Consider the following 139421-nt stretch of genomic DNA (forward strand, 5'->3'; position numbering starts at 1 on the left):
TGTTACACAAGATTATGATTTGGTCCACCATCAAATCTAAGTAGGACGAAAAGAGTATAATTCAATTACAACTTGGATATCTTGTTAGATCTCCTTCCAGGCTTTACTAATATAACTTATTATATTTGGAGATTCCGAATCCCCATGGTTCATAGGTACTTGATCTTTATTTTATAAAAAAAACTGTTTTTTTCCCCTTCTAAATGCATCACTATAAAGATAGGAGTGACATGTTTATGTTTATTGCGCTTATCAAAAGACACTTTTAACTATTTTCCTTGGTAAAATTGAAAGATCATTTACTTACTCTTTAAAAATCATTTTTAAGTGGAAAAGTATAAACCAAATAGGACTATATACAGACTTATATTTCGTCAAGTTTAAAACATTCTTCAACACTCCACGTGCGGCATGTCCCCCGCATTGACTATGAAGGTAATTTTGCGTCAATGGATCATTAATTAAATAATGTGCCAACCTATATGCTTCGTTCCAAGTGCAAAATACAAATCCAAGTTCCATTCAAGTGAATTATTTTGGGCAAAATACAAACGCAAGCAACACTAACTCACTAAGTATCTTAGATAATTGCCGCCAACTTTTTCCTTCGGATTAATTGGAGAAACTTTTTTCTCTATAACTCTTGGTTATACAAGGAAGCTATCTGATGAGCTACAGTATGGCAAAATAATGCTCCTAGAAGTTTTGCATTACTATGCATGGTAGTATTGGGCTGGGTTTGCCAAGGAACTTGGCCAAACTGGCCCAGCAAAAGTAGGCTCTGACCCAGAATGACTTACCAGGCCAGATCAGGTCCATGCCAACCAGGGCCTCGCCAGAGTGTTGTAAAACAAGGGGAAAAAACGCCAATAGCCTGCCGGCTATCATGGGAAAATTACAGCCAAACACCATACGACCATCTAGTTTATAAAATATGTACACAGTGTATAGGTAGTGTATGCTTTATACTAAATATACATACACCATTCATACATAATATACATATACTATACATATAATATACATACCTATACACAACACATACAGCCAAAGTGTGCAGGTAGTGTATACTTAGACCATGTTGATAAACTAGTTGGCGGAATGATACATTTAGTAAGTTTCCCTATATTATTCACAGCAGCAATAGCCAGAGGACGTATTACTATTCACACCCATAGTCATATCATTTTGTAGCAAAAAAATATGAATGAATTGCTTTATGAGGTCAAATGCTCTTATTTATTTTGTACTACTGAAGAAATAGAACGCAAAAATAGAAAAGAAAAAAAAATCCCTCTCTTACTCGATCTCTACTTTCAAGTTCTCATAATACACAAGACATTTGGCTTGTGAAACAAAACCACTTTTTTCCCTGTAGAAATTATGTAGGACTTGCGACAATTTCATTAGTGATGTTCTTCTTCGAATTTTCCGTTGCAACAAAGGTATACAAAATTCGTGCGTATTTTTTGTGTCCATGCTTCCGATTATTATGCTTTTAATGTTTAATATCCATGTCAGTTGGAAGAGAACTGTCCCAGGATTTTTTTTTTTTCCAATGAAATGATGAATGATCGAAGAAAATTTTCCCTATTAATCAAGATGTAAAAACTTGTTTCAGATTCGTGCTGTAAGCTAAATACTGAAAGTTCTTCATATACTAATGGTACCAAACGCTCCTTGAAGTGTATATATAAAATTTATAAAGTATTTCTCCTTAGAGTAGTAGTTAATTCAGAGAAAAGTATTTCTTTAAAAGGTAGTATCTCACTCTCATACAGAATCTATTTTGAGAAAAAGAAAAGAAAGCTCTTAAAAAGTATGATAATTCTTGACATCCAATATCACTACTTGAGATAACAAATGTAAACTCACAATGTCAATCTCATGTAACAACGTTTTTTTTCTTATCTCTTTGCGTTAATTAACATGCTCTACTAAACTTTATACTATAATAGTCTAAGAAATATCGGATGATTTTCTCGTACTTCTTCCTTTCTTCCAATTCCTTAGTATCTGTATTCTTTGAACAGTCTCCATGAATGTTCTGCAAAACCATTAAATATACTCACAGAGTAAATACTGGAAATAATTCCAAATTGTATTACTACTTGTAGATTAATAAAATAATTATGATGATTTCTCGTATGTAAGTATAGTAGCGGAACGGATATATATAATTCATATAATCATCCCTTATCTTGTTTGAGACTGAGAAATAGACGACTCTGATATGAAATAAATAATACTATAACAGAAAATAGGAATACATACTCCCATGGTACATCTCCCGCAAGCATCCAATCTCCTTCTTTGTCTTGGTACAATAGTGTAAAGCCCGCACCATTTTTGCCACAACTGTGATCTGCTGCATATAATAGAATCAAACCTATCAATTCAATCCTTCCTACCTAATTGTTTGATAAAATAAAATAGAATACATGAAAAGACAATTTTAATTGTGTATATATATATATAAATATATAGAGAGAGAGGAGTGAATAACTTACATTTAGCAAACATTTGGAGCAAGGTGTTTGTAAGGAGTTGATAGGAATTGTATAGCCTTAGGTCAATCTTTCTTCCAATGGCTACTCCTTCCATTTTAACCTTCACATACATTGAGTTTCTATATCGACCAACATCATTATTAATGTGTCTATGATTAATATTTGTGTTCCAGCCACCTTCATCATTAATCCCGTGAATAAGCTTTTTTCTCCATGATTTAATTGGTGGCCACCCCATCACTCCATTTTCTTCCTTGAATTCCCTGCATCACAGTTAATATTGAATAAGAATTAATACTGTTACTCCCTCCGTTCACTTTTATTTGTTCATTTTTAACTATGGACATCCCTCTTTTATTTGTTCATTTTTAACTATGGACACCCCTTAAAAAATAATAAATTAAGTGCATAATTTACCAATATACCCATATTAATTGGTGCATATTTTTATTGGATTTGAAAAATGATTTGAAGTGAGTATTTAATACTATAACTAAAATATGAAAAAAGAAATTGTCTTGTCTTGATATGCTCAAAGTGACAAGTAAAAGTGAAAATCTATTTTTAAAATATCGGACAAGTAAAAGGAGGGAATATATAATACGAGCAACAAAAAATAGTGAACAAGAAAAACATCGAGAGTTGCGGATTAAACTCTATTCTAGTCATTTCGAAGGATTTGTATATCAATATATAAAAGAATTTAATTTATATACGTAGACCAACAACATAACATGAAGAATTTTAATACGACATATATTGTGGCAGATAGTTTATATTGTATTATTTTTTAAGTTATTGATCTCACTTTTTATAATCCGTTACATGTACTATACATTTTGTAACTTAAACTTACCGGTAACAAGCCTCAAAAGTTCCCTTTTGGTGACCATTATCATCATCACCATCATCATCTTCTTCTTCATTTGGTTGGTCATTCCATATTAGCAAAGGCAATGTTTTACGTTCAACTTTGTTGCTATTATCAGAAGCCATTGAAAAATTAGGTTTGTGGTTGATGTCATTCTTCAGTTCTGAAAAGTTGTCATCAAAACTGTCGATAATGTTACAATTTAGGTTGGAAGATTTGATGGGAAAATGGGAAGGAAGTGCAAGACCAAGATCAAGTTCCATCTCATAAAACTATACTGGAAACAAACCAAAAAAAAAAAAATTGCACAATATCAACTACTACTTAACTTGAACAAAGTGCCTATAGAGAATATAATATGAGATGAAAAAAAATGGTAGGTTCTTTTTCTTGAAGATGTGTGTATATATATATATATATATATATATATATATAGGGAGAGATTGTGGTAGAAAGGAAAGAGATCAGACAAGTGTCGGTTGAGAAAGAGAAAGGGAAAAAAGAAAAAGAGACAGCATTGAAGTTGGGTCGGCTGAAAGAGTAGCAGTAATATGGACAACTGAGAAAAAGTATGTTCTTGGCCCCTACCCCACCTTGTCCCTCTCTTGTTCCCATACATACTTCTCGTCTCAAATTATCTGTTCGTGTATTTTTTTTTTTACACGCTTCTTAAAAAAAAAAAAATTATTTAGGAGAAATTTTTGACTATTTTACTTGTTTGTATCTTAAAATATAGTTTCCTTTATTAAATATTTACACTATTTATATGTCATCTCCGTAATTGAGGTATTTGTAGTCTTCAAGATTAATTGCTAGTAAGGGTAAAAATGAAAAACCATAATTAATTTTCAAACTTCTAAAATGACAATAATTTAAAATAACTATATTCAAAAATCACGACAAATAATTTGAGAAGGCGGGAGTACATTACTTCCTCCATTACAATTTATGTGACTAGTCAATCCAAAAAGAAAGATACCTTATTATATATTTAGTAACAATTTAATTTTGAACTTTTTATTTTATCCTTAATGAGATAACTTATAATTTACAAAAATATTCATGACTTATTTTAAACCACAAATTTCATAAGTTTTTCTTTCAATCTTAGATTTTATGCCAATCAAACATCATCACATAAATTGAAATGAGGAGTACGTTTCTCCCTCTCACACACACAAAACTACACTAGTTATATCTACTGACATACACTGATAGTAAGTAATTTTTATATGAGTTTAAGTTGACGGTGCACAAAAATATTTATAGAATCATGTAATTTATTATGTAACTATAGGTAAATTTCTTAATAAAATATTACTATTTGATAGTTTGATAAAAATGATAACTAACCTGCTATGACAAACTAAAATTTAGTGAAAATGTAAAAAAAATGGTATACACATTAGTGTATATAACTTAAATATCAATGCATATTCACGTGTTGTACTGGTAGGTTGTCAATTTCATGCTTGTGTGTGACAGACACAAGGAATAAGGATGTTGTTGGGGGTGGGAGAAATTGAATGAATTGCATGTGTACATGAATACGGTCATTATTTGATGATTCATTATAATGTACTTGCTTGTTAATTACTTCAACATCTTTAATATATTGTTTCACTCGATAAGCATAATGTTGGTTAGGAAAATTTTAATTAATGGGGCAAAAGCAAATGACCACTCCTTCGTTTTGTAACTAGTATTTCCTGGCAAACCCTAGTTTATTGTTTACCTTAAGATTGATAACTCTTGTACTCAAAGCGTTTATCGACTTTGAATAGAGTTTATACTGATGGTATAAAAAAAGTGAGTTAATTCCTTGAATGATCACTTAACTTATGAAAATAACTTAATTAGCAAATTCACTTTTTTTTTGTTGGAAAGCAAAATCACCAAAGTATTACTATTTGACTCAGAAAATAAAAAACCTCTCATTTGGCATGCTTATTGTCACGCCCCGAACCATGGCCTAGACGTAACACGACACTTGGTGCCTTACTGCATGTGACCGAGAGAACCGCATGGCTTGCTAAATCATCATGAGGCATAACATGAGCGGAACACGACATAAACATGATGAGCCTTAATAAACATGAGATTTCAAAATATCAAATAAAATACTTGTTTAAAAATAGGAATATGGATTGTCACAGATAATGAGCCAAAGATGGCTATACGACTTTGAACATCTGACGTAACATAATACATCTGTCTATGAAACCTCTAACATAAGTCCGAAGCTATTAAACATAACTGCGGACAAGCGTCCCCAAAGATACCTTAAATGCATAACTATCATAAAAGTAAATAATGACTAAACCCCGAAGGAGATGGGGCTCACTAAAAGCTGATACGTGGATGATCCTATAGAGTAGATCCGTCGTCCTTTAAGTCCATACCTGCATCGTGAAATGCAGCCCCCGGAAAATAGAAAGAGAATGTCAGCACATTGAATGTACTGGTATGTAAAGCAACTGAATGGAATAAATATATATATAACATAGGTAAAAACATAATAAGTTGGGAGAGCATAAATATATAATCGACAACATGGTCTGATACATGCGTCCTACCAGCAGAACACTCACGCCTTCTAGGAAATGAGATTTAATTATAACATGAAAGGATCAATCATTATGGAAATCGTCCTAAACATGGGCGTAGCGATCCTCGTCTACGGTGGCTAACGTAGTTTCGGTGTCGCTTTGAAGCCTTCTCGGTAATCTATGCAATTCCCAAAAACAGGAACATGATATAGTTGGCTAAGAAGCCCATTGATCTTATGAAAGCATGACTTGTATTTAACATGAATGTATCTTGTATCATGGCATGAAAATAATCATAATTAACGTAATTATATGAAAACTGGTAAACATGTAGGATATTCATGAATAAGCATTTTATTTAAAAAATTGCATGTAAGAACCCGTGGATTGCAAAGTATAGGTTTTCATGGATTACGGACAGATTCTCAATAATCAGAATGAAATATCAAGAACACAATAATGGATTAATAACAATTCAAGACATAGTATAACATATTACATGGACCTAGGGTTATCATGAACATGGTTAAAACCCTAGTTTTTGGAGAACTTTCATATAATCATGGAAGAACGTGGCGTGGGGAAGAACAAAGATGTTCCCACACGTAGATAATAACCCTATATACCTGGTAACGCTCCAAACTTGAAATAAAGGTCTGGACTTGAAGAGGAACCCCTAAAGCCTTAGTCTTGAATCCCTTTAATTGGGTTTTCTTGAAAACCCTAGGTTAAGAATGATGAATTCTTGCTTAATGATCATGAACGCATGTTGGAATTCACTTGGAATGCATGGAATAGGCTTGCCTTAAAGTATCTTGAAGGTTTGGAGAGAAGAGCTTCGTCCTTAGGGCTTGAGAGACTTCTTTAGGGTTTTTTTTCTCAGAAAAATTGGTTTAAAATGAAGTGGGAATGATATAACGAAGTTAGGCTTTTAAAAAGTCGTGTACGGTGCGCAGCCGCGCAGCTGGAGGCCCACTTCGCGCAGGTGATCTCGCAGCGAAGGCTGCTGCTGCCCTCGGTGCATGATCGTGCGGTCGAAGGGCAACCGCGCGTGACCGCCTGGCGTCTAGTAAAATTGGCATAACTTTACAGCACAGAGCTTGGTTTAAGCTCCATAATATATGGTTGAAAAGATATTTCAAAGACATGTTTTGAGTTTTCTCAAATTCCTATCGAAAACACCCGAAAATAGGCCATAAGTACAGACTGTCTCAGACTTAGACGGATTTAGAAGGCCTTAAGATCTTCACTTTTTTGTTTGACTTCAAAACAACTATTTATCACCCGAATTCATCCCGAAATAGCTAAAATCTCATCTTTATACTAGTTTCATGCATTCACACGTAACTCGGATTTACGGGATGTTACACTTATTAAAACCCCATTTTTAAAATAAATTTCGCTTAACTCTTAATCCCTCATATACACCATTTAACCCGTCTGACAAGAAAATGGGTATAACTACACAATATTAAATAGTACATGACATATTTGTAGCACAAAATATAATAAATATATCAGTTTATAGCCTAGCTACAATATTTTGCCTTTAATATCAAAGTCCATAAAAAAGTAACCCCTCACGGTTTGGCTGGATTTAACGCAGCTCCGTAAATTTAGGATTAGTTCCATAATTGCCACTCTAAACTCATGAAATTTGAAAGGAATGTAATGTCTACACATTTCTTAATTATTTTCGATGATTTTTTTCTGCCTTGTATTACGCCAGTAACGCTTAACACTCGCTGAAGGTATCAATGAAGAATAAATAAATTGTGGGTTAAATGGGTACGGAGGATATTGGTTAAATGGATTTTATCTTAAAAAATTAGTACTAGTTTTTAAGATGACATGGGATATCAAATGAGTATTTTTTATCTTCTTAGTCAAATAGTAATAATTGAATGATTTTGTTATTCCAAAAAAATTAAATAACTTTGCTAGATTATTTTCATAAGTTTGAATGACACAGGACAATCCTTGGAATTAACTCAAAATAAGTTTCCTTGTGATCTGCCCCACAATACAACTGATGGTGAAATATAATGTCTCGTTCCACCTATCTGTATTGCTATAATTATTCTTCTACTATCTTTTTATCTTATTTTTTTATTACCTATTGTTTTTTTGTTTTTTTTTTTTGTTTCTGTTATCGTATTATTTGTTATTGTGACTGCATTTTCTTTCCATACTTGATTTTGATATGCTTTACTAAGGTTGGTTGGCTATCTCAACTTTCACCTTGTTGGTGAGGGTTCGAATCAACACATTGTAATCCCTTTCCCATTTCCCTTTCCCTACCCCCTATGTAATAAAAAAAAAAAATTAAAAAAAGAAGATATGTTTTACTAAAACCATGAATCTTATCGGCAATAACCTCTCTACCTTCATAAGGCTAGTACACGCCATGCTTCCCAGACTCCACTTATGAGATAAGGTATGTTGCGGTATTTTAGCACAGCCTTCAGACTACAAATGACATTTATGATAAATACAGTTTGTTCCGTTTTCTGTTTGTAGCTTAACAATGAAAAAAAATAAGCGTAGGAGTTAGAGGACAAAGAAGTTTCTTAAATGATCTCTATTTCATCCAACTGTCCCACATTTCCTCCTTTTATGAATACTTGATGGACCTATTGCACCAGCACGCAGTCCTTTGTTTACCACAGAAAAAGTAAAAGATTTTCCATTTTCAATCAATGCTAAATTGAACAAGACTATATCTTCTCCCTTTGAACAGATGGCAAAACATAGTTGGAAAATGGCATCATTACTAATTAAAAGATTGATTGCCAATTCAAGATTAACGCGTGTGAACGTAGCTTAAACGTGCTTTATCAAATAAAGTATTAAAGCCAATTAAACATAATTTGTCTGGCATGGCAAATGTTTGAACAAATTTAGGTGATGACTTGTTTATGTTCCCGTAAAAATCTTTGATAAATTTGCTTTCACAAATTTACAAACAACTGTGTCTAGCTCCTTAGCTTTTGAACAAGAAAAGCCGGGGATTATTCTTCATTGGACTTAATTATATGGAATTTAAGTTTTATGTACTCACGCTGCAAAAAAAATATTTATACTATCAAATCAACGAAATAATATTTACATGTAACCTTTATATTTTGCATTGAATAATCATTTAGAAAAACAATAATTTATAGTATGTTATAATATGTTAAATTATATACCGATGTACTACAGTGAAAAAAATTACATCATCATTGTTAAATCCTTCATTAAGGGCAAAAGATCAGTCAACCATCATGATAATGTTGTCATTTGAATTGCACGTTTGAACACGATCTTTCTAGTTACACTCATTGGAAGTAACAATTATTACCAGGGGTATTGTTCAATTGACTTGGTAAATGTTTTACAAAACTAATCAATTACTATATTAAATATTGAAATATCGGATGCTGCATAAAAGAAATTTCAGTATATATCAATTATCAATGCCCCTAATTATTACCACCATTTCTCTAATTAATTAAGCTTGGTTTCCGACCTGTGCTAAGTGTCGGAGATGAAAGTTCAAGAATGTCATGATGCAACCAGTCCCATTAATTGAAAATTCTCCAAATCATGAGAAAATTGGCAATATAAAAAAAAAAACATTCTAATGGTTGTGTTTATTAGTTTCGAAGCATGCATGCAACTTTATATTTCTGAATTAGATTAAAGGTTGATTCCTTATGTCGGATATTTGTTGAACATATTCACATGAATAAGGGGGTGGGAGTGGGCGTGGGGGTGGGGGTGACCTCTACTTTACCTAGACAAAGCAACCAACAAGGAGATATACAAAGGTTTGGTGAGTGTTTTCGGGTCAGTTGGTTTTCAACAATATTACACTTATTTTGTTGTCAAATATTCACAGATTTTAAAATAAAAATCATCCTTGTGAAGTTCACGTGCTGGCAATCTGCATAGTGCAGAGAGCCTAGTTCTTGGAGTTCATGGTGGTATATATCATTAAATGTACAGTCTGTTCATTATTAATTGGTGCTTGCTTGATCCATGTACATCACATTAATATTGGTAGATCAATATGATCGTGAGGTGGAACCTACTCCAATATTCTCCTCAACGGCAAGGAATTATAATGTTGGTTAAAGTGCTAAAACTTTTAAGTCCAAAATGTTGATTAGGGTTTTAAACCTATCTTTAATAGTAATAAGATAAGCTTTTAAGCTGTCACACTTTAAAGGAGCTGACGTGCATAGCGAACACAAAACAAATGAATGTATATATGGAGCCTCCTTGAAGAACAAAGTCTATGATAAAGAAAAAAGATAGAATAAGTGCACATTTACTATGCTGGGATTGTCATGGTTATCCTACTAATTTACTGATTAAGGCTCAACCTTAGCTTTGATTCCGCTTGCCTAACACTGTAACATCTAATTAAGTTATTCCTATTGAAGAAGCCAACTCATATAGAAGCGAAGGCTTGAATTCATGGGGATCCCCTGTTAACTTGATATAGAATAGTTTAATTCGTATTACTATGTAAATGATTTTACTTGCAGGTAATTACAAATGATTATATTAGTTAAATAGATTGGTGGATTTTTCCATTGGAGGTCAAATTGCACCGAGCATTTACTTTTTTTCCATAGTTGTAATTCAAGTTCAATAAAGAAATTGACTGGACATTTGACCTTAGTGGGGATGAACATATCATATGATGAAGTCATGGATCCCATTGTTGCCCAAGGAGTTGTTATGTATTTTCAAAAGAAGTCAAATATGTCCCGATACTTAACCTTTGGGGGTCAGTTTTAATTACTGATGTCCGGATATTTCTATTAAAACTATGCTAAGAGAACAATTAACACTCACCTTTCTTTTATTTTTTATAAAATTTAAAGATGATAGAAAAAAATATATTCCCTTCATCTCATTTTAACTATCTTTTTAGCTCTTTTCACGCCATTAAGAAAATAATAAATATAAAGTATAGTTAATAAGTTATTCCTATTTAATAAAAAACAGATTGATTTCTTCCTCTTAAATTCTTTAATTGAAGGATATATTTGAAAACAATTGTCAATTTTAGCCTTGAATTCCTAAAATGACAATGATTTTGAGATAATCTTTTTTAATTAAAGTGACTGTTAATTTGTAACCGAGAGAGTGAAAGTCCCAAAAATATTCATAGCAACTATCTCCATTTCTTTAATTTCCTGTACACACAACATGGTACGTACAGATGTTAAGTCTCTTTTGCTAACCTTCTAGGGGTAGTCCTTAATTAGCTTGTCGTTGTAGGGATAGTCCTTAATTAGCTAGCCAGCATAAAGAAATCCTTGCCGACCCTTTTATGGCAAAACAAGCAACCACATCTAGTTAATTCTGATTGAATTAATCCTCTCACTAAGGTTCATAGCATCTATGTGTTGGGCTAAACGGTCCAAAGATACTCTCAACATGATGTGATATTGTCCGCTTTAGGCCAAGCCCGCACGGTTTTCTTCAAAAGGCCTCACATCATTAACAGTATCCAACTTCTTATAAGTAGCTCCTTTTTCTTTTCAGCTACCAATGTGGTACTTTGTTCGCACACCCAACAATCTCCCCCTCGAACTAAGTTCCACGTAGCTCATTATCATACCACGGGTTAGAGATTCAACATATCTACGTGCCATCCACATTGTCGTAAGTATTTACGGTCATCCAAGCCCAAAGGCTGTGAATGCGTCTTCAAAGCTACGGGTAAAGGTCTTAAACCGGCCCATAAACTGGCAAAGGCACTAACCACGCCACACTCCGCCATCTTCATACTCGTCCCGCCAAACCATTGGCTCTGATACCAGTTGTTGGGCTAAACGGTCCAAAGATACTCTCAACATGATGTGATATTTGGAAGCCCGACACACGGTTTTCTCAAAAGCCTCGCACGTTAAGAGATCCAACTTCATAAGTAGGTATTTACGGTCACCGAATCCCGTGTGGTCGAATGCGTGTTCGTAAAGCTACGGCAAAGGTCGATAATCGCCCACAAACGGACAAAGGCACTAGCGGGCCCCACGCCACACTGACGCCATCTTCGTACTCGTCCCGCCAAACCATTGGCTACGATACCGATTGTTGGGCTAAAACGACCCAAAGATACTTTTAACATGATGTGATATTGTTCGCTTTGGGCCGGTTTACGACCTTTGCCCGTAGCTTTGAAGACGCATTCACAGCCTTTGGGATTCGGTGACCGTAAATACCTACTTATAAGAAGTTGGATACTCTTAACAATGTCAAGCATGCTCCAGATGTTCGTCTGAATTTAATTTCTGTAGGAAAGCTTGATGATGATGGTTATGATCAAACCATTGGTGGTGGACGAGTGGAATAGCTTCTTAAAGGCTCAATGGTTGTGGCTCGAGGTTACAAGATGTCGACTTGTACTTATTTCGGGCTCCGTTTGTGGTGACTCGATAAATTTGGTGGAGAATGATACTTCATGAAATTACGGCATAGAAGGTGAAGTCATATGAGCGAGAAGGGGATTGATAACTTGGCTAAGAAGAATTTGCTTTTGCGAGTGAAACAAGCAAAGTTAAAGAGATGTGTTCATTGCTTAAAGAAACGAGAAAAGAGTTTCTTTTCACATCTATTCGCCTTCAAGAAAGTCGATTTCTTGGAGTTGGTACATTCGGTTGTGTGGTCCTTTTAAGTAAGCTCTCGTGGTGGTGCACTTACTTTGTGACTTTTATTGATGATCATTCTCGCAAAACGGGTATTTTCCTTTGAAGTCCAAGGATCAAGTACTTGATGTGTTCAAGACTTTTCGAGCCTTGGTTAAAGAGACGGACATGGAAGAAACTAAAATGCATCCGCTCGGGCAATGGTGGTGAATACATTGGTCCCTTTGATAATTATTGCGCGGGGTATTCGACATTAGAAAACTCCTCCAAAGACTCCTCGGTTAAATGGTTTAGCGAGAGGATGAACGAACTCTAGTTGAGAGGGTTAGATGTTTGCTTTCGGATGCTAAGTTTCGATTCATTTTGGGCGAGGAAGCTTAATCTTATTTTTATGTTATCAATTTATCTCCTCTTGTTGCTTTGGATGGTGATGTCCACTGACGAGTTTGGTTTGGTAAAGATGTCTCTTATCTCATCTAAGAGCCTTCGGGTGTAAGGCCTTTGTGCATGTTCTAAGGATGAGAGTCGAATCTGGAAGTTAAAACTAGGCAAAGTGTATCTTCATTGGTTATGGTCAAGACGAATTTGGCTATCGTTTCATGATCCGATTGAGAAGAAACTTGTTAGAAGCCGTGATGTTGTTCTTTGAAGACGGACAATTGAAGATTTTGACAAAGCGAGAAGGTTGATTCTCGAACAATGAGAGCTTAGTTGATGTTGATCCAGTTCTCGTGACTATTAAACACTGAAGAAAATCTTCAAAATAATGAAGATCAAGTTGATAATGAAGATAGTGATCATGTTCGAGAATGACCAGCATGATGTTGTTGATGCTCGGTGGAAGATGATGTGGTTGGCCGGCAACCGTTGCTTATTGATGCTCAAAGAGTTCTCTTAGAAGATCTATTAGAGAGAAAGTACCTTCATCTCGTTATTCTCCCAATGAGTTTGTACTCTTGACTGATGGGGGAGAACCTAAAAGTTTTGATGAGGCCATGGATAGTGAAGAAAAAGAAAGGTAGTTTGATGATATGCAAGATGAGATTAAATCCTTGCATGATAATCATACATTTGATACGGTTAAGCTCCCAGAGATAGAAAAGCTTTGAAAAACGGTGGGTTTTTAGGGTGAAACATAAAGATGGTAACCCAGTTCCACGGTACAAGGCTAGATTGGTTGTCAAGGGCTTTAATCGAAGAAGGAGTTGATTTTGATGAAATCTTTTCTCATATGTGAAGATGTCATCCATTCGGGTTGTTCGAGGCTTGGTACGCAAGTCTAGATTTAGAGGTTGAGCAAATGGATGTTAAAGCGCTTTTCTCATGGTGACTTAGATGAAGAAATTTATATGGAGCGACGGAAGGTTTTGAAGTCAAGGGTAAAGAGAATTATGTTTGCAAATTGAAGAAGAGCTTGTATGGTTTAAAACAAGCTCCCGAAGCGATGGTACGGGAAGTTTGGTTCTTTTATGAGTCAACGGGGCTTCAAGAAGACTTCTTCGCATCATTGTGTTTTTGTGCAAAAATTCTAACGATGGTGACTTTATCATTCTATTGCTTTATGTTGATGACATGCTTGTTGTTAGTCGAGTCTTGTAGAATTCGAGAAGTTGAAGCAAGAGTTGAATAAGCCTTTGCTATGAAAGACTTGGGATTGACAAAAAGGCATTCTTGGCATGCGATTATTCATGATTTTAAAGACGAGAAGTTGTGGTTATCACAAGAGAAGTACATTCGAAAGTACTTCGCAAGTTCAACATGGATAAAGCTAAGGTTGTCAAAACACCTTTAGCTATGCACTTCAAATTGAGCATCAAGCGGTGTCCTTCCGGTGATAGTGAGAAGGAAGATATGAAGAAAGTTCCTTATGCTTAAAGTTAGCGATCGATGTATGCGATGATTTGTACAAGACCCGATATTGCTCGTCGGTTGGGGTTGTCGACCGTTTTCTTTCTAATCGGGAAGAGAGCATTGGAATCGTGAAGTGGATTATGAGATATCTTTGTGCACTTCTAGTACGAGTTTGTGTTTTAGGACGGAAAGCCTATTCTTTGTGGTTACACCGATTCGGATATTGCGGTGATATTGATACTCGTAAGTCACTTTGGGCTATTTGATTACTTATGCGGGGGGAGTCGTGTCTTGCAATCCCCAGGTTGCAAAAATGTGTTGCTCTATCTACTACTCGAGCTTAACGTATAGTTGAAGCTTGTAAAGAGTTGCTCGATGAAGAGATTTATGGTGGAACTTGGCTTTCTTTCAAGAGAGGTAGGTGCTTTATTGTGACGGTCAAAGTGCTATTCATCTTGGCAAATGACTACATTTCATGGTAGGTCGAAACATATTGATGTGAGATACCATTGGATTAGAGATGTGTTGGATTCTAAGTTGCTTGAACTTGAAAAGATTCACACCGATGATAATGGTTCGGATATGTTGACTAAAGCTTTGCCAAGAGGGAAGTTTGAAGAGTGTTGCTTGATCGCCGGGATGACGGTTTTCTCCACATAGTCGGGAGGGGGAGAATTGTTAGGTTTTTGGGATTTTCCTTCCTATGTGGAATTGGATTAATAAAACTCAATCCAATCAGGTTTTTGGGTTTTCCCTTCCTATGTGGAATTGGATTAATAAAACCCAATCCAATTTGGACCAGGCCAATTGTGCCCAAAATTTCCTCTATATATAGGATCAATTTAGGTCTTATTTTGAGAACACAAGAGTGAATTCATAGCAGCCATATAGAGAGAAAAACGTGAGAGAGAAAGCAGATTTTTGTCCAGAAATTTTTCTGCTACAGCAGTCCGCTTTAAATTGCGTTCCCGATTCGTTAACCGTTGGATCGTGCTGAAATTTGAACTGAGGGTTCTCAACATCTGGTTCTTAGATTTCAACGGTGAAGATCGGATTTTGTGGTCTGTAGCTCCAGTTTTCGAGTACGAATAGTAGCTCATTTTTGGGGGTGATTTCTCTCCTTTATTCACTAGTTTTGGTCTTTATCTTTTATGTATTCGCTCCCGTCTTTTTTGTTGTTGTAGCCATTTGGAGAACATTGTTGTAACTCTTGTTGTTTATAGTGGAGCTTTTGTGAACAAAGGAGGTCCCGTGGATGTTTCCTCTTCACCTTGAAGGTTTTACCACGTAAATTTGGTGTCTATCTTCCATTCGATTTATTTTTGCTTTGCTATTTTATTGTTGGTATAAGGAAAACTAGAAATTTCCATTTGTCTTAGTGTTTATTTTCTTTTCTTGGTTCAAATAGTGTGGGAAGTTTCGAATCCCACTTGGATATTCTTTTCCACATACCTCGTTAATTTGGTTATTGCTTGTTTCTTCCCAACAAAGTGGTATGATGATGGATGGAATAAATTCTTGGTGCAATGAACATGCATGCGTGCCTTAATTAGCTTACAATTGAATTCCATAGGTACAACATTTAAAAAAAAAAAAAAAAAAGTATTACTCAATAGGAAGCATCAAATGCTCTCATCGATCTCCTCCAAGAGGTCCCCATACTAGCAATTATTAACATCCAAGTGATTTCAACGTATAAGAGTATATCAATTGAAAGAAACCCTACACCACTTGGTTTCCAAAATAAGAACTTCCCATTGGCATGGAATTAGACCATACTGTTTAGTTCAAAGTGTTTGTCATCTAGAGTCTTATTCAGTCACAGATGTATCTCACTTACTCTCAGTACTCCAGCTCACTCAGTCACGTATAATATTGATCCAATTATAATGAGGGCTGATTTACGCAAATAACCCCTTTTAGCTTATCATTTAGATTTTCTCCCTATTTTTAAAAGTTGTGCAAATAAATATACATACTTCTTGGGACTGATAGAACATTAGACTCTCGCCTAACGTCTATAAAAATTTTACATCGTTTTCTTAAAAAAAAAAAAAAAAATCAATTTATTGCTCAAAAGAGATTTTTAGACCGTGATATAAAAGGTTCATAAATTGCAAGAAATAGATTGTTTGTCTTGGAGTTCAAGTGATTTACCATATATAGCCTTCAAACACGGGACGGCTTCCAACATTAATGAGCTAAAGGTCAATCCTGGTAAGGAGGTTTTGTCTCTTTTAGTAAACTTACTCAACGTAAATTCGAATTAATTAGTTGGATCAGATATCAGTTTCCACTACTGAATGCCTATAGTAAAAAAAATGGTTGCATAATTCCATGAGGGAAAAATCATCTTGTACTATATAAGCAGATACAAGAGAACAAATCTCCTGCAAGAATTCATCTTTTTTAGCTTTTTAACTTCAAGAATTTTGTTATCAGGAATCACTCAAGTTTCTCATCATAAATGCAATAAAGTTAGAAACATGACATACATGAACGATGATTTAACAAGTTTAGAATTAGAAGCATTTCATTTGTCATTGCATTTTGAGTTTTCAGATTGATAGTATGCAAGTTTTCTTGGACGTATTTTCATGAATGATTACAAGTAGAACTAAATTTGTTTTTGCCTCGATGAAATGTATAATTTCTAATTGGACCTAATTGATTGGATACGATTTTAAAAAAAAAATTGTAGTCTTAAATATGCCACAATATTTGTGTGGGTATAGAAATTTCTCTTTACAAATAAAGAATTTTTTAAAATCAAATTTGTTGTCAGATTTATAAAAAATCGTTCTTTTTTAAATGCACTAAAAAGGAAATATGATTTATGTTAGAACTCTAGCACTCTTGTGTGGGCAAAATGTACCTGTTCAATAAAGCAAAGAGAAGATAAAGAGAATATCAACTTTATCCCCAAATTGATTTATGGGAGTCCCTTCCAACTTTGAAAAGTAAAGATATGGTGCGTTGTACAATTGTAAAGAAGAAAAGGGAAATACCAAGCACAAAAGAAGTGGTTATGACCCTATATACATATTCTTCTTCTTTTGTAATGTTTGGAAAACAAATGCTCAGTTCAATCTTAAACAACATTCTCATATTACCATTAATGATACTCCCTTATAGAAATATCATAACATATTAAAATTAGAAGATTAAATTTTTGATCTTAATGTTAAACACATGACCTTTAATTTAATATCACAAGATTCAATTTTTTCTTTTTATGTTCTTAATTTATGTGGCTAATTTAAGACACATAAAATGAAGCAGAGGAAGTAGTAATAATTATGTGAAAAAAGGATCACCAAAGGATGTAGTGCAGCGGATAGAGCTGCTCCTCCCTTAACCAGTCCTAGGTATGATAAAACTCTTGGTAAGGGAACGCTTCCCTTGAATGGGCCTTACACGACTCGAATCCGAATTAGTCGGACTCCTATGCGCATCTTTGGACACATTTTTTTGCACGGATTGTCCTTCTTATGGAGTGGTCTTTAATTTTTGCCCCTTAAATTGGTGGTCTTTAATATTTGTCCTTCGCTTAACAACCAGAGGTCCTGGGTTCGAACCCAGGCTCAGTAAAAAAAATAAACAAAATCGCAAGCCATAAATTGGAATTCGCAGGGCAGAAGTTGGGATTCGCAAGGCATAAGTTGGACCCAACTTATGCCTTAAGACAAACTATATACCCAAAATTTGGCCTTAAGGCCTAACTTTTGCCCAAAGTTGGGCCTTAAAACATAGGTTTGCGAAATTCCAGTAAATTTTTTTTTTTTAAGACAGAGTTTGAAACCCAACTTATATCTTGCGATTTGTTTTTTAATTTTTGACTGAGCGGGGGTTCGAACCTGAAACCAAGAGGCTTGTAGCGAAGGGCAAAAATTAAAGACCACTGATTTGAGGGGCAAAAATTAAAGACCACCCCAGCGAAAGGGAAATCCTGCAAATTGCCCTATTGGACATCGAACGGGAAACAAAAAAAAAATCTATTTTTTGCATGGATTTCCCTTCATACGGACTAGTCTTTAATTTTTGTCCCTCGAATAGTTGTTCTTTAATTTTTACCCTTGCTTCTCATTTAATGAAAATTTTATCGGCCAAAGTACCTTTATTGGCTAGTCTACAAAACTAGAGATTTTGGGTTCAATCCCCAGCAAAGTAAAAAAAAAAAAATATATGTATATATATATCACAAGGCAAAATTTCATAGAAACTATGCCTTGTTAAGATCCCAGATAACTTAATTTCTACATAACTATGCCGGACAAAACATTGTTTCTATATAAATTTGACCATAGAATCGAATTTCATTTTTTTTTTGTTTTTTTTTGTTTTCCAATGTCGGAAGTATTTTCGATCACCTTTTTGTTACTTAAAATGCCGAAGGACAAAAATTAAACACCAATTTGAGGAGCAAAAATTAAAGACCACCCAAGACAGGGGACATTCGTGCGAATTATCCAAAGTAAAACATACACAAATAGCTACCTTTTAATAGCTTCTAACTAGTTATAGCTACAAGTTGAAGATTTACAATTCGTAGCTGCTTTTGGCTGTATTTCAGTTGTATATCGCATTTTTTAAATACAGTGAAATATAGCGAAATACAGCAAAATACAGAGAAATACAAAACACGTTAGAGTAAATTTAGGCTCTATTTTTGGAACATAATATTCTTTTCCTTTTTAAATAGTAAGTCAAATTAAATCAACCATATTTCACACAAATCAGTAAAGAGTAAAACCAGGCCCTATTTATGGAACAGTTTTTTAAAAAAAATAATTATGGGATTCAATTTAAAACTTCCCATAAATCACGCATAACGGTTTTTCTTCCATAAAAGCTTACGAATCTCTCTCAACTTTTATCACAATCAAAACTTTTTGAATTCAAAAACCACTAAAGATCTAAAAACTTCCAAATACAGAAAAATATACACTGAAATATAATGAAATATGGTTAATTGTTTAAGAAATATAAAGTTGTAGTATGCGTATATATAATGGAATACAATGAAATATATCAGAAACTATTTCATAAATTAGAAATATAAAATGCAGAAATACATTAAAATACAGCGAAATACAAAAGTCGTGAAAACAAAGTGTAGTAAAAATAGGCTCTATATTTGGAACATTCACTATATTTACACCAAAAAAATATAAATACATTGAAATACAGTGAAATAATATATTGAAATACACTGAAATATACTGAAAATTAAATATAATGTTTGTTAATACACTGAAATATACTGAAACATTTTATCAAACACTTGGTGGGCATGAAGCTCCACAACTCTCATCAATGGCGTTCTCATGGAAAAGAAGTGAGTCGTCTCAAATTGCTACAAAAAGGACGTTATTCCGAGATAAAGACTTTCAATTGGACTAGTTAATAAAGCTTCACTCCGTCGTCCTTCATCGTTGTTAGAGCTCTTTTTTTCACTCCGTCGTCGACCATGGCTTCACTCCGTCGTCGACCATGGCTCTTTTTAATAAAGCTTCACTCCGTCATCAACCATGGTGTGTTGTACATCATTTTCGCTACTACCGTAGGATTCTTCGATTTGTAAGAGAAAATGAGATCTAGGGTAGGTGATGGAACGCAGAGAGAGAAAAGAGAGGTGAGGGAGAAAATAAATTTGGTAGGTGAGAGAAAATCAATTTAAAAGACTAGGAGATGAAACGGAGAGAGAAAGAGGGGTGAGGGAGAAAATAGATTTTGATAGGTGAGAGAAAAATATTTGAAAAAAAAAATTATGGGTAAGTGGGAGAGAGGTACCTTATTTTTAGGGAAATACACTGAAAAATCTTTAGGGTAGCTTACAAAAACAAGTTATAGATGGTAATTTGATAAATAATTAAGCTACCAAATATAATTAAAAAAAAAAAAGGAAGTTATTACTAATAAATAAATCTTAGAGATAATTATGGGCTGTAAATTTACCTTATCCAAAATGTGAAAGGGCAATTCGCTTTTGGGGTGGTCTTTAAATTTTGCCCCTCATATTTGAAATCTTTAAATTTTGCCCTTCGCCTAAAACCCATGGGTTCCAGGTTCGAACCCCCACTCAGTCAAAAATTTAAAAAAATTCGCAAGGTAGTGTTTAAATTTCGCTATGCCCCCACCGGCATAAACTTGTGAAGGAATTACCAAAGTTATACTTTTTAGACCTAGGACCCAAGCATACTTATGCCTTACGTGGAACTGTTTACATTGGCATAAGTGATGTCGGTCCGCATAACTTTGGTAATTCCTTCACAAGTTTATGCCGGATCCTTTTGTTGGTATACTTATGGGCAAACTTTTAGTTAAGCCTTAACTAAAAGTCTTTTCCTAGTTATGCCTTTATGAGGCAGACTTTTAGTTAAGGTATAACTAAAAGTATGCCCCATAAGGCATAACTTTTCCTTAAGACATAGACTTTGTCTTATAAGGCAAATTTTTAGTTATGTCTTAAAGAAAAGTTTCGCCTTATGGGGCATACTTTTAGTTGTGCCTTAATTAAAAGTTTGCCCCATAAGGCATAACTAAGAAAAGACTTTTAGTTAAGGTTTAACTAAAAATTTCCCCATTAAAAGTTTGCCATAAAAGATGACCCTGAACGATAAAAATTTCTGACCAAGCATAAACTTAATTGTTAAGATTTACCAAAATTACGTCGACCCGCATACTTATGCCAAGTCTTCCTATAAGGCATGTAGATTGAGATGCCGGTCCGCATAACTTTGGTAATTCCTTAATAAGCGTATGCCGAGTCCGGCATACACGCGACCCAAACCTTGCCATGTAATTTTTTTTTTTTAAATTTATGCTTGAGCGGGGGTTCGAACCCAGAACCTCATGATTTCTGCGTGAATGCTTAGGGTTGCAACGCGAAGGGCAAAAATTAAAGACCAGCAATATGAAGGGCATAATTTAAAGACTACAAATATGAGGGACAAAATTTAAAGACTACCCAAAAGAAGGGCAATCCGCGCAAAAAAATGAATGTGAAAAGAGGAAAAATCGAACTGGGCCTGGTAGAATCACCGGTCCTCGGAGGCCCAACTTTGTCATTCAGTTACAGCCCGCTTCCACATATGGCGCGTGGTAGGGACGGTTAATTCCACAAAAGAACCAAATTCTCCCTCCTAAGTCATGATTCATGAACGCACCAAACAATTAGGCACAAAGTGAGAGCAAAAGCAATTCAATTCTTTTATGTTCCAATTAGAATCTCCTCCAACATAAGCCAACCACAACCTTAAATCTGGACCAAAGAATCACCAAAAGATATCTAATAGTAACAACAATATTAATATTATTAAAAAGAACCCCTATGAATAAATTAAACAAGGTAAGCTATAAGGAGAAGAGCTCTTTAAAATGGTCATGTTATGAATCAATATAATTTAGTACTTACTACTTATATGTTGCTTTAGTTATGGAGGTTTTAGAGAGGGATGAAGAAGATGTTAGCCCAAGATCTTCATTTCAAAGGAATGGATCACCATTGTCTTGTGTAGTACCACCATTTTTGCTCAAAGATAGCATCTCCAGAAAGAGCTTGTATTACAACAAGCTACCTGAGGAGCCCCTCAAGCTCACTGTCCTCAAATTGGATGGCTCTTCCTATGGTAATTTAATTTACTCCCTTCGTCTCAAATTATTTGTTACGCTTTCTAAAAATAATTGTCTCAAATTATTTGTCATTTTAAGAAGTTCAGGACAACTTTAATTATTTTTCCCATTTTAACCTTAGTAGTAATTGTTCTTGAAGCCTATAAACACCTCAAGATTATACATAAATAGAGTAAATAGATAGTGAAGTGAAGAGAGATTATATCTTAAGACATAAATGAGGGTAAATAGTCAAAACCCCCATCATAATTAATGTTTTCTTAAGGGACGTGTAAATCAGAAACACGAGAAATAACTTGAGATGGAGGGAGTATTTCATATTTTTCTCCTATGATTGAATTGTGAAAATGATCTCTCTGTGTGTCTGTATAGACGAATGATTTAGAGCTAGTGAGTTCAAATAGTAATTAGCGTGTTTACGCCCTTAGAAGCGGATCCAACAATGGTGTCAGAGTAGTATTGTAAAGCGGATCCAGAATTCAGTTGCCTGGACGAAATTTTATGGGCAAATTAAGCTGTCACACGCCTTTCGGCGATTGTATTCAAACACTTGGTCTAGTCAACTTCGAGGTGTTTGATAAATAGTTGGTGATAGTTCAGGTAGGAAACTCGGAAAAAAGTGATACTTTGGGTGTGTTTTTGACAATTATCTCTATTGTATATGTGTGTGTATGTACATCTATGTACATCATTTTCAATAATTCAATGTACATATTTGGTTTGATTCAAAGGTCGTAGGATATTACGTGCTATCACAACTCACAGCGTACAAGCTATATCCACCCGTAGTGTGCAAGTATTGATGTATCCTGGGGCGGAGCTAGCTTACGACGGGGGTTCAATTGAGTTCTCTTCGCTACTATACAAATAGGGTAAAAAGAACCTTTCTTTTGTTATATGTACGTATTTGAACCCCCTTGACTAGAGGAAAATTTTTAGTAACGTAGCAAAGAGGGTTCAAAAATTGCTTTAGGTCACGATTCAAATCCCAAGTGTGACAGTTTGAATCACCTTGTACAAAAACCCTGCTCCGTCACTGGTCATGTAACATTTGTCTTTTCAAATGGTCTGATCTATTGAATTCCGTGTTTTGCAGATATTAAAGTAGCAAGGAATGGGACAGTGGCAGAGCTGAAACAGGCGGTGGAATCTGCCTTCAGTCACTTGCCAAAAACAGAACCAGGCAACGTTTCATGGTATGTGCATTGCAAAGGAAAATGCTGCATATAAATAACACAAGCAAGGATGTGTGTTTTGGGTAGGAGTTTGGAGGATCGTAAGTTGAAGGAGTTGTAGTTGAAAATTCATCTAGTAATTTGAGGAATTTTCAGAAAAAAGGACATGAATTGGGGCATTAATTTCTAAAATTCTACATGAACTCAGTTTTGTGTGCTTTACAAAGTGAACTTTTAACACCAGGCCTTTCTCCCATGTCTACTTTTAGATTGTGTTCTAAGGCAGCAGTTATTAGCCTGTATTAGATCACAAGTAGCAAATGCTGGCTGAAAAATCTTTAGGGATATAGTTGTTTAAATTGAGTAGTTAATCATCTTGCTTGAACTATTTCAAGTTTTCTGGGGTTCTTAATTTTAGCAACTAACGTCTTCTGAGGTAGCTTGCTCAAGACTTCAACTTGATTGTCTTATGAATGAATAATTGAGAAACATGACTCAGTTTAAAGGAACTAACGGTTGAATGATGTCACTTTACATAAACATGGTAGAATGTCATGGAAGCGGATTTCTGTCTGACATAATTGGTCTGGCTTTTTTCACTATATTTCACCTTGACTAGTTCTTTCTAACTCACTAATTATATTGCGACACTATTGCAGGTCCCATGTATGGGGGCATTTTTGCTTGAGCTATGATGGACGGAAGCTACTTACTGATAGTGATCTGTTAGGAACTTATCGGATCAAGGATGGCGATAAGGTTTCTTCTCAATTCATTGGATTTTCTAGGAAAATTTGCTTTATCTACTCCTTATGTGGTTTGCTTGTTTCGCTTGTTGCTAATTCAATGGATGCTATATGTAAAGGAGATTTATAAGACTAGGAACCACATTTCAATTTGCGTTCTAGAGTATTGTTTTGATGTAGGAGGATCTGTTTGGAAATTAAGAAGCCCCTTTGAGTACGTACATCTTCATTAGCAGATAACTCTTAGGGCTCGTTTGGTACAACGGATAAGGATAAATAGTCCCGGGATTATATTTGAGATGAGTTTATCCCACGTTTGGTTGGGATAAAATCACGGTATAGATAAACTAAGTTAAATGGGTCCAATTAGTTATAAGCACAAAAATGACTTTAAGCTGGCCAGCCGGGATTGTAGTGTTATTTTAGTAGTGTTATTTTATCCCCACTTGTGGGAGGGTGGAATAACTAAGGGTGGTAAGTTATCCTGGGATAACTTGTTTCCAACCAAACGACCCCTTAATGCACAAGTAAAAAGAGGTGAATACGGTCTGAAGAAAGATATGTAAAAGCAGGTTCATTTACGAAGGCTCCAGAGAAATTCTGTTTCATATGAATTCTCCCAACTAAAAAGAAACAGATTATTACAAGTTAAGAGGTGAATATGGGCCAAAGCAGAGAACACTGTTTTAACAAGTTATAAACTTTTTAGACCTTTTAGAGGGATTATCTTCCCATCAAATCAGATATGTGCTTTTTCCTTTATACAAGTGGAACTGTTTGAACATTTCCTTAACGCGCTAATGCTTGATGTCTTTGCATTTGCAGCTCAGTTTTATGCAGCATGTCTCCATTAGTTACAATATGGTCAAAACGCGATCCGAGAGAGAGGACCTTAATAAAAATGAACCTAGCACGTAAGTTATCTATATTGGTTTCACCCTTTTTGTTGGTTCATGTGTTCTATTATTGTTGTCTGAGCAATTTAGATTATACCATCTTTGAAAATGCATTGTTGCAGATCCAAATGCTGTGAAAGCAGACAGCGGAGAGGTGAACGAGAAGATAATCACCATCAAGTTGACTCATTAAAGAAACATCAAAATACTATTCATGACAGCAATAGGGGTGTTATTGCCAATTGTGAATCGAGGTTGGTTCATTTGTTTAGAGGGTGGTTGCCATACAAATTGGCAAGCCCAAAAAGGAGAATAAAAGGGAAGAACAGTGCATCGGAATCACACGATGGTTTTCTCATGGACTGCTAAAAGTGTTATGTGGTTTCACAGTGATTAGTACTAATCTCACAGAGAGTTGGAGGACAGAGAATAACCAACACACTTGAAAGTCTAAAATTCAAAACTGTTTGGGTCAAAGAGAGTTGGAAAATGAATTGGAAAGCATTCACCTCTAGTTGATTCTGCATAGGAGATTAGTCATTTTTAGCATCTGTTCCATTTCCTCATTTGCGAATGAATGTTAGTCAATTAGTTGAGTAGACATGATTTTATTTGGGGTTTGGCATGTCAGTCTTGGGAGTGTGCAAAAGAACCCCTGACATTGCTCTCCATGTACACCATTTTTTAGGTTCAGTGTAATCAAACCTTGATTTTCATCTTTTTGCCTAAGAACACAAATGCACAAATATTCCTTGATCATTGGAAAAAGCAAATCCATCTCTCATCAGACTAGAACTTCTGCAATCTGGTTTGGGACCTCCAAGGTTATTTAGAAAGAGTTTAAGTTTTATGCACTAAAAAAAAAAAAAAAAAAAAGAAGGTGGGGGGGGTGGTGGGGCGGGGGGGGGGAGGTCCTGTGCACAAAGCATTCCGCGTTAGCAGGTCCGGAGAAGGGCACACCCTAGACGATAAAAATTTACTCGCACAATCCGGTCACTTATGAACTAATTATTGTTAAATCATATGATAGGCATTAATTGATAATCAAATAAAAATGTTTAACTGACCTTTTATCACAAGTTGAAATACATTGATAGAGTAAAGAATCTTTACACTGTTAATGTAGTAACTTAAATCCAGGTAACAAAATGGGTATATGAATTAACTTATGGATCACAATTCACAGACTGTTAGTGAATATATACTGTGGGTGAATCAAATCAAAAGATCACTTACCAACTGTGCGTGTTAAATGCCTTTAGTTTTTGAGCAACACTAAAACTGTGTAACTAATTAAACAAGGATATGATTTAAAAAAAGATCTCACGTGACGTGAACTGCGAGCTCCCATCTCAGCCTCATATTTTGTGTGGTGTGGATTGAGATAGCCTTTCTAAGATCTTCGTTCTTCCCTTCTAAAACACCACCAAAAATATCAAGAACCGGACTCTCTAGAAAGAGAGAAAAAAATTACAACTGCAAAATCCCAAGTTCTATTTTCATATCTACCACTCCTACTTGCACAAGAACAGAAAGATTAGGAAAAAAAAATAAAAAATGGCCAACATGGTGATGAGTTCCTCCAAAACCTTAGTCACTTCTTCATCCTCCACCATCCCACCATCTCCAAGATTCAACCTTTCCCTCCCTCAAATCCCTTTTCCAAAACTACCCCTCCCAAAATCACCAAAATCCCTCAAACCCCTCTCCCTCCCATCAAACCTCAAGTCCATTTCAGTCATTCTTGCAAGCTCACTAGCCATAGCACCACCTTCACTAGCAGAAGAAATAGAAAAAGCTTCTCTTTTTGACTTCAACCTTACACTCCCTATCATGATGGCTGAATTCCTTTTTCTCATGTTTGCTTTAGACAAGATTTACTTCAGCCCATTAGGGAACTTCATGGATGAAAGAGATTCTTCCATTAAAGAGAAACTGAGCAGTGTGAAGGACACATCTAGTGAAGTGAAGCAACTTGAAGATCAAGCTAATGCAATTATGAAGGCTGCAAGAGCTGAGATATCAGCAGCATTGAACAAGATGAAGAAGGAAACTCAGTTAGAAGTTGAACAGAAGATTGGTGAAGGAAGGAAGAAAGTTGAGGCTGAGTTACAAGAAGCTTTGGCTAGCTTGGAGAAACAAAAGGAAGAGACTATTAAGAGTCTTGATTCTCAGATTGCTACTCTTAGTGATGAAATTGTCAAGAAGGTCCTTCCTGTCAGTAACTAAATCTGCAAATTTGTAACCTTTTTTGGGGGTTGGTAACATTCAGATTACTGTTTGATCAAGGATATATAAATGTGAAATACGTGGTCTGTTTATATGGTGAATCTCATGTAGTGTATCTACATCTTGGTTTTCATTGCCTGCTTTTGGTAATATGAGGTTTGTTAGTAGCAGTAATTTTTTTGGACTTTGTTCAGTATTCAGACAGATTACATGTTATGAGTTATAGCAGATGGATGCGGATTGATGGTATTTTTTTACGGAAACGGCTCAAATATGTCATTAAACTATTGAAAATGGCTCATTTATGTCACTCGTTAATAGTTTGGCTCATTAATGCCATCGGCGGTACCAAGAGGGCTCATTTGTGCCATCGCCGTTACTAAAATGGCTCATTCATGTCATTTTTCATTAACACCACTTTTACAATACGAGATATGACACGTAACCTTCAATTAGAGGTCCACGTTATTTAATTAAATCAGCTTAATTTTAAATCTCAAATTAATAGAAAATCCGACTCAAATTAATGAAAAATGGCATGAATAGGCCATTTTGATAACGGCGATGAGATAAATGAGTTAAACTATTTAAGAGTGGCATAGATGAACCATTTTCTATAATTTGGTGGCATATTTGAGCTTTTTTTGATTTTTTTATACTGAAGATAGACATATAAGTTAAGCTCTTTAGCTCAAACTATTAGAATAAACATTGATTTTTTTTTTTGTTATTATTATTATTATTATTATTTTGAAAAGTTGAAAACTGTATATCCAACTTTTTGTTTCAAGTCATACTCCGTTTAGTATTGAAATGAAGCAGGCAAGAATAGAGGCTACTGGATATTGAGGATTTATATTAGCCGGTCGATTCAAACTAATTTGAGAAGGTCACAGTTAATTAATCAATATGATGATACTTATTTTAGGTTTCCTCAACCAATTTGAACCTGATTAGGGTGAACTACAGATTTCACAGTCAAACCATGATAACGCTGAGATTCCTTTACACCATAAATGTGTATCTTAACAAAAAGAGAAGATACGATAATTGCATTCACTGAAAGATACATGAGAATTTACCTTACGGTATTTAGCGTGCGAGTGAAATGAATAATCGAAAAAAATATGATTGGTTCGGTCACATTACCTTGATTTTGGAAGGATTGTTAACCTCAAATTTATGAGTATCTCACTGGTTGAGATCCACTGAAATAAGTAAAATATTTCGTAATCTACAACTATTAATTAAATTACATAATATACAACATATACACTATATTTAGGGTATATGTAAGATTTTATACCATAAATAAAAAAATGTTGCTATGAATGAAAGGCTAATAATAAGGAGTTTCCTATACTAGTGATAACCAAACTAAATGCATATCAAAACACATTAATTATTTTTCTAAACACCCCAATATACTCAGCTAGCATTTTAATCCATAAAATAGTATACTACTGTTTATATGATATGTATTATACAATTTCTTGAACAAGTATATATATTCTTGTACTTATATATTTCACTATTATATACCATATATAATATTATTTTTTATGTATATTAACTAATATATATTATATATAAAATAATTTCTCATGTATAGTAAAGAAAAGGTGTATATATATATATATATATTTGACCACATACATTATTGTATATATTAGGCATATATTTTTTATTATATTAAATATATACAAATATAAATTTAATTGACTTAATTTTCCTATTTCAGGAAGAGAGAGAAAAAAATTGAATAATTAATATGTGAAGGCAGAAAGGAAGCCAAGTTTTATCAGATGGGGTGTCAAATATTAATTAAGATCCTATTTTATGGTAATCCATAAGTAATTATATTATTCTTTCTATATATTGTGTATTGTATATTTTATATGTTATTGTAGAGTACAATTAGCTGGCACATAGAGTAATATATTCATATATTAGATATATCGTAATATTACATATTATATACACAAATAATATTATTATATTATATCCTATATATAATATACTAATTTCTACTATTATATTCACAAACATGTTGTTATCATTTTTTCAGTTAAATATACCAATTTGAATATACCATATGCTTTTTAAGGTATATTTTCATGTACATTTCTTATACCATATTTCCATATACCATATCTTTTCATGTACTTTTCTTAATATTAATATATTCAAATAATTTCTTTTAGTCATAAAAAATAATTGAATCATCATCAAGTGAAATTAAAAAAAAAAAAGAATAAAAAGGAGGAAATGAAAGAAAAAAAGTCTTTTTAAAATGATAGATGGAATATGGGATTTGAAGTTGATTTTGCTATGTTTATTTGGAAAATTACATTCTAAAGAGAAAGTAAAAAGTGGATATGCATTAATGCTTGTAACTCCTAAAATTAAGTATTATTAATATTTTAGGAATGTAAAAAGTTGTATTTTTGTAATTAAGAAGTTAAAATTTTGAATAAGTTATATTTATATAATTTTTTAAAAGTAGTTGTAATCTTATTAATTACCATTTGAAAAAGTTGTATTTGTGTAACTTTATTTTTCGAGCTTTGTTGTTATTATTCAATCAATTCATGAAAATCACAGACCGTAAACAATAGATCTTGGCCTAACTCAATTTCAAAAGCTTGATGATAGGGTGATGATTGCCTAAGTTCATATAAAGAGATCAAATCTCTCATCCCTAGCCGATGTGAGGCACTCAACAATGATGAAATTACTTTGATCACAAATTCATCATGCTCGTATGTTGGAGTAAATTAAGATCTTGTTGTTGCATTGAAAGAGATAAATATTGACTAATCTGAATAACATTGAACTTGGTAAAATGAAATGGTTGAATAATTGAAAAATAAGACTATTCAGAAATACACATTGAATGTTAAGATTATGCATTGAACTTCTGATAGTAGATCGAAATGAAACTCTATTTTTTAATTGTCCAATTATAAATTCTGCAAGAATATTAGAGTCTTCGTAAGGTTTTGCAATTCTTGTGCCCCACCTTTTTGTATTTTTCTAGTATAACCTTGAATGATCTAATTTTTATAACTCAATAAAATTTAGTTGTCCTATATAATTGGTGCTTTAAAAGAAAAACCCTGGGCCTAACATTTATCTTTTAGATTAACTACACTAAACACCCATGTATTATGACTCACTTATGAATAAACTTTTTATTTTTTAAAATCAAACACTTATATTTTATATACTATAAAAATACTGCACTTATCCCCGCATGAGGTATATCCGTAACTAAATGTATTTATATATACTTATTAAAAGACACATCAAAAATATAAATAAGATATTTTTTCGGAGTTATTTTTGTGAAATTTTAAAATGAAGATTAAAAAAATTGACAATTTTTTTACTCGTGTCTTTGTTTTAAAAAAAAAAATATATTTGCTGACACATTTATCGTTCGTAAGTCATAGATAGGAAATGGGACACCAATTATTTAATAAGGTATTCAACTATTAGTAATTACTTTCTCGCACTTTAGATATGTAAGATATTTGTAATTTTATTTAATTATAATATTTATTATATAGAAATTTCTCTTTTTTTATTTTAGTTTTCTTATTTCTTCTTTCGCTTGAAAATTATCTTGAATATACTTACTTAGACGAAGTTTCATTTGTGTAGGATTTTCTTTATATAAAAGGTTTAAACTTTTTAGAAAAAGGATAACATCATAGGGGGTGTAAGTGCATGATTTTCGTAATATAGGGATATTTAATTTTATAATATAGAAGATCTATCCGTAATTGAATCATAATACAAATAGTTCATTAACCCTCTATTTTAAGAGCCACGAGTTGAACGCAATCTCCTAGGCCTTGCAAGCACCACAAATTTCTGTAAATTCCTAATACATTGGAAGCAAAAAGAAAAAGAAACACTTTATAGAGGGGACGTGAAAGTTTTAAATGAGGACTAATGAAAAGTAAATTGATTAATAGAATAATAGCATGTGAGAGACCCATGCCCTCTTTACGTAGTTTAATTACACTTGTCCTGTCCAAAAATATTGGATCCTTTTATATATAATAGAATATTCGTTTTAATAGCCAAATGCTTCCAAAATTGATTGCAAAATAAGGTAAAGAAAATTATCCATGCTCACTTAAACTTTAAAGAACGAATGGTCAAGTACATGTTTTAATAGCCAAATGCTTCCAAAATTGATTGCAAATTTTATTTTGTAGTTTTTTCTCTTAAGTGATACTTTGAGAAACCTCAACATTACATAAGGTATTAAAGTAGAAACCGCAGCATTCTCAAATAAGTACTTCTTAGATTACCTCTATCAATCTATTTATTCCAGATTGCCCGAAAACATAAATAGCAACAATCTTAAAAATGTTACAGTAACATTTACACTCAATGTTTACACCAAGTCAATGAATGTACGATATATGTCTTTTATATATATATATATATTTTAACACTTAACCACGATTAACCGATATGCATTCTCACTTTGATTTTTCGATTTTTCAGTAATTATTTAGATAGGTGTAAACACTCGGTAAGAATGAGTATTTACCAAATGTTACTCTATCACTAAAAGATCTAACATTTGCAAATACCATAAACATTATCTATTACAAAAATGCTAAGCCATTTCACATAGGCCTATAAAATTAGCCCCTGCTTGGATTTTATCATATGTGCAACAAATCCTAGGGTCAACACGAGATAAAAAAACAAATTAAAAAAATAATTTTTATTTTATTTTCTCCTTCATCCACTCAGTAGAACCATTTCCTCTGTAGGTACTCTATCATTTGATAATTGAATATGAGATTACATTCTGCTTCTTTTTTTTCTTTTTCTTTTTCTCTTCTTTTTATTGCTCCTGCGCCTATGGCAAGCCAAAGCCCGAACCAAACCCCCATTGTCTTGTGGAATTAGTTTAAGTTTTTATCATAATGCAAGAAAAAATTCAGGTAAGTATATACAACATATTGGTTGAATAATAACCAAAAAAAAAAAAAAGTTAAGTTACTATGGAGTGGATAAATTTTAACTTATATAGAAGCATGAGTTTGGAGGTGGTATCGTCGTCCACCTCCAACTCATGTAAAAAAAAAAAAAAAAAAAAAAAAGGTGGACCTCATATTAAAAAATCAAAAAAAAAAAAAAAAAAAAAAAAAAAAACGTGAATCCCATATTAAAAAATCAAGCAATATCCATGTAATTTCCAAAGTATCCTCATTAAGTCAATAATGGCCACACACACACACACACACACACACACACACACACACACACACACACGTGTTAACTCACTCATTAGTGGGAGCAAATGAAATCATTGTACAACAAAAAAATATACCCCATATTATTTCTCTTCTTCAAAAGGTTAAGTAGCCAAACCATACAATTTCCTTTCATTTCTTATATTAGTCTGAGATCTAATCTAGATATTTAACTGTTGTATTTGCTATTCCGTCATGTCCTTTATTTTTTATGTTTACTAAAATAAATATACTTAAAATATTTATATTTTAAAATAAGATAGAATTTAATTACTTTTTCATTTTTATTCTTACTCTAATAAATGTGAAAAGAGATTAATGTCGTAAAAGAAAAAATAATATTAAATGGAGATCAAATAATAAATAAGGTAAAACAGTCAAATTATAATTCTAATTGACGTTTTCTTAAAAAAACGTGCAAAAGACAATACGACAAGTAAAATGAGCTAAACCAAGAATATTCACCAAAAATTAAAAAATAGTAGTTCTTCGTTTAAATAGAAAATCAAATTTCTACTTTGTTTCGTTTTAAACATGTAAAATTAATTTAATAATTTGAACTAATGTAATTTGATTTAATTTTAGAATTATCCAAATCAAAATTTGGTATAAAATAATAAATATTGTTTAGGTCCAATCTACATACATTAACAATAGAATATTTTACACCTTTAAATTAATCGAATTAAAATTAAAGTTATCAATTGATGTTTAAATATTGCTATTGTTTTATCTCACAAGGGGAAAATAGTTTCCTTTTAAATAAGTCTTCTCTTTAAAAAAAAAACTAATAAATTTTTGCAAAATTTTTATTCGTAGCAAACATTAATATAATAAAGTTTTGGATACGCAGCACAAACTACAGTGTTATATTAATCGTGTTTTGAACATACAACTTATTAGTAATATAAGTAAAAAGATTCAAGCGATTTTTTATTTAAAAAGCTGACAAAATAATGAATAAAATAATTGCAATTTGAGAAATTATATAACCAATTAACATTAATAAGAACAAATTTTGAAACAAAAGAAAAATATATGGGTCAAAAAATTAATTTGATGTGTAAGTATATAACATAAACTTTAGTGGAATTTAAACAAGTTTTTAAAGAAAATACATTTATGATGTGAGACTACACGATAATATTTTCACTAAATTGATATAAATGATAAAAGTACTTATTAACAATATATCATTGTAATTATGAAAGAAGAACAGAAGCAAATATTGTATCATGCTTAACAACTTTTCTGCATCTCGTCGAGATAAATTACGCATTTGAATTATGCGCTGAACTTTCTAATTTTTATTTGTGAATGGTAAATAAGAAATGATTGATTTTCAGGAGAATAATGTATAATGACTCCCGGTTATTGTATAAAATACAATTCAATCTAAGAAGCAAATATATATCTTTTCAAACCTAATAATTTTATAGCATTAAGCGATAGTAAAAACCAGATAGAATGTTAGATTCTTAGTGCTTTACAACTTAAGAAATGAATGTTCTCATAATTAAAAAATAATAAGTTATGTTACTTTATTAAATTATACTACTAAAGCTTTGGTTAGGACCAGTAGAATATAAAGATTTCAACGGAACAAAAACTTTGAGATGAAATGAATCAAAATAGTTTTTTGTACATACTTCTTCGAACAAAAATGTTTTCATATTAATATTATGTTTGTCGTTAGCTCATATTAGGCCTCGCACGGGCATCAACATCTAGTTACCTTAGATGTGTAAAAATTTGCACTATATAGTACTTAATTTGGTGCTGGATATATACATCGTTTGGAGCGAATATTGGGGTAACGTATGAGTGTAAACTAACCTATTACAAGAGGCTATTTACCATTTTTCAAAGTTATCTACAGTCTTTGTTTAATAACGTATCGTTATAAATTGTAGAGAGTTTACATACAAGTGGATTTTCAATAACTAAATTGTGTAAATATTTTTTACAATATCAATGCATTGAACTTAAACTTTTCATTACAAAGACAACTTCACAAGGCGAACAATGTTTCACCTACTTATTATCACAAACTACAAATTATTGTACACGCGACTAAAAGAAAACAATTTAATAAACAAAACGAAAAAGCAACTACCTTGATAACAAATCAGACAAACACAAATCAAAAACAAATCAAAACACAAACATCATTTTACAACCCAATGATTAATTAAACAATAAACTTCAGGAGTACTATCTAGCCACCAAATCTTGAAATTTGATGCTTTAATTTCCCCCTCTAGCTAATATATAATTAACCACACTTGAAACCAGTGGGAACTTTCTTAGCACAAGCACTAACCAAAGCACTAAGTGCAACAGGAATATCCAACTTGACAATCCCAAGCACATTAGCCTTAATGGCAGTGCAAAGGCAAGCTGCAACTTCCAAATCAGCCAAACCTTCAAGCAATGTGCAACAAGGGCTTGTCACTTGGCTACCAAGTGCAACATTTACAAGACCAAGGAGGTTACCACAAACACCAAGCTTCAATGTGTCCCTTGGGCAAAAGGGGTTCACTGGGGGTGCCTTTGGTGTAGGGTTAGGCTTTGGCTCACATGGACCACAAGCACTAGTGAATGTGGCAAAAATGAGAAGGGAAAGAATGAAAATGGTGGAGGAGAGGGTGGCCATGATTGTATAGAGAGCTTCGGAGTAGCTAGACTTCTAGAGTTTGGGTGAGGTGCCATGTATCAGGAAAGGAGTTTATATTTATAGAGTTTAACTTCTTTACATGGACAAACTAAGAGAAATTTTACATTATCAGATTATTTAAAAGATAATTATAAGTGACTTATGTTGTTTAGATTCTCGAAAAATGTCATTGTGCCCATGTCGGATTCTTAAAAAATGCACATCATTTGTGGAGCATTTTGGAGGATTCGACATGTGCATTTTTGGAGGATTAGATACAGATGCGGCGGCAAGGGCGCATGTAGACTTTTGGCTACAGATTCATTTGAAGTCATAGCTTTCGATACGATGTGTGTGTGTAAAAGGCTACTAAATATTTTAACAAATATTAGATTTGAACCTATAATTTTAACCGTACGATGAGTTCAGTGTTGAAAATTTTAAAGGTTGGACCCATTATATTTTTAAAATCCTGAATCCACTTCTGGTGTTGACAATCTTAAAAGTTGAACTCATTAAATTTAAATCCTGAATCCACCTCTGGTGGTAGCAACATTCTTTTGGAGGACTCGAACAATTTAACAAGCAACTACTTATTAAAAGTGAAATTACTAGTATAAAACAAGTTACCTGCTAAAATAATTAAAATTATATTATAAATTGGTAAGAAAATGGACTTTTGGTTCTAACTTAACCCCAAGAATTAGCTCATGAGATGATGATTGCTCAAAACCCTATAAGGAGATCAAGTCCTCACCACAGGTGTGGGACTCAACACTCCCTGCATGCCCGAGCCTGCCAACTGGAGTGTGGACATTATAATATGGGATCCCACTATTGGCTAAATCAAAAATTAAGATGGATTCAACTCCGATATCATGATAAGAAAATAACCTTTGAGGCTAACTCAATTCAAAGCTACCACACGAGGTGTAGATTATCCAAAATTATACAACGAGACTAAATTCTCCATCCTACTATCGATGTGGGGCTGAACATTTAATAATATAAAAATTATTTATACTATAAATGTGTATAAGTCAAATCCATATGCAAATGGGAAAAATTGTGAGGTTGAAGTTGAAAGTTTAAGTGAGTGGAAGGAAGAGAGGGAAAAAAAACAGATGATGCTCAACCAGTTGGAATTTTTTGTAAGTTTGTGCAATAGTTGGTTTATTTGACCTCATATGGTTAATTCCCTGGTCATCATTCAACGTGTTCCGTCGACAGGACAAGGTACGCCAGTGGGCACATTATCTGTCATGGACCTACCTTATTTTTTTACAGTCACGTAAAAAGTAAGTATAATGGAGTTAATTCCCTAAATGGTCATCTATCTATATTTTAAAAACTGCCTCCTAAAATTATTTTTGTTTTTTTAAGACTAAAGTATCAGTCAACTATCTTTATTTTTCTCATAATATACTAAATACCACAAAATTCTCCTTCTCTCCCAAGTGGCATGTCATGTCACATTTAAATTCTATTTTTTTTAACAATCAACTTATTTAACTCATAGAAATCCATTTAACCCAACCCATGTCTTATATCCGATTTAGACCAAAATATATCCAAAGAAGCGATGGTATACCTGATTTTATATCGGATGAAACCATGGGAAGACACACAGGTTTGATACCTGATTTTATACCCGTTATTTTGCGGTAGCACGGGAATTTTGGACGGTGAACAGAATTTTCCACAACTTCTCTAAAAATTCTTGCAAACTTCCAACAACCAAACTAGCTAGCACAAAATCAACAAATTATCATTAATATTTATCCAACTTCCGGAAAAATTTGTCCACCATATTTCAACACTCCAAAATATAAGGCATGATATTTTAATTACCAGGTCTAATAGCAGTTGTAATCGTTCAGCACTATTGAACTTTGTGTTCAGTCATTACAATTTACAGGTGCAAATTAAATAATTTTATCTACTAAAGTTTGAACTCTCACTTACCTTCATATAATGCTGATTTCAAAGTTAAGCTCTTTTTCTTTATATATTTTTTGGAAAAGTATATCTAATACTTATGTGTTTTAATCAAAACATATTATGCTAAATATATATACGATTCATTGGTTCGTAGCATTAGGTCCAAGAACTCACATTTTTAGACTAGAAAATGGGTAAACGTACTTTTACTGAAATTTATACAGAAAGTTTATGCTTTTTATTTATGCTTTATCGTTATTGAGAGGTATTAATATTTCAGAAAAGTATTTTGTCTTTTTATAGGGTATAAAATCGTCTCTTTGAATGTTTTTTTAATCGGGTCTAAATTGGTGACATGAGTTGAGTTGGGTTAAATGGACATATGAGTTAAATAAGTTTATTGGTAAAAAATTAGAATTTTAATGTAACATGGCATGACACTCATGAGAGAAGGAGGATTTTGTGGTGTTTAGTATATTTTGAGGAAAATATGAATAGTTGGGTGATACTTTAGTTCTAAAAGAAACAAAAGTGATTTTAGGAGGTAATTCGAAAAATATGAGTGACCATTTAGGGAATTGATTCAAGTATAATGATAGAGGTAAACTGTTGATATTGTAATTTTACTGATCTCCAAGTACTCATCACTTACGTTTTTATGGTATTTAATTACAAGGCCAAACCCATCGACGAACCGCTAGCGTCGTCACTTCTTTCACCGAGCGCTATAAGTGGCCCTTGTTCCATTTAAACACTTCGGTGGGTCATTCCTATTCCACTTAGACACTTTTGCACCGTTATCGGAGCAAAACTAACACCAAAGGGCGCCACCTCACAGTAACATCCAACCAGCCTAAAATCCCAAATTTTAATGGTCAAAACTCCACGAATTTATAAATTAGTAAATTTACAATTAAAATGAGTTGGCTTTATTTAATTGAGTTGGCACAATTTAAATGAGCTAGCACAATTTAATTAGCCACTTAATCCACGTAGAGACGACGGTGTTGGTTTTTGCTCCGATAACGGTGCAAAAAAGTGTCTAAGTGGAATAGGAATGACGCACCTGAAATGTCTAAATGGAACAAGGGCCACTTTAGGTGCTCAAGTGAAAGAAGTGGACGACCACAGGTGTTTGTCGATGGGTTTGACCTATTTACAATGTATGTACTGTATCATTTAAGGCCGATTTTGAGATCATGCGTACATTCAAGATTTCTACATCTTGTGAAATGTTATTGACGAAGGGAATTAGCTCCAATGACATACTCTGAAAAAAGGTAAAATTTATCCACATCGAACATTTACACTAAATCGATGAAGGTAATTAAGGCATATATCTTACATATACACTTTATGATTTGTCACAATTCAAAAAAAGATGTCATTAACTGACAATTATAATCATCTTTCCAATATGATTGGACAGCTTAACCCTAGATATAACAAGGCTCTTAATTATTTTTAAAAGAGAGAGAACTTTAAAAAGAGAGATAATTTTCTTTTTGAATTATTAGATTATCACTTAAAAGATAATAAGTGATAACTAGAAGTAATTGTTTATAATAAGTGGACTAGTAACCTGAAAAGTAGGATAAGTAATGCAATACTATGATAGGTTAAATTACATAATTAATATATAGGCAAAAGTCGTAAAAATTTGACATTTAAACGTATCCACATATTTTGTACACCTAAACTTAGATTTGTTCCGATTGAATACCATCAGTGTTCAAAAAGTGTACCTATTGAATACTTTTTGCTGACATGACAAAAAAAGTGTTCTCCAATCTCTCGAAACGCGTGAAACAAGTCCAAAATGATTTTTTTTTCCAACTTATACACCTGAATATCTATAATCTAAATAATAAAAAAAATTAACTTAAAAGCCCCAATTTTAATGGTCTAAAACTCCACGAATTTATAAAAAAAAAAAAAAAAAAAAGACAATTTAAATTTGTGCGTCTTCCTCCTCATCTTCTCCATCTCATTCTCCTCAATCTCTAATAATAAAAAAAGTCTTAAAAAAAAAAAAAAAAAGAGAATTTTGTGCGTCTTCCTCCTCATCTTCTCCATCTCATTCTCCTCAATCTCTTTTCTCATCTTTATCTCTCTCATTCTCCTCAATCTCTTCCTCTCTATCGTCTTCCTCCTCGTCTTTCCTTTTTTTTTTCCTTCAACTTGTAGCCTGAAAAAATGGAGATCTACTACCACCACTTTTGCCACACCACTGTCTTTCTCTCTCCCTCCCTCTCTTCTACCAAAAAAATTATATTCAAAATAAAAAAAATCAAATTTAAAAGAAAAACAGAATCATCTAAAAAGAAAAGAAATAAATTGGCTTTAGATTTTTATTTTTTCAGAGGGGGTTCGTTTTGGGTTTTGTGGGGGTATTTAAAGGTGGTGTTTGGATGGAAAAACAGGGCAGTGAGGTGGGTGGGTGGTTGAGGGGTCTATTTTGTGGAGGAGATGAAGGTGACGATGGGGTGGTGTTATAGTGGTGTGAACGTCGGTGGTGTGACGGAGGTGGTAATGGGGTGATTTATGGGTGGAGAAAAAATGGTGGTTTTATTTTTGTCAAAAGAGGAAGAAGATAAAGATGGAGATGGTGGTGGAGAAAGGATGGACAATGACGGATGGAGGAAAGTAATGGGTGTTTTTTTCGGTGGTTGGTGGCGGTCAGACGGAGGTGGTGAGGTGGTGGCGGCTGGCTAAGTTTACAATTTGTTTATTTTTTTTACTTAATTTTTTTTTAATAATTTTTTAACCCCTCTGCCACATGTCATTTTTTAATTGGTCATTTTGCCACGTCACCGCGAGTGTAATACACTATCCTAATTTTGCTAATTATTGTGAAAAAGGTACCCAATGAGATCGAATTTGATCGATTGATCTCACGATAGATGACAACCCTTAGTTTTAGGTATCAGAGGAAAATGAAAAGTTTTGCGCTTATTTATGACTTTTGCCTAATATATAATATAGGTTTTACGCTCTTAATGTACGTATATATGTTTGAAAAAAAAAAATGAATTCACGAGCGGTCTTGATGAATAGAGATTGATGTACATCATATGGAAACAATCTCTTTAATGTTTTCTTGTCCTTTGGTTATTTGCTAACATCAATTATTGATGTTATTTGCTTACATCAATTATTGATGCAATACTGTTTCCATATGTGATTCTGAGCCGTTTTCCTTCACCCCAACCCCACTGATAGATGCATGTGCATCATGTCTGGCCACTGCTGCCATTTTCCTCTTCTTTTACTTGTCCATTCTTTAGAAAAGACAGTTTGGTGCCCTGAACTCCGTGTAGCATTCGAAGAAGGAACGGACCATATTTTAAGTTAGTCGTGAACAATCTTCCCTTGCTTTTCTGATAAAAGGTTTTTCCACGGCTTAAAACTATAACATACTATACACAATGAAAACTCGTCTTTTTTAAACACAAATCTTATTATCCTTTTTTAAACTTGAAACAAAGAAAGATAGGAAGGAGGATGAGTTGTGAAATTTAGAAAGATGTAAAGTCAACATCAGATTTGTATATCGTCAAAGAAAATTTTACAATAATAATGAGCTGTGTTTTGTAAAATTCATCACTCATTTATTCAAAAATCAAAATAATGACCTACGTTACTTTTCTAATAAAAATTATTTTCACGGGTTGAACATGTGACATATATGTACTATCTCACAATGACAACTCTTACTTGTCCTTTTTAAAACTCGGCAAAAAGAAAGACGAAAAACAGAAAGAAAAAAAAAAAGATAAAGAAGGGGAAGGAGTTGTGGAATTTACAAAAATAGTGTTAAGTCAACATATATCACCATCAGGTTTGTATTTTTTCATAGAAAGTTTTACAATAGCAGTACCTAGTTCGAGACTTATTTTATTATTAGCGTCTCTAGCTTCTCTAGCTAATTTGGATAATTCTTATCTATGCTTTAGCGACGATAACCAATCTCGTAGTGCCACGTCAAGAACAATTATCAATATTGGGAAAGCAAGTTGTTTCACTAGGTTCTTATCCATGTTCAGTCTTGATATAAATATAACATTTGCAAGTTAACTCATTGTAAAGATAACAAATTTTTATAATCTTAGCTAAAGAATATCATCAAACTGTATAGGGAATATTCACACAATTTTCATTAACCACCGATGAGGGATTTTTTTTCATTCTTCAACACCCACCTCACGCCCAGGGCTGAACATCTGGAGTGTGGGCAACTTAATAATTTCGGGGCCTAACATTGGGTGAGATGGGTCCTGCTCTGATATCAAAGAAATGAATCATACATTAACTCAATCCCAAAAAAATTTTTATGGGGAGGATTAGAGTCGTATAAGGATGTTATACCTCACCCATCTCATTAACCACCGATGAGGGACTTTTTTCATTCTTTAACAATGTGTTATTTTATTTATGTGCATGTGTTTGATAAGTCTTTGTATACTTGTTGTAAAAAGCTTCACCACGGCCAAGTTAGAGGATAGTTTTTCTTCTTCAACCCCACCTAGAAGGAAAAATAGAACTGCTAATCTTGCTTCTTACACTACAATATAATTACTATTGAAAAGTCAAGAGTGGTTCATTGAAGAGAAATGAACTCATATATGGAGATTCTTACTAGGATCCAAGAGTGACTCATTGAAGAGATAAGAGTCTTCCCCAAAACTCACAAAGAGCCTAAACATTAAATGTCATCCAAAAACTCAAGAAAATGAACCTCATCCTATTCTATTTATACAAGGGCTAAGTAAGGTAGAAAAAGTCATAAATGTCCTTTATTATTACATGCCTCATTATACCAATGACCAAAAGACCCGACAACATAATGTTAAAAACTCTTCTTGGCTTGTTTTCTATGCTCTCTTGAACACTCTAAGCTTTTGATGTCAAGTAGAAATCCCTCCATGGCATTGGAGCTTTCCGGGCTTACATCATAAGATGAACACAAGATCAAAATATAAAACAAGAGATGTTAAGGATAAATATTTGACTATCAAAAGAAAAAAGGTTTTATCATTAGGCACAAAAAGGTTGACTAGAGATAATAACAATCAAAGCTTGGGCCTTTGCATATCGGTTTCTAAGTCCGCAAAGCCAGACGGGCTTCTTCCAAAGCTTTGCTCTGCGATCTAAACTGGCTGAAAGCCTTGTAAAGATTGGCTAGAGCTTGAGCACTTGCAACCAGGGGCGAATTTATGTATATAATTTCGGTCACATGAACACATGGTTACTCGACTAAACTCGATATATTATGTGTATAATTCTGAAAATATATCTAATATTAACTGAAGGAATACATAGTCAAACTAGGTTGAGTGGTGCACTGGTTAGGGGCTATGTTAATACCCTCAAGATCCCGGGATTAAACCCCAGCTCCTGCATAGCCTTTTAACCTTCCTTTTTGTATTATTCTAAATCTTTTTTTTTTATATTATTCTAAATCTTTTTTTTTATATGTTTCTTTATTATATTACATCAGATGATTTTTTTCCCCTTTATTTCTAATTTACCAAGTCCCAAAAGGCAAAAGAAATCAAAAAACCCATGGCGCTAAGCTGCAATGATGAAAAACAACTTACTTCATAAAAAAATGTAATTAATATCTTTTGCTCTTTCAAGTTGATGTCATATGAAATTTTATATCTTATCTTAAAAGCAATGGTAAACCCATCCTCTTGAAATCCTGGATTCGCATCTGCTTGCAACCTCTTCAGTGGCTTTAGGATTTTTCTCCCGGAGCTCCTCCATTTCAACGTCGTACGGCCCGAGAGTGCGGCTTGTATGGCAGTTATGTTGTCATCTTTGAGAAGGAAGATGTAATACCCCGTACCTTTAACCTAAGCTGACCATGATCCCAGACTTAGAAGACCCGATAAAGAATGTGGAAATTGGAAATTTCCTCTCCAGTTGTAAGATGGTGGTTTATGCCCATGAACAGTGATCGTATTTCAATATATTTCAAGTCGTAAATTGATACCAAAGATTTTTGAGCATTCTGGAATTTGACACTTAGAGGTTACATCGTTAAATAAGAACTGTATTTCAAAATATGGCCCGTATTTCAAAACATATTTGGAATTTGGAAAAACTTCCTTGATGAAAGTTGTAGAGCTTTGAAATACCTTTCCAACGGTATATTATGGGGGTCAAACGGACATCTGTGCAAAGAGTTATGGCCATTTTATCGAAGAGACGCAAGGTGCGATCCCATATGGAATACGACAAGATTTCAAAATACGGCCAGTATTTTGCTGGACGTAAAATTCAATTTCCAGAACAGTATATATTCGTCCATATCAGTTCAAATCATTATTTTTCATTCCTTCAAGCCCTAGAACGACCTCCTACCCTCTCCCATCATCAAGAACACCAAGGTAAGCCTACTCTAATTATTCCAAGTCAATTCTAATACATATCCTTGTAATCTAAACAAGAAATCATCATTCCTAACCTAGGGTTTTCAAGAAAACCCATCTCAAGGTTCAAGAATTCAAGATTTTGAAAATCTTCTTCAAAGCTCAAGTCTTTAATTCAAGTTTTGGAGCGACTAAGGTATGTAGAGTTACTATCTACGTGTGGAAACATCATTGTTTCTTCCCCACGCCTCATAATCCATAAATTATGACTCTCCATGAAAACTAGGGTTTTTACGCCATGCTCATGATAACCCTAGGTCCATGTCTATGATTATACTAAGTATGAATTGTTATAATTCCATCATTGTATTCTTAATATTTGTTATGATTATTAAGAATATCCGTAATCTATGAAAAACCCATATGTCTCATTCCGTGGGTTCTTTACGCATGTTATGTTATGATAAACTATGATATTTTTTTTTAAGCAAAATACTAACTTTTACAAGTTCATGCAAGCAAGTTATGATTCATGAAAACCATATACAAGCAAGTTATGATTCATGAAAACCATGTACAAGCAAGTTATGATTCATGATATACCATGGGCAGCAAGTGCCACTATTTTACATGTTCATGTTTTTGGGAGTTGCTTTAATTACCAAGGAAGGCTTCAGATAGCTTGAAACTACGTAGCCACCGTAGGATGAGGAACGCTCCACCCATGTCTCGGACGATCTCTCATAATGACGGATCCTTTCATATTTTATTAAATCTCATGTTCCCCGGCAAGGACGGAGTGTTACCTGGCCGAAGGACGCAAGCACCAGACCATGGATCGGTTATAAGTTATTGCTCTCCCTACTTATGATATTTTTACCATGTTATATATATATATGTATGTATTCATGTTCACGACCAGGTTTCAGTTCCTATCATTATTATTTCATGTTCCATGTTATTTCATTCAGTTGCTTTACATACTAAAGTAGATACATTCGAATCTTTGCCGACGTCCCTTTATTACCCCGGAGCTCGTATTTCACGATGCAGGTACGTATTTACAGGGTGTCGCATCTGCTCAGTAGGATTTGCTCGTATCAGCTCATTGGTGAGCCCCATCTCATTCGGGGTTTAGTCAATTATCTTTATTTTACTAGTCATGCATTTAAAGGTATGCTGGGGCCTTGTCCCGCCAGTTTTCACGTTTTCCTACCAAGATTCATGATTAGAGGTTTCATAGACTAGTTAGTTTAGTTATGTTAGACATGCAAGGTGTTTAACCATCTTTGGCTCAACTCGTGTTATTTCCGCATTTATGATTTAAACAAGTATTTCATTAAATTATTATGACATCTCATGTTTTATAAAAGCTCATCACGTTCATGCTATATTTACGCTCGTGTATGCCTCATGATGATTAAGAAACCATGTGTGTTCGCTCGGTCACATGCAAGCAAAGGCCCGTGCCGTGTTTGCCCTGTGCCATGGTTCGGGGCGTGACAGAAGACACTGTTAACCTTAGTCAACTCCTCCTCTAAGGCAGTTTGCAACTCTTCTATCCGGCCCAATATTATGTAGTCAAATTTGTATTCAGCCCCTAAAATCATGCTAAGCGAAATATTCTTTTATCTAAAATCAATAGAATGCTTCCTCCTAATTAATAGTAACATAATTTTCCACAATAGAATCCTTCTATCAAGGGTGTTTACTTGGACTAGAATCCATTCAAATAATATTTCAAAATGATTTCTTCCTACTTTTTAGCAAAATTAGCTCCTATAACGCTGAAGACTTTCTTCATCTTTCGTATATTATATCCAATACAACGTCTATATTCCAGTCAAAATACATCAAGAAAAAGATTGATTTTTTCTTTAAAGCTTGAAAGATTATAATTTTGCATATTTAATGCATAGTTTTGGTATCATATTTGTATCCTTTTTTATACGTAACAAATATACATTATTTAATAGTATAATAATTATTTCTGTGTGCGCGTGCTTGTGTTTATTTATACATTTTATTTGGGCAAATATTCCTAGTAAATTTTTGCAGAATAGGAAAAAATACATAAGATATATAGCGACATACATTAAATATTTATAAAGTAATTCTGGTATATTAAAATTTTAGTCATGAATATATTGGATTACTCTATGTATGTGCTACATTGTATACATTCTTATCGTTTGTATACAGAACTGAAGATGCCTTCACAATATATATATCCGAAAGTTTTTCTATATCCAATTCTCAGAATGTATACATGGTGCTTCACAATTCCCAGAATGTATACATGGTACTTCACATTTTATATCAGAATGTATACATGGTACTTCACAATATATGTCAGAATGTATACATGATACTTCATAGTATATATCAGTATGTATACAAGGTACTTCACAATATATACGAGAATGTATACATGGTATCTTCTTCTCCATCGAATCGTCAAAATGTATACATGGTGCTCTTTTTCTCCATCGAATCCTCAGAATTTATACATGGTGCTTCACAATATATCATGATAGATTTTCGATCTTGATTGGAGAAATTTAAGAAGATGGAAAGGAAGAGAGTGAAAAATGGATGAGATATACACAGTAATGGAGAGATGAGAGAAATAAGAGAGAGAAAAATATTGGAGAGATCTTAGGGGGTGAATAAGTGAGTGGAGGAAATTGTGGCAGAGAAAATGGGAAACAAGTATTTGGGGTTGATTTATGGGTCATGTGGTACAATTAATGGCTATTTTGTGCCAACTTATTAAAGTTTGGCTAATATATGCAATTAAGTCTAACACTTAGCACACCATGTCAAATTCCCGAAATAGATTGGACTGAAATGAGCTAACTAATATAGATCGTAGTTCATAGACAATCCACCCAATTCTTACTAAGTTTTAATTTCTTTATTTATTTTTAATAATTTATTTAAGTACCTACTAAAGCTATTTTTCTTTATTGTGATAATGTATGACATATGGAACAAATTAATGCATTTTAAAAATATATTGATAAAGTTTTAGGTCAATTTGAGCTGCATGTTAGCCCAATTTTTAGATGGACTGAATTGTAAGGTCAAAATAAAGAGTTAATAAATGAATGAGCCATTGATACACCCGAACTTGAAAGGGTCATAATTTTATAAGCAATTTTGCCATCCCTATTAAATATCATTTAAATATTTGAATGTAAGTAAAATAGTATTGATATATCGAGTTGAAGGTACATTTCAAGTAAAACATTAATTTTTACTCAACTTTCACAACTTTTTGTTTGATTTCGTTTGGGTTGGTTGACTAAAAATAGTAGATAAGTATATATCAATTGTAAAAATACATTTTTAAATGCTAAAGCTAATTTTATAAATAAGCATTTGCGTATTTGGATAGAAGACACAAATAATTATAAACTGTTAATGTGATTGATAAAAAGATGCTTGTAAGCATTTTCTATTAAAATGTCCTTAAAGTTATTTACAAAATTAGTTTAAAAGGATTTTTACATGATAAAGTTCGAGTACAAAAAAAAAAAAAAAAAAAAAAAAAAGACAATCAAAAGTTTAGTATTAATATATTTTAGGAAGTGTATCTTGAAAATAACTAAAGATATTAATGATAAAATCATAAAAGTCCTGATCAATCAAACAAACGTATAAGTTGTAAACCAATTTATGATTTTTTTCTTATTAGCATTTAATTTATATATAGATAAGAAAAATATTTTAAAGCTAACTTAATTAGCTTAGGGGTCGTTTGGTGCATGGTATAAGCTGGGATATTCCAGCACTAATTTTTTGTATTATGTTTGGTAGAAGGTATAAATTTATCCTGGGATAAATTAATACCTTGTACCAAATAAAGTATAAAATTCATCCCATCCCAAGAGATGGGATATCCCTTCTTATCCCACTTATACTGAAATTATTTTATATCATCTTTTAGATGGTATAAAATAATCCCAACATATGAGATAAATTAATCCTAAAATTATAATCTCGGGATAATTTTAACTACCTACCAAACGACCCCTTAGAATTTAGCCAAATACTCTCTTAAAGTTCATGGCCAACAACACCCGTACTTTCACAGCTGTTTTCAATCATAGCTGCTTCCAAAAGATTCTTTTTCTCCAAATTCAACTCAAACATTATCCAAACACATGCTTGTCAATTTTAAATTCAAATAATTAGAACAAGGCAATTATTTTATTAGAAAAATATCTTAAAGGAACGTTTGGTATGTTGTACAAGCATAAATAGTCTTGAGATAAAAATTTAGTAGTCTTATTCCTTATTTGATTACTAATCCTTGCATAACTTAAATACCAATCCCCAGTATAACTTACACCTGTCAGGAGATGAAATAATAGTACCGAAATTAACAATTCCTGAATAAAACAATGAAAATGAATACCCTCTTTCTACCAGCCAGATTTAAGGATATTTTTATAAATAAATAACTTCTTCTTAAAATTATACTAATACAACAAACCAAATAATTAATAAAAAATAATAACACCAGAATAACCAATCCTAAACCACACGACCCCTTAGAAGTACTTATAACAAACCATCATGGTGGGGCCTGTCTTGTAATAAAGTTAGTTGACAGGTCTGAAAAGAGAAAGCGTGGGCCAATCCAACGCCTCAGATCCCGCTTTCCATCTCTTCATCGCCTTCTTCCTCCCCCAACAACAGGTAAACGCTCTACTCATATATAATCTATTCACATTTTTTTTTATATCATAAAGGCGGATCTAGAATATGAAATTAGCATATGCATAATCATACGTGTACATATATGTTTACATAATTCAGTAAGCTTACGAGTTTTTACATAATTGTTGTATGTATATATATATTTAGAAGAAGAAAGGTGCATAGAGGAAGAGAGAAATGGCGATACTTTACGCGTTGGTAGCGAGGGGATCGGTGGTGTTGGCGGAGCAGAGCGGGACGACTACGAATGCTAGCACGATCGCGAGGCAGATATTGGAGAAAATACCAGGGAATAATGATGATTCAAACGTGTCGTATTCGCAGGATCGGTATATTTTCCATGTCAAGCGGACGGATGGACTTACTGTCCTCTGTATGGCTGATGATAGTGCTGGAAGTAAGCGTTACACTTTTCTGTTTTGAGAGTATTTAGTGCAGTTACATGTTAGAATTTGTATTTCAGGTTTATTTTGGTTCATTTTAGATGTTATGTACCTTTACAATTAATATGGACATATCTAGACGGACAGATAATATTAATCTAGACAGAGACAAAAACACTAGGCGATTTCTTACCATCTGTCTTAGCCTTGGTGGATTGAGTTACCTGATACCTGTCTCTGGTGGGAGGTGGCAGGTATCCTGTGGAATTACTCGAGGTGCGTGCAAGCTAGCCAGGATACCATGGTTATCAAAAAAGATACTTATTAATCTAGACACGTTTTGACATATATCAGCATATGATTCTTTTGGCTTTCAAGTGTTTGTTTTGGTAGTTGATATGATAAAATAGGTCTCTGTTTCATGTTTTATGTCATGCCGTTTATGACTGTGGTGTAGAGTTGGAGTGCTTATATTTCCGCTATCAACCTCTTGAATCCAGAAAAATGTTCATACTTTACTGTGTAGTGTCAGAAAGACGGACGTTTTCCCAGTATTTGAATGAAATAAGGCCTGAATTGAGTGGAATGGATATAGAATTCATAAAACGGACCCTGACTGATTTGGAATTGATGATAGTTGATCGATTGATGACGCCGTGAAGTGTCAGAAAACACTTTATAGTGTTAGAAAACGTAGGTTGTTGGGCGTTTTAACTTCTGATGTCTTTTTTTTGATACATCGACCTTTTCATCTGGAACTTGACACCTGATCAAGCCATTTTTAATATTTTTACGATCAGAGTAGCGGTTTTGCTTGATCAAAAAGGGATTGAAGTTGGGAGATGACTTCTGTTGAAAGACAACATTAGGAGAGCCTTTGTTTAGAAATGCCAATTTCATGTTGGTAGCCCAAGTCTTTATATTGTGCCCTTGAGATTTCTCTAATAGAAGAAATATCTTTTTAGTCCAGTTTCTAGTAGCCTATGGAGAAATTGTGTTTGTCATTCCTACAAATATCATAATATGGAACCTATTCAAAGTTTCTGACCTAATGTAGCACTCTTTTAGATGTTAAATTAAGGGCAATATGTATATATGGATAGCAACAGGGACGGGGATAGACAGTTATTGTCCCCGATGCAGTTGTAGTCAGCAAAAATTTCCCTTAATGGATAGGAGAAGGAATGAGATACTTCTACCTTAACGTATAGTTTTTCCTGTTTTACCCATTGGTGCTTGATTGTCTATGCATAAACTGTCCAAATATCTTTTAAATTCAAACCCAAAATGATAGAAACAATCTTGTTGACATGTGATACTCATCAGCAGCTGATCGGACCAAGTTATAGGCTTATAGCATCCCATTCAATCTCATAGTCATTCTGCTGTTTTCTGTGTGAAGATCTACCTTGTTCACATGTAGCTGAGTTTGCACGAAATTCTTGCAGTTGTCTTAGATAACTATAGTCTATACTTCAGTGAGTGGGTGAAAGGATATACTAAACTCACAAGGACTCACCAATCGATCCTTGGGCTTAAAGCCATTTTATAAATTACAGAAACAGAAAATTGTAAAGTGATTGTTGTTTTCTAAGCAGCCTTATGATCTTTAGTTACAGGGTCATTTCACAATATCACTGAATCATATCCCGCAACATTGGTGATTTTGCTCTTCTTGACTTATATATTCATATTTTTGTTCTGTCTTAGGGAATATATATGTTATCCCCTACTTTAATATCTTGTACTTTGGCATCTCTTCCTTGGTTTTGTATCTTCTAGTACACCATGTAACTATACTTTGGTTAGTTGTTCGCGAAAAAAGAAAGATTTGTAGTAGTATGCAGATTTCTCCTTTCAATTTAATTCGAACATTTACAATAGTGTGGTATAACTCTTTATTAGACCCACAAATTTCATTTTACATTTTTGATATGTTGCCTCGGAAGATTGTCATATATTGTCGATATTTTACTATACTAAATTCCTCTGCAGGGAGAATCCCTTTCGCATTTCTTGAAGAAATCCACCAAAGATTTGTGAGGACCTATGGCCGGGCAGTTCTGTCTGCGCAAGCTTACGGTATGAATGATGAATTTTCAAGGGTCCTTAGCCAGCAAATGGAATACTACTCTAGTGATCCAAATGCAGACAGAATAAACAGGCTAAAGGGTGAAATGAGTCAGGTCAGTTACCGATGTTTAGGGAGCTTATGTTCTACATGATGTCTCATGCAAAATCCACATTTTCTCAATCTGAAGATGCATGCGCCTTTTGATGTGATTGCCTGCCATGACTGAATTTTCTCATAATTACCTCATCAACATGCGTAAAACATAATGATTGGTAGACATAATAAATCGTGGTGGTTGATACAATATGGTTCCCTTGAGATCATCAGTAGTCATTTATATGTTCCTTTAATGAAGCTCTTATTGTATTGACAAGTAGCAGCGATATACAATATTTATAATTTCACTTGTCAGATCCTACAAACTAGAAGCTGCAGCAAATCATGTTTACCAGCCATTATATTTTGTCATTAACTAAGTAAGTTTGAGGATGTATGCGCCATGCATGTAACAGGTGCGCAATGTCATGATTGAGAATATCGATAAAGTCCTAGAGAGAGGTGATCGTTTGGAATTGCTGGTCGATAAAACAGCTACTATGCAAGGGAATACTTTCCGCTTCAGAAAGCAGGCTCGCCGTTTCAGAAGCACCGTATGGTGGAGGAATGTCAAACTAACGTATGTTGTTTCCATTACTTGGACAGAAGCTCTTTCTTTGTTTTCTTTTTCCTTTGGGTGGGTGGTGGGGGGTGGGTTTGCTCTTTCAAGAGTTACATGTGAAGATCCTTTATTGTTGCAAGTTATATGGCATCAGGGAAACTAGTTTTGCTCTATCCTACCTAAAATGGTTTACAAAATGGACAGGGCATCTTCCAGGATCGATTTAGAGAAATTTTGAAACTTCAATAATCAAGATTCTATATCTTTTTCATGGTTTTGGGAAGTCCAAAGTTGTGAGGATGATAGATATTGAATATTTAATCAGTATGAAGCTTTCTCATAGATTTCTTAATTTGGTTATTCCTTTTCCTTATAATATGTTTCACGATGTTTTATCTGCTTGTACTTCTAAGTTGCCTCTGGAGCCTGTGATAAAATTCTTCTTTCACATTGCATCTAAAAAAGAGCCGCTCATCATCATATTTTTCATGGCTGTCCTTTACTGCATGTTTGGATCTTCAATTTATCTTCTCCTTATGCTGAACTGTTCTTAAACAGTTGAATTTTAGGAAGCAATTCTAACAATAGAATCCTATATATACAGAAGATTTCATAGTTTTATACCATACTTACTCTCTCAAGGCAAGATACTTCTTTATTTTGTTCTTCATGATTGTTTACAAGCTTGATTACATTTAACAACTCGCCAGCTTCAAAATTTCTCAGCTCTGTATAATGATGTTTGATTTTTGCAGGGTGGCTCTGATATTCCTCCTCCTCGTGATAATTTATGTTGTTTTGGCATTCGCTTGTCACGGGCTTACACTTCCAAGTTGTTTGAAGTGAGGATTACTGGATCAGCATCACGTCTTCGTCCTGGAACTTTTTATTGTAGTCCACTTGTTTTGCAATTTTTTGAACTTAATTCATCTTGGGGTTTAGCTTGGATGTGTATTTTGGCGTGGATCTCATCCTTGAAATGTATTTAATTGCTTGAAGTTCTTGCTTATAAGCAAGCTAAAACTCTTGGCTTGAGAATGTATATTGTATTTATAATTTTGGCTCCTGTAAGGAAAATGAAGGGGTCAAATGACACATGATTGATTATAGGCTTGATATCTGTGTTGAAATGTATATTGATAATCTTTTAATGTGCAGTCTATGCTGAAATATGCTTCGTTGTTTGCTTTATGTTTATATGTTTTCTTATGTGAGGTCATTCCTCCCAACTCTGCAGAAGGGGTCAAATGACACATGATTGATTCTAGGCTTGATATCTGTGTTGAAATGTATATTGATAATCTTTTAATGTGCAGTCTATGCTGAAATATGCGTCGTTGTTTGCTTTATGTTTATATGTTTTCTTATGTGAGGTCATTCCTCCCAACTCTGCAACCACTTTGCTTCAACTGTATACTAAAGCCCCTGCCCTTTCCACTGGTGACAAATCTATTAAGGTATCTCAAATTGCCCTTCACTTTGAAACACGCGTTTGCATATTCGTTCGTAGGCTGAATTGGATATGTAATTGTTAGTTAGTTGTTTGAGCATCAAATGATGGATATGCAAAAATTGTAAAATGCTATTCTATATCTCCATGACCACGAGTAAGGAACTTTTGCTTGCATTGTATATATTCAATTTACGTGTTGGAAATGATAAGGAGACATAGAAGTAAAGAGTGTCAAAAATTGATCTTTTGTATGTGATCTTGCATGTTATCAGTATGAAAGTCTTCTGAACTACAATGAGGACTCACACAGTGGACATTTCTTTTTTGTGTATTTCCATGTGTTCTAGTGTTCTAATATACTCAACTCTTTGCCGAATGATGGAAAAGTATACACTTTTACGGGGTATATTTGAATGCATAAGTAACAATTTCTAGAGTAGCATATTCTTACTTGTAAGCAGTAAAAAGTTGGAGAAGGCGAGAAAGCATGTCATCTTTCACCTTCAACTTTAATCTGAAAACAGACCATTTGAAATGTTACGAATATTGATTAATGGCACACATTTAGTATTCTACTGCTGACAGAAAACACAGGACTCACCTGTAAAGGGTAATCGTGTCATCAAGAGTAGCATTTTAGTGAATGAATTATTCATCCTTGTTTATTAAGGTAACATAAACAACAATGTCCTGTAAAGTAAAGACTACCACAATTCGATTCTTGGGTATGTGAAAAAGGGGGCAAAACCCATGATCAAGGCATGTGATATATATTCTGTACAAGGTGCACTGCAATTGTGCACTGAATGTTACATGTCAAATATTACAGAGCAATTAAATTGTCATCTACAAGGGAAAACCTGTTCAATAAAGCTTCTAATTCTTGAAGTACAGCCTTGTAATGCTCTTCGGATTGTGCCCCTTCTTCAACAACTTGCATGACACGTATATGTAGATGATTATACAATTCCACAGAATTATTCACATCAACATGACTAAGGCCAGAATCTACTAGAAACTTACGTTTATAATCTTTATACCAGCGCGGTAGGATGTATTTTGATGGAATATTTTCCACGCCATTATAATTAAGTACATTCAACGCATGTCTGCATAAGTAGCCTTTAAAATTAAACAAACTGCATATACATCGTACTTCCACTTGTGTTGTCTCATAGAGAACCTCAAACTGCCTGATCTCCTTCTCACTTCCCTCGGCATCTACTCGTTCTTTGACAACAAATGTCATTATCGGCCCATTAATGTTTACTTGTCTTGTGTTAAAGCAAGAGTACATTCCCTCAACTTCTGTTTGGAACTTCCTGAATATTTCCTTTGTGAATATCCGTGAGAGCTGCAGCTCAAATTTGCATTTTGTTTTCAGTTCAAAGCTTGAACTTCTCGACTCCATATCTGCCATTGCTTCTTTCAGGTGCTTCCTTTGCAGGGCTAGGTCATACTTATCAACAAATTCTTTAAATGAAGTGTGTTTATGTACATAACTATCAAAAAATGCACCAAAGCTCTCACTTTCTTTTATTGGCATGATTCCCATGAAGGAAATATCTTTTAAATAGACAGGTACCCATTTTTCACGATCTTCGAACAATGATTGAAGCCATTTATTGTCCTTGAGTCCATGCTGACTTATCATCTGACCCCACGAACTTTCAAACTCAGTGATCTTCAAGGAATTATAAACTGCTTTATACAGTTGCGCCTTGATAGACTCATATCCCTTCAATCCTCCCAACTTCTCAGGAACACGCTGGATGATATATGATAAACAATAACAATGACGAGCTTGAGGGAAAACCTTAGAAACTGCAATTTGCAATGGTTTTAACTGATCAGTTAGAATAACTTGTGGATGTCTCCCCAACATACATGTTTGCCATGATTTCAACATCCAAATAAAGTACTCTACTGAATCATGTCCAAGAAAACCACATCCCAGCAAAACAGGTTGTCCATGATTGTTTACTCCGACAAAAGAAATTAGAGGAATTTCATATTTGTTCCTCAAGCTTGTTGTATCGATTGCAACTGCATCAGAGAAGTAGTTGAAAGCAGCCCTAGACCTAGCATCAGCCCAGAACACATTTCTCAGGCATGCTTCATCATCAAGATCCATCAGATAAAAGAAGTTTGGATTTGTCAACTTCATACGACAAAAATAATTATACAATGCATGGGCATCCCCCTCTTTAAGCTCCAAATGCTTTGAGGTATCAACAGGAAGCCGACTATCTGTTTCCTCGACTTCTTGAAATCCAGCATCAATAGATGTGCGGTATAACTTAATGGTATGTACTTCTGTAACAGGTGTCAATTCCTGCTGCTTTCCGGCAGCAAGAATCATTTTCTTGTGTGACTTGTAGAACCGTCTGATCTCTGGGCTTACTGTATGATTATGCTGAAGCTGGACTTCAACAATTCTCCATCTTTTTGAGTCCACAAGCTTAATTACTAGCATTGCAGGACAACCAGTTCTTGTTTCTGGCCTAGGGTGATTTGCTCCACTTTTCTTCTTGAAACCTGCATTACTGCAGCTAAGTTTCGCTCTATACCTTTCTTTCCTTTTTGATCTAAACCAGGAGTTGCTCACTCTAATACCAAATCCTTGTTCCTTTCCATACATGTTATAAAAATCATAAGCTTCATCGAAAGACCCAAATTCCAGACCGACCGTGGGTTGTGGGTACTCTTTCTTTGAATCTTTTTCATTATCATGTTCCACCACAGAATAGTCTTCTCCATCCTCAAATTCTTCACAGTCATCAAACACTGGTTCACTGTTAAGACAAACTGCCTCCATCTGAAACATGGAATTGAAATCAGCACGGAGATGTTTTCACAAGAAGTAAAAAAACAAAATGCTCTCTTTCTGAATCAGTTGCAACCTTTCAAATACAATAGTCCATTTTGGAAGGAGGGAAAGTTTCAAATACAGTAAATATATCCAAAAAAAAAAAAACTTAAAGAGCACATGATAGATCACTTGGCGTCTTCAACCCTTCAAAGAGCTCAATAGATTGAGTTCAAAATGACGTGGTATTGGGATTTAAAAGGAGGTCAGAGTTTGACGGGTTTAATTGAAATCAAGATAACATTGGCAAGTACTAAAACTAAAATGTATGAAGAAAGAGAAAAAATTGCAAGAATGATCGGAAAAAGGATGAGACAACCCAGAGTGAACCACACCCCAAAAGCTAGCTATTGAGGTGGGAGAGCCCAAGGCTATATAAATCCCACATCAGCATATTGCAATATTAATGTGAGACTCAAGTCCCATACCTTGCCATTGACCATAAAAACCAGCACCTGTCATACTTGATGGCTCCACACTCGGTAGTTTTTACTCTACCACAAGTGGATAGCCCTTTCCTAGATAGCCATTTAGGAGTCAGGTGCCCAGGCATCCACGATAGGTTGTGTGCTAGACATTGCTAGCCCTAGGCGAACATTGCAATACTATGAGTCATCATCCATGACACGGTGGGCACGGAGTGCGGTGAGTGGCTCTGATACCATTGATACAACCCAGAGGAAAACCACACCCCAAAAGCTAGCTATTGAGGTGGGAGAGCCCGAGGCTATATAAATCCCACATTAGCACATTGCAATATCAATGTGGGACTCAAGTCCCATAACAGAGGGCTTTTCTTATGACACCAATTTCCTTTGCATATGACACGCATCAGCCAGTTACATTTTTTGCATCCTTGTTTAGCAAACAAATTGCTTCAACTTATCCAAGCACGTCTACAGCGACAGCAATATGCCCCAAAAATACATGCATATGCACTGAGAACAGAGAGAAACCCAGTCTTCCCACATCTCCAAGGAGACTCTAGGAAAAATCTTTATTTACGCGCAAAGACATCGTTATATTCTTAGACTATTCGAGATATAACATAATCAAACACATTTTCCACCAAGGTATAATCTTATTACTTGAACCAAATGCATAGGTAGTAGGTATACTTTATTTTGTACGAAATCCACCCATCCTGCCGGCATAAGCCAGAATATAATTTATTTATTTATTTTTTTTTTTTTTTGATGACATGAGAACCCGCAGCTGCTACCCTTCGGGTGCGCACAGGGTAAACCCAACTCCTGTGCAATAGCTCGCAACCATACAGGAGAGGTAACCCGCACTAGGCAAACCCCGTGCGACGACCTCATCCCAGAAGGCAAATCTCCTGTTGTCGTAGGCAGGGGGTTTCGAACCTGAGACCTCCATTATGAAAGCCCTATGCTCAACCAATTGAACCACCCTTGCGGGTAAGCCAGAATATAAATATAAGTTAGTTCGGACGAAGAATGACGAAAAAGATGAGGGTTAGCAAATCAGAAATGTTTAAGGCAATAAATATAAACTGAACAATAAAACCTCAATTCACTATGCACTCATCAGAAATATGCTCGACAAGATGTCAGATTGCAACTTAAGGGCCTGACTCTAGCTAACAATGTTTCCCAGCATACGTAACCAGGTTTTTTATATGTGAACTTCCTGCTTGTGTTCACATGTTCTGCAAGATCAAATTTAGTCTTTTATAGATACACCTAAAAACACAATATGGCACGGATTAACTTAACTCCTTCAACTAATTCCACGTTTCAAAATGTATTAGAGACGAGGCTAGACCCATTTAAAGTGGGGATGAGTTGTCACGTTTTTTAATTTGTCTAGATGTCGCATAAAATTTAACATTATTCAAGCATTAAGAAAAGAAATCTTTTTATTGAACTGGAACCCTTTCACCGTCAATATATTGACATTAGTAAAATTGTGCCTAATAAAATTAGTGAGTACTGAGTACATTAAAATACTTACCTAGTCAAGTAATATTTTTCATATCTTCATTTAGTAAATGCATTTTTAAAATTTCCTCAAAAAATATTGTTCCCAGAGGTGGATGCAGAGTATAATTATTAAGTTCATCTGAACCCATTACTTTCAACATAGATCATATTTTTATGTGTAAAAATCCGTGAAATGTGCAACAAATAGTAGATATGAATCCAAAACTTAAAAATTATAATGGGCTCAATACTAAAAACCATAGTTGAACTCATAGAACTTAAATTTTGAATCCACCTCTAGTTGTTCCCTTCTAATTACATTCACACTTCTAACAAGCATGTTAAACATGTTCCAACTAAAGCAAATTTCATATTTGGTTAATGTTAATCCAACAACAACAACATACTAGTATAGTCTCACAAGTGGGGTCTAGAGAGGGTAGAGTGTACGCAGACCTTACCCCTACCTTGAGAGGTAGAGAGGTGGTTTCCGCTAGACCCTCGGCTCAAGAAAAGGAACTCCAAACATGCAGAAAAAGAAATAACGGAAGTGAAGAAGCCATGTCAAAGCATATGAAAAAGGAACTACAAGCAGTACAAGAAACAATAGATAATAACAAACATCGAAGTGCAAGAAACTACATGAGTAATACTACAACCACTAGCGAGACAACACTCTACTACCTACTGGCCTTCTACTCTAATCCATGTCCTTCACAACCTCCTATCTAAGGTCATGTCCTCGGTAAGCTGAAACAAAGCCATGTCCTGTCTTATCACCTCTCCCCAATACTTCTCCGGCCTACCTCTACCTCTCCAAAAGCCATCCATACCCAACCTCTCACACCTCCGCACTGGAGCATCCGCGTATCTCCTCGTCACATGCCCGAACCATCTCAGCCTCGCTTTCCGCACCTTGTTTTTCACCGATGCCACTCCCACTTTGTTTCGGATATCTTTGTTTCTAATCTTATTTCTCCTCGTGTGGCCACACATCCAACGCAACATCCTCATCTCCGTAACTTTCATCTTTTGAACGTGAGCTTTCTTGACTGGCCAACACTCCGCTACATACAACATAGTAGGTCTAACCACCACTTTGTAGAACTTGCCTTTAAATTTTAGTGGCAACTTCTTATCACACAAGACACTGGACGCAAGCCTCCATTTCATTCACCCAGCACCAATACGATGAGTGACATCATCATCAATATCCCCATCTCTTTGGATAATAGACCCAAGATACTTAAAGCTTCCTCTCTTTGGAATGACCTGGGCATTAAGCCGCACTTCTACTCCAGCCTCCTGTGCTATATCACTGATCTTGCACTCTTAGTATTATGTCTTGCAACTTGCTCAATCTGAACCCTTTAGACTCCTGGGTATGTCTCCAAACCTCCAGCTTAGCGTTAACTCCACTGTGAGTCTCATCAATCAAGGCTCAGAGCCGATCCCTGATGCAACCCCATCATAACCGAAAAGTGTTCCGAGTCACCTCTCACTGTCCTCACTTGCCTTCGGCTCTATAATACACGTTTCGATTGCCCCAGCCGTACGCCACAAAGTCCCTCAGCCTCCAAGCATCTCCGTAGAACCTCCCTCGGGACTCTGTCGTATGCCTATTCTAGGTCGATGAACACCATGTGTAAGTCCTCCTTTTTCTCTCTATATTGCTCCATCAATCTCCTCACAAGATGAATGGCCTCCGTAGTCGAGCATCCTGGCATGAATTCGAACTGGTTCTCGGAGATAGATACGCTTCTCCTCACCCTCATCTCCACAACCCTTTCCCAAACTTTCATAGTGTGGCGAAAGGCCTGATACCCCCATAGTTGTCAGCGCCTCCGGATGTCCCCTTGTTCTTGTACAACAGAATCATCGTACTCCACCTCCATTCGTCAGGCATTCTTGCCGTCTTAAATACGACATTAAGCAATCCAGTTGCTCTTCCCCTGTCCTACCTGCGCTCTTCCAAAATTCTACCGGAATTTCGTTTGGCCTAGTTGCTCTTCTGCTCATCCTACGAAGAGCACCCCTAACCTCCTCAACCTTAATACCCCTATAGTATCCAAAATCGCAATGCCTCCTTGACTGCTCCAACTCCCACAATACAATGTCTCTATCCCTCTCTTCGTTCAGGAGTTATGGAAGTATGACTGCCATCTCTATCTAATGAAAGCCTCCTCTACCAGTACTTGTTCTTCCTCATCATTGATGCACTTCATTTGGTCCAGGTCACGGGCCCTCCCCTCTCTCGCCTTGGCAATTCTGTACAACTTTTTTTAAACAAATTTTAGTTTCAAAAAAGATGTTGTATAGGCTGGCCAAGGCGAGAGAGGGAAGGGCCCGTGACTTGAACCAAGTTCTACATACAGACCTTCAAAGGCTGTTGTTTTTGCCGCAGCAACTGCTAACTTTGCCTCCTCCTTCGCCATCTTATACCTTTCCCTATTCGTCTGTTTTTCCTCGTCGTCCTTGCTTTCTACTAGCCTCGTATACGCCACTTTTTTTGCTTCCACCTTCCCTTGAACTTCTCTGTTCCAGCACCAATCGCCTCGATGCCTACAAAAAACTACCTCTAGGGACCCCAGCACCTCTCTAGCCACTTCCCTAATGCAACTAGCAGTCTTGCGCCACATACTAGTCGCATCCCCATTACTCCCCCAAGCCTCCATCGCCGTCAGCTTCTCCCCGATCTCCAAGGCACTAGCATAGTCAAGTTAGCCCCATTTAATCCTTGGCCGATCATCCACAACCCTCTTCTTCTTCCTGCTCTTGATCTCTAAATCCATATGTTGGGTCGTAAGACTCTCACTCGGGATAACCATACAGTCTTTACAGGGACCTTTATCATCTTTCTTAAGGAGCAAATAATCTATCCGAGTCTTAGCCAATGTGCTACGAAAGGTTACCAGGTGCTCCTACCTCTTCGAAAAACTTGAATTGGCTACCACCAACCCATAAGCTCTCGTGAAGTCCAACAGTGTGACTCCTCTTTCATTGTTGTCCCCGAATCCAAAACCTCCATGCACATCATCATAACCCCTCGCCGTCGACCCGATGTGTCCATTGAAATCCCCTCCTATGAATATCTTCTCACTTAGCGGAATACCTCGCACCACCTCGTCCAAAACCTACCAAAAGCGCTTCTTGTCCTCTTCGGCCAAGCCCGCTTGCGGCGCATATGGACCAATAATGTTCAAAGTGAACCCTCCAACGTCTAACTTAATCGACATCATCCTATCATTTACCCCCCTAACCTCTACCACTTGATCCTTTAGCTCTCTTCCTCAACTAAGATGCCTACCCCTTCCTCCTCGTCGAGCCTCTTGAGAACCACAACTTATACCCGTCCACATCCCGTGCCTTAGCTCCTACCCATTTGGATTCCTGGACCCAAGCTATATTAGTCCTTCTCTTCTTGAGAATCTTCACTAGATCTATGGACTTCCCCCGATAACGTCCCTATGTTCCAAGATCCTACTCTCGCCCTACGAGCTCCCTTTTAACCCTTACCACCCCTAAACCTAACCCCCGTCCCACCAAGAACATGACCATAATCTACCATCATTAATGTTAATACTTTAAAGAAATGGATCATGGTCCTAATTCAACCCCGAAAGATAGCTCGCAGGGGAGGATTGCCCCAGTCCATATAAGGAGACCACTCAATCTCATTAAACACCAATGTGGGACTTTTTCATTCTTCAACACCCCACCTCACACCCAGGCCTAGACATCTGGTGCGTGGGCAATTTAATATAGGGGCCCAACATAGAGTAAAATGGGTCCTGCTCTGATACCATGTAAAAAAATGGATCGTGGGCCTAACTCAACCCCAAAAGCTAGCTCATGAAGGGAGGGATTACCCAAGCGCATATAAGGAGACCACCCAATCTCATTAATCACCTATGTGGGACTTTTTCATTCTTCAACAAATACACATGGAAAATTGATTTTCTATTGTTGTATTTCATTAAAACGTTTACCTATTCAAGTTAGATTTCGGATCCTATTCAATTTAATGTCTATTTGATGTTAAAATATGTGAAGGATTTGATTTTGCTGTAAAATGTCAATTTTTTTTACCTGCAATTTATATCATTCCGAATTATAATTAGTTGTTCGTTATTGTCCATCTGAAGTTGATAAATTTCTGAAAGAACATTAAGATAGTTTCCTATTTCTGGTTAACCTTTAGAATTATTTTTGTTAATGCAAATGAAGATTTTGATTTTGCTTCTTATACAAAAAACTTAAAATATTTTGGTATGTAGTTGGTGTTGCTTCAAATTATATTCAGATTTGCTAACCCAAACTTGGTAAATTTCATGAGTATATTAAAATACTTACCTGTTTAACTTAAAACTTTAGATTTTGTTGATATGGTTGACATGTAAAACATATTTTAAGCATAAAATTGATTTCATTTCCTAATTATTACTATGATGAAAGGATTGCTTTCCATTATAATATTTGGCTAAAAATTCAACTACTGTTCTGATGAAATACTTTATGCATATAAATAGTCGTGACATTGCTCTTCTCGTAAGTATCATTTCTTGAAAACGTTTCTTCAATAATATTTTAACTATTCTCCTTACAAATTTAGCCATGGTGAGTAAGAAGACTAGAGGTCGTCAAAAGATACCAATGAAAAAAATAGAAAAACAAGATGACCGATATACTACATTCTCAAAGCGTCGTAAGGGTTTGTACAAAAAGGCTAGCGAACTTGTCACAGAATGCGATGTTGACATTGCAATGATACTGTTTTCGCCTTCTGGTAAGCCGTATTCTTTTTTTCACCCTACAACTGATGCGATCGTTTCTCGTTTTCAAAATCCAGATATGCAGTTAAGCGGAACTACTGGCATAGTCGCGGCTCATGCTCGAAATACAGTGAAACAACTCAACAACAGGCTTGAAGAATTGGATACCATAAAAGATGTTGCAGTTGGTCAAACAAAATTCTATGACCAGGTTGCAGAAACTAGACAGAGAGGTTGGTGGGAGTCAATTGAGCAGCTCAATCCAGATGAAGTGACCAAGTTTGAAGCTTGGTTAACTGCCGCTAGGTTCAATATGAACTATCGTTTGAACCAATTGGAAAATGGAGCTTCAACCTCATTGGGATGTGAAGTTTGATACAAAATTCAAATTGCCGATGAATCATCCTAAGTTATCACTTATGGAAATATCGGTGAAACCCTAGAAAAGTTCAATTTTATGTTATTGAGGTGTTGATTTTTTGTTCTTTTCTATTTTATTTCAATGATGCTACAACCCTGCACTCTGCTATGATTTCCATTAATAATATTTGATATAGTTATTAAAATTGTTATCTCATACGTGTATAAGCTAGTAGGTCTCTTATATAGGTGGCTCTATGATTTGAACTTTATGTGTAGGAGTTCAGGATTCTATTGCAGTCCATTTGATTTTCTGAGGCCGAAATCGATTATTTATACTTATTTGATTAAATTTTTTTTAACACATTAAAAGGTTTGAGTTAAAACTACTTAATTGGATAAACCCGTAACATATACCCTAGCTACATCCACCCGTAATCTCTAAGTAATAATTTGTATTCCTTATAAATATCACATGAAAAATCCAACCTAGTTAAAGGTGTTCTTATACTTTTATGGTATTACATTAGACGGATAACTTAGTTTTGGATTTTACCAATAAAATATTTTAATACATTTGGCCCAACCAAAGAGAATCAGGCTAACATATGGAGGAGGTGTTGATGTAGATCTAAATAAATAAGTAAAAATATCTTTTTTTGGTAAAGAACTTCATTACCAAAGTAAAGATATTTACAGTTCAAGAAGAAACCACGAAAGAACTAATGTTACCTTATTTAAAAAAAGAAAAAGAAAAAAAGAACAGTAGTTTTTTTGGCCTGGACATCATGCTCCAGAAACTAAAAGTACATCAGCTACCTAGCATCATCTCCTCTTAGCAACATTTGCCATGCGTATACTAATCTGGATATCTATCAAAGTGTGATACAGATATTCCAACTTGACTTTGTTCAAGACCTATTCAGACCAAATAAGTACTTAAATCTTAATGTAAATAAATGCACTTCATGGCCTAGACCTTCATTAAGTGCAAACAAATGAGGCCTAAATATATTAGCTCTGGAATAGATTTCTTGGATAATTCTTATAAGAATGACTTCCTCAGCCTTGGTTCTGCTTTGAAACAATCTTTGGCTTCTTTCGTGCCACACATATTACCTTGGGAAACTTCATAATTTACTGGGGGAGCAGAGAGGGACGTCGATGACCGCAAGCACAATCGCGAGGCAAATTCTGGAGAAAATCCCAAGGAATAAAGGTTCAAACGTGTCATAATCACAAGATCGATATATTTTCCATGTTAAACGCACTGATGGACTCACTGTCCTCTTATGGCCGATGATAGTGCTGGAAGTAAGCCTTACCCTTTTGTGTAATGCAGTTACATGTTAGAATGTATCTCAATTCATGTTTTATGTAGATTCATCTTTTGTGTTATGTTCCTTCACAATAAATCAAGACATATCTAGACGAATAACATTAATATACACGCATTATGACATATCACGAGATATAGTTCTCTTGGTTTTCAAATGCCTGTTTAGTAGTTGATATGATAAAGTTTGACTTGTGATTAGTTGATTAAAATAGGTCTCAGTAGAATGATTTATGTCACACGCTTTATGATTTTATTGCATACTAAAATCAGGACTGTTTAGTGTAAAAAAAAACAGAATTTTTCCCAGTATTAGAATGAAATGGGCCTGATTTGAGTGGAATGGATATAGAATTCATAAAACGGACACCAACTTATTAGGACTTGAAGATAGTAGATTGATTGATATCGCCACAGTGTCAAAAAGCACTTTATGAAAATATCGGTTTCATACCAGTTTCAGATTCTTCATCAACTATGACGGAGTGCAAGATAGAAAAGCCGCGAGATTCTCATTGATTTTGACATTAGAATTCTCATCTTGATAGTCAAAAGAGAGCCGCTACCATCTTAACCTGAAAAAACAAATCTCCACGTCATGAGAAAAACACTACACTATAAAATCTTACATATGATTCAACTAGTTCTTGCACGAGTATGGGGTGCAGAAAACAAACGTGACCAATTTGCTAGACTCATAAAATAGTAGTGAAAATAAAAACATGTTAGTGGGAGACAAGAAAGGTCTAAATCAGTCAGAGTAGCATGAAAAAGAGAAGCAGAGGTGCTTTTGGCACTAAGGAAGATGATATTTGAGGTACAAGAGCCAACTTGTTAGTCCTGATCTTCCAAAAGTAACACTACAATTGCAGCAGCTAACACCGAACAAACATGAAATAGTATCTTTTGCAATAGAAGCCTGAAAATCTTCCAATGAGATCATTCAGCGTTCTGGGATCTGCCTCAGCATGATCACTCACTAACACCTATTTTCCTTTCTCTCCTTTTTATATGGACAAATAAAGACCACGTACTTCACACTTTCATGTAATTTAACGGCTGATCAATGGGTTTTCCTTAGTCAAACTGATAGTCAACATACCCACCACCAATCAACACTATACCTCAACCCCAAACTGCTCCGTTTCCACCCCCTGAAATAAAACATATGCTAAAAGACACTTCAATAAGAAGAATCCCTTCTTATAAAAAACATACATTAACAAGAATAATGGCAAAGCTCATAAAGAGACACAACCAAAGCCTGTTTTCCATAGCTCAATAATGATCGAATTGGGTTAATTGATGAAGGATGTAAAACCATATCTTATATAATTATGCCCTTTTTTTTGGGTCGAGCTCGTCGCACGGGGCTTGCCTAGTGCGGGTCACCTCTCCTGTGTGGTTTACGAGCTATTGCACAGGAGCTGGTTTTACCCCGTGCACACCCGAAGAGTAGCTGCTGCGGGTTCCCATGTCATAAAAAAAAAAATTATGCCCTGTGATTTCTAAGAAAACTAAGGAGTTTGAGATCAGTGTTACATTCTACACAGGTCAATTGAATAAAAACAAAACGTGAATCAACGATAACTGAACATAAATTTTCTAAGTCATTAATCCATAAAACAATTAAAGGAGAGTGTGCTAACTGCAAGATACTTATTACACATCATCAACAGAAAAACTACAGTTCAAGAACTTCAGACAAAGTCCATTTTGATGAATTCTTATTTATTTCCAGAAATTTCAGCAATTTAGAGTTTAAGTGTTTAAAAAGAAAATGAATACTTAGCTAACCATATCAAACTTACAATTTCAAGGAAATAAAGTACACCCCAAAATATAAGTAGGTGTTTGGCCATAGAAACCAAATATTTTTCACTTTATTTGGAATTTCTGAAGTTGAAGATAGAGTTGTGTTTGGTTATAGTTTTTGCAAAAAAAATATTTGGTTGTTTGAATGTACTGAAGGTAAAAAAAGTGAAAATAGGGTTTTAGGTGTTTCAAAGGCCAAACACTGATTTTTAAATAAAGTGAAGAAAAAAATCTTGAAAAAAAGTGAATAATTTTCATGGTTAAACAGGTCCAATTAAGTATATGATCATCAGGCATAAAAAATAAAATTAGAAAGAAAAAAAAAAAAAGAAGAATAAAAGGCTGTACCTTAAGAAGAAATCCCAACAAGAAGTCAAATTTTCTAATCATTTGAACCAAAATCATCATTAGTTCATCTTCAAGTGGATAATTATAGTTTAGCTGTTAATCAGAAACTTATCAATTTCCTAATCAGGCTAGTGATGACAAGTCACGCGCCGGCGAACGGTGGCGAGTGGCTGTGATCCCACCCTACCAAAATCGGGTTAGGGCTTTGAATTTGGGAAAATTAATATTTGCAACAACATCCTTGGAATATTGTCTATATCGCGTTGCTCACCTCGAAGCATTTCAGTTCCTCCCTCTAGTTTTACTTATCCGGTATGCTAAAAATAGACATACATTTTTACTCGTTATCGTCAGTAGTTTCCCAACCTTTAAATTATGTTTGATGATTTACGGTAACAATTAGGAGTGATACAGTAAAATGATTATTTTATTTACGGAAAAGGGTCAAATTGCAAATGGACTTAGGGAGTACTATGGCCTTTTTCTTGGGTTAAAACTGTCAGTTTATCCCAAAAAAAAAAAATAGTTTGCAAAATCTTAAGCAAATGTCACCTATATCCTTATGGGTCGTCTGGTATGCGGGATAAGGTGGGATATCCAGTATTAAGTTTGATATTAATTTTATACTCTGTTTGGTACAAGATATAAATTTATCTCAGGATAATTTTACATCTTATACCAAACAGAGTATAAAATGAAACCCAAAACTAATATGGGGATATCCCACCTTATCCCATCATAATTGGGATTATTTTATCCCACCTTTCAGATGGGATAAATTAGTCCCAGGATTATAATTCCAGAATTATAATACCGAAATAATTTAGTCCGTGTACTAAACGATCCCTTAATTCTTGTTTATTTTTTGATCCAGAAGTAAACAATCTATATATAATATAAAAATAAAGCAAGACCGAGTTTGATGCGCGCTCTGCCGCCTAAACCTAATTATCTTTTTTCTCCTTTTTTTGAATTTTCTCTCATTTTAAAATCAATATACTATCTATTAAATAATTCAAAAGCCACTCTATTAATTAGCTTAATTACACCTCTTAATTATTTAATTGCACCTTTTCATCCACTTCTATCCGTTTGGTTTTTTCAACTTTTCCTAATAAGTCATTTGTGACCGTTTTCCTTAATTCTTAATTAATAGAGCATAAAAGTTCTTCTACTATTTAAGTTGGAAACAAGAAGGTTGCAAAAATTCATTCAATTAAATTCTTCCAAATGATAGAGTAACAGTGTGTTCTTTTGTTCTTCCAACGAGGGAGTAATATTATTTATTTTTGTTTGATTATTTTGTTTTCCTACATTGTTGTTTTATTTCTAATATTAGATTGATTTGTTTTATCATACATCTTTATGTTTAATTTTTGTGCTATTGCGAATTTTAGATTGTTGTATTTTTTCTCTTCCCCGGCTTCGACAAAAGTCTAGGGACTATGATTCAATTAAATATGCTTTGGTTTCATCTACCCTTTACGAAATTAATCTTATGTACAAGATTTTTCTTTGTTCTTCTTCTATTTTGTCCGCTTTTAGGATGAAGACCTTAAAGGAGCTTCCTTGAGTTTTCCCGTGATTCAAGCAGGAGTAAAATATTGTTGAAAGACTGGAAGAGACAAGGCAATTCTTGAGGTCCTTGATGTAATTATGTTATAATCTCAAAAAGTTACAACTGCAATTCCATAAGTTATTGTATTCTTTTTCGCCTTTATATAGATTCGTAGTAATTTTATGTCCAAAAGGAACATTGAAGAGGGATTTTATCTTTAACATATTCGGTTTCATAGCTTTTCTTTTCTTAATTATTCTGTATATATGTGAAGACAATAATTAATTGACTAACGGAAAAAAAAAATGGAAGAAGGAAGACAAAAGGTGGAGTTGTAGAAATGGAAGGCTGTAAAATCTGCTTATTTCATTCATTGTGGTATATCTCTTTTAGTAGTTATATTCTTTTTTTCAAAATCCTCGGTCACTCTTTGAAAAATTAAAATCATTTTATTTAGAATAAGTCCTTTTAATTTGATAGTACGTATATTTTTCTGAAATAATTTAATTATTCTGACATAGATGAGGAGTTTTAATCATATTTTAGGTTTAAGTGATGGTTCAATAAAATAGATGTCATTTATGATTTAATCTTCTAAAAATATCTAATTAAAATAAAAAACCTTAAATTTTCAATTTTATTTACAAAACTAATCCAAACAATTGTATTCTCAAAATTATTATAAACTAAAAGCACAAGACATCCAAAGTATTCCAAGGTGAAATCGACGAGCATACTCTCGGGTGAGAGATATAAATGAATAATAAAAACTAAAATAATTTTGAGTGTGTAATTGTTTAAGAAGTATTTTGTGAGTATATACAATAAAACAATTGTAATAATATATTGAATTTACAGTGCTCCCCTCCACTTGCGCATAAACGAATTTGATATTTAGTGGAAAATGAGCAGGTAGGGAATTAAGAAAGAAAATGAAAAAACAGAAATAAAAATAAAAGGAAAACGACAAGACAAAATATATACGAGATTCTGAAAATTTTATTCAATGGATTTCAGATTATATGTATTCAGTTTGGTTTTAGTTTTTCCTTTTCTTCTTCTTTTATTGTTGTTATTAGTAGTTTAGAATGAAACATAAAGAAAATCATAAAGTAAGCGTTAAAATTTAAAATAAATTAACATTAAAACGTTAAATTGGATCTATTTAGATCTGAAGTCAAAGCTTTTAAATAAACAAATGTCTATAAAATTTATATATACCTATACTTTTTCATTTATCTATTTTTTTTTAAATCTGCTAATGCAAAATCCACTTCATCTAAGTCTACTTTTAAAAAAAATATATATATAATTTTTATTTAATATAAATTAAATTACTATTTATATGCATAAGAAATTTAATATGTTCTATCTTGAGTAAATTTATAATGGTATCAATCATATCCATTATTTATTAATGTCGTGGTTGTACCGCGCAAAGCGCGGGGTACTTCACTAGTATTTAAATCGACTTAAGCAACATTAACAGTGAGCCTCGTGCTATTGAGGAACTTTGAAACATACATGGACAGAAATATCCACCTTATGGTTAAAAAAAAAAAAAAAAAAAAGAGCCAGCCAAAAACATTGGAGGATGAACCTCCAGGAAGTCCACTACAAAAAGCCTTTCAGAAGAATTAGTATTTTATAAGTTCATAGCCAGAGGTCGCAAGTACAAATTCTGCGTTTGAAGTTATTGTTAATAAAAAATATTTTATTTTTAAATTGAATTTTTTACGACAAATTCAAATTAATGGAATCCCAAAACAAATGCGGTACAAGTGAACTCAACAAACAAAAACTAGTACTACAAGACACTGCATTTCGCAGATGTAGAGTCTTGATCTGCACGAAGCAAATCCGTAGTTCTTGACTTTGTTGTAATTGCTAACTTTGAGGATATGATTTTTAGTAAATAAATATTTCGATAAGGATTGTACATAATTGTATATTTAATTCAAACATACTCCCTCCGTTCACTTTTACTTATCCAGTATTTCAAAAATAGATTTCACTTTTACTTGTCACTTTTAACATATCAAGATAAGACAATTTATTTTTTCCTGTTTTACCCATAATATTAATTACTCACTTCAAATCATTTGTCAAATCCAATAAAAATATATACTAATTAATATGGATACATTGGTAAATTATGCACTTCATTTATTATTTCTTAAACAGCGTGAAATTTTTTAAAGTGGAGAAGTAAAAGTGAATGGAGGGAGTATTAAGAAGATGAAGAGCGAAAGGGAACACATAGTAATGCAACCAAAACACAATAAAGTAATATAAAATGTGAATATCTCAATATATTGGTGCTAAAAGACCAATGAAATTACCAAGAAAAGAATAGCTTTAATAAATTTCATTAAATTTAAATATCAGCTTAACAATACAGTCCAACTAATCAGGAGAGATTCTAGCATAAAATGATTAAATTAAAAATTAGAAATCAATTTATTAGTATTTCCTTTTTCACTTTTGTTAAGAAATTCTAGTCTAGGACTTCAAAGCCATTCTTGATCAGTTGTTTATTTGCAAATTACAGAGAATGATAGTCCCAATGGCAGTGCGAACAATATTTCTTCTTCAGTTCTTCTTCTTATGCTCTATTCTTTCTAGGTATTTCTTTATACCTTCAGTACATATACCTATAAATTTGCATGCACGTAAAAATGTACTCGATTCAGAGAAATTGCAAGAATGTTGTACATGTTTTGAATTTATTAAGCTTGTTAATAACCATTTGATTATTTTCCCCATAGCTTCAAAATTTTAATCTCCATTTGAATTTTTGGCCTTTCTCTCCGTTGGATGGGAGAAAATGTCATAATTTTGGATCTTGATCTTTTTCTCCTTAGCATGTAAAAAAGAAACTGAATCTGAATATTTGCTTTTTCTCTCTGTTTGGGTATGAGAAAACAGTCGGAGAATTCAAATCTTGGCTTGTTTTGATTTTTTTTTTTTTTAAGATTATTACATTAATATAAGACCAATTGTTTATTGTCTCCACATTTTCATTATTGTTTTTTATTATTTTAATTAAGTTTTTGCAGGAATGCTGATGGTTATACTGTTACTGGTCGAGTAAAAATTCCTGGTACATATTCATGAATTCTTTTCACCTTCCTCTTCCTAGTTATATTTTCAGACAACATAGCACTGTAGTTAGTATATATAAGCTTCATATCGGATAATATATCATTTATTCTATGTATTGGCCTAGTTTCACTAATATGGATGGAGCTACTCTCCATTTCCACTCTCTCCATTTTCTCCAAGTTCCTATTTGGATGAAAGACACATGTCACAGTTAATAATTAATGGTTGAGATCTAATTTTCCAAATCAATGTCCTAACCATTGTTAAAATAACAAATATTTTCTTTATTTACTCTAAAAAGATTTGACAATCCCAAAATTCTAGCTAAAACATTATCTCGCCTATAAATTAATCCTAAAATTTTCTTTCTTTCCTATTTATTACGTGTCATATAAATGACTTATAAATTTTCTTTTCTTGAATTAAATTAAAGTATCTCGCCTATAAATTAATCCTAAAATTTTCTTTCTTTCCTATTTATTACGTGTCATATAAACTTATAAATTTTCTTTTCTTGAATTAAAATTAAAGCACGAAGTTTACAAAAAAAAAAAAAAAATGGGAACATATCTAGATGGACGTGGGGGGGGGGGGGAATTAAAAACAAATGTACAAAAAAAAAATTGTTCAAAAGAAACAACAAAAAAAAAAAAAGGAAGAGCACGTAATAAATAGGAAAAGAAAAAAAATTAGGATTAATTTATAGGTGAGATAATGTTTTAGTTAGAATTTTGGGATTGTCAATTTTTTTTAGAGTAAATAAAGAAAATATTTGTTATTCTAACTATGGTTAAGACCTTGATTTGGGCAATTAGATCTCAACCATTAATTATTAACCATGACATGTGTCTTTCATCTAAGTAGAAACTTGGGGAAAATGGAGAGAGTGGAAATGGAGAGGAGCCCCATCCAGATGTGGTAGCTGAATATTTTAAATCTAGGGGAAAATAGGCCAAAAGTAAACAATTATTGGCATGAAAAAGTTATATTTGTAGTCAAATTTTCAACTTTCTACCTTTGCGTTGAATTAATTTCAGATCATAGTGCTAAATTTATCTCCTTTTGTTGTGAAGATTCACTTCACTATAATTGATATTTGAAATCTTCTTTCGTGATGATTTACCAGGTTTTTAAAAAAATTAACTTTGTTTTCTGTAGTTGAGAATAGGTTTTAGACTTATCAGAAAACTTTTAATATTATTACTATTATTCATATATATAAAATGAAGTGTGAAACTGTGGATTCATATAGCCAAGCCCAACTATTCAGGACTGAGGCATAGTTGTTGTTTGTTTTTTCTATAGGCTTTAGCTTGAAAGGATCTCGTTTCTCAGCTAAAGCTTCAAATGTTAAAGTCATATTTAGTGGTGGCCAAAGAGTTACATTCCTGAGACCCAAAGTATATTTCTCATTGTATCCTTCCTACGACTTCATGTCTTAAGTCGGTCTGCAAATTTGTTAGCTTAAATTATGTATCTTGATTAAACTTTATATACTGTTATGAGTTTTGTGCTTCTTCAACTGCATATTTACTGCTGCTCCACACTCCAAGAAAAAGGAATGCCATTCATAATTAATTTCACTATTTTTGTGCATTGTTTTCTTGTATGATCTGTTTGCAAAAAGTTTGATTAAGTGAAATGGAGTTTAAATGTGAGTGGTTCATTTCTTAACACTAGCAAAATAACTTTGTGATTCATGTTACCTATCGCATATTCGTTGTTAGCCATACGCTTAAGTTGTTAAGCATTGTGAGGCGCTTGACTCTTGTCTACTCGATGGTTTTTACCGATCTTCTTGTCATAATCCTGTTTCTTCTATCTTTTGACACTTAATCTGTTGATTTTATTTCGCTTGACATTTTCTCTAAATCTTTAAGCTCATGGATAACATGGAAACTAGAGTATTACTCCTTTCACGAAGGTTGTAAGAAGAGAATGTTGTTCTCGAAATACAATTCCTTAACTTTAGCAATAGCTATAATGTATCTGCAGGGACACATCTCATTGAGGTGTCTGCAATTGGCTACTTCTTTTCTCCAGTGAGATTCTCTACTACGATCTGTTTAATTCCTCGCCAATTTTCTCTGACAAAGATTTATATGCTTAATGTATCTTTTGTGATCACAGGTCCGAGTTGATGTCAGTGCTAGAAACCCAGGTAAGGTTCAAGCAGCATTAACCGAGAACAGGAGGACTCTGATTGAATTAGTTTTGGAGCCATTAAGTGAGGAGCAGTATTATGAGGTCAGACTTTGATCTCCTACCTTTCCGTTTCATTTTCTTCCTTCTTTCTCTATTTTTCTTTCAAAACTACTGTGTGAATTTCTCTTGCAGGTAAACGAACCCTTCTCCATTATGTCTCTGGTGAAAAGTCCAGTTGGCCTGATGTTCGGATTTATGTTGTTTGTAATGTTTGTGATGCCAAAATTAGCAGAAAATGTGGGTGAGTACTGTTTTAACCAAAACGAACTTGACTTCACATGCAATAGTGTGGTACGTCCATAATGCAATTCCAATTTTCTATCTTTAATTCTACAGTTTTGTGCTTTGGCATGACTGCATTTTATATGCGGTTCACTAGGGATTAGTATCTGATGGTATCTTTGTGATCCATATCAATCTCTCATTGAATTGGATTGTGAGTAAATGAATATCGGGTAGACATTTGATTTCATGCTTTAAATATGGATTTAGCATGGACTAAAAGATGGAAAAGATGGGAAGGTTCCATATGTAAGAAGCATCAGCTGTCAATCCTTATATCTGAGTTAACCCGAACTTCACTCTCTCCTGACGTTTACTATGCTCACCTCTCTATTTGGAGATTCGTGACTCTTTCTCAATCTGTGTTCTTATATTGATAAATATACGTGCTTACAGGATGTTAGTATAACCAAAACATGTGTGCAATGCCCCTACGCATACAAAATAGTATTTCTCAACTATATCTATGAATGCTTATGTTTGTCTTATTTGTGTAACATGATGTCTCAATTATATAACCGTGGATATATGTGTTCCTACCATATTTCTTTGTGTGTCAGTTTATATGTATGATCTAAAAGGAATAATGCATCTCACTTATATAGTTATGTTGGTATTTTATCTACAAAATTACGAGAAAAGTGCTTAAACCAGAGCCCTCATATTGCATCATTAGTGGCTCCATGCTGTTTATGCCAGCTCCAGCCATTTTAAATTTTGGAATCAGCAGCTAGCTTGCTTCGATGATGGAAGAAACATTTGTTGTTAGTATATTTGCTTCACTTTTGAAAACTTAAAATATGCAAATTAAATGGGATGAAATTCAAGACACTTTCCTCTAATTTCTTCTCTCCTACGTTGACAAATGATGACCTTAGGGTGTTTTAGGACTACTTCTGCATTAAATGAGATGCAGTTAAATTAGAATTGATTGCAATAGTGTGTGAAGAAGTGAAATAAGGAGAAGAACATTTAAAAGCATGAAATGTTGTGAGCATTACTATAATGAACTACATCTTTTCTTGCTGTCAAAAAGTTCCTCCAAGTTATTCCTATATCTTGTTCCCCTTGGATTAACTATATATTAGTCCAACTTTTACGATCCATAAGGTGTGGATGAATTAATTTCATCCATATTCAATTTATCTTATTTGATCTGTCAAAATCCATCAATCCTTTTGGCACCCATTGTTTGCAGATTAATTAATTGTTACATTGATAGCTAAACTCTGTTGGCAAACCTATATTGTCTTGCCTACTACATTTTGGTGATGATTGACTATTGTATAATCAAACTACTTATTTACAAAAAAAGAGTTACGTAATGAGACGTCAGGGAAACTCTTGCTTACATTTCTGCAAGTTACTTTACCTTTTGATTCTTGGTTAAATGCCATTCCGCTACTAGATCAAACAGACATTACATAAATATCTTGCGCTAATGTGCTGATCTTTTGTGTGGTAGATCCTGAAGAAATAAGACGAACACAGGAGGAAATCATGAGAAACCAAGGGAGTCTTTCAAGCTTATTACCAGGGGTTCAAAGCAACAACTAGAGATTAGATTTAATAACAACATTGAAGAATTTCACCTGCTAGAAAGGGAAATTCTTCATTGTCACTATATGGAAAAGCTGAATTATTCATAACTCAGTTTCAACGATCCGTATCAAGCTTTTCTGAAGTCTCTGAGTATCATCATTAGTTCATATATCACATGCAAAGATCCAACATTTTCTTTTGATTAAAGTTGCCTCTGTTATCAAGTTTAAGCATCGATTATCCTAAGAATTCTTGAATATTGAATTGCATGTATTCCAATACCAATATTTAAGGCAATTTTCTTTCTTTATGTTTCTCTTCTAAACGAACTGTCAATGTCGAAATTATAACTACACATAGCATATAGAAACAATTGACTGCATGTTAAGTTCGTATGAAAGTGCAGTGCATCTTTTGATATAAAGACGGCAGGACGGGGTGGTTGCTCGTGCGAGTTGAGCCTTAACCAGAAAAGATTTCAACCTCCCACCGCGCAGCGCTCCATTTAGCAAAAACTCATGCTTTCAACCCGCCCCACTCCACGTAGCAAAATTTCAAGCTTTCTCCTTCAATTGGACTTTGGCTAACTCTTTATGTAATTCCTTTCGTTGGCTGCATAAGAAAACATAATTTCAACATAAAATTTCACATTATTAATTAGTGTACTTTGTTTGTAACATAATTTTGCATTAATAATGTAATATTTTACATAATTATATATACTCCCACTAGGTTTGGCTTTTAGTATAAAACTTTGCGTTACATCTTTTGATTTTTTCAATATTAAATTCGACATTGGTAATGCCAACATAAACTATATGAGATCTATATATTTTAATGTAGGATAGGATGTGAAATAAAGATATATGTATTAACAATAGAGCATCTGCAGAGAAAAAATGTAGGCAGGGCTTACATAGGGCGTTGTAAAATAAAAAGACTCAATTTCACATATTTTGTTATTTGCAGTAAATTTATAAATTAGGCACATATTTTGTTCTGAAAGGTTGAAATCTATTCCAGAATTTTACAATTTAATCCTAAATGGAATATTGACGTTCTCTAAATAAGACATTGTTTCACTTGAAATCAAACATTATATTTCAGGACAACTTGTAAGACTTATTGTGTTCAAGAAGAGTATATATTGTTGGTTACCTTAAAAAAATCAGGCAATAACTCTTTTAAAAAAGTGATACTATTATGCTTCAAGTCTTCTTCAATTACTCTATGTTCTTTACAACTTATGCTTGAAAAGCTCCCATATGTGCTCAGTGGCGGATGGAGAGTAACTGAACCCAGTATTTTTGACACAAAATATTAATATATATGTAACACTAAAATTTCAACAAATATTAGATTCTAAGCTCATAATGTCAAATGTACATGGAGTTCAGTTGTAAAAACATAAAAATTAAAACCATAAAATTTAAATTTTGAATTCGCATTTGCACTAATATGAAATACAACGCTTGAGCTTAATTTAAAGATAATCTTTTCTCTATTTTTCCACAGCATATTCTGGATGTGGAAAGAAGCAGGAAAAAAAGAAGATGTACAATCAATGTGACATAGCTTAGGTAGAGAATCAAAGAAAGTAAAGAACTAGCGATAAGCATTTGTATTTGGTGCTAGCTAAGAGTGCATCTGATCGAGAAATATCAATAAAGAAATATATACTTGAAAGATAGAAGTGAATATATCCTATACCAAATGTATCTTACTTCCTAAAACTGACATCTGCATTATTACTTCAGCTAATTAATTTGCACGACTAGGCTTATGTTAAGGTACTATACAATTTATTCCTTTTCGAAAATAATAAGAGAGCCAAAAGATGGATAAGACATATGCAATTTTTTAACTTCCATACACCTAAAACTGTCAAAAAATGTAAGAAAGAATTTTATATGTTATCTAAAAGTAGAGAATATGTAATCGTGCATTTAAATGGGGTTAGTCATGAAAATAATGTAAATTACTTGCAGCAATAGGTTGGTTACCTAGAACATAACAACATGTATTCGTGCATTAAAAGTGGGGTTAGTAGCATTCTGGGATCTGCCTCTGCATAATCACTCGCTAACATTTTATATGACAGAGAAAGACCATGTACTTCATATTTTCATGTAATTTAACGGCTGATCAATGGACTTTCCTTAGTCACATTGATAGTCAACATACCCTCTCCCCCCTCACCCAATCAACACTACACCTTAACCCCAAACTGCTCCCTTTTCCACCCTCCAAAATTAAAATTATGCTCAAAGACACTTCAATTAGAAGTACCCCTTCGTGTAAAAATCATACATTATTAACAAAAAAAGATGGCAAAGCTCATAAGGAAACATAACCCAAGTTTGGTTTCTATAGTTCAATAATGATCGAATTGGGTTAACAGATGACGTATTTAAAATCATAGCTTATATCATTATGCCCTTTGTTTTAAGAAAACTAAAGAGTTCGAGCTCAAGTTAATTCTACATGGGTCAACTGAATAAAAACAAAAAGTTAATCATTGATAACTGAACAAAAACTTACTGAGTAATAATCCATAAAACCATTAAAGGAAGGTGGGCCAACTGCAAGATATATACTTACTACATGAATAACAGAAAAGCTCCAATTCAAAAACATCAGACAAAGTCCATTTTAATGAATTTACTGATTCTCAGAAATTTCAGCAATTTAGAGTTAAATATTTAAAAAGGAACAAAAAGAAAATTAAAACTTAGCTAATCATATGAAAACTTACAAGTTCAAGGAAATAAAGTACACCCCAAAAAATAAAGTATATGATCAGCAAAAAAAAAAAAAAAGAAGAAGAAGAAAACGTTGTACACTCCAACTCAATTATTCTAATCCAAGACAAAACATTTGAACCAAAATAATCACGCGCCGGAGAACGTGGGAATACTATGACCTTTTTCTTGGGCTAAAACTCTCCATTTTTCCAACCAAAAAAAAAAAAAAATCTAAAATTTGTTTGCAAAATCTTAAGAAAATATCACCTATATCCTTAGTTCTTGTTTATGTTTTGATCCAGAAGTAAACAATATTTAAATCAACTTAAGTAACATTACAGTGAGCCTCGAGCTATTGAGGAACTTTGAAACATACATGGACAGAAATATGCACCTCATGGTAACCTTAAAAAAAAAAAAAAAATTAAAACTTTGGAGGATGAATCTCTAGGGAGTTCATTACAAAAGCGTACAGGAGAATTAGTTAGTATTATAAGCAAAAGTCTCGAGCACAAATTTTGAATATGAAATTATTTTTTATCGAAAATATTTATTTTTAAAGTGGAAATTTTTGGCACAAATTTGAATTAATCAAATTACAAGATAAATACCCAACATTTGAAATTAACAAAAATAAAATAAAAAACTAGGACTCTAAGGCACTACATTTCGCAGGTCTACAGTGCCTGCTTGATCTGCACGAAGCAAATCCGACTTCTTGTAACTAACTTGCTATTTACTAACTTTGAGGATATGATCTTTAGTAAATAAATATTTCGATAAGTAATTAATTGTATAATTTAGTTTAAACAAATTAAGAAGATGAAGAGCCAGAGGAAACACATAGTAATGCAACCAAAACAGAATAAAGTAATTATATAAGATGTGAAAATCTCAATGTATTGGTGCTAAAAGACCAATAAAATTACCAAGACAAGAACAGCTTTAAAAAAATTCACTAAATTTAAATATCAGCTTAACAATACAGACCAACTTATCAGGAGAGATTCTAGCATAAAACAATTAAATTTAAAAATTAGAACTCAATTTATTACTATTTCCTTTTTAATGTTTGTTAAAAAATTCTAGAACTTCAGAGCCATTCTTGATCAGTTGTTTATTTGCAAATTACAAAGAATGATAGTCCCAATGACAGTGCGAACAATATTTCTTCTTCCGTTCTTCTTCTTATGCTCTATTCTTTCTGGGTATTGTTTTTACCTTCACACTACGTGGTGTAGCCATAAATTTGCATGCAAGTAAATATGTAATCGATTAAGAGAAATTGCAAAAATGTAGTACATGTGTTTGAATTTATTAAGCATGTTGATAACCATTTGATTATATTCCCCATAGCTTCTAAATTTTAATCTCCATTTGAATTTTTGGCGTTGGATGGGAGAAAATGTCCAAGACTTTTCGATCTTGAATATTCAGTTCCCCTGTTTTAATTTTTTTTTTTTTTAGCTTGTTAACAACAAATTAAAACCCAATTAATTAATTTGTGAAAAACTGAATCTGGATATTTGGTGTTCTCTTTGTTTGGGTGTTATAAAATGTCATAAAGTTCAAATTTTGGTCTGTTTTGATTTTTTTTTTTTAAAAGATTATTACATCAAATTAAGATCAATTGATTATTTTGTTCACATTTTCATTATTTTAATTAATTTTTTGCAGGAATGCTGATGGTTATACTGTTACCGGTCGAGTAAAAATTCCTGGTACATACGTCAAGAATTCTTTTCTCCTTCATCTTCCTAGTTACATTTTAAGAATATAAAGAACTCTATCAGTATATATGAGCTTTATTACCGTCTATTGGATTAGTTTCAGTAATATGGTAGCTGTATAATATAAATATTAGGAAAAATAGGCCAAAAAGTACAAAATTATTTGGCATGAAAAAGTTATCTTTATAGTCAAATTTTCCAATTTTTTTTTTAATGTGGAGGTTTTCCGACCTCTACGTTCTATTAATCTCATATTATAGTGCTAAAGTTCTCTTTTTGTTGTAGAGATTCACTTTATTATAATTGATGTTTTAGATCTTCTTTCTTCATGATTTACCAGGTTTTAAAAAAATTGACTTTGTGTTTTGTAGTTGAGAATAGGTTTTAGACTTGTAAGAGAACTTTTGATATTGAAAATACTGAAATTATAGAGAACAATTTATATAGTCGTTGTTGTTTTTTGTTTGTTTTCGGTAGGTTTTAGCTTGAAAGGATCTGGTTTCTCAAATAAAGCTTCAAATGTTAAAGTCATACTCAATGGTGGCCAAAGAGTTACATTCCTGAGACCCAATGGATATTTCTCATTGTATCCTTCCTGCGGCTCCATATCTTAAGTCGGCCTTTAGATTTGATATATTAGGTTATGCATCTTTGATTAAACTCTATATGTTGTTATGAGGTTTGTGCTTCCTCAACTGCATATTTACTGCCGCTCCACTCTCCAAGAAAAAAGAAAAACCTTTCGTAATGCATTTTCACTGTTTTTGTGCATTGTTTTCTTGTATGATCCGTTTGCAAAAAGTTTTACTAAATCTAATGCAGTTGAAATGTGAGTGGTTCATTCGTATTTTTACCAGGCTACTCACCCATAAAAATGTACTACTCCATAAACAAGCAATTAGTGTGATTTTTTTTAGCTGCCTAGGCTGCGTTAGTTGTATTGTCTGTTATTTGCTCAAAGTGGATACAATTTTTTTTTTCTTATAAAAATTTCCCTTATGTATTTTTCTTCCCGAGAAGTGTGAGAAAAAGGTAATGAAGACAGTTTTGCTCAATGGTAACTTGAAATCGTGAATCAATCTTCATCATGATGGATTCCAAGAATAATAGAGGAGATCAGATAACTTTGTGATTCATGTTGTCTAACGCATATTGCTGTTAGCCATGTGCTTAAGCATTGTGAGGCATTTGACCTCTTGTCTGCTCTATGGGTTTTACCGACCTTCTCGTCATAATCCTGTTTCTTCTATCTTTTGATGACTTAGTAATTTGATTTTATTTCGCTTGACATTTTCTCTAAATCGTTAAGCTCGTGGATAACATGGAAACTAGAATGCCACTCCTCTTGGCTAAGGCTCTGCGAAGAGAATTTTGTTCTCTGAATGCAATTCCTTAACCTTAGCAATAGCCATAATGTGTCAGTAGGGACACATCTCATTGAGGTGTCTGCAATTGGCTACTTCTTTTCTCCAGTGAGCTTCTCTACTACTATCTGTTTAATTCCTCATCAATTTTCTCTAAAAGATTTATATTGTACCTTTCGTGATGTCAGGTCCGAGTTGATGTCGGTGCTAGAAACCCAAGTAAGGTTCATGCAGCGTTAACTGAGAACAGGAGGACTCTGATTGAATTGGTTTTGGAGCCATTGGGTGAGGAGCAGTATTATGAGGTCAGACTTTGATCTCCTACCTTTCCATATCATTTTTTCCTTCTTTCTTAGAGTTTCTTCCAAAACTACTGTGTAAATTTCTCTTGCAGATAAAGGAACCCTTCTCCATTATGTCTCTGGTGAAAAGTCCAGTTGGCCTGATGTTCGGATTTATGTTGTTTGTAATGTTTGTGATGCCAAAATTAGCAGAAAATGTGGGTGAGTTCTGTTTTAACCAAAATGAATTGTCTTCACATGCAATAGTATGGTGCGTCTATAATGCAGTTCCAATTTTCTGTCTTCAATGGTACAGTTTTGTGCTTTGGCACGACTGCACTATATATGTTGTTCAGTAGGGATTAGTATCTGATGGTGTCTCTGTGATGCATATCCATTTACCCATCAATCTCTGATTGAATTGAACTATGAGTAAATGAATATGGGGCAGACATTTGTTTTCATGCTTTAAATATGGATTTAGCATGGACTAAAAGATGGAAAAGGTGGGAAGGTTCCAAATGTAAGAAGCATCATCTGTTAATACTTATAGCTGAGTTAACCCGAACTTCACTCTCTCCTAGTGTTTACTATGCTCACTTCTCTGTCTGGAGATTCTTAACTCTTTCAATCTGTGTTCTTATATTGATAGAAACCTGTGCTTACAGTATGTTAGTAAAACTAAAGGCGTGCAAGCGAGCGAGCGTACACCTTGCCCCTACGCATAAAATATAGTATCTCTCGACTATATCTATGAATGCTTGTGTTTGTCTTATTTGTGTAACATGATGTCTCAATTATATAACCGTGGATATATGTGTTCCTACTATATTTCTTTATGTGTCAGTTATCATGTCTCAATTATAGAACCGTGGATATATGTGTTCCTACGATATTTCTTTATGTGTCAGTTCATATGTATGATCTAATAAAATAATACGTCTCACTTATATAGTTATGCTGGTATTTTATCGACAAAATTACGAGAAAAGTGCTTAAACCAGAGCCCTCCTATTGCATCATTAGTGGCTCCATGCTGTTTATGCCAGCTCCAGCTATTTTAAATTTTGGAATCAGCGGCTACTACCTAGCAACTAACTTGCTTTGATGATGGAAGAAACATTTGTTGTTAGTATATTTGCTTCACTTTTGAAAACTTAAAACATGCAAATTAAATGGGATGAAATTCAAGACACTTTACTCTAATTTCTTCTTTCCTACATTAACAAATGATGACCTTAGGCTGTTTTAGGACTACTTCTACATTACATGAGATGCAGTTAAATTAGAATTTAGTGCAATAGTATGTGAAGAAGTGAAAGAAGGAGAAGAACATTTAAAAGCTTGAAATGTTGTGAGCATTACTATAATGAACTACATCTTTCTGGCTGTCAAAAAGTTCCTCCAAATTATTCCTAGATCTTGTTCCCCTTGGATTAACTATATATTAGTCCAACTTTTACGATCCATAAGGTGTGGATGAATTAATTTCATGCATATTCAATTTATCCTATTTGATCTGTCAAAATCCATCAATCCTTTTGGCACCCATTGTTTGCAGATTAATTAACTGTTACATTGATAGCTAAACTCTGTTGGCAAACCTATATTGTCTTGCCTACTACATTTTGGTGATGATTGACTATTGTATAATCAAACTACTTATTTACAGAAAAAAGAGTTACGTGATGAGACGTCAGCGAAACTCTTGCTTACATATCTGCAAGTTACTTTACCTTTTGATTCTTGGTTAAATACCATTCCACTGCTAGATCAAACAGACATTACATAAATGTCATGCGCTAATGTGCTGATCTTTTGTGTGGCAGATCCTGAAGAAATAAGACGAACACAAGAGGAAATCATGAGAAACGAAGGGAGTCTTTCAAGCTTATTACCTGGGGCCCAAAGCAGCAACTAGAGATTGGATTTAATAACAACATTGAAGAATTTCACCTGCTAGAAAGGGAAATTCTTCATTGCCATTCTGTGGAAAAGCTGAAATATTCATAAACTGATAAACTCAGTTTCAAGGATCCATATCAAGCTTTTTTTTGAAGTCTCCGAGTACCATCATTAGTTCAATTTAATCCTAAATGGAATACTGATGTTCTCTAAATAAGACATTGTTTCACTTGAAACCAGACATTATATTTCAGGATAACTTGTAATAGACTTATTGTGTCCAAGAAGAGTATATATTGTTGGTTACCCTAAAAAATCAGGCAATAACTCTTTGAAAAAAGTGATAATATTATGCTTCAAGCCTTCTTCAATTACTCTATGTTCTTTACAACTTATGCTTGAAAAACTCCCATATGTGCTCAGTAGCGGATGGAGAGTAACTGAACCCAGTGTTTTCGACACAAAATATGAATATATATGTAACACTAAAATTTCAACAAATATTAGATTCTAAGCTCATAATGTCAAAAGTACAAGGAGTTCAGTAGTAAAAAATAAAATTTAAATTCTGAATTCGCATCTGCACTAGTATGAAATACAACGCTTGAGCTTAATTTAAAGATTATCTTTTCTCTATTTTTCCACAACATATTCTGGATGTGGAAAGAAGCAGGAAAAAAAGAAGATGTACAATCAATGTGATAGAGCTTAGGTAGAGAATCAAAGAAAGTAAAGAATTAGCGATAAGCATTTGTATTTGGTGCTAGCTAAAAGTGCATCTGATCGAGAAATATCAATAAAGAAATATATACTTGAAAGATAGAGGTGAATATATCCTATACCAAATGAATCTTACATCCTGAAACTGACGTCAACATTATTACTTCAGCTAATTAATTTGCAATGACTAGGCTTATGTTAAGGTACTACTTAATTTATTCCTTTTCGAAAATAATAAGCGAGCCAAAAGATTAACGAGGATAAGACATATACAATTTTTTAACTTCCATACACCTAAAACTGTCAAAAAATGTAAGACAAAAGAATTTTTACACTATCAGGTTATCTAAAACGTAATAATATGTAATCGTACATTTAAAGTGGGGTTAGTAACCTGAAAATAATGTAAATTACTTGCTACAATAGGTTGGTTACCTAGAACATAACAACATGTATTAGTGCATTAAAAGTGGGATTAGTAATATCAGAGGCGGATCCAGAATTTAGAGGTTTCGGGTGCCACTCTATTGTAAATGTAGACGTAGTGCAATTTACACGGGCCAATTAATAGAGTACACATTTGATCGGTTTGATCAACTTTGGATTGCGGTTCGGATTATTTGTCTTTTTTGGTTTACATAAACAAATTATTCCAAATATTAGATACAATAGAAAAATTAAGCTCATATAGGTACATTAACTCAAGCTTACAAGCATAATTTGTACCAAAACATAAAGAAAATTTCTTTTTTAAATCATCATGAACCAAGACTCAACATACCATTTTCTTTGCATTTTGTCAAACCATTTAAATAAAATAACATGTAAAGTTAAAGATAATAAACAACGACAGAAGAGAGCAGCAGGGAAAAAATTATTAAAATTTTGACGAAGAGAGAGGAGAAGATTTGGGAGAAGAGAAAGAGTTTTTTGGAAGAAGAAAACTATTTATTGTCTTGTTGATATTTTATACTTAAAATAAATATGAAGAGAAATGGTACGAGTCCAGAGAAGATAAATAAAGACTTGTTAATTTGTTAAGTATATTACCAAATTCCTGTGAGAGAAAAAAGGAAGAAAAAGAAAGCAGCAAAAATTAGCCAAAAATAAATGTAGATACAGGTGTTCGAACTGGCACCCCTGGGGAGGAAAACCAAGCGCCTAACCATTGGCACCATGGCATCAATTGTTATTCCGGGTGGCGCGATTGTGATTTATACTATATCTTACAGATATATGCATCCATATACATAGTTTCAACCGAGCGATGGGGGTGGCGTGGCACTCCCACGCCACTACATAGATCTGCCTTGAGTAATATGAATTAAGGTAGATTAATTATTTGCTACAGGCTATAGCAGGTTAAGACAAATAGATAGTGTAAAAACATTTTCGACCGTAAGTGTATAGCATTGAAATTCATATGAATTCAAATTTTAGGGACAGTCAATGTATAATTTTCTTTACACATACGATATACTAAGTAACAGGTAACTATTTTATATAAGCAGAATATGGTAACCAACCAAAAAAGTGATACTAACTGTTTCAAACAAGCATATATAATATGGTAACAATAAGATAAACAACGTGCACGCAATGACATACTATTAAATTACTAGATACTGGATCTCGTGCCACGGGTCCAATATATAATTTTATCCCTATGTAATTAAAAAAAAAAAATTCTACATATTTTACGATGTTTCTCAAAAATCACTGGTGAAAAGCTAAAAGTTTTGGAAGCACGGATTCAATAATTTATGTTATAGTATATTTTCTTTGTTTCAGAGTAATTGAAACGCTTTGAAAGTTATATATTTGTATGGTAATAAATCATTTCATTAAGCGTAAAATTAACAATGGATAAATATTATTAACATTGGTATAAGAACAAACAACAATCACATAGACTTTGAGTTCCTTATTTCATCTATAAAATGTTTTGTAAATAAAATATTATTAATGGAGTACGTAATTAACATTTGAAGGAATTCAGATGAAAAATTGAATGACTTAAATAAAAAAAAAATGATTTGCCACTAAAATGAACAAGATAATGGAAGTAATCCTTTAAGAAAGTGTTCACTCTTAGAAAATTAAGAGTGTTTTTATTAATTTACTCTTAATTAAATGTCTAGAAAAAAAAAGCTTAATGATTCTTAATTGTGTAAATAAGGGTCATTTTGGAAGAAGAAGATCAATTTCTTTTTAAAATTCTAAAGGCATCACTTATTTTAAAATAAAATAAAAAATTTAAAAAGCCACCGGATGAATTAATAAATGGAATTTGTCTATCCAAAATAAAGAGGTGGGTCCACTGGTGTTGAAAAAAATGTAAGGAACCAAAGAGCCGTGTAAATTGGAAAAACAGATGGGTCCCATAGCATAGGAAGTTGAAGTGAGGTGCAGCTTTTTCATCGGGTAAAAAGGTTGAAAGCAAAATATGGGCTGGTTTTTATGTCCAATTATTAAAAAAGTACACCTAATAAAGGAGTTAGATACAATATTCTGAAGGCAGGGAAATCAGACAATTCCGAAATTACCCTTTGATGGGCAAGCACACATGTCGTTGAAAAGTTGTGTGCTCTAGCCTCTTATTAACAGCAGTGAAGTATAAGTAAAAATCTGACGGATCGAGTGTTCTCATCAGAACTAATTGATTCTGTGCGTCCAATTTAAGCGCGAATCCAATGGCTAGCGCTTTGATAATTTCCTCTTAGGGGAACCTCTATAAATACTCTACCGGAGGAAATCCACGCAAAAGTAAACAATATTATCCCCCTACATATACACAAACACTAGAAAAGAAAAAATGAAGAAAGTGAACTGTGCGTCATACTTAAGAGACGACGATGATGACAATATTAGTCCAGCGGGATTTCCAAGAATGATTCTCAATCTTCCCAAGCCAAGTGCTAGTTCCAGCCATAATCGTCGTCGCTTTGTTGTAGATTCTTCAGAAAGCGAAGATGAAGGACATGCTCATCAGTGGTATAAGCATAGCAATGCTCTTGCTCAACTTCAACCCGTGAATGATATTTCACAGCTTCTAAGAATGATGCTCAACCTCAAGCCAGGTGCTGGTACTGGTCGTCCCCAACTAACTCTTAACCCTAATCGTCGCCCTGTTGTGGACTCTTCAGATACTGATGACGAAGGCCTGACTCACCACTACATGCAGATAAAGCACTTTAGCCATCCACATGCCTTGAACAAGTATGACATCCAACAATACTCCGAAACCAACTGCAAGGTCTGTGGCCTGCAACTTGTTGGCTCGGCTTATGGTTGTCAAAGCTGTCAATTTTATCTGCATGCATCGTGCTTCGATCTTCCTCGGAAGATCCAGCACGGTGCACACCTAGCACATCCTCTGACACTTCGATACCCATCCTACTACAAGCACTGTGGGAAGGTCTGTAACGCTTGTCGTGAACAGATACGAAGTTTTATGTACTGCTGTGATCTCTGCAGTTTTGACCTTCATGTCACTTGTGCCACCTTATACAGCATCGCGAAGAGAGCTGATACATCGAAGGACAGTCTTACACTTTATTACTCGTTTCCTGTCAGTGACAGTAACAATACTATGCCTTGGGTCGCGCGATGCAACGTTTGTAACAAGAAGGTGTCTAAGGAAGGTTGGTTGTATTACAGCAAGGATACTGGCTATATTGCACATATTAAATGTGCTAAGGGTGCTGAAGGTGGCCCTCCTCGGATCAAAGAGAGGCTTAATTTGCTTAAACTTAAGTAGAAGAAATTAAGTATATGTATGTGTGTGTGGCTGATTCAGTGCTCGAAAATATAGGACTCATATTTGGGGGTTAATATGCATGTCTGCAAAATCCTCATGTGTGACTTTAATTAAAATAAGGTTTCTAGCACTAGCAGCTATGGAATATATATATATATATATATATATATATATATATATATATATATATATATATATATAGGTGTGTGCTTAGTAGAATTGGTGGCCCTGTGATGAGGCATAGGTTGTCTTCAATAGTCACCATGCATATATCTAATGTGATAGTATGATTGATAACAAAAAAGAAGAAAAAATGTCGGCGATCTTCACTCATCAGCTATAATTATTCAGTAAAGTAATTAATAAGCTGTGTGTTCATTAAGTAAATCTGTTTTCTCTTTGTTTTACATATTTTTTTAAAGGAAAGAAAATATACTTATCTTTGTTGTATTAAGTATAACTAACAAAGATTAATTATCATTCCACGTGCACTGGCATTACCTCAACTGAAAAAATTAAAAAAATTAACTTACTCTTGTGACAAATTTCTGAGTAGAGTTACTTAAAACTTTTTATTTTGCCAAGTTAAGTATAAGTTGGAATGCTACGTTGATTAACTTTTGCGTTTTGCCACATCCTGATTCCTGTGTACTCAATTAATTCATTGTTATGAATTCCAATAATATGAAAATAAAATTTAATACTAATATTTTTCAAGAAGGGAATGATTATTAGATCAACACCAACCCTTTGTTTCATTGAATGATGTGTCTAGCTAGAGTTAACTTATAAGAAAAAGCCCGGAAGTAAAATTGTTTTTTTTTTTTTTTCTAATAGTGTTTTAGTTTTTACTCTTCTTTAATTTGGCGTTTTGGTTACAAAAACCGAAAAAGGATTTCCGAAACAACTTTTTCACCTACTTTGATCAAATAAACACCACTTAAATAACTTGCATGGTTAATTTTACAGTTCTACTCTTACAAATAACTTGTACTATTACTTTTTTTTTGGGGGGCAGAACTTGTATTACTTATATAAGGGCTATATTAAAATTTGCTATAGATTCATCAAGTTGTTCAATATGTGAAAAGTGTGATTTTAGAGGTAATGGCTTAACTAAACTTACTGGGCATTGTAAATCTTGTAGTTGGGAACTCACACAAAAACACCAAAAACAATTGTAGTAGGATTAATATGATAATTACACTTTTAATGAGAGGTTTTAGATTCGAGCTTAATATGAAAAAAAAAAATCTAATAAGGAACGCTTCCTTTTAAAAGAAAAATTCTAATAAGGAACGCTTCCTTTTAAAGAACTTACAAGATGCAAATCCAAATCAGTCGGAGCCCCAATACGAGTACCCAGCATCAGGACGATATAGTATTTCTTCCTTCATCCCCATTCAATCAAAGAAGACTTAAGAGAAGAAAGCAACGTGAAGTTGTCTCAAAAGATTGAGAAGATGATTTGAAATGGTGATGTGCGTCTAAAGCACAATGCTAAGGCTTGCTAGTGGCGCCACAGGGATTGAAGCGATCTTGCCGATTTATTATTATAATTAATGAAAATGTCCGCGCTTCGCGCGGTTATAGAATATTACTAATTTTAAAAATAATAATTTTATTAATTTAGTTGAGATAAAATGGATCAATTTTAATTTTAGGACATTGATTAAATGAAAAAGATAATATTTTTATTGGAGTTGAAGTTTCGATGAACTGTATTTATTTATTACCAGATTTTCTACTAAAGATAACTAATTTTAAAATTCAAATAAAAGAAACACAAATAAAAACTAACAAAACTAAAAGCATAAAGAAAACAAAACAACGAACTTATTGTTGGTTATATTCACTCATGTCGTCAAATTTCAGATTATTATTATTATTATTATTATTATTATTATTTTGGCGCCAAGTAAAGTATATATCCACAACTCCACATACAACAACCTACAATTTGTGTGCTACAATTTCAAATATTTGGTTGATAAATAAACTTCAATTCAAATGCTCAATTATAGATATATGTATGAGCATTTTTATAAATATATGTATAATATCAGTTGCTCGTGGGCTTAATTTAAAAAATGCATATGTACAATATTTGAATTTCGAGTGCAGAAAAATCTTTAACCTTCAACAAAACGACAAATGCCTCGCTCCAACTGGACTATGAACGTTTTTTAATTCAATTTTAAATTAACTCCAATTCAAGTACTCATTCAGATATATGTACAATAGCAGTTGCTTGCAAGCCTCATTTAAAATAGATATATGTACAATATTCGGATTTCGAGCATAAAAGAAATCTTTAACTTTAAGAAAATGCCAAAATACGTCGTATCAACTGGACTATGAACTTTAATTTGAAAGGATTTGAAATGTTACTGCTAATGTGCTAATAATAGAAAATAGGAATCTATATTCAAGTGAATTTTCTCGTAGAGGTCCATAAAAGCCGCGCAATGAATCACTCTTGATGAAATAACTTTTCTCTCTTAACTGAACAACTTGTCTTAGCACTTGTTTTCCTTTATTTCCCTAGCAAAATTACAAGCAAACATGAGTCAAAATAAACATTAGAACAACTATGGATATATTGCGCTGTGGAGTAAAACACGTGGTAAAAACATATACCTTATGTAACTTGATTTTTAGATGAATATTCAGAATTTAGATAAGCTTCTTCAGCCTTTTATACTCATCATTCAAAATAGTACTTTCACTGCCTCAATTTATGTGTCATAATTCTAACTTTTAGAATCAAAATTCTTAAGCGTGACAGTAAATTCGGACATAGAATCTTAAAATTTTTGGAATAAAATTTACATATTTAAAACTACGCAAAAGGTACTCAAACTCACAATAATTTATAATTTAAAAGGCATTCAAGAAAATACGGTCAAAGGTAAACTCGTTTAATTCTCGAAATCCGACTATCACCAAATAAATTTGGGAGGAGGGAGTATTTGCGTCAAACAACACCTTCACCTGAAAATTTACAATTCTATTAGTCTATTACTAACGCCATATGAAAAGTCAAACAGTTAGATAACAGAAATTAAGGAAGATAATTGAATTAAGATCAAGAAAATAAAAATTGTTGAGAAGGAAAAATTGTTATGAATTGAGAAAACAAAAAGAACAGATACCATCTTGTAATCATCCTTGCAAAGCTAAGCTTAAATAATGGCATAAACAGAAAACGCAAAATGCAGCAAATGCTTACAAGGTTGTAGAAACAACTAATTCATCCTTAGCCTCTATTTATAATATGGTTGCTTGGAATATGTAGAGACCTACATAGAAGATGGAACCACCCTTTTACAGGTTATTAAAGCACGTTTAATTTGGAATATGTATAAGTATAACCTACATAGTGGAAGAGAAGTAAATTAACCACCCACGTATAGGTCATTTACATCACTCGTTTACAGGTTAGTTAAGAGCACTTTTAAAATGTAATTTAATGAAATGTTTCAGTATGATAAGCATAAAGCATATACATAACAACATTTGATGCAATATTTGATTATTCGGAAAATAAAGGTAAAATAGAGAAAAATTCAAAAAAAGGAGCAAAAAAGATAAATGCATTTGGTGGCGATAGAGAGGTGCTACATCACCTTGTCTATACCTAACTTTATATTGTATATAGATATAGATTGATTTTTAAGTGATTTGAATCTGATACTATAACAATTTCGCCACTTTAATTTGCCTCTCGTCCTAAATAATCATTTACTTTATACTACTAATATTTCAAGTAGCATCGTGATAATGTATATATGTATTATTTAAATATTATTTGTACAAATAAGATAATTTCACCCCATTTGGTACGATATTGTCTGCAATGGCCAAGGATGCTCAGATTAATGTCTCATAGATTACAAGCCCAAATTAGTTGTAACATCCAATCTGCACAAGAAAGAAAGAGAAGTGCCCATGGAAAAGCCAACTGTCTGATATTGACACTAGTGAAACAAAAAACATCATGGTCGACGACATAATTCCTGTTTCTGTTTTGAGAAGTAGAGACCAAGTGGTGGTGGAGTTAATCAATTATGTTTTGTTCTACTTGTTTTCTGATTCTGCTGATTGACAATGACACAATGTGACCCAAATGTTTTTTGTTACGTTTTTTTTTTCCCTTCTGGATTTGGTTTGCTTTGAAATAGTTGAGACAAAGCCTTCAGCTAAAATCTAATAACATTGCATCGTGTTTGGACAGTTTACCGGATGTTATACCCCATTTAAACGGGTTAAACTAGGTACAACATATTGGAGATTCCTATATTTGCTTTATTTTAGGAGTCGCCACCTAATTGATTTTAAGGTGAATTAGGGCACCTAATTATTAACTAAGGTAATAGCTAACTAAACCTCCCGTTTAATTTTTAATTCTAAGTAAGGGTTCTAATTATCCTAAAGGGAAGGGGTTATATCCTTGATCCGTTAACACGGTTTATGGCTAAACTTAGGTTAATTAATTTAGATTAACTATGATGCTCAAATCTTAAGAAAATAAGTTGCAAATGTTAGAAAATATAATAATACTATTTAAAATAAGAATTATAAAAATGCTAAGGCTTTAAATAAAAATGCTACTTAAAATAAGATTTGTAAAATATAATAATTGCGGGTTTTTCCTTGAATTAACTACCCATTACCCGAAACTAGCCCTACTAATTCTCCTATAATTCATTTAAGCTAAGAGACAAAATAAAGTGTTAGTCATATAGGTAAATCAAAAATACACAACAAAAATAAGATAGAGAGAAAGGAAGAGCGAACGGATCGGCCCATTCGTGGAACCACTGCTGCGATATGTTTTTCTATTGGGCTTTGGCCCAGAATCTTTTACACAGTTGATGGGGCCACTCGAGAAATGTTTCGTTGGGCTTTAACCCAACACTAGAAGAAGAAAAATCGGACTCGTATGCGATAGTCATGCATAAAAACGAAAGAAAAAGGATTAGTATATGATCAATAAATAAGGCTAAGACTTATATGATGCAAAATTCAGAAAGAGATAGATGTCCACACGCCATCAGGAAAGAAAAGTAGGCAAGAACATAAGTAGTAAGTCCAAGTTTAACTAGTCATGCCATAGAAGCTTTACGCAGTTTATCACAACCATTGTTCATTATGCTACCAGTCCCAAAATGGGCCAGCGATAACATATTCTTTAACCGGTAAACATCGCCTCAATTCAAATGAAAAATGTACTTCATGCTGGAAAGAGTTTCTTTATAGAAAAGATCTTTAATTTGCTAATAGTGAATGTCCAGATAACCTAATCACACGACTGCAACAATGAGACTCAGTCTATTTAGCCAAAAGCAATTGTCCAGGGGAAGACGTGAATGAAGTAAAACTTCCACAGACATTAACTGCTGATATGGTAATTCAAAACATATATTACTCTTTAGTCTTAAAACAAAAGCTTAATGCCATATTTCAACAGTTTCAATCAATGCTCTTGATAAGGAAAGATCAACTAAACATATGAGAGATGCACTCTCTCCAATTTAGTTTATGCCTTGTGCACACGGATCAGTATTTAGCATATCCAAGACAGTTATCATACTCAATCCTCACGCTCATACTTCCTTATTGTACTCAAGCTAATCCATTAACATGAGAATACATAGTTGTCATCAATTAATCTTCGCATTGGTACAATTTCTCAAGTCAAATAAGCTAACACATGAATTAATGCATCAAGGCTAAGCTAATTAACCGAATGTAGTACAAACTCATAAGTTAAATACACTAATTCCCATGTTAAGTCATCTAATTAGCCTTGCATGCTAGTTACATGAGGACTAACCTAAATCTAACAGCTATGAAACTAGCAACTAAACAAACTACATTGAAACAAAAGTGAGTAAAAGATGAAGTATCATAACAGGCATGTAGTATCCGAAACTGCAAATGGTTTTGAAATTCTTTACATATTTCAACCAACTTATAACTTATCAATTAATCATGGACTAATCACATTAGCGTTACCTCATGCTAACAACTTGATTAGATTTGGATTACGACAGTGATTAAAAAAGGGCAAAAGGAGAAACAGGCTAATGTTTAACTTAAACTAACATACACTTAGCTAAGTAGCAACTGCCTAACCAAATTGAAATAATTGAACCTATAAGCAGTCAGCAATGTCCAATCAGTCCCATACTTAAATCATTCATCCGATTGTCCAAGCATGAAACCAAAACAAGTTCTCAAAAATAGGATTAACCATGAATAGACTTAAATTAAACAGTCATGCTAGAAGTATAAGACAAATTAAACACTAATCAGAAGCATTCGACACATCTTAAACTGAACCAAAACAGAATGAAAGCAAACTAACAGCAAACAACCAAATGGAATAGCAAACTTCATCATATAAGCATTTTAAGCATACCCTAACGACAATTAAACTAAACAACAGACTAAGCACATAAACACATAACATGCAAGAATTAAAAATAGATGAAAGGAATGAAGTTCACTGACCTTCTTCGGGAGCAGCGAACTGAGGCGCGGGGTTTCCAGTCTACCTCAAAGACTACCAAATCCGAAATATATACCAAGACAAACAAAACCAAAAAAAAAATGACTTGATATTTTGACTCGATATTAAAACAAGATCATAACTGCTAAAAGGACTGATTTTCAGAGTATTCTTAGGCGGCTAAATTTATGCTTTGCTTAGGGGGAATTTCTTGTGGCTGAAAACTTTAATTTTTTTTGAGGGAATTTCGGCATTGCAAGCTTGTATTTTTAGGGACTTTATGGCGGCTCTCCGCATCCCTTTTGAGTATAAGAAGGCTGGTATTTATAGGACGAAATTAGGGTTTCGGATTTCAAAATTTGTGACTCCAAACAAAACCCAACGGCTGTTCAAAGTCAAAACGATCTCTGAAGGTTGATTTTTCCTCCGAGATCTGGAAAGAAATTTGGCTTTTTGTTGACTCAATTAAAGAGGAGAGAAGAGAGGAACTGTCATCTTACACGAAAATGGACAGGCCACAATCTGTCATGGCTGATGGCCCTGGAGCGTGGCTTGAAAAAGAAGGGATCAGACAAGGACGCTGTTGAAAGAGTCGTCCTCTTGCCAGTGACACGCCACGATCCGAAGACTTTTCGCAAAAATGGAAGGATGAAACCCTGCCATTGATGTGCAACGTTGAAGCTTTGCTTCAAAGAGAAAAAGGATGAAAGAGACGGCTGATTAGGATCTGATTTGTTCCCTTTTGTTTTTTTAGAAAATGGAGAGTGGGCTGATCGGGTATGGCCGTTGTTGGGCCGGTTTTTGGGTCCGGTTGGGCCTAAAAAATTGACTGGCCTCTTTAAAAATAAGGTGGGCTTCAAATAATGAATTTGACATCCTTTGATAAATTACATATTAATAAGTGCTAAAATGAACAAATTATGCAATGCCGAGTATAATTGCTAGTAATTACGTGGTAGTGAAAACTATACGATGCAATAATATTTATAAGGTTTGAAATTAAATAAGTGCTATTGTTTAATTGTATAAAATAAATGCGATCCATTCTTGCATAAGATGAAAAAAAAGAATGTTGAAAATGGCTATCGCGATTATAGTATCGATATATGATGGAAAAATAATAGCGATAATAATAATAGTAATAGTAACAATAACATTAAGAAGGTGATTAGAATAATATTAATAATTATAACATTAAGTACTTGCAGCATAATAAAGTAATAACAGTAATAGTAATATTAATAACAATATCAATAACAACAATAATAATAATAATAATAATAATAATAATAATAATAAAAAATAATGTTAATGACAATAATAATAATAATAATAATAATAATAATAATAATAATAATGGAAGGCAAATAATTGTGGCCGAGTATGCGAAATTATTCATAAATAATATTTTGGAAAAGAGGGCGGGACAAAATCGGGTGTCAACACCGGAAATCTTTTTTTTTTCTTTTTTTTTTCTTTCTAGATAAACAAGGGATGTCGTGAATGAAGGTCAGAAAGAATTGACAAAGTAATCCTATATATAATTGATTTTGTATAAGATATAGGTTATCTCATTCATTATTCCATTTTTTTTTGGAACAAATATGATATCTTTAAATGGTTATAAAATGGTTCCTTTCATCCAAAAATACCCCCCTAATATATGTATATCCTTCTTATTTTCCTTCTTAAATCTGTATATATTCAAGTTTGTTATATTATCAAATTAATTCGAGCAGTACATACTGCTGCGCACCTAATTAAACTTTGTTAAACCTGTTTAGATGTTTCATTGGACTGACACAGAACATGGGATTTGGTATTTTTCAATACAGTGAAATATCAAATTTATCCTTATTTTATATAGTATCTCTTTAATTTCTTAACACACACACATATTATAGTAAAAATGGAGTCATAAATAGAATGACAATTTTAATATATTACCCCTTATTATTACTAAGTTATTTAATAATTGAAATCAATCAAACATAATTTAAACATTGTGCAGACACTAATAATTCATTGAAGTTTTCAACCCAATAATTAATAGTAAGGGTAAAACAAGTATGAAACGATAAATTATTCCTTAATTCTCCAAAGTGAACAAGTAAAAACAGATAACTATTTTTAGTATAGAAGACAAGTAAAAAAGGATGGAGGGAGTATAAAATTTTATTTTACTTTAATTAAACTTAATTTTAAAATAGAAATTCTGAATTTGTTTCTAAAATATGCTACTTATATATAGGTTGGTTTTATTTGTATAGACGGCACGTAGAGCGTTATGACAAGAGTATGATAATACATACGTATAAAAATACAGACATTTTCAATAGGAGCCGACAAAATAAGAATTTGGCATTCTATTTTGTGTTACTCTTCCAACCAACACCTCCACCTCCCTCTGCCCCTCAAACTCCAATCCCACACACACACACACACATACATACATGTATATCTATGTGTAACTGTCTTCCAAGTAAAACAGTATTGCTTCATCAAGAAAATATAATTGAGGTTGTAGTTTCTAAATTGGGAAGTTTGTACTAGGATTCTTGAGGTTTTCTTGACTTGGGGTTAGCTTTATGTGGTTGTAGTTTCTAAATTGGGAAGTTTGAACTAGGATTCTTGAATTTTTCTTGACTTGGGGTTAGCTCCATGTGGGATTCTTGAATCTTGATTTGATGAATTTCCTTCCAAGATGTTTGAGTTACAGAGAATGCAGTGGTGGTGGTGAAAGAAGTGAAACTAGGGGTAGTGGTGAAAGTAGTTCTAATGGTGGATTTGGGAAAGATGGGTTGTTGTGGTTTCATGATATTGGTAACTGTGGAAGTGGGGAATTCTCCATGGCAATTGTGCAAGCCAATCAGGTATTAGAGGATCAGAGTCAGATAGAGTCAGGTCCATTTGGAACATTTGTTGGAGTCTATGATGGTCATGGTGGCCCTGACACAGCTCGTTATGTTTGTGATCACTTATTTCGTCATTTCCAAGGTTCTTCCTTTTTGCTTAATTAATGTGTAATTTCCAGTTTTTTGTCTGTTTTATTAGTAGAAAATGTTAAATTTGCTATATAGAGAAACTTTAGTCAATCAACTGTGTCTCATTCCTAAATTAGTTGGGATAGGTTGACTTTTCAGAAAGGAGCCATGTAAGCTTCTATGGTTCTGAACTTTACGAAAGGAGGCTAGACCAAGGCAGAAAAAAGAGTTAGGCTTTAACTGATACCCAAATCTAGCAACATCTTTGGAAGTAGAGAAGGTTGATTATGGTGTAGCTTCAAGAATGAGGCAAGGCTATAAGTCTATTTAGTTGAAGTTACAGGGAGGGGAGTGGATTCCGCTTTAGCCCCAAGACGATGGTCTCTAACTAGAAAAGTGAATGTTTGAGCTTTAGTGAGAAGGGCCTCCTTGCTTATTGAGTTGAAGCACTAACCTTTAAATGAACCTATAGGACAAAAGGAACTTCCTGACCTTAGCTCAGTTGGTAGAGCGGAGGACTATAGTCCAGCAAATTCCGCAGCTAATCTTAAGGAACTTAACCAAGGGCACTTGCTCGGTTATATGAATCTTTTGTATTCTTCCACTTTATTCGGGTCCATTTCATTCTATTACTTTACTAAATAATTTGTTTCTGGGGATAATCATAGAGATGTGGAAGCTCCGTAATGTCTGGTGCAGGTGCATTGTGCAATTGGAAAAGATCTACTCTTGAGAATCTTTATTACAAACATTCTAACTTTAACGGTACCTTCTCTGCAGGTTTTACGATAAATAGGGGGTGTATATGCCTTTCCTTGAACCCCTTTGCTCTTTTTAGTCAAGGTCATTTTGGGTTTAATTACGTAAGTTAAGAGACTACAATGAAAAAAGCTCCTAAAATCTATAATTATTTTATACTAGAATGCAGAGCTATTTCTTGAATTCTAAAACTGAATAGTCTTTAAGATTCATTCATATAATTCACTTTGCCTATTGCTGAAAATATGTACTAATTAACTCATGTAAGGAAGATATAGCTCTTCACTTCAGCCCAGTCCCCCATGAATGGACGGCAAAGCTTAATCTCACTGGTTAGGTTGGTATTTTCCAGGAAAACTTCTATTCAAAATACAATATGTGGTTTGACGGGCCAGATTTCTTTATTCCATTTGTTTCAATTTATATGACGCTCTTTTTATTTTGAAACGTCCCAAAATGTTTGACACTATTCTCTTTATGTCCAACTTTCACTACACCCGAGATACAAATCCGTATACAATTCAAATTCCAGACTTTAATACGAGGTTTTTCTATCAAACTAACTTTTCAACCATTAGTTTATTAATTTTCTTCCACTACCGCTAATGTAAAATCTAAGTCAAAATCAATATCTTAAACACCGTGCCTGGTTAAACACCATCATACAAATTAAAGTGGAGGGAGTAGAAGGCGTGACAATCCGACTCATTCCTGGTCTTTTGGAAACAACAATTTTGTCTATATTCTTACATGTTGCATTCTTAGTACTAGACCAAAGCCCTGGGGGGCAAGGATATGTATTAAATTTTGACCATTAGAAGAAGAAAGCTTTGTAGTAGTTTCATGGATTTTATTCTTAATGCAGCAATATCAGCTGAAGGAAATGGTGCCGTAACAGAGGAGACAATTCAAAGGGCCTTTCTTGAGACAGAGAGAGGGTTTACTTCTCTTGTTTTGGAAAATTGGAGTTCTCGACCACAGATGGCGACAGTGGGGGCATGCTGCCTGGTTGGAGCTATATATCAGCAAACACTCTTTGTAGCAAATCTTGGCGACTCTCGAGTAGTCCTTGGAAAGAAGGTCGGAAACACTGGGGAAATTGCTGCCATACAGCTATCAACGGAGCATAATGCCAACATTGAGTCTGTTAGGTGGGAGCTAAAAGACTTACATCCGAACGATCCTCAAATTGTTGTTCTTAGACATGGTGTTTGGAGGGTAAAAGGAATAATTCAGGTAAAGTCCCAAGAATACTTTCTTGTTATAAAATTATGAAAAAACCTTTCAAGTTCTCCCTGCATTTCCCATATTCCTATACTTGGTTAGTTTAAAGGATATGCATAGAAGCTTTGATGTGTATCAGCATCTTAATAGCAGATTTTCAACCAAGTCATGAAACAAATGACTTTGATATGAATGATGTTATTGCTATGGCAACTTACAGTATATAATTGAGCTTCCCTCAGCCTTCTTTTTGCTGGAGAACTACCATGTTATGGATGGCCATATGGTGTAATAATGAACTGAAGTAAACTGAATTTTGTATAGAAAAACAGATTTTAACTTTCAAGATGACTCATGTTTCTTAGAAAAATTGATATGCCTCTTGATATATCTACTGTTTCATGGATTTAATAATTTTATCTGTAGAATAAAGAGGTTTTATTAGCTGAGAACGTTATTAGTCTATGGTTGATCAGTTTGTGCATGTATGTCATGCTTGGGAATTGTTGTTGTACAATTGTTGCTTTTCATGGATATTAGAATTCATTAACGTATGTCTTAATAATGGGTGTCCTAAATTGACTGCAGGTCTCAAGGTCTATAGGTGATGTTTATCTTAAACACACAAAGTTTTGCAGGGAACCAATAAATGGAAAATTCAGAGTTCCTGAACCCCTTAATATGCCTATCCTGTTGGCTACTCTATCAATTTTAAAACATCCTCTACATCCAAATGACTCCTTTCTTATATTTGCTTCTGATGGTCTATGGGAGCACTTGAGCAATGAAAAGGCTGCTGAAATTGTGAAGAGTCATCCTCGTAAAGTAAGTTCTATGCACCAAAACATTATAACTTTCCTGCATATTGAGTTCAATTAGGCTTAATATCTTTTCATGGCATGTTATGACTTCAAATGCATGCTTAATTTTGACGGTATACATAATTGGTTTTTCTTTATTGATAATTGAAAGATACTTTTTAGTAACTATTAAGTAGGGAGAAGTCTATGAACTATATAGCTTAACCATCTATCTAAGGAGGAACACTATATTCTTTATTTCTTCTTACAGTAAAGGCGAACCACTACTAAAACCAAAGAGATATATATGCTACTTTAATCACACAGCTCTATACATCCAGTGTACTGAATTAGATCATCCAAGAGTCAACTTCCTCATATACTCCATGAGTGCTTGTTCATACCAGCATAAGTGCACGTCCTATGATCACCCTGATGATTCCTGAATCATATCTTCAGGCGTTACTCTTCTTTTAGGTTTCAAGCTCTCTGGCAGTCCCCATTAGAATTTCAGCAACTTGTAGATGACTTGCCTAATCTCTTTCCATTATGTCTACCCTGAATATTCTCATTTGTTCCTCATAATTTATTGAAAAAGTCAATCTCGTTAGCACCAAAGAATTTTTCCTTTATGTTCAGATTTTCGGGTGAGAAGATACTTTCCCTTCCAAGTTCTGTTCTCCTTGTGATCTCTTTCAATTCCTGTATGTAGGGACAATGCCTCTTCAGTGATGTCTGTAAAATGAAATGGTCAGACCTTCCAAATGACACCTGTTTGGACAATGCCTCTTCGTGATGACAGAAAGCTTGTCATGAGTCATGACAGGTGTTGTCCCTACCAACAGGAATTGTCCAAACCTGTCTCTGTGGTGGGTCTCTACTATGGCAAATGACCGAAGGCTTGTCCTATTTCTATTCCACAGTTCACTTTTATTCTATGCAATTTGATTTTGTGATTATTTTCTGTAATAGGTCAGTTATTCTGCTTCTTAATGAATTTAAAGTTATTAGATCTTGTCCCTCGACTCCCCCCTCTTCCTTTCCTCCTCTTTGTTAATGTGTGGGTAAACACATATTGGACATTTTGACTCTTTCAAAGAGATGGTTTAAACTCTCTTGCCCCTTTTTACTTATTCTGATACACATTCTTGAATATGAAAAACAGATGATCTCACTTTCTCATGATCATATCTTTCTTGCAAATATAGGGAATTGCAAAGAGGCTTGTCAAGGCTGCTCTCCATGAAGCTGCCAAAAAAAGAGAGATGCGATATTCGGATCTTCGAAACATTGACAAGAAGGTCCGACGTCATTTTCATGACGATATAACTGTAATTATTTTATTCTTAAACCATGACCAGATATATAGAGGCGTTGTGCAAGATCCAATGCTTTCTATACGTAGCGCTCTAGAACACTGATTCTTGAAGGGGAATCGAGTATTTTTGACCAGTGTTTGAGGTTCTGGCACAACACCAAAATTTTCCTTGAAATGCGGCTTCAGGAGCAGCATCAATGAAGCAATTGCGCTGTATGAGAGTGATTTTTTTTCTTTTGAAGAGGTTTATAATTTGAATTTCTCAAGCTTTGTAGATGGAGTTCAAGAAGAATGCTAATTCAAAAATTTTGGATACAGTCAGCCTCTGTGTAACAGCCTTGTTTCATTATTAATTTATTTTGTATACTAGTTTTTGCTGCTGTATTCTGGAGTATTTTGTTAATTTCTTGTAACGTTGTCGCCTCAAAAGGGATGTTGCTGCGTTCTTATTATTCAGTTGGCAGGTCCCTGAGTACAAAAAGAAAAACAGCTTCTGAAGTTTAAATAACATCTATTTGACCAGATGATCTGGCTTGAATTTAATCTCAGTATTTTCTCCTCAGATTTTGTGTATATGGCTAGTTCTTTCTTGCAGAAATCACATTCTTCAAATAACATAGAGACTATGGTTTCAATTGTTTAAAATGGCAATGGAGGCTACACGTAAACCGTTGATTTCAAGAACTTGGAGAATGTCGGGGTCATTTTCCTGTCTTGCAAGCAGTGACAGAGCCAGGATTTATGCCAAGGGAGTTAAAAAATATAAAGAAGCCATAAATGAAGAAGCTAAGGGGGTTCAACGTCTACTATATATACATAAAAAATAATTTTCACCTTGTATATACAGTGCAATTTTTCGCCGAAGTGGGCTCTTACTAGGTCCGCCATTGCTTGCAAGGTGAACCGAACTCCTTCACTACATGTACCCCTTTTTCGGTGCTTCTACTTCCAGTTTTTTGTTATACTGGAGAACCTTATCTAATTTTGTGTACATGCATTTTCCTTATTAAACTTTCTTTGCATTTCTTTAGCTAGGTAGTTTCTTTCCAAAAACACAATATGAAGATTGGCAGGCAGTGGCAGATCCAGGAAGTGGCTTGAGTTTAACTAACCTGAGGAGCAAATGCCAACTGCGCCTGACTCTCTTGAATTGGTAGGTTCACTTCTCTTAATATATATCAATATCAATTCTAATTGATTTTCACATATAAATGCAATATATTCACCCTGTTAACTTACATCCCTGTTTTTTTTGCTTACAGCATTTTCTGTCCTCTTAATTTCTAGTCTTTCCGATTTGGATGGCTAACAATAACAATGGGAAGTATAGCAAACAATAGCACAAATTTCTCTTGGCTAGCTATAGCCGAGGATTTCGAAAGGGAAGGAAAAACAAAAGTAAAAAAAGAAACAATGGGATCTTCACCAGACGCTCTAAAATATGATATGAAACGAGGACAATTTCTAAAAAATACATATACAAAATCTCATTGGTTATGTTGTTGTTGTACATATACTTATGTTGTTGTTGCACATATACAAAATTTGTAGGATTGAATGAAGACAAAAACTGAAGGTGCAATTTTTTCTATATACAACGGACTTACAAATCCAATGTTATAGTTTACCAGCTGTGTGGAAAATTGAATGCAACTAAGTTGCATGGGTCGTCTAACCGAAAATAACAAAAGACCGTAAAAGCCAATGATGGTACATAAATCTTCACATAAGAACAAAACAATGTCTTCAAAAGTCGAAACTCAGTGATGTAAGAGCTATTTGCTTTTGCTTCCAAAGCAAATAGCAGATCAGGAAGACAATAATTCACAAGAAAGGATCTGCAGAAACACGAGAAAATCTTTTGAGTGAAGGGAATACATCTTGTACATTTAACAAAGAGTAGTAATCTAATATGTATGTGATAAGTTAATATTGAAAGCAAATATGTATGATCCCTCTCCCAGTAAAACAAAAGCAATAGAGGCAGTTTTTTTTTTTTTTTTTTTTTTTTTTTTTTTTTGAAATGGAATATAATCAGTATCTTCTATTCCCTTCGTCTCAAAATACTTGTTGTCCTTACTAAAATTATCTGTCTCAAAATACTTGTCACTTTAGCAGTTCAAGACAAATTAGTTATTTTTTTCCCATTTTACCCTTAGTAGTAATTGTTCTTGAAGGCTACAAGCACCTCAATTATGGCACATAAATTGAGTAAATTTAATGAAGAGAGATTATATCTTAACATATAAATAAGGGTAAAATAGTCAAACACCACTCCTAATAAATATTTACTTAAGGGGCCTGTAAATGAAAAACACGACAAGTATTTTGAGATGGAGGGAGTAACTGAGTTTTCAAGTTTCTTCTAAGCAGCATTTCTAGAGGAGCGCTTCTTATGCTTTCTTTCACTCTCAGATTTTCTGCCCTTAAGGACTATTCTTCAGATTTAGTCCTATTTAACTTCTGCTTCTATAAGGACTAAAAAGTAGACTTCCTAACTTTCTGTTTGAGCTCCTTTATAGCTTATTCGGTCCTATTCCGAATGAAGCTAACATGACATTCTGACTTGTGGCTGAAGTGACGGTAGGGCAAACTCCCAAGACAAACCACAACAAGCACAAGGAACGTACATAAAATAAATCTCTGTTTTGTGATGATAACATTGTCAATCAAGAAAATTTCACATGAAATCTTATTCAGAGTAACATGCATCTCAAGATATTATGCTCTTCCTTTTCTTTTTCTGCTGCGCGAATTACTCTTTTTATGGTTTCATTTTTCTGTAATAGTTCAAGAATGGAAACAACATTACAGGAAAAGCGTCAGAAACCTCAAGGGTAACATGCTTTGAGTTATTCTCACCACCATTAGGTCACAATAGCATGTAGAGGATGAACAATATTTATAATAACACACTACTCTAGGAAGCAGTTACTTACATGTTGACTTGAGAAGTATATCACCACAAAAACTTGTCGGGGCGATACCAATAGTCTTTGCTTTAGTGTATCATTAGCTTTGGAATTCAAATATTTTCCAGTATAGAATGAAGACTTGAAACCCGACGACGGAACAATGGTTCTAGCCTGAAAGCTGGCACCCCGGTCTGCCACCTGTTTGTATCATACACCTCGCTCCATGCCTGTACAATCTCATCAACTTTGAACCCTGGAATATAACAGGCAAAAGATGTTTAAAAAATCACTTGAGAAAAACAAAACGTAAACTTAACAAATATCTCACTCATATTTTACCTTCCATAGCAGTTTCATTGGAACAGTGGTTCTTTATCATGACTGCAATATCAGTTTGAGATGCTCCAGCTAGTTCAAACTTTTCAACTGCAACATCTAAACATTCTTCCCAGGTTGGTAATCCTATCTTAAATTCCACTACGGAACGTTCGTAGAGCATGGTTCCCCATAACAGGTAAATCTGAGACCTCATGTTTTCAGCCTGCTCTTTAGCTCCTTCATCTGGTTTATCTTTAAGCATACCATCCAACCCCCTTTTATGCAACTGAGCTTTATATTCCTCATATTTCGAGAGTCCATTTAGACGCTGTTCTTCCATCTCTTCCCACATTTCCATCCCTCTTTCGATGCTTTCCTCAGCCTTGTTATATAGCTCCAAGATCTCTGAACATGTCCCTGCCTCTAACTCAACTTTACTCCCAATCAAATAGTACCATGAGAGTTTTGCTTGTTCAAACTGCTGCTGACTGAGTGCAAGAAGACTTTCGTAGAAATCTGGCTTGACTCTAAGAGCTTCTTCATACCTCATTTCTGCAGTTTCATATTCTTTTTCTGCCCATTCATATGCAGATTTAACCTGCTCCAACACCGTCTCCCCATAACCCCCCTCTCCTGTGAAAAATACTTCCTTTCTTGCTCTAGACATGTGTACATTTCCCCAGTTAAACAAAGACAAAGCTGCCATCTCTTGGAACTGAGCTGAAGCAATGTCAAAAAGCTCTTCTGCTTCTTCATTTGTAACAGTTTCCTTCATAGCTTCTGAATATAATTTCATTCCCGTCTCGTGAAGATCCAGATACGAGTCACAATCAATTCCAACATGGTTCTTGAATAGCCTTGCAAATTGGACAAACCAGTTCTCAGGGAAAGTTGGTCCTTTATTCAGTTCAACAAGCCCATCCTTTTTTACTATAGTTGATTTGCAAATGCTAGAATTCACATCTTCTTCAACTCTCATAGCCTCATACGTAGGTTCTTCACCTGGACTAACTTCTTTAATGTAGAGTCTCAAAGAACCTTGAGGATCAACAGATGATTCAGCCAACCTGAGCTCATCAGTAGTTGTGATGGTAACCAAGTCACCTTCTTGATCCTTATACTTGATAAAAGCACCCTTCAAATTTGGATAACGATCTAGAACTATGTCTCTCACAACTCGAAAACTGCAACTAATTGGTAACAGTGCCCATCTTATATCCTCCCCAAGAACCAACTTCACTGTTCTTGTCACTGGTTTTTCTTCCACAACGCGTCTCTTCTCCTCCACAACCACCTTGTCCTCAGCCTTCTTTTCTTCGACTCCATCATTCATGGTTTCCTTAATCTCAACAATTCTCTTTCTATCAAATTTGTTGTTCTTCTTTTTCATGTTATCCTTCACAACATTGGTAGATAGTGGAATGGGTGAGACTACTTTTTTTTCTTCGACATCAAGTATTTCTTGTATTTCCTTTTTAACTTTATCAGCAATCTCCAAAGCTGTTAAATTATTAGGTTCAATACTCAAAACATGGTTCACATCCCTTAAAGCTAAATCAAGCCTATTCAATGAATCATAACACTTTGCTCTCTTCAACAAAGCTTTGGTATACTTGGGAGCAACTTCAAGTGCTAAGTTACATTCATTTATAGCTCTTGGAAACTCGCTAATCCCCATTTGCATATAGCAAGTAGCGATGTTGCTATGCAAATAGGCAACATCAATATGGTTCCTAGGAAGCAATTTGAGTGCCTTCTCATATTTTAACATAGCGCCCTCATGATCGCGCTGCTGAAAGAGCCTGTTGCCTTCTTCCTTCAATTCTTTAGACATCTTGATGAACACAGCTGTGTCCTCATCAAATGCTTTGGATTTATGCTCTGGAATAGTTTTGCCATGCTTCACATTTCCAGCATTGGATTTTGTTTTTACATGACTTTTCTTCTTCCCAGTGGGCTTCCCCATGGCTGTCACCCCAATAAGCTAATCTAAGGGTAGTCTAAAATCAATGCTTCACAACCTTGATTTAGTCCCAAAAAGTGAAAAACGGAAAAGAAAGGAAGATAAATGCTAATTACTCGACCAGAGAAAACAAATTAAATAACAATAATGATGCTACAGAAATAAACTTTGAAGAATAATCAAAATAATGAAATAAAGAACTATATTTTAAACATGTTCAACACTGAATTGAATGGCTAAAGATCACCAAACTCATGGAAGAAAGGTAATCAAAGATTTCATTATTCAAGAACCCACATTACTCAGCAACAAAAATAAAACAGGAAGAGAAAAAATCAGATGGCACTCTACATATAACTATAACTTTGATTCATGGAATTTGATATAGAGGTGTAACCTCAATTGGAAAAAAGACCAAAAAAGAAAAAAAATAGATTACCTCCAATACACAGGTGAAAACTGTCTCCAAACAAAAAGATACATGTATCAGCATTAATGATGATTGAAGAGGAGTGACATGACAACATTGATGATCAGAAAGAAAAACAAAGAGGGTTGAATAGATTGGCAGTCAGACATATTTTTTTTCTTTTTTAATTCAATTATGAAGAATCTTTGACGGATACAAAACATTCATATAATCAAATCTCAATTGACACAAAATTGAAGTGTAATTAATTGATTGATTTTATATGTGGAAGAGAAAAGGAAATGTTGACAAATGAAAGCAAATCTGCAATGATTGTTTTCTTTTCTTTTCCCTTCCATGTTTGTTTCTATGTTCACGTCTTGTTCGCTTTTAACAAGACGTGCCCTCCATAATTTTGAACAAAGGCCTACACAGATTCACGTATAAAAACATTCTGTTCGTATATTTTGTTATAAACTTTATCCCGCTGTTTGGATGGTGGTTTCTCGCGGTTCATTAATGTATGGTTCTTGTAAATCACGTTTGCATTTCCATTATTCTTAAAATTACGCCAGATAAACAGAACCCGTTCATTCCATCATTATATAACCATAAAAAGTCCTAATTTTTTAAACCACCAATTTAGTGATTTTTCCGTGGTTATGTATTTCATTTTTCCATTATACCCCACCCTCCACCATCCTCCCCACCCCACCCCACTATACAACTCACCCCCACCCCACCCCCACCCCATCCTACCACTCACGCTCACCCCCACACCCCGCCACTCACCCCTACCCTACCACCCACCCTCACCCCCAACTACCCCACTCCTCTGCCACCCACCCCCACCACCCACTACCCCTCACCACCGCCCAACCCCACACCACAACAACTCACCCCCACCCTCATCCCACAGCACCCACCTCACACCACCCACCCCTCCACCACCCCCACCCACTACCCCTCAACACCACCTAATCCCACCCCCACCCTACCACCAATTACCCCCACTCTCATCCCACAACCACCCACGTCACACCACCCATTACCTACTTATTTTTTAAAGTTCCTATTTTATTCTTTACCTGAGTTTTATTAATAAATATATAAATTAATTTCTAATTAAAAGTTAAGGGTATTTTAGTAAACTTATAAGTTATTATACAATACCATACAGTCAAACCAAAAATTACAAATGTTATTAAACCACAACAAACGATACAGTCTATCCAAACATTGTGTTCATTAATACTGTACAATACAATACAACACCATACTGTACCATACCATACTGTACATTAATGAACCACGGGAAACAACCATCCAAACAGAGGGTAGAAAAAAATCCATTAATGTTCTAAAATATTGCATACGCTTATACATGCAAAAATTACAGAGAAAAATTGATTAAATGTGTACATATATATACACACACACTACACTTACGTTAGAATTACTAGCAACTTAGCAAGGCAGCCAGATAAAATGATCAAGATGATACTTAAGCTAATTTTGGTCGTTAACTTATACCCCTTGACCTAATTTGGACTAGTTTGGTCGTCAATCTATACCCCTTACTAGTTTGGTCGTCAATCTATACCCCTTAACCTAATTTTGCTAAATCAATCATTTGAATCCATGAAATTGTAACCTAAACCAATCGAAAATACAGCATTTTTCAATTTTGAAGATGGACTTGTAATAAAAATCGAAGAACAACTTATCGATATCATCTGAAGGACTAATATGATTTCATACTAAGTTTCATTTACCAGATCCAGTAAAAAACTAAATTAGGTGTTTGCTTTAGGGAGAAATGTTGCTATAAAATAAATACATTTGACTTTCCTCTGAGTGAAGCCACCTTAGATAGTGTTGGTTTTGGGAGGTCATTTTTTCAATTAAGGGAATGTGTATTAACTTTTCTTGATTTAAAAGATCAAGCAAAAATAAACAATCAATTATTGGAGGCTCCAAGTAAAAGAGTGAAAATTTCATCTCACAAGGCCACCCATGGTTGGTGGGTAGACTAACTCATGGGAGAGGACGGTGAAACATGACATGAAACCTTTTTTGCTATATGACTTTCACGATTTGTTCCCAAGGTCCACTTATGATAGCATTGTAAAAGAAGTTTTTCTTATTGTCCCTCTTGTTAAAAGTAACCGAATCTCGTTTGCACTTGCCTTTCTTGAAAGCGTTTAAAGAAATGCATGTTATACTGCAATGAATAATAGAGATTCTTCAGAATTTAAGCTTCTAATACTATTTTGATTAAATTTCCATTATTCATTGCAGACATAGCATCTTTCAACAGATATAGATCTCCTTGGATGATTTCAAGTAAGGCAAGCATAATCGCGATTTTGTTACGTTTAGCAAGACGGGAAAAGCTTCTTTTACAATATTATAACAAGTGAATCCAGAGAAGACAAATCGTGAAAGCCATAGAGCAAGAAAGTCTCATGTCTTACTTCACCGCCCTCGACCATGACTTTATCTAACCACCTATGTGTGACCTTATAAGATGGAGTTTTCACTCGTTTACTTTGAGCCTCCAATAATTGATTGTTTATTCTTTTTTGAATCAAGAAAAGTTAATATACATTCGCCTAGTCGAAAGAATGACCTCCCAAAATCAATATGTCCTCTAAAGTAACAGTAGCTTCACTTGTTTGACTGTCATAAGATTACATAAACCTTATATAGATTTTATATAAATGTAATGGAGCAAATTTGGCAAAAAATTAAAGGCCATTAGACAACATTTATTTTCAGTCCTACTTCACTTTTTGAAGTCTTTCCTCCATTTTGTATAAGAAGAAATTTATGTTATGGGAACACTTACCTTACAAACTATTAATGAGAACTGGAACTAATAAGAGAAATACAGTTTGTTGTGAAATCGATGGATGAACCAAGAAAAGTTTCTAAGCCCATAATGTTGGACATAAATATTTTTTCTTGCTTTTTAAATAAATGGTCTACTGTCCTGCTTCATTTTTTGACCTGTCACATTTAAATCTTTTCCCATTATCATTCCTAAGTTTGTGCTTTGTTATGTCTTGATAATGCATTAATTTATTGTTTTAGGATAGTCAGCATAACGTGATCAGCAAAGTCTTTGCGCTAGCAGATGAATGACCGCTAAGGAGTGCGTTGAAATGAATGCACGTTCCATAATTAATTAGAAATTTCGGGTTCCATCCTTAAAAATGAAAAAATTCATGATAAGAAGCATTTCCTTCTTCAATGATTCTTATGCAGTCGTGAATCTAGATTAGTTAGACTAATGATGAATATCAAAGATCATATAGAGTTATACACAAACAAAAAAACTTCAATACATAAACCAAGTAGATCACGCTTTAGTTCACACCCTATAACCTTCCTACCAAGCCCTAATTGGCGAATAAATTATTTATTTCAACTCCCCTTTTCTTTTGATTATTAAATTTAACTATTTTACTTTCTTCGAAAAGAAAAAGTGGCATTGTGACAAAGGCATTCGTTTTTCACATTATAATCTGCATACAACTATATTGAGGTGAATCGTTTAGAAATGTCTCCTCTTGTGGATGTTTAGAATTTAGATAGGAAGATACTAGAAACAATTAGGGGCAGGCATTTGGTATTCGGTTCAGTATTTCAAGTTCAATTTTGGTAATTCGGTAATTGATAATTGAAAGAGATATCAAATATCTGATTTTCAAAGTTTGATCCTGTAAGTAAATCAAACTTGATGTACGGTAATGACATATTGAATGAAAAAGATATTTTGACAAGATATGTTCATAATTTGCCCATCATTTAATATGTTAGTTTTTAGAGAAATCACGTATAGAGGTTAGATCTCCGCTCTCAAGTCCTAACATTATGAGTTTGGCGTCACAGGTTAATCAAGATATCCAAATTAGTCGTTAATGTTACCATATATATATGATAGTAAACAATTCATTAGGGATGGATGTTCGCAATTTTCAAAGTTCGATTTCAATAATTCAATTCAAATATGGTAAAACAAATATCGGTATGGTAAATCCAGTTCGGTTCAGTAATTTGGTTTTTGGTGTTCGGTTGGAAAAAAAAATAATCAAAATTCCTAAGTTTCTTGGAAAAATCTTTCAATCTTCTTCCATCAAAACACGGGAAAAGGACATAAATGGTCCCTTAACTATGCACTTAACGGTTTTGGTCCTTTAAGTTTGCCACAAGTTAACAAAAATGGTCCCTTAACTATGGGGTTGGTTAAAAATAGTCTCTTAAGTATGCGCTTAACAGTTTTGGTCCTTTAAGTTCGCTAAAAGTTAACACTTTTAGTTTCCAACACAATATTCATCGAACTCTGTGTGTTCGATTTGACGAGAACTATGAAATAAAAGGAAACAATTAACGAGAGCTCACATTAAGAGGTACACATCACTAAAGAAAAAACCAAATACCTCAGGACAAAACTGATGGACGTTAATCCGTTATAAAGATAAACCAAGGAAAAAACCAACAAATTTAATAATGTGAGAAAATAGTGTCTCGAAACACAAAGACCGACGGACTTTATTGATTAAAAACGAGGGAATCCATCAACTAAGTAAAATACACTAGACTTAAGAAATAAATTAGAAATAGCATAAACTACAAAAGTTGTCACTACTAAAAACAAACGAAAAAACGATGGACGGAAACCGATGGATAAAATCAAGGGACACTAGTTTATAATTTTCTTTTAATTTTTATTGTTTTTACGAAAACCAACGGACGTCCGTCGGTTATTTTCGAGGAAAAATGCGCAGATTTTTTATTTTATTTTAAAAATAATCACTACAATGGAAGTATTTATTTTTATAGCAAGTTTTCAGTAAAAACGAGTCTAGTGTATTTTACTTAGCCGATGGACTCCCTCGATTTTAATCGAAAGAGTCCGTCGGTCTTTGTGTTTCGAGACACTATTTTCTGACGTTATCAAGTCTGTGGGGTTTTCCTCGATTTTTTCCTATAACCGACTAACGTCCATCGGTTCTATCCCGAGGTATTTAGCTGTTTCTTTAATAATGTGTACCTCTAAATGTGAATTCTTGCTATTTTTTTCCCTTTTTATTCATAGTTCTCGTCAAATCTAACAAACAGAGTTAGATGAATATTTTGTCGGAGACTAAAAGTGATAACTTTTGACGAACTTAAAGGACCAAAATTGTTAAGTGCATATTTAAAGGACTATTTTTAACCAACCCTCATAGTTAAGGGACCATTTTGGTTAACTTGTGGCAAACTTAAAGGACCAAAACCGTTAAGTACATAGTTAAGGAACTATTTTGAACCCACTCTCATAGTTAAGGGACCATTTATGTTCTTTTCTCGTCCAAACACAGGCTAGATATAACTTACTATAGATCATTAGGTGTTGGTTCAAATCTATCTTGTAAGGAATTCCCTCAAATATAGTTCAAGGCTTCATGCATGAATAATAAGAATGTTAATTTAGAGAAATATACTTGTAGATTTCTTGCAAGATCATTAGCATTCTGCGGCTAAATATCATGACATAATTTTAACAGAAATGTAAAATTGTTTGATATTAACAAATGGAGTCCCATTCCAATGGTGTTGTGGTTAAGGTTGATACTTGATAATCATGTTTCCCCCATCAATTCTATGTTCTTTGTTATTTATGATAAAATTAAAGTGTGAAAGAACAGAATTTAGTTGAATTCTCGTAACTCCCTAATGCTTTTGACTTTTGTATGACGAGTTTTCATATACATTTTTCAGGGATGAATTTTTCCATGAATAGGATTGTGAAAGAATATGAACAAAAAGGGTACATGAAGTGGGGACTACTCAAGCCCTCTTTTTTTGGACTTGTTCCTCATTTTCTATGTTCCCTCAATATGCCAACTAGACTCTAGCCATTTTAGTCATACCGTGACTTCTAAGATGTCCAACTTAGCTGTTCACAATGTTTCAGAAAGTTCATAACTGGGCCATACCAATATCCAGCCTGTATGCAGTTTTATTGCTTTAATTATTAATGAAAATATTCCATTGTTTAATTTCCAAAGAATTATTTCCCATTTAGCCTGTATTTTTCATTTTTGTAACCACCAGCTTCCTAACTTGGCCATACCCACCAATATCCAGCCTGTATCCAGCTTTATTGCTTTCATTAATGAAATATTCCCTTGTTTAATTTCCAAAATATTATTTCCCTTTTCGCCGTTACTATTATTTTCATTTTTGTAATCATGTCCATTTCATAATCCTTTTATTTGTTCAATAGTAGGATCTGGCAGCTATGTTGGTCCATCTCACATTGTAATATCTTCCCTCATTTTTCTTTTTCCTAATAATTTTATTTTTTATTTGTTCAATAAGTTCCAGTGTCCCACTTGTGTTGAATTTAATATCCATTTTCCATCTCCCTCCGTGATTCCAAGACAAGGCAAAGTTACGAAGATGTGTTTGTTATACCTTATACGTACGCGCCAAACCTGAAACACAAACACAAAAAAAAAAAAAAAAAAGACATTAATAAATTCAACTAGCAAAAAAATAATAAATACGTAAATAAATAAAAAATGAAATATAAAAAAATAAAATACCTCCAACGATGATGCAACGATGCCGAAACACGACGAACGCATATACGGCGAACGAAAGAACGAACGGGAAACGCCAAAGCATAACGGAACGGTGAACGCCAAACAAGACGCAAACACACACAAAGGCTGCGAACGAATACAAAAAACGAAACAAGTCACGCCACCACACAATTTCTCAACCATATCCAAGTCTTTTATGATGTGTTAATTATTAAATTAAAACTTAATCAAAGTTTCAAATTTGTTTTTAACTTTTAATCTGTTTAAATTGATTTTAAAAAAGTCCAGATTGTCCTCAAATTGCAATCAGTTACTGCAACAAAACCATATGTACAAGGAAGATCAATTCTACTACTTCCATTACTGCATCAAAATTGTCCTTCATAGCTTTCATTTCGCCGGAGTAGTAATCACCGCCGCCGTAATCTGACGTCACCGCCGTAATCGCCGGAAAACTCTCAAGAGATGAACTTCAGTTAATATATGAGCTTCAAATCACCAACCTGTAACCAATGGAAACGGAAAATTTCACATTTCACATGTTATCTGCTTTGCACATTCTGGAAAGCCTGCTAGGACGTGGTTGAAAGTCACCTCTACGTCTTTGATGATGTGAAGATGGCCTAATAAGTGCAGCCAAAGCACGCTTCACCAAATCACCTTCAACTGAACAAATACGCACTAACGAGTTCGTCATCGCCGATCTACGTGCATTCAATCTGTTAGGCGAATACGAAATCGAAGATTGAGTATTCGTATTCGTATTATTCTTCATATTCTTATGCATACTACACCGAAACGAACCAGGATGCGTTGTAGGAGAACATAAACACGTCCTTTTAGAGATCTGCTTAGACACAGCGATCGAACGGCTAGGAGAGCTGGATCTGTCGATGGAGAATCTAACACTCGGCGACGAATTCACCGGCGCGTGAAGATTCACGCGCGTCGGAGAACACGATCGCCCTAGCGCGTTGAGATTCACGCGCGTCGGTGAAGTCGACCGGTTAAAACAGCCGGTTGACGGAGACGAATAAAATGTAGAGTTGCTGTACGAAGCGAACGACGTCGCATCAGACCGGCCAGTAGGCGCCGATCTAAGTGACACGTGTCCACTAGGATATCTTCTAGAAGAATTCGCCATTTTTGTTACTTTGAGAGATCTATATAAACAATTTCTGTTTGTATAGATTTTTTTTTTTTTTTCTCAAAGTGCCCTAAGGCTATTCAGTTTGGCAAACATAGAGAGTCTCGAAGGGTAAATTTATAGCAGGAGGGAGAGATGGGCGGATTGTAAATAAGAGGAAGGTTTAAGGTGTGATTAGGAAAATAAAATGTGAGCCTAGTTAAAGTAACCATGATTAGTAGTTAACCCGAGAGTGGAGGTTGAGTATGGGCTTTTCAGTTGGACAGTGACAGGTAGAATAAACGACAATAATTGGAGCCGTTTTGGCTGACTACTTTTGCACAGGATATTGAAGGGTACCACGTCTTTTGGGTTAAACCATTTTTCTTTAATTGGGTAGTTGAAACAATAAAATTTCAGATATTGGATATTCAAATTTAATTTGGTATATAAAACATACTTTTTCTGTTTCTTTATACTTATCCCTTAGGCACTAAAAAGTACTCCCTTTCAATTTATATTAACCCATTTTTTTATTAATCCGTGCAAAAAAGTACTCCCTTTCAATTTATATTAACCTATTTTTTTATTAGTCCCTGCAAAAAGGATGACCTATTTTTATATTTGAAAACAATTTATCTTCATGTAATGATTTATAGCCATACAAAATATATGTGACGCATTTAATATCGCAAATTTAAAAGTCTTCTCTACTTTCTTAAACTCCGTACCCAATCAAATGTGTTCACATACGTTGAAACGGAGGGAGTCATTTTTTTTTTTATTGTTTATTTTAGTAAATCAAAAGAGATTTATTATGTTTCTTTCAATACTACCTTTATCATTAAGTAATTATATAAGTAATGGTCAAATATAGATTTTCAAAGTAAAAAAGGAACGGAAGGAGTAATTAAGATATCAAATGAGTGAGTCAGGACTATATTTCGATAGCTAGGTTAACATGAATGGAATCAATAGACAAGGTTATAATCCGTTGATATTTGATCGGGTCAATTCAAATCGAACAGTAGGGTAATATAACATGTCTAACTTAAAATTAATTTTTATTTGTTTGTTTATTTATTATAATTTATTTAACTACTAAATCAAGCGAACAAAAGCATTTTTATTTATTTCTCATGACTATTATCAAACAAGTTAGAATAAAAAAAGGTATTTTCTATATTTTGATACGTTTTTTCTTTAATTGATCAAATTGGACCATATGCGCCACCATAACTTAGCTTAAACGAGTTAAGGCTGAACAAGTTGTACGGCTTTTATTTTAATGGAGTAAGTGACACCCTTAAGTAATCCCAAAGAAAAGAAACAAAAACTGGTAGATAAACTTTAGTCAAGCGATTGGTTAACTAGAATCTCATTCACTATCTTCAACAAATTTTAATATACATTCTTGTTGTGTTACAGTGTTAGAGCATCACCACAAACTTGATTTTAGGAATTAATATATTGACCGTTCATAGTTGGTTCAAAGTTTAAATGGTTAGTTCGATTTTAAAATAGGGTTTGATTTGATTTCTCCTCAAACCAAACCATCTTATTTATTGTTGATTAAGGTATCTTTGATCTTTTAAAAAGCTTTACGTTATTCCCTTGCTTCATATGTGGGGAAACCCAATATATAGACATAATGTCACATGAAAGGGACTGCGCACCAGAAGCATAAATTAAAATTGTTCTTCTACTCTAACTATTGCAACTAAAATTGAAAGGAAAAAAACACCCAAGTTATTACATAGTCTATTGAAACAAGAAAATAATTTAGATATATTCGTGCTTTTTATCTCTACGCGACTTAGTTAGACTGTTATTCATAGAAAAAGAACATTAGAAAAAGTTAAAGTACATTTTATTTTTGTGAATTTACTTGGTATTACATTTAACAATTCATTTAATCCACAAATAACCCACCTATCACTTATCTTTGCATCGAATAATCCAGTCTTTCTCTCTCTAAATTGCTAATTAAAGTCACATGATCGATGCATTTACATAAAAAAAATAAAAAATCTCCAACAATTCATGATCATTTGGCTTTCTATGAGCTACCAAGCTTTTATTATTGGGTGACATCTTCCGTGTTATAATATTCTCTCTTTCTTTATAGCCATAAGATATCCGGCATTTTCTAACTTCGACTAATTCATATGCACATTTTGTATGACATTAAGAAGGAAGTATTCCTTACTAGGGATTTTCTTCATTTCTGGTACTTAAATTCGAAATTCTGATTAGAAATAGAGGCATCCCATTTAACCACCCCAATGGCTATGTGTCAATAATCCCAATAAGTAAGGAGTGGATTAGATCCACATTAATTGGAAGCTATCCATTTCCAATGGCAAATATAATTGGCAGAAGTCAGAGACAAAGAGGATAAGATCACAAAGTGTTGTGATTGAGATTAAACCAATGCATTCGGCAGATCTATAGACTACTCAACCTACATATTTGGTTTCTAGTGGTTGCTTGGATAAGTCTTAACGTTATCCAAGTCATGGTTAATTAGATGATACTTTAAATTTCAAAATCACAATTTACACACAAATTATAACATATCTAGATTGTAGAGTACTACTCAATGTTGAGATAATAGTCAAAATACCCCCCAACGTTGACTAAAATGCCAACTACACACCTAACGCTGCGTTGGTCTATTACCCTGGACAAATTTTTCGGTATTAAAATCTTTTTCTTTGATGTAGTAATTATATGTACAACCCCCACAATTATTAACAAGCGTCTTGTCACACGCGCCCGCCCACGTGCCACATCTTTAATTTCTCCTCATTTTTTATTAATTTCCCCCCTTCCTCCATCCATCTACTCTTCTTCAAAAAAAAAAAAAAAAATCTCTCAATTTTTCACACTCCATTTTCAGTATGAGGATCCAAAAACCCATACCCCATTTTCCTTCATCTTCATCAACATCATCATAAATCTTCATTAGGAGTTGAAAAAAAAAAAAAAACTTCCTCAAATTTGATCCAAAAAACCCAAATGTGAAAGGAAGCTTCCCTAGCATAAATAGAACAAAGTTCATCCATTAATTTGATCAAACAATCGAAATTTAAAGAAAGCCACGTTTGGTGGCTCTTCGCCTTTCTCAAATTCCTAGAAATGGAGTTTAATTTTCTCCCCCAAATCAACTCAAAATTAGTGCTTAAACAACTCCAACCAAGCAACAAAGCATATTTCAAAACAAGCAACTTTCAATCAGATTTTCTTTAACAAGATTAGATTTTCAACCTTTTTTTTTTTTTTTCCAGATTTTCGTTTTTTTTTCTTGATTTTTTTTTGAATTTGATTTGGGAAAAAACCCAAATGTGAAAGGAAGCTTCTTAACACCAAGTAGAACAAAGTTTATCCATTAATTTGATCAAACAATCAAGAATTTAAAAAACCCACTTGGTGTTCTTCATAGCTTTCTCTAAATTCCTAGCAATAGAGTTTAATTTTCTCCCCAAATCAACTCAAAGAATTAGTGCTTAAACAACTCAACCAAGCAACAAGTAGCAACTCCAAACAAGCAACTTTCAATCGATTTTCTTTAACAAGATTAGATTTTCAATTTATTTTTCCGCATTTTCGTTTTTTTTTTCTTGAGCTTTTTTTTTTTTTTAATTTGATTTGGGAAAACGGTGATTATAAGAATAATCACTATCCTAGCTCTAAATTTATAATGGGTATTATTTGAAAAAAAGAATGGAGATGGGTATTAAATTGGGTGAAGAAGAGAGATGAAGTAGCCTAAAAATGGAGGAATTTAAATTTATCTATGTGGCATCTACGTAGCCCATTTGGCTCTCCAAAAACACGTCGAATCTTTAAAATTTTTTAAAGGCTATAACGCGCCAGCGAGAGTTGTACTCACGCTCTTGTCCACATCAGCAAAAGAGGTAAGATTTAATGCGAAAAAATTTGTCCGGGGGTAATAGGACCAACGCAGAGGTTAGGTGTGTAGTTAGCATTTTGGTCAAACGTTCGTGTATTTTGACTATTATGCGTGAGTTCAATCTATTAATTGGTATACATAATCTTTAGTCGAGGCCAAAATGGCTTCTTTTTGGAGCTAATAGCACAAAATAGAATGCCTTTTTTTTAATACTAAAATGGGTATTTCGTTGGTTATCCAACGAAATACCATGACTACTGTTCCAGTCCAGTGCATTTCACTACACTTGTAGAGAAATGTAACAAATATTTTTTTTTTGTATTTCGTTGGTAGTCCAACGAATATATATTTTTTTTTTTTGTATTACGTTTATAAAAAATTAAATAATTTTTTTTATTTCGTTCATACAAAAACGAAATAGAAAATATATATATATATATATATATATATATATTTTTTTTTTTTTATTTTTTTGTATTTCGTTGGTAGTCCAACGAAATAGGATAAATTTTTTTTTGTATTTCGTTTTTAAAAAAACAAAATAAATATTTTTTTTATTTCGTTTTTTTAAAATACAATTTTTTTTTATTTCGTTGGTATATGAATGAAATAGGATAAAACTTTTTTTTTTTTTTTGTATTTCGTTTATATAAAAACGAAATAGGAAAATATATATATATATATATATATATATATTTCATTCATATACCAATGAAATAGGATAATTTTTTTTTTATATTTCATTTATATAAAAACGAAATAGGAAAATAATTTTTTTTTCAATTATATACCAACGAAATGTTTTGTTCCATTTCGCAGGTATATAACGAAAAACCCTTTTTTTTTTTTTTACCGATTTTCTGCTCTCCATATCGCTATGGTTTTAATTTTATTTTTTTGTTCATTTCTGTTGGTTCAATTAGTTTCAGACGAGCATTGAATAGTTGTCAAAATAATATCTTTTACATTTCGTGACTTAATTTGCGAATTTTTTTACTTTTCTCCATTTATAAATATTGTCCTATCTTTACCTATGGTATATCCTTCGTCTTTCAATTTTCTTTTATCCATCTCATATCTTTCGTCTATTGTTTTTCTCTTATCTCGTTTCTATATCCTTCAACTTTTATTTTTCTCTCATATATTTCATAAAAGATGACGGAAACTCATGTTAAAGTGTATTTATTTTGGGGTGGTGAAGTTGTGTTTAGCGAGTTCGGTTAGATACAAAGGTGGTCCCGAAATAGGCAAAGGTTTCCAATTTCCCTAAAATATGATCGTCTGCAACGCGTCTTAAGGAGTAAAATGTTCGTAAATGATCCTGAACTATCGGTGGTTATAACCGGACGATGTCCAAATTCATTTACAGCCAATGGTTCACCAATTTATGGTGAGATGCCAATTACGGATGATGAATCTTTATCGTCATTTCTTCGTTGTCCTGAGATTTTTAAAAATCACATATGCATAGCGGCGCTTGACATGTATTCTACAGTTCAACGCTCTACCCAGGTCGAAGTACCGACCGACAATGAGCTCGATTTTGGAGGTATTACCTATCTCCCAAGTTTGAATATTGATTTTTTCAAGGGGTGTAGTTCAACAACAAACAATTGTAGGATTTGGGTAGTCCAAAAAAAAAAATTATTTTCCTATTTCGTTTTTATATAAATGAAATATAAAAAAAAAAAAAAATTATCCTATTTCATTGGTATATGAATGAAATACAAATACATATATATATATTTTCCTATTTCGTTTTTATATAAACGAAATACCAAAAAAAAAAAGTTTTATCCTATTTCGTTCATATACCAACGAAATAAAAAAATTATATTTTAAAAACGAAATAAAAAACATATTTATTTCATTTTTTTAAAAACGAAATACAAAAAAAAAAAAAAAAAAAAAAAATTATCCTATTTCGTTTGACTACCAATGAAATACAAATATATATATATTCCTACTTCATTTTTGTATGAACGAAATAAAAAAAAAATTATTTCGTTTTTTTATAAAAGTAATACAAACAAAAAAAAAATTATCCTATTTCGTTGGACTACCAACGAAATACAAAAAAAAAAAATATATTATTTGTTACATTTCGCTACAAGTGTAGCGAAATGCACCAGTACTCGGAACAGATAGTCATGGGTATTTTGTTGGATAACCAACGAAATACCCATTTTGGTATAAAAAAAAAGGCATTTTATTTTGTGCTATTAGCTCAAAAAAGAAGCCATTTTGGCTCCGTATATATCGAGGCTCGAGCTGAAAATAATTAGCTTGGAATTGTTTACATTTTTTTCCCGTAAACAACTGCATTATATTACGGAATAATATGTTTACACTGCATGTAAGATGCCACTGCATCAGATACAACCCAATTTGTGAAAACAGAATCCCAAAATACTCTTATGTAAAAGGGAAATGGAGAAATTAGCTAGATTATTTTGAGTTAGCACATTCCATTTTTGAGGGATATATACGAATTTGATATCTTCAAATGAGCTCGTCAATCTCCATATATCCTCGCAAGCGGTATCTATTTCCCAAGAAACTGTCATCTTCTTCTGTAACATTTGTATCACATTCTTCGCGTCTGATAGTATATGAACCTTTGACCAACCACTCTATGACGCTCTTTCCTAAGCCTGCTGAATTGCTAGCGCTTTATCAGTTATGGTCTTCCCTACAAATTGAATAGAGGTGCCAAAGACATGAAGCAGATGACCACAACTATCCATAATCGTCATTTCAATGCTTGCCTTCTCCTTTTCCACCTGTAAACCTGCATCTGTGAAAATAACAATCCCATCTTGTGCCACATTAATATTTTCATGTTGGATTCTGATATACAAGTAAAATCAGATGAAGCTAGCAAAGCATTATCATAGTCATGTAAATCGAATAAAGCCTTATTAAATATGTCATTAGGTTCATATATGTCATTGTTAAACCACATAGAGTATCAATAATGTTGGAGACTTTTTACCAATTATAATTCGTCGTGGGCTGCAAAGTTTGAAGTTTCTTCCCTCTTCCTCAAACTAAATTGTAATTAAAAATCTTTTTTTATTGTTCCAATGTATAAGAAAACTAAAAGAAAAAGAAGCTTATATGCATTGCCGCTATATCTATGGCTAGGGGTGTACAAAGTAAACCGATAAATCGAGAAAAAAACTCGACTAATGGTTTGGCTTGATTTGGTTTGGTGTTAAAAAAAAAAAAACCGACCATAATTGGTTTGGTTTGGTTTTAACTAAAAAAAAGTCAAACCGAACCAAACCAACCCGATATTACATGTATTCAATTTTTAAAATATTTTATATATAAAAATATTTATTTGTAATGTAATTTATAAATACTTCTTAAATTTTTTCGTAGTTTTTTTATCCATTATCATATTATTCAAACTTGAACTTAGAATTTTGAATGTCAATAAGTTTTATATCCTATGGATGTTAGTAACTCAAATAAAGTCCAAACCAAAACCAACTCAACACTAATGCTAACAAAAGAAATTCAATTTACCACTAGGAATGACAACAATGTTGGATATCTATTCTTTAGTTTTGCATAATTGATTTAGAGAGTGAAAATACATAACTTAAGTTTTTTTCTTTGTCGTGTAATTAATACTTATTAGTGTACTTATTTTAGCATGACTTGGTATTTTTAGATTATGGTCATTTTCTTTATGGCTTGTTAATTAGCAATAACCGATTTTATTAGCTTTTGTTAAATATTTTAATACAATGTCATCACTCTTCTCACATTTTGTGTTATTTTTTTAAGAAACACCTTAATTATGTAGTTGTATCTTACTAGATCGAACTAAAGAAATATTTGAAGTAAAAGTTATATGTTTTGTATCAAGACTATTCCGGAAAAAAATTCGAAAAACCCGAGAAAATCGAATAATCCGAGAAAACCCGAGGTTGAAAAATCCGAATTTTATTGGTTTGGTTTGGTGTATATATTTTAAAATCTGACGCAATTAATTTGATTTGGTGTTTAAAAAATCTGAACTAACTCGATCCATGTACACCCCTATCTATGGCTACAAAATGGTGACTGCGAAAACAAGTTGCAATGAGGTCATTGGTTCTCTAATGATAAGAATAATAATGTTAGTTAAATTGGTGTTGACCTTTTAAACCACCCTTTGGGACACACTAGGGTTGCTTTATCAAACTATTCAAGATATTATTTTCAAGTTTCCTCTATATTGTTAGTAACGTTATATTATGGACATTTGATTTTGAATGCCGTTTGTTGCTAATTTGCTTTAACAATTAAAACTTTATTTCATTCGAGATGAAAGATAGTTTATCTATTTAACAGCTCATGCATAAATCACATCGAATTTCACCAATTTTTGTCTAAAACTTAACGAGTTTTGAAGCACGTGAACACATGGTCTCGCCGTAAAATTAGGTATTTTATGTATATATTTTTTAAAATTAGTATAATACTACCTACTGGAACACATACTACAAAAGACTAAATGGTGCACTTGGTTGAAAGTTGAGTTATCTACCTAGGAGACTAGGGATCAATTCCGACTTAATACCTTTTTTTTTTTTTTTTTAATGGTGAACCCATACTCCAGAAATCCTAGATTCGCCTCTGGAGGTAATAGGTTGCAGAGTGCATCGAAAGTCACTATGAAAGGTAATGTATAAGTTCTGAATTCAGTAGTCTCGTAACTATTACCATTCAGATTAAATTTTTCATACACCATGTTAATTATAGCGGTTATCGATCAGTTTTATACGATTTTTAGATATTTTGATTCAATTTGTTTGATCAATCGGTTTCTTAAAATGCTATGTTAATATCTTATTTAAATTCGGTATGGTTCAGCTTTTATTTTTTCGATTTTGATAATTTGAATATTTATCTTCGGATAGACAATTTATAACTTTCTTTTCTGCGTTTAAGAGGTAATAAAATATTGGAAAATACTGAATAAATAAAAACTGACTTCTAGAACTTTAATTTTTCTAGAAAGTGAGTTAGAGGAAAGATTAGCGTAATCATGTATGAATTTTTTGAATGAGTCTATCAAATTATGAAATAAATATAGAAATATGAAAAATTATGCAAAAAAAAAAAACTTATAGTTGAACTGGCGGTAATAATCGACGTTAAGGTAGACGAGCCAATTTCTGATGTCAATTACAAATATGACATGTTTATAACCTAAAATATATACATGCGGCTTATGTAAAAGTTTGTATGTTATTTTGGTATTTTTCTTAAATATCAAATACCATATCGAATACCAATTTTTTAAAAAACTTATACCAAATATTATTTTAAATAATTTTTTTATTTCGCCTTTACAATTCAGGATATCCCACATTATGCACCCTCTAGTTAAGTATGTGGAAAAGGAACAAAGAAAATCTATAATCTAAAACCTAAGACGAATTAATTCATGACATCTTTTTCTGAATTTCTGATCATCAAATAAATTTTGTTCTTATGATTGTAGAGTACATGATTATTTAATTACTTACAACATACTTATGTTAAATGTACTGTTCTTTTAGTAAACTAGAATTAAAATGAGCAAAAATTATCAGTAATTGATTTGGCGACAAGAATTTTGCAACTGTGATAATTATTCTAACATGATCAGATTAGTGGGATAACTATGTGGTCTAACGCAACTATTGCTCGAAAAGTAACTATTGTGTTTTCTTCAAAAAAAAAAAAAAAAAAGACTTCTCGGTGTTTTAAATGGAGAGTCAACAAGGAATAGCTCCACTTATAAGACTCCTAAAATTTTGAATAACATAGAGAATCAATGAAGCTTCTAAACACTTGTTTTATTCATTCGAATCATGTCAATTAGGAATTAGGATATATCTACTAAACCAACTTGCTTAAGGTACTATAAATTATATATTATGATCATATACTTCCACATCTTTTTAATTTATTTTTTTCAGGAGCCAACTTTTAAGTGGATACCGGGTTTAAGATTGTAATTGTGTGATAAGCAAGCTATTCAAACACGATTAGGACGTACGTGTTAAGACAGAATGCCTATCACAAATATGACATTAATTTTCTTTACTTAGCTGTTTGTTCAAAGAGAAAATAGTTCATACCATATAAATTAAAAATCCTATGATAATGTTTACGGGCCAACTTTTGGAGGCTACTGCTTAATTAAGATTTTAATTATGATAATTAAGCGATTTAAGTCAGGGTTAAAAATGTGTTAGGACTTATTAAGGACATGACGGATAGCGCACCAGATGACTAATAAAACATTTTCTTTTGTAAATATTCAATGAAGTCCTTTTCTACCTTTTTAATAAGAAGAAATAGTTTAAGCCAACATAAAGCCAAAAAGCAAAAACATTTGTATAATGAGTAAATTAGTTAGTTATTTAATACGGTCTCTATGACTTTAATTGACTTTTCCTTCAAGCAAAATTTGCAATGAGTACCTGTTTAAGCCCAACCATTCTTGTGTCCAACATTGTCTTTGACTCGGCATTTTAGCCAGCAAACTTCAGTTAGTCACAGAAAGAGCAAAGTAATTAAGTAAAGAGAACCTAACACTAAAAACAACCGGCAAAACATCCTTGTTTATAACGGTGGTATTTCAAGTCAGTGTGCACGTACCTCAATTATTTCATCAAATGTCTACTAACTCCCCCATAAGTACAAGTATTTGAAAATTCCGCCCACCAAAATTTGGGAGATGTGAAAAAATCACCTAGAACATCCCCTTGAAATTGAACCCTGGTCTCTAAGGTTTGCACTCATTTCATCGATCACTATGCCCTTAGTATAAAAATAAATACGGACTTTTGATACTTGCATTATGTAAAGATAATTTGTCTAGAACCCAATAGCCAAAAAAGGTTATGACCCAGAACCCATAAACTTGAAATTCTTAATCCGCCTCTGTCTAGAGTCATGGCTGGTTCACTAATCTACTATGTTTGCTACGATCAACATATTGATGATTCAACCCTTAAAATGTTTGGGAACCTCGGCAGTCAGCACAAAATACACCTTAGGCTCTTTGAACAGCCATCAGTGATTCAGTATGTACAATAAAACCAATACAAGTTACAACAAAAACAATACATATCTTCAGCTAGTACTACTGCACAAAGTAAAAGAGATTAGTCTTCATGAGTAGGTTTATCACCTTCAACTCGTTCATTAGTAGGTTTATCCCCTTCAACTCCATCAATTTTGGGCATTTTCTCTTTCTTATAGACACGGTGGCGCCTCTCTCTCACATATATGATCCAGAATGTAAGAGATAGTAGCACTGCAACAGTTACCATCACTAGCCCAACATACACTCGTTTGCTGTATTGCAGCAGACCAGGACAATGTATATTATATATGTCACCAAAAGTTTGCCTAACAAAATCACAATTTTGCAGGTCGACCAGGAATGGACCATATTGGTACAATCCATTGGTCAAATTTACAGCAGCAGCCATCTGGCTGTACAGAGTCGGAGTCAGACGGCCTGGTGTGACACAAACGCCACTCGGAGAAACTTGACAAACGTAGCTGTTCAAAACCTGCACGATGCAGAAATTGAATAAAACTGAGAAAAAAGTTATATACACTGACAATATAAAAAAGATTTCCTCTATAAGTGCAGTTTTAACCTTACACTAGCAGGTTATCATACTATTTTTCAAGTTACCATATCAGGCTTAATATGAGTTACATGTTGTTATAGGTCAATTGAGTTGATTACTCAGAAGGTCACTCAATTTTGTATGAGAAATGACAAAAGTAAAGTGACTCTTCTGTTATAAAACAAATAAAAGCGACTTTCTTGCACAATTTATATTAGTCTAGTGACCTTCTGACTAGTCAACCTAAGTGCACAGAACATACACTTGCTCAAAATTATTCATCTATAGCAAGCAGATTTTGGTTCTTTTCTTACTGTCAAACACGGAGGACTAAGTTAGACATGTTTATTAATTTCAATTAAGGAAACTTCAAGATTATCTAAGCTGGATAAATTGTTAGAACAAATACTACACTTTACATGATCTGAAGTCTGAACTTTTTAAAGGAGCTTCAAGCCATACCTGAGTTGCATTATCCAAATCGACTTCAGCAGGACTACAGTTGTGAGAAGTTAAGTCAGGATTAAACAGATTGCAAAGGATTGGAAGCAAAGGTCCTGATTGATTGTAGTAGAAAGGAGCAAAGTTGGGAGAGAAATTGATGTTAGAGACATTTGTAATAACCTGGTTGACAATATCTACCAGGTTATAAGTCACTTCCTTGCTTTTGGTTAGCGTGTCTTGTGCTGTGGCATAGTCCACACAAGGTAATATGTCATCTAAAGTTGTATGAGCAGTGGGGTTCTGGATCCACTGATCCATTGCTACACAAGTGTCTGCAGTCACACTGAAACGTCCAACAAAAAAGAACAATTTGAGATGTTTCACAAACTGGATTTTAATACTTTAGATGGATCACAAATAAATAGTATTTTAGAGGTGACTTGAACGTAAAGACTGAGTCTCATACTTGATGTGATCCTCCAGAGTTACTTCAGGAACCAAGGCATACAAGACCGGTTTTATAAACCAAATAAGCAATATCAAAAGGACTCATTAATCAACTAGTAGATTGTTCTTAACCTTTCACAACAAGGACCAATTAAACAATCAATATTTTACATCACGGTATCCTCCCAATTAGTTTATATACAAGGTTTAACACAACAGTATCCCAGTACCAATGTGAGCAGTTACAATCCGGCCCCCAAGACTTAAAAAGTTTTTGATGACCAAGATAATTATACAAACTCCCTAAAGAGACAATAGTTAAATCTCAATGCATGTTAATCACTTCTAAAATGAGGCTCTTAGATAAAGTTTAGCATTCTTCAGCAATCAGCACCCTTTGTAAGATTCTTACACAGTATTTTAGTAGTAATAGTATAGTACTAATAACCAAAGAAGGCATCAGGAAGGACTAGTTGAAAAGAAGAATATAATTAGGATTTAAAATGATTAAATCCAAAATGTTAGAAGTTAACTCTGCTTTATCCTGTTTCCAGGAGAAGCTGTATCCATAAGACCAAGATTTGCCTGCCTCTCAGCAGCTTAGTGAAGCAACAAAAATGGTGAAATACTAAAGACAGCTTACTTGTGGAGAACAAGAAATATGCCACATAAAATCAATGTTCCAGTGATGAGAATCCATCCAAAAATAACCAAGCTGCACAAATAGAACGCGAGATTATTCTTTCAGAAGAAGAACATGGGAAACGAATTAATGGAAAGACAAGAGACATAACAATGTGGTAACGCAAATTGTAAACTCACATGTAGACAAAAACTTGCATGCCGAAAATTGAGAATACTGGAAAGAGAAAGGACCAGAGCACATTTATTAGAAAAATACGACGAACTGTTTCGAAATTCTAAGGTATGCATAATTTAGTGTAATGGTCAAGGAAATCTTACCTAATCCAAGAAATGTCAAAAGAAGCATAGCAGCAGATAAAACGATAAGAGCGGCTCTCCTGCATATATGCCTCAGGACTTTTAGTGGCAAATTAAGTGTAGTAAGTTTTAAAGATATATATGATAAATTTCATTCACTTACACTGATTGTATCAGGTGTTCTGTATCATCCTTATTGTCAGCTGTTTTAGTGGAAAGGGTACTAGCAGAAGAAGTAATCTTTGTTTGAACGTAATCAATGTCTGTTTGGACATTAGCAGGGATCAAAATTTTATCCACTGCAAGTTGTTTGGCAGCTGCTAGATAAAGAGACACATTCATGAGATTATCAGCTGTTGCATTTGCCTGATGCACCACATAGTCCAAAGTGTTAATTGTACTGCTGTGGAACTTCTCTTGGCCTGTGTACAAAATGACACATCCAATACTGCAAATTGAAAAGCAAATGAGAATCAAACTTCAAAAGAGAGAGCATATAACTTGTGCATATGCATGTGTGTATAGGAAATTGTTTGGAGTTCAATTTCTAACAATAATACTAAAAAAGAAATTTACACTATCATGTCACTTACAGGTAACCACCCATAAAAAGTGGGATTACTAACTTGGAAATAAGGCATGTTAACTCCTACAACAGATTAAAATACTCTGATAGTGTAAAAATTCTTTATGTTGTCAGTGTTTATAAATTAAATCGATAAAGGATAAGGGGGAGGGAGTACATTGCAGCAATGGTGAAAAGCACAAGGAATATAAGGGAAAGAGCGTAAGCCGCTGGAGAGTATCCAGAAGGTTCTCTTTTACAGCAACGGGAGCAGACACAGATGAACAATAAACAAAGTCCAAAGATCAGAAACCAGAGCAGCGCGGTGATAAAGAACGGAACTGCTGTAAATGCCACAGACTGCACAGAAACAAAATTATATTAGCATGAGAAAGTTGAAAGAAAAAATCTAATGCAACTAAAATTTATAGAACTACAATGTCCAAACAGATAATCTCCATTAGGACCAAACTTTTCATATGCTAATCTAAAACATAAACAGTTTCTAATTTAGACTCAAATGCTGGACAGTGCCAGACAAAGTGGTGATTTTCCTAATGTATATCTGTCCCGACAGACCTAAGAGCACATTAAAATAGTACTTCCTCCGTCCCAAAATAAGTGTTACCTTAGCAAAAGTCAGGCGCATTAAGAAATCAATAAATAGAATGTGAAGCTCACTAAACAACCCCTACTTATTAGATATTTTTTTAGAGTTGAGCAATAATAAAGAGGACAACTTCTTTGATGCTACGGGCATAGTTGAAAACATTTATCAATATGTGTCTTAAATTCCTAAGGTGACATTTATTTTGGGTCGGAGGGAGTAACTAATTTTAGTGTAAAAATTCCTTCACGCTACTTATAACTTAAATTCTTTCAAAAAAGCACCATCATGACATCAACAGAGATCTCACCATTTCGCCAGAGTTTCTTATTTCAGTTACGTATCACTTTCCTCATTTTTGTAAGACAAAAATTTCCTCAAAATTAATGACTTAAAACTTATCACCCTTTTGAAACTGTTTCTCTACCTACATTATATATTTTTTGGCATGATTTTCAACTACTAACTTACAAGAAAGGTAAATCTTGAATACTTACAGCCCAGTAATGGTGGTCATTGATGTTCCATCCTCCAGTATATCTCTTAAAACCATTTAGAGGGTCTTTTCTATATGTTCTTTGAGCAGCCAATATAAGTGATGAGCTCTGCACTGGAGGTTCAGCAATATTATTGGGACCTTCAGCAAATAGCCTTGAAACCACCACATTATCTTCATTCCTCCCCTCCCTAAATTCATCTAAAATGTCCCATTTAATCAGGAAAAAAAAAAAACTGGAAAAATGCATAAACATGGAAAGTACTTAAAAGAAAGGGTAAGTACCTGATATAGGTGGTGATTGAAAAGGAGACTCTGCTTCTCCATGGGTGAAGGAAGAGAAAATGATGAAAATGGTTAAAAGTAAAAGTAGCATTGGCCATTTACGTAACATTGTGATAGTGAGTCTTAATTAGTCTTGCTCCTTAAAGGCTTCAAAATGTTACAAAAATTATGAACAAGGAAAGTAACTCCTTCAGAAACTTGGATAAAGGTTGTGCTGTGTACATACTCTGAGAAAGAAGGAAATAGAGTTTTAACTGTTCAAAAACCTGTATTAAAAGCAAATGCGTTTACACTAACAACTAAATCAATGAGAGAGGGAGACAGATGGCAATTAACTCACTTTTTTTTTTTTTTTTTTTTTACCTTCGGCGTTCGATATTAGTATTGGGGCTGGACTAAATACGAAGTCACAGCGAAAGTCCCATATTGGTGTGTAAAATGCTCTCTAACAAAGACGCATCATACATGGTTAAAACCCGAGAACCTCTAGTTAAGAATGAAGAAGTACTTATCACTTCATCACAACTCTTGTCAGTTACAATTAAATTACTCCTTCCGTCTCATTTATGTGAACGTATAATTATGTGAGAAGTCAAACATTTTTTTCAAACATTTTTTCTTTAACTTCAAATTTCAAAAACTTTTTATAACTATTTTGTTAGTTATGTTGACTTGTAGTACTTTCTCATGTAATTTTTAAATATATAAATTTTATATTAAAGAATCTATACCCATATTTATAATCAAAATTAAATGTTTTGACCCTCGTATTCGAATCATTTCACATAAATTGGGATAGTCATAGAGGGAGTACTATTGTAGGAGTTCAAAATAATAAGTTATAGAGGTAACGAAATTTAACTCGTCAATGTATTTTAAATGTTATAACAAGTAGTCTACTTTATTTATTTTACACATTGCTAATCTCACTTGTGATGATTAATTACCTACAATTATTTTTTTAATAGAACAAAAATTCTTCTATAAAAAATTAAACAAAGCATGCCAGGAAACCTAGTGAACCTGGGGATGCAAGTCCAATGCCCAGAATCTAAGGAACACTGTAATGAATAAATGTAAGTATATTCCACAAATGCCCTTTAGTGTTGTTTATGTTTTATTCTTTAACTTTTGTCTTGGATTTTCGAAGACAGGTTTGGCGAACCTTTTCCGTTTACCCAACTAAATTCGACAAAAATTAATTTCGGGCTTTAAGCTTTTATTATCAGCACTTCGGTATTGCAGTTTAACTTGTAATTAATAATCATAAACCCAACGTCTTCATTTAAGTTTCATCAAAATATAATGTTAAATATAGTCACGAGGTTCAATTTTCACCCAATTTTCTCCCATATATAGTTGCTTGAAGTTACAAAACGTAAAATGTAGAAGAGTAATAATTCGTGTTTTTTTTTTTTTTTTTTTGAGTAATTATGTGTTACATTAAGCAATCAATACATTAGAGATTTTAATGTTGCAAGTGTCCTATAATTAAAGGATTTTTTGCTACCGCCATGGTTGCATATTAGTATGTATGTTTAGTTTTTCTGTTACTTAATTAAGACAAGACTTGGCATTTTGTTTTACTTTTAATTCGTGTATTATTGCTAATTGAATGATGCGCAGATCAACTTTGCACAATCACACATATTATCTTGAGAAAGTTCCTCTCCATAACTTATAGATTATGTACTGTTATATGGGCTTCCATTGTTCCAACCACAGACAGGCTTCTTTTTTCTTTAAGAAAAATTTATTCTTTGTTTTGCTTTTTTGTGAATCAAAAACTTTTTGGAAAACTTTCTTGATTAAAAATTCAAACACCTTTACTATTGGTAGGAAAATATTTTGCAGGCTCGTTCTCCTAGAATTTACAAAGCTCCAAACAGCTAATCCGTAACTTTTGACTTTTGGGTACTAATGTGGGCTCCAAGAAGGTGGACTATCATTCTGTTTACCTCAATTACCGTTAGACCCACTTGGTCCCATTAGCCTACGCTCTGTGTCTGCTTCCCTTCCCGCCTTCAAATGTTACCTTTTAAATTCAACACCAATTTTCTATTAATATTAAGGAAAAGATATCAATATACTCTTCAACTTTGCGATTTAAAGTAAATATATCCCTATTATAAAAGTAATGTATAGTTATAAAATTATGCAAATATATCTTTTTTCTTTGACGAATTTTTTTTAAAAATTATTTAGCTTATTTTTTAATTAAAAAAATATCACGTGGCTTTAAAAACAGTCTATCTATTTTTTTTGAGTGGACATATTTTTCTAAAGTCATATGATAATTTTTTTCCTGGTGGATTGGGTCTGATTCGCTTAAAAAAAATGGATAGACTTATTTTTTTAAAGCCACGAAGATTTTTTTAAACTAACAAGACCCGATCAATCAGAAAAAAATTTACCATGTGGCGTTAGAAAAATATGTCTACTGAAAAAAAAATGAGTAGACTTTTTTTAAAGCCACATGACATTTTTTTAAATTAAAAAATAAGCTAAATGATTTTTAAAAAAAATCTCGTCAAGTACTAAAAGTGATATATTGCACTATTATTTGGCATGTAAAGCGGGGGATATTTACATCATTTTATAACGACAAGAGTATATATATACTACTTTTTTAACGAGGGATATATCTGTTCTAAATTGCAAAGTTAAGGGGTATATTTACACCTTTGCCCATAATATTAATAGAACAAATCTTGAATTTGAAAATGAAAGAAGGGACTGGAAAAAGAAGAAGAAGAGATACAAGCAAGTAAGCAACGAGAGTTCGATGATGAAGACAAAGAGCAGAGACAAAAGGATATGTGGCGCTCGTTTGAAATTTGCAAAAAATAAGTTTACGAAAATTGAGTTTGCAAACTCATAACCCCCAAAGCCCCAATATCCTGTCAAGGTGCTAACGCATACCCCAGGTGATTACCATCACCTGCGCCTCACATCTCGACAAAGTGAAAATTAGAACGTATAACCTACCTGTTGTTCCACTTAAATATATTTGTTCCTTTAATCCATATCATAATAAAAGATATTCTCCCTGTCCCAATTTATGTAATATATTTTCCCTTTTAGTTTGTTCGAAAAAAAAAACGAAATATTTTTATATTTAGAAATAGTTTAACTTAAAACTTTTTCTTTTACCCCCCTAATGAAATGATTTACACCCACACAAATATATATAACTTGTTTTAGACCACAAATTTTAAATATCTTTCTTTCTTTCTTAAACTCCGTGCCTGATCAAACTATATCACATTAATTGAGACGGAGGAAGTAGCAACGAACAACCTGCCTACACAACCAGTGCCGAGGATGACACTACTGGAAAAGATCATATGGCGTAAACACCACATACTCGAAGCACAATAGGCTTGTGCAAGGGGAGCTGGAAAGGGAGCCGGGAACAATCATAGAAGAGCCAAGGGATCATTTAATTTGATGAATGGAAGGCTTTTCCCTATTAGAGAAGCCCTACAGAGTAATGGGAAGTGGTTGAATTCTTGTAAGAAGAGAGCGAGACTACATAAAATATAAAATGAAACAAAGAAAATCCATGAACAATAGAGTCAACGGTACAAAAGGCATCGCTGCCCGCATGTGAATTATCTTCCGAGGTTGAGCAATTTCAGTTTCACTATAGAATTTGCAAATGAAAGCTGGGTTGGGCCACCTTGAGTGACACGAGCGGCACGCCGAAAGACCCTCACATATGATCTTTAGGGGAATGTTATCAAAATATTGGTTGGCACTACCCGATTAAAGGAGTGAGATATCTATTGACTTGCAACAATTATGGAGTAGCTTTTTCTATCACGGCCTGATATGATAATTAGGAAAACTTAATATACCAATTAAATTATATTGGTAGTTCAAAAAATTCTTAAATGCTAGATGTTAAAACTTAAATCACGCTATTCTTAATCTATAAGTCTTGATATATATGTCTAACCACGATTAAAATATAGAAAGATCCAACCTACTCATTTAGCACCCTATGGTAAATTCGTCAACCGGAATCGGAACCGGTTCCGGTTAACCATTTATTACATACCGGTCCGGTTTCGATTTTTTTGAAACCGGAACTGGTTAAACCGGTAAAACCGGTGGAATTAATTTTTTTTTTTTTTTAAATATAGCCGTTGGGCTGTTGCCTGTTGGACCGTTGGGCAACGGTCCATTTGCAAAAATGGCCGTTGCCAAACGGTCCCAAACCTATTTTTTGCCCCCAACCCCCCAAAACTTTTTTTTTTAACACTTTAACCCATCCCCCACGCCTATATAAACCCCTCTCCATTTCCATTATAATCTACACCAATTCATTCTTCTCTTTCTCTCAAATCTCAATCTCTCAATTATAGTTACTTTGCAACAATTAACCACTTTAAATTTCTCTCAAATAATTATTATAAAGTCTTATTATAGTTTCAATTATTAATTTTGCAATTATAATATTGTTGGTGGAGTTAGTGATTTTACAACAATCCGAAGTAGCTTTGGTGGATTTGCAATTCTAGCCGCCTTCACTTTGTTGGAAATTAGTCCGGCAATTTGGTACCTTCGTTCCAAACTCTATCTTTATTTTTCGCAATTTAATTTACGCAATTTAATTCTAGCAATTTAATTTGTTGCAATTTATTTTCTTGTGATTTATTTGAGTGTGATTTAAATTAATTCTATTTAATAATGGCGAAGAGATTTAGACGTGGTGCCGATAATAGTGGTATTGTTAGGGGTGGGCTTAATGAGGAAACATTTGTGGAAGAAACGCCTAATTTAGGTATTGATGTTGGTAGAAATAATTCACTTTTAGGTCATCAGGCAATGCAACAACATTATACCGACACTTTTAATGAAATTGATGATGATGATGAAACACAAGCCCCCGAAAATCCCATAGGAGATATATGTCTTGCACAATCACATACACAAGACAAACCGCCTAGAACTCGTAAGCCAACCGCTAAAATTTGAAAATTTATGACTAAGGATAGGGAAAACCAAACAGTTAAATATACCCTATGTGGACAAGTATTTGCTTTTAGGCAAGGAACTAGTAAGGATGGTGGAACGAGTACACTAAATGGTCATATCAGAAAGAAACATATGGATGTTTGGGGAGAGCAAACGGGTTCAAATGTGGGGGGTATTCAAATGACGATAGACCCACGAACCGGTAAAAATTTTAAGTATGACAAGAAAAAAGAGTGTGTAGAAATAGCTAAAATGATAGCTTATGATTGTTTACCATTTTCCTTTCCTTCGGGTTTGGGGTTTGTTATTTACATTCAACGTTGTTGTAATCCGTTATTTGAGGGTATTCCTAGAAGTACTTGTAGAGCGGATGTTATAGATTTGTATAAAAAATATAGATTTTATTTGCGCCATGTATTTAATTCTTTAAATTGTAATGTTTCTCTTACCGCTGATTTGGGTCTTAGTCTTAACAAGTTAGATTTTTTTACTATTACATGTCATTGGGTTGATGACAATTGGGTTATGCAAAAAAGAATTATAGCTTTTTTATATGATGAAGGAAAAGGTCGTCACGATGGAAAATTTTTAGCGGATTCAATGTCTACTATTATGAGATTTTTTAGCATTTATAGAAAAACACTTTGTATTGCTTTAGATAATGCTTCTAATAATACAAAGGCAATTGGTCTTTTAAAAAGAGAATTAAACCCTCCGCTAAAAAATATTTTTCATGTGAGATGTAGTTGTCACATTTTAAACTTAATTGTTAAAGATGGTCTTGTGTGTTTTGACGATTCTATTCAAAAAGTTAGAGATGCGGTTGCGTTTCTTTTTTATAATGCTAATAGGCGAAGATTTAGAGATTTTAAGAATGCTTGTGTGGAAAATAACCTTAGACCTAGGAAAATTCGAGTAGAAATTGAGACTAGGTGGAACTACACTTACATTATGCTACAACAAGCATATGAGTATAGGATTCCCATACAACAAGTTCACAACAAATATAATATTAATAGTGATGATTAGTTAAATTTTACACATTGAGAAGATGTTAAGGAATGTGTTGAACTCTTACAAATTTTTTATAATGCAACTCTTGCTTTTTCTAAACAATTCTATCCCACGGTAACCGAAATTTTAGCCTACTTAGCGAAAATAGCTAGAGTTTTACAAGAGTATAAATATAAACCCGGTTATCAAGCGGCTATTTTTGATATGATAATCAAATTTAAGAAGTATTTTTTTTCCATCCCAACTTTATTTATATTGGGTTCTCTTTTAAATCCTTGTTTAAAAGTGTCTTATACTAAAGCATTGGTTGGCCAAATTTATACATTTTTAGAAATTGAAGAGGGAGTTCAACCAACTTTAGCTGAAGCCGAACTCGCTATTGATGACGAGTTTAAAAAAGTGTTTACTCATTATTCTAATTTGGAAGAACGTGCTACACCCGTTGCTTCACGCCCTACTACTTCTCAAAGTAGCAAAAAGGGCTTGTCGGGTTTGTCGCATTTAAAAGTTTTGCATTCACAGCCAACTCCTTCTTGTAGTGCAAACTTTGATGAATATAACTTTTATTTGATGCAGTCAAATGTGGATATTGTCACGACCCGGACTACGGGCCGCGACGGGCATCCGGGGCTAACCACCAAATACCATTCATGCTATTACTTATCCGCTCTCATTTATACTATATGCTTATAATCGTGGAAACATGTCATCATATGAAGCGTAATTACTTTTATAAACATAAGCCCTTCGGCTATCAAAATAACATATACATGCATATACATATACACGGAGACCATGGGACCATACTACCCACACATGCGTATCTACGAGCCTCTACTAGAGTACTAGACATATGGACGGGACAGGACCCCGTCGTGCCCAATCATGAGAGTATATACATATATGTACCAAAAGAATAATCAATGGCACCTCCGGACAATGGAGTGCTCACACGTCCGCTACTAGCTCCTATAGATCAGCACCGTCTCCTTGCCTACCTGTGGGCATGAACACAGCGTCCAAATAAAACGGACGTCAGTACGAACATTGTACTGAGTATGTAAGGCAGGAATGAAATAAGCATAGTAAGCATATCATAAGTCAGGGGATGGAGAGACAACCTGTGTACTCTTATAATCATAGGTACATTTCATATACATTTATCATACATAAGCATGTCATATACATTACCATAGCGTATACTTTATCATGTCACATATACATCATCATGCCATACATGCATCGTCATATCAATCGTACATCATCATGTCGTTAACCCGCGTCCGGGTAACCATCATATGTCGCCCACTAGTGGTGTCATGCCCGCCCTCTAGGCTCGGTAGAATCACAGCCCCGCCTTAGCGTGACATGCCCGGCCATCTAGGCACGGTAGAATCATAGCAGCCCGCCTTAGCGGTGACATGCCCCGCCATCTAGGCACGGTAGAATTATAGCAGCCCGCGTTAGCGGTGACATGCCCAGCCATCTAGGCACGGTAGAATCATATCCTCATACATAGCATGCATTTATCATCGTACATTATACATCATCGTAGTCATCGCTATCATTCATTTCATAGGTATATCATAGTTTCATCATAATTTAATATCATCATACATATATTATCAATTCATACATTAGAACTTGGAAGCAAGTATAGTCATGTCGGGGTGACGTAAGGTCATGAATCCCCGATGTCATTATGAGCATTCGTAACTATCATGCCTCACCTTGAAGGAACAAACATAAGGTGTGTGTATGTAGTGATTGACATCAATAGATTTCATATGACTTCATTAGCTTAGTTGGAACATCACATTATAGGCTATAGCATCTCTAGGTTTAAGCTCATCATTATCATTATCGTAATCGTAGCATATCTCTTATCTCGTATGGCTATTCATGCATAATGGCTCGCAGCCTTCTTGAAGATAGGACATTCGTAATGAAAGAGGAAATTCATTCATATGGACTCATGCCTTAGAAGGAAGGGATTAGCCTCACATACCTTTGTCGTTTACTATTCTATCGTTTGCTCGTTCTCCTTGAGTGCACTTGTTTATACCTTCAAAAGAATACGTATCGTCATTAGCTATATCGTCGTGAAAGCATACTTACTAAAGCTATAGAAATTTGGGCAGCACTTCCTTTGTTTATACTACTTTCCGCCATATTCCATATCAACTCCCAACATTCATAACAATCATCACAATATCGCTAACAACAATCGTCATTCATTTACATAATTCGCATTTCATAATTCTACTTCAATTCTCCATATTCATGACTAAAAGTCCATCGTCGTATTCTTTCATATCCCATACTTGTTTCATGTTATATAGGTCACTTATAACACATTCATAACATCAACATATCCATTTTCATGATTCAATTCAACTACCACACACTAGCAATACTATTCACACATTTGATGACCCATTTGCTATACACTTCTACAATCCATGAGTCTTAACTTAATAATACTTCAAATAGCATGTAAAGGTCATGAAACTTACCTTAGATGATGGAGGAATAGGCTTACAATGGTGATTCACCCTTAGCACCAAAACCCTACTTTATCTCTCTTGGGATTTCTTGACTTGGATGACTTTTAATGGGTCTCCTTCACTTGATTTTCTTGATTTCTTGTTGTTGATCCTTGATTTCTATGGATTTCTCATGGATGAAATGTTTGGAACACTCTGAGGTTTCTTGTGTTGTGGAGAAGTGAGGTGAAATGAAATGGAAATGAAAAATGGTCCCTTATATAAAATAATCTTGACCCCCGATTGAAATATACGGACCAACATACGGTCCGTATAAAATCTATCGACCGTATGTTGGACCGTATATCCGGTCCGATGAATCATGACATACTGGGCTGGATTTACGGCTGGACATACGGTCCGTAGATCCTATACGGCCAGTATGTCTGGCCGTATGTTTGCCCAGTTTTCCGAGAATTATTTCGTCGACTCGTTTGATCTCCGATCCTTATGGAACCTTCTTAACACTTGTTCCTTACTTCAATACCATTCTAAGGGACGTTATAACTCTTCCTCAAAGGGTCATTAAGACATCTTTTACTTAATACTCGAATTTCTCACCCGATACCCAACATACGACTCGCTTCTCTTAACAACTTCCTTTCCTTAACCCGAATGTCTTTGGAAATCTTAATTAGCATCATCAATTACTATCTCTTGCTTACCCCAACCTCGTATACGTCATGTCCTTCGTGAGTCTATTCACTGTACGCTAACGGAAAATTTTCTAAGGTGTAACAGATATCAAGGAACTAGATGAGTTGGACGTCTTAACATGGTGGAAGAAATACAAGGCAAGTCATCCGATACTCTTAAGAATGACTCGAGATATCCTTACGGTTCAAGTATCAACCGTGGCTTCGGAGAGTGCATTTAGCCAAGGAAGACAACAAATTGGAGACTATAGACACTCATTATCCAGGCTTTAGCTTGCAAGTACTAGTGTGCATTCGCGATTGGATTAGATCGGAGCGACGCAACCAAAACTTAGAAGCGGGGAAGGCGAAGAGGAAGAGATTGAAGATTTGATAGCAAGTGGACCGGACCAAATGGAAGACTTTGAAGATATCTCCATGGCCGAATATGATATGGGAGAAATTAACCAAATGATTGAGAATTGGTGATTTTATTATTCTACTATTTCTTTGCAACTCATGTATTATTTGCAAGTTAAAAAAAAACTACAACTTGCAAATAAATGTTATCCAAGAACGAATAAAATATATGGCTCATTGAGCTTTCTTCTATTTACTTGTGTTCATATTTTTACTTATATTAAGTTAGGAATATACCTAAAATATACT

General features: G+C 33.9%; 13 protein-coding genes across 21 annotated transcripts; 7 read left to right on the forward strand and 6 right to left on the reverse strand.

Moving 5' to 3' along the window:
- Positions 1–1733: 1733 nt before the first annotated feature.
- On the reverse strand, positions 1734–3883 carry LOC132054514 (auxin-responsive protein IAA29-like). Of its 2 annotated transcripts, none has more exons than XM_059446506.1 (4): positions 3367–3883; positions 2511–2773; positions 2275–2365; positions 1734–2047 (listed from the first exon to the last, which is right to left on the reverse strand). In XM_059446506.1, exons 1-4 carry the CDS (start codon positions 3642–3644, stop codon positions 1960–1962), a joined length of 720 nt encoding a protein of 239 aa, XP_059302489.1. In that variant the 5' UTR covers positions 3645–3883; the 3' UTR covers positions 1734–1959. The 2 variants fall into 2 exon arrangements, with proteins under 2 accessions (XP_059302489.1, XP_059302488.1); XM_059446505.1 differs by having other exon boundaries at positions 2275–2368; positions 3367–3879.
- A 17675-nt stretch (positions 3884–21558) lies between these two features.
- On the forward strand, positions 21559–25596 carry LOC132052006 (U11/U12 small nuclear ribonucleoprotein 25 kDa protein-like). Of its 3 annotated transcripts, XM_059443330.1 has the most exons (6): positions 21559–21779; positions 21865–22059; positions 23160–23259; positions 23898–23997; positions 24810–24898; positions 25003–25596. In XM_059443330.1, exons 2-6 carry the CDS (start codon positions 21867–21869, stop codon positions 25247–25249), a joined length of 729 nt encoding a protein of 242 aa, XP_059299313.1. In that variant the 5' UTR covers positions 21559–21779; positions 21865–21866; the 3' UTR covers positions 25250–25596. The 3 variants fall into 3 exon arrangements, with proteins under 3 accessions (XP_059299313.1, XP_059299312.1, XP_059299314.1); XM_059443329.1 differs by having other exon boundaries at positions 21559–22059; XM_059443331.1 differs by lacking the exon at positions 24810–24898 and having other exon boundaries at positions 21559–22059; positions 25003–25060.
- A 711-nt stretch (positions 25597–26307) lies between these two features.
- LOC132052007 (ATP synthase subunit b', chloroplastic-like) lies at positions 26308–27283 on the forward strand. Its single transcript, XM_059443332.1, has one exon. The coding sequence runs from the start codon at positions 26438–26440 to the stop codon at positions 27107–27109; it is 672 nt and encodes a 223-aa protein (XP_059299315.1). The 5' UTR covers positions 26308–26437; the 3' UTR covers positions 27110–27283.
- A 7185-nt stretch (positions 27284–34468) lies between these two features.
- LOC132052008 (14 kDa proline-rich protein DC2.15-like) lies at positions 34469–35115 on the reverse strand. Its single transcript, XM_059443333.1, has one exon. The coding sequence runs from the start codon at positions 35048–35050 to the stop codon at positions 34670–34672; it is 381 nt and encodes a 126-aa protein (XP_059299316.1). The 5' UTR covers positions 35051–35115; the 3' UTR covers positions 34469–34669.
- Positions 35116–48232: 13117 nt separating this feature from the next.
- Positions 48233–52402, forward strand: LOC132052009 (vesicle-associated membrane protein 711-like). Its single transcript, XM_059443334.1, has 4 exons — positions 48233–48493; positions 50475–50665; positions 51066–51229; positions 51967–52402. Exons 1-4 carry the CDS (start codon positions 48274–48276, stop codon positions 52055–52057), a joined length of 666 nt encoding a protein of 221 aa, XP_059299317.1. The 5' UTR covers positions 48233–48273; the 3' UTR covers positions 52058–52402.
- A 990-nt stretch (positions 52403–53392) lies between these two features.
- LOC132052010 (protein FAR1-RELATED SEQUENCE 6-like) lies at positions 53393–66388 on the reverse strand. 2 transcript variants are annotated; one of them, XM_059443335.1, is made up of 3 exons: positions 66111–66388; positions 64402–64522; positions 53393–55482 (listed from the first exon to the last, which is right to left on the reverse strand). In XM_059443335.1, exons 2-3 carry the CDS (start codon positions 64417–64419, stop codon positions 53488–53490), a joined length of 2013 nt encoding a protein of 670 aa, XP_059299318.1. In that variant the 5' UTR covers positions 64420–64522; positions 66111–66388; the 3' UTR covers positions 53393–53487. The 2 variants fall into 2 exon arrangements, with proteins under 2 accessions (XP_059299318.1, XP_059299319.1); XM_059443336.1 differs by lacking the exon at positions 66111–66388 and adding an exon at positions 65759–65893.
- On the forward strand, positions 61867–63022 carry LOC132052012 (agamous-like MADS-box protein AGL61). The gene has a single exon (XM_059443337.1). It carries the CDS (start codon positions 62094–62096, stop codon positions 62625–62627), a length of 534 nt encoding a protein of 177 aa, XP_059299320.1. The 5' UTR covers positions 61867–62093; the 3' UTR covers positions 62628–63022.
- Positions 66389–70014: 3626 nt separating the features above from the next.
- Positions 70015–83182, forward strand: LOC132052013 (ER membrane protein complex subunit 7 homolog). 4 transcript variants are annotated; one of them, XM_059443338.1, is made up of 7 exons: positions 70020–70293; positions 70719–70771; positions 72079–72187; positions 72752–72815; positions 72904–73020; positions 73111–73219; positions 74726–75112. In XM_059443338.1, exons 1-7 carry the CDS (start codon positions 70223–70225, stop codon positions 74815–74817), a joined length of 615 nt encoding a protein of 204 aa, XP_059299321.1. In that variant the 5' UTR covers positions 70020–70222; the 3' UTR covers positions 74818–75112. The 4 variants fall into 4 exon arrangements, with proteins under 4 accessions (XP_059299325.1, XP_059299321.1, XP_059299322.1 ...); XM_059443339.1 differs by having other exon boundaries at positions 70022–70293; positions 70728–70771; XM_059443341.1 differs by lacking the exons at positions 70020–70293; positions 70719–70771; positions 72079–72187; ... (2 more) ...; positions 73111–73219; positions 74726–75112 and adding exons at positions 78330–78754; positions 79224–79267; positions 79754–79862; ... (2 more) ...; positions 81035–81143; positions 82751–83182.
- Positions 83183–86311: 3129 nt separating this feature from the next.
- Positions 86312–87451, forward strand: LOC132054515 (protein VACUOLELESS GAMETOPHYTES-like). Its single transcript, XM_059446507.1, has one exon. It carries the CDS (start codon positions 86362–86364, stop codon positions 87304–87306), a length of 945 nt encoding a protein of 314 aa, XP_059302490.1. The 5' UTR covers positions 86312–86361; the 3' UTR covers positions 87307–87451.
- An 8717-nt stretch (positions 87452–96168) lies between these two features.
- Positions 96169–101456, forward strand: LOC132052015 (probable protein phosphatase 2C 42). Its single transcript, XM_059443344.1, has 4 exons — positions 96169–96820; positions 98432–98802; positions 99379–99615; positions 100799–101456. Exons 1-4 carry the CDS (start codon positions 96511–96513, stop codon positions 101009–101011), a joined length of 1131 nt encoding a protein of 376 aa, XP_059299327.1. The 5' UTR covers positions 96169–96510; the 3' UTR covers positions 101012–101456.
- Positions 101457–102521: 1065 nt separating this feature from the next.
- On the reverse strand, positions 102522–106989 carry LOC132052014 (protein PHOX1-like). The gene is made up of 3 exons (XM_059443343.1): positions 104163–106989; positions 103848–104076; positions 102522–102746 (listed from the first exon to the last, which is right to left on the reverse strand). The coding sequence occupies exons 1-2, from the start codon at positions 106105–106107 to the stop codon at positions 103934–103936; spliced, it is 2088 nt and encodes a 695-aa protein (XP_059299326.1). The 5' UTR covers positions 106108–106989; the 3' UTR covers positions 102522–102746; positions 103848–103933.
- Positions 106990–113356: 6367 nt separating this feature from the next.
- Positions 113357–114335, reverse strand: LOC132052016 (uncharacterized). Its single transcript, XM_059443345.1, has one exon. The coding sequence runs from the start codon at positions 114254–114256 to the stop codon at positions 113648–113650; it is 609 nt and encodes a 202-aa protein (XP_059299328.1). The 5' UTR covers positions 114257–114335; the 3' UTR covers positions 113357–113647.
- A 10811-nt stretch (positions 114336–125146) lies between these two features.
- Positions 125147–129949, reverse strand: LOC132052017 (uncharacterized). 2 transcript variants are annotated; one of them, XM_059443347.1, is made up of 9 exons: positions 129575–129949; positions 129291–129480; positions 128365–128546; positions 127785–128069; positions 127643–127701; positions 127502–127538; positions 127323–127394; positions 126251–126575; positions 125147–125725 (listed from the first exon to the last, which is right to left on the reverse strand). In XM_059443347.1, the coding sequence occupies exons 1-9, from the start codon at positions 129670–129672 to the stop codon at positions 125312–125314; spliced, it is 1662 nt and encodes a 553-aa protein (XP_059299330.1). In that variant the 5' UTR covers positions 129673–129949; the 3' UTR covers positions 125147–125311. The 2 variants fall into 2 exon arrangements, with proteins under 2 accessions (XP_059299330.1, XP_059299329.1); XM_059443346.1 differs by having other exon boundaries at positions 129291–129490; positions 129575–129947.
- Between the last annotated feature and the right edge of the window lie 9472 nt (positions 129950–139421).

The sequence above is a fragment of the Lycium ferocissimum genome, chromosome 4 (genome assembly GCF_029784015.1).
Source record: "Lycium ferocissimum isolate CSIRO_LF1 chromosome 4, AGI_CSIRO_Lferr_CH_V1, whole genome shotgun sequence".
NCBI classification, from domain to species: domain Eukaryota; kingdom Viridiplantae; phylum Streptophyta; class Magnoliopsida; order Solanales; family Solanaceae; genus Lycium; species Lycium ferocissimum.

Excerpts from the sequence above, each read along its gene's own strand:
- LOC132054514 (XM_059446505.1), bottom strand. The coding sequence starts at position 3,644 with ATGGAACTTGATCTTGGTCTTGCACTTCCTTCCCATTTTCCCATCAAA. Across the intron at positions 2,774-3,366 it reads ACTTTTGAGGCTTGTTACCG|GGAATTCAAGGAAGAAAATG; the intron begins GTAAGTTTAAGT and ends ACTGTGATGCAG. Across the intron at positions 2,048-2,274 it reads GCGGGAGATGTACCATGGGA|AACATTCATGGAGACTGTTC; the intron begins GTATGTATTCCT and ends ATGGTTTTGCAG.
- LOC132052017 (XM_059443346.1), bottom strand. The coding sequence starts at position 129,683 with ATGTTACGTAAATGGCCAATGCTACTTTTACTTTTAACCATTTTCATC. Across the intron at positions 127,539-127,642 it reads TTTGACATTTCTTGGATTAG|TATTCTCAATTTTCGGCATG; the intron begins GTAAGATTTCCT and ends TTCTCTTTCCAG. Across the intron at positions 127,395-127,501 it reads ATGCAAGTTTTTGTCTACAT|CTTGGTTATTTTTGGATGGA; the intron begins GTGAGTTTACAA and ends CTATTTGTGCAG.
- LOC132052008 (XM_059443333.1), bottom strand. The coding sequence starts at position 35,050 with ATGGCCACCCTCTCCTCCACCATTTTCATTCTTTCCCTTCTCATTTTT.
- LOC132052009 (XM_059443334.1), top strand. The coding sequence starts at position 48,274 with ATGGCGATACTTTACGCGTTGGTAGCGAGGGGATCGGTGGTGTTGGCG. Across the intron at positions 50,666-51,065 it reads TAAAGGGTGAAATGAGTCAG|GTGCGCAATGTCATGATTGA; the intron begins GTCAGTTACCGA and ends TGCATGTAACAG. Across the intron at positions 51,230-51,966 it reads TGGAGGAATGTCAAACTAAC|GGTGGCTCTGATATTCCTCC; the intron begins GTATGTTGTTTC and ends TGATTTTTGCAG.
- LOC132052015 (XM_059443344.1), top strand. The coding sequence starts at position 96,511 with ATGAATTTCCTTCCAAGATGTTTGAGTTACAGAGAATGCAGTGGTGGT. Across the intron at positions 96,821-98,431 it reads CTTATTTCGTCATTTCCAAG|CAATATCAGCTGAAGGAAAT; the intron begins GTTCTTCCTTTT and ends TTCTTAATGCAG. Across the intron at positions 99,616-100,798 it reads TGAAGAGTCATCCTCGTAAA|GGAATTGCAAAGAGGCTTGT; the intron begins GTAAGTTCTATG and ends TTGCAAATATAG.
- LOC132054515 (XM_059446507.1), top strand. The coding sequence starts at position 86,362 with ATGAAGAAAGTGAACTGTGCGTCATACTTAAGAGACGACGATGATGAC.
- LOC132052014 (XM_059443343.1), bottom strand. The coding sequence starts at position 106,107 with ATGGGGAAGCCCACTGGGAAGAAGAAAAGTCATGTAAAAACAAAATCC. Across the intron at positions 104,077-104,162 it reads CAATGAAACTGCTATGGAAG|GGTTCAAAGTTGATGAGATT; the intron begins GTAAAATATGAG and ends GTTATATTCCAG.
- LOC132052007 (XM_059443332.1), top strand. The coding sequence starts at position 26,438 with ATGGCCAACATGGTGATGAGTTCCTCCAAAACCTTAGTCACTTCTTCA.
- LOC132052013 (XM_059443338.1), top strand. The coding sequence starts at position 70,223 with ATGATAGTCCCAATGGCAGTGCGAACAATATTTCTTCTTCAGTTCTTC. Across the intron at positions 70,772-72,078 it reads TGGTCGAGTAAAAATTCCTG|GCTTTAGCTTGAAAGGATCT; the intron begins GTACATATTCAT and ends TTTTTTCTATAG. Across the intron at positions 73,220-74,725 it reads AAAATTAGCAGAAAATGTGG|ATCCTGAAGAAATAAGACGA; the intron begins GTGAGTACTGTT and ends TTTGTGTGGTAG.
- LOC132052016 (XM_059443345.1), bottom strand. The coding sequence starts at position 114,256 with ATGGCGAATTCTTCTAGAAGATATCCTAGTGGACACGTGTCACTTAGA.
- LOC132052012 (XM_059443337.1), top strand. The coding sequence starts at position 62,094 with ATGGTGAGTAAGAAGACTAGAGGTCGTCAAAAGATACCAATGAAAAAA.
- LOC132052006 (XM_059443329.1), top strand. The coding sequence starts at position 21,867 with ATGGAGGTTTTAGAGAGGGATGAAGAAGATGTTAGCCCAAGATCTTCA. Across the intron at positions 22,060-23,159 it reads ATTGGATGGCTCTTCCTATG|ATATTAAAGTAGCAAGGAAT; the intron begins GTAATTTAATTT and ends CGTGTTTTGCAG. Across the intron at positions 24,899-25,002 it reads AATAAAAATGAACCTAGCAC|ATCCAAATGCTGTGAAAGCA; the intron begins GTAAGTTATCTA and ends GCATTGTTGCAG.